The sequence below is a fragment of the Lepisma saccharinum genome, chromosome 16 (assembly GCF_977018435.1).
Source record: "Lepisma saccharinum chromosome 16, izLepSacc3.1, whole genome shotgun sequence".
Taxonomy (NCBI): Eukaryota; Metazoa; Arthropoda; class Insecta; order Zygentoma; family Lepismatidae; genus Lepisma; species Lepisma saccharinum.
This window is the reverse complement of record NC_139244.1, coordinates 15,109,709-15,253,887: the sequence shown is the minus strand read 5'-3', so window position 1 is coordinate 15,253,887 and position 144,179 is coordinate 15,109,709. Positions and strand designations below refer to the sequence as shown.

General features: G+C 36.7%; 5 protein-coding genes and 1 pseudogene across 9 annotated transcripts in view; 4 read left to right on the top strand and 2 right to left on the bottom strand.

Annotated features, from left to right (window-relative positions):
* Positions 1–111, top strand: part of LOC145999940 (uncharacterized) — a 17,169-nt gene extending 17,058 nt beyond the window's left edge. For both annotated transcript variants that reach the window (XM_083137225.1, XM_083137226.1), the window contains exon 8: positions 1–111. This exon is cut by the window's left edge and continues 789 nt beyond it. The gene's annotated coding sequence lies outside the window, so the exon portion shown is untranslated.
* Positions 112–4,875: 4,764 nt separating this feature from the next.
* On the bottom strand, positions 4,876–38,134 carry LOC145999939 (uncharacterized). The gene is made up of 7 exons (XM_083137223.1): positions 37,993–38,134; positions 32,952–33,297; positions 31,156–31,242; positions 25,835–26,032; positions 24,091–24,469; positions 10,278–10,318; positions 4,876–5,620 (listed from the first exon to the last, which is right to left on the bottom strand). The coding sequence occupies exons 1-7, from the start codon at positions 38,061–38,063 to the stop codon at positions 4,988–4,990; spliced, it is 1,755 nt and encodes a 584-aa protein (XP_082993349.1). The 5' UTR covers positions 38,064–38,134; the 3' UTR covers positions 4,876–4,987.
* Positions 38,135–38,397: 263 nt separating this feature from the next.
* LOC146000278 (xaa-Pro dipeptidase pseudogene) lies at positions 38,398–40,828 on the top strand (annotated as a pseudogene).
* Positions 40,829–65,296: 24,468 nt separating this feature from the next.
* On the top strand, positions 65,297–92,230 carry LOC145999938 (protein farnesyltransferase subunit beta-like). The gene is made up of 10 exons (XM_083137222.1): positions 65,297–65,409; positions 73,858–74,001; positions 75,878–75,990; positions 77,507–77,632; positions 82,141–82,311; positions 83,154–83,283; positions 86,587–86,719; positions 89,226–89,337; positions 90,249–90,357; positions 91,527–92,230. Exons 1-10 carry the CDS (start codon positions 65,323–65,325, stop codon positions 91,635–91,637), a joined length of 1,236 nt encoding a protein of 411 aa, XP_082993348.1. The 5' UTR covers positions 65,297–65,322; the 3' UTR covers positions 91,638–92,230.
* Positions 92,231–102,037: 9,807 nt separating this feature from the next.
* LOC146000277 (protein max-like) lies at positions 102,038–121,521 on the bottom strand. 4 transcript variants are annotated; one of them, XM_083137755.1, is made up of 5 exons: positions 121,409–121,521; positions 121,074–121,145; positions 117,016–117,135; positions 108,630–108,753; positions 102,038–104,593 (listed from the first exon to the last, which is right to left on the bottom strand). In XM_083137755.1, exons 1-5 carry the CDS (start codon positions 121,445–121,447, stop codon positions 104,412–104,414), a joined length of 537 nt encoding a protein of 178 aa, XP_082993881.1. In that variant the 5' UTR covers positions 121,448–121,521; the 3' UTR covers positions 102,038–104,411. The 4 variants fall into 4 exon arrangements, with proteins under 4 accessions (XP_082993881.1, XP_082993882.1, XP_082993883.1 ...); XM_083137756.1 differs by having other exon boundaries at positions 117,028–117,135; XM_083137757.1 differs by lacking the exon at positions 121,074–121,145.
* Positions 121,522–124,360: 2,839 nt separating this feature from the next.
* On the top strand, positions 124,361–139,799 carry Naa40 (N-alpha-acetyltransferase 40). The gene is made up of 6 exons (XM_083137221.1): positions 124,361–124,543; positions 127,230–127,328; positions 133,103–133,248; positions 135,991–136,149; positions 137,780–137,938; positions 139,289–139,799. The coding sequence occupies exons 1-6, from the start codon at positions 124,538–124,540 to the stop codon at positions 139,398–139,400; spliced, it is 681 nt and encodes a 226-aa protein (XP_082993347.1). The 5' UTR covers positions 124,361–124,537; the 3' UTR covers positions 139,401–139,799.
* Positions 139,800–144,179: the final 4,380 nt, after the last annotated feature.

Below are 144,179 nucleotides of genomic sequence, written 5' to 3'. Positions count from 1 at the left end.
CTGTGATATCAAGGATGTGACACAAGATCGTTTATCATCATTGTGTTGATTAAGGTGCTATTGCATAGAAATTACATGTAATTACAATAAACGTAACCTTATTGCCTCATAGCAATGTAGTACATACATGATTTTTATACATACCCCATCCATCCTCCTCTCTCAGTTAAGAGGTGAAGTAGGAATAAGGAAAGAAAATGAGAAATAATCTCTCACATTGAGAGACATGTTCCTCTCATGACGGAGAAATGAGAGAGAGAATTGTTTTTCTTTCTTTCTCATTCCCATCACCTGAGAAAGAGAGAAAATAGTTTTGTATACCCTTTTGTTCTCATCTCTCTCTTTCTATAAATCTTTATTTTTCTTTCTCTCTCGTAGAGAGGGAGGGAGAAATAGAGAAAGCATAAGAGGAAAAGGAAGGGTGAAAGTAGCTATTTATTTTACATTGCTCGTTATTCTTGGCTAATCGTGATGGAACTGATGAAGAGGCACTCCCACACCCATGCCAGGACTCAAATCTGAAAACCTTGGTAGCAAGATGGAAAGTCTACTACCAAGCCAGATAAACATTTTATTACATCCTTTTACAAGACCTTCCAGTTTTGCAAACCTTCGCCCACAAAGAAGACAGTTCTGTCAGAAAATAAAAAACAAATTGTTTAAGTTTACCACCTCCACTGCAGATTGAACCTAGGACCCCTTGATTACAAGGTGACAGAATTACCTACTATGACAGCACGGAGGCCCAGAAATAAAAGTGATTGCATCATGGATGTCCGGAAAGTGGGAGGCATGCCACTAGAAAAGGAATGTCAACATAAAATGATATTTGTTAAAAACACTAAAATAACAAACAAACAGCACGATGAAAAACACTTAGGACTTCTTCCGAGCTTTAGACTCCTTCACTGAGTCATCTTCAGGGCTGGTCAAGGGAAGACTGAGTGCATGCCGTTGTAGTTCTGCTGGAGTTACTTGATATGTCTGCCGGCAGATGTTGTTGCGGTCTTGCAGAGTTGGAAAGTCCTTGTATGTTTGGATTGTTGGCTAGGGGAGATGGATTTTGAAGTTTTACTGTGTTGTACCATGATGGACCACATAAATTGTTATTGAGGTTATTTGTGTCTTTGATCATGTGTACCCCTTCCTTAATATCCCGTTCTACTTTTCCTTTCGCCTGTGCAAGGAAGGAAATACAATCCTGTGGAAGTTGGTGGTTGGTTTCTATAATATGTTTGGATAAACCAGAAGAACTTTCTTTCCTGCGTATGTATCCTATGTGGTCGGCGAATCGATCTTTGATGGATCTTTTGCATTGTCCTATGTATTTTCAGTTGCATTCGCATTTGATGCTGTAGATGCCAGAGTTTGTTAATTGATCTTTGTCGTAAGTTTTGAAGCCTGCTTGGTTTTGTCCTATGGTTTTGCCAGATTTATATGCTATTTTGTACATATATATGCTATGGTACAAATGGTATCCCTAGCCTTCGTTTTCGGGAAGGTGGGTTCTGGCTTTTTTCCTTTTCTTTCACTTTTTGTAGGTTCTGGTCTATTACACTGGGACTGTAGCCATTGAGGGAGGCCTGTTGTCTTAGAATGTCCAATTCTTTTTGTAGCACTTGGTTGTTGGAACTTAAGTGCAAGGCTCTTCTGACGAAGTTCTTCCAGATGTTGTCTTTTTGGCCTGGTGGGTGGTTGGAATGTTTGTGTACGAATCGAGATACCGCCGCAGGTTTGCGGTTGTGAAACGATTGTTTTCTCTGAATATGGTGATGTCGAGGAAATTTTCTTTCTCTGTGGTAACTTGAATGGAGTCACATACCCGGTTCCAGCTGTTGACGTAATCTTCGAACTTTTCTTCATCTTGATATACACAGTGCGGCAATTTGAAATAGAGACTGGTGCTGTAAAAAATAAACAAGTCTTCATAGAAAGTTAGTTACCAGGGATCATTCAAAGTAGGACCCTCCTGCATCCACACATCGTAGCGCAATGCCTACCAGTGCATGGAATGATTGCTGAAATTCATTTTGTGTAACGCTGTTTAAAATCCATGTTGTGACCTTCTTGATTGTTGGTAACTTTTGAGTGCAGATTTTGGTTTAGGAAAAAAAAAATAATCACTTGGAGCCAGATTCAGTGAGTAGGCAGGGTGTGACAACATACAGAATCGATTTAGGGCCAGAAAGTTCTTCACAATCACAGTCTTGTGACTTGGGGCACTGTCATGAAGCAGATGCCAGCAGCCATCATCCTGATACTCGGTCCTCACACATGTTATTCCTTGTATCAAACATTTCAGTACCTCAAGATAAAATGCAGCAGTAACAGTCTGTCTCAAATTTCAGTCTTCAGTAATGATTGTCCTCACTTTCTCAACCAATTTTGGTGTTCTCACAGTCCCTGCTACACCTGGATGCTCGTGTTCAATTGACTCCCGTCCTTCACTGAAACGCCTGAGACATTCAAATACACGGGTACAGGATAAACAATTGCCCCTATAGACTTGCTACAACATGTGAAACATTTCCGCAGCAGTTTTACCCAAGAGCGCACAAAACTTGATGTTTGCTCTTTGTTCCATATTGAAATCACAACGCACTTTCACGACACGTGGCTTTGGGTACTGGTATGGAAGGGAATAAATCTTTGACATCTATGCTGCAAAGGTGAAGTTGGTTTGCATTTGGGATGCTTGCAATTTGTGTTTTGACGTCTCTGCTGTTGGCCACACAGTATTTGAAGGTGGGTTTCAATTCCTCCAGATTATTAAGTAGAGCTTTTGCATGTTTGTATCTAGGGTGGGAGTATCCTGCTATTATCGGGCATAGTGGCCATCCCTTTTTTTTTAAGCCCATATATGAAACTAAGTTTAGGTGCATTCATAATTAGTTTGTCGCCGGTTGGGAAAATTAGGGAGTTTTGTAAGTAAGATTTTGTCTCTGATGACTCTAGGGAGAGGGTTTCTTTTAACCTGCTTGTAGTTTTGTTTTGTAACAATGTTAATGATTTTTTCGGAATACGACGACGTTCATGTTACCCTTATCAGAGAGGATGCACCACAAGTTTTCTTTTTCTAACCATTTTTTGAAGTCCCTTAGTTACTGCCTAGTTTTATTGTATTTATGGTACCGAAATTTAAATTTATTGATCACATTTTGTCACTCTGAGCGAAACGCGTTTCTTTCTAAGGGGTCTTGAACCTTTTGGAGCCCAAAGTCATTTTCACAGGTAAACGCCCCTTGGTGCCAGAGACCATTTTGAGCAAAATGCAGAGTTTCAATTAAATGAGTGTAGATCGGAGGCTAATTGCCCTAGAGAGATGAATGATATACCGTTGTACACGGAATGAACCAGAGATTCAGACTATATAAAATTTATGCAAATTCGGCGTATATGTTGTGGGGGTAGGGAAGAACCCCAAAATTTTGGAAAAAATTGGGATTCCCCCCCCCCAGAAAAAAGTGCATGACAGTGTCGACATGCACATGGGAAAAAAAAAGTATATATGGACGGGGAGGTGGGAATCCCCCAAAAATCATTTTTTTTTAAAAAAATTGGGGTTTCCACACCCCACCGAAAAAAGGACATGAAAAGGTCAACATGCACATAGAAATTATCGGTGGCATGTAAGAAACAGAAATATATTTCCATCATCATCATATGACCATAGCTTCGGATTTCAGCGAAATGCAGGGTTACATTGAAAAAGCACGCCAATTATTGCAGCTACTTCCAAATTCTATTTTTAGACAATGCAGGGTAGCCAGCCACTTGTGAAACACTTGTGCTCAAGAACAAAGGCTTTTCTTCAGCGTGCCTCGAAATTCCATTCTTAGGATGCAGCTTCAACAACCCCTGTTCCCCCTTCCCCATACCTGCACGGAAAACATTCCTTTTGACCTTGGGTATGAAAAAACAAACTTCCTTCGAATGCAGTTTCCAAGGGGGAGGGAAACGCATTGCTTTAGAACAACAAAACCAGCCTTTCTTTGTCGGCAAATGAAAAAAGATGCAAAAAAGAAGTCTCCTTTTTCCTGCCATTTTCATGAAAAAAACAAACGTGCAGCAATCATTTCTGTTAAATACATGTGTTAACAACAATATGAAAAAAGAAAATCTGAATTCTAGCCAAAAATAGCGAAGTTATAACATAAAAACTATGACCTTGATAAAGCATCTCGATTGGGCACCAAAAAGTTAATGTGGCAAGCCACTTTTTCTATGGTGCAAATTGTTTCTTCGAGCCACGTATTTTGGTTGATATATTCGTAAATTTGCCACTTTTTCGAATACTTTAGTAAATTTGGGGGGATACTAATAGGTTGTTCACACACCTTTCCTAAGTGTTATTCATCGTGATGTAAGAAGTTTTCTACTGTCATATAAATTGATATCTTATACACACATGATTTCATTTGAGTAAGAAGTCTGTTAATTATTAGAAGATTATTACAGGAACACTATAATTTCAAACTGAAGGAGTGTTTTCTAAGGGCGCAACAATATTATGGGGCAAAGGATGCCTTGTTTGACCCCCACCCCCCTTCCGACATTGTTAACATATCATAGAATATGTCAAAGTGGTTTCATTAAAATCAGTTACATTAAGGAGTACTTTCAGGATGCCCTTAATGTTATTTGGAGACATACAGCAGTGGTGATGTAAACTTTGAAGAAAAATATTTATTTTCATTAAAATATTTCAGATATTCTGAAAAGGGATTCAAAATAGTTTAGTGTCAGTTTCTATTAGGTATTTGCAAAAAAAAAAAAAAGTTTATTGTTTCTTTCTAGTCACAGCAGCAACTGTGATATATATGTAAAGGAAAGGATTAATTTTTACCTACCACTGTTGTCTTGTGTTTCCATGCTGTTGACAAGATAATAAAATATGGGTTTGGTTCATATTTGTACTGTATTTTTTATTGTTCTGGTGACAACCACTATAAAAATATTATTGTCAGTACAAAGAGTCTGACTAATGTTACGTTTCACATGATGTTTTCAAGGACTGGCAATTTTCTTCATCAGATATTATTTCCTCATACCAGTCTTCAACTTTCACAATCACAGTTTCCACACTTTCCCCAGCATCAACATCTTCCATGTCATCTGAGCTTGTGAAGCTTTGAATTTCAAAATCTGTTCTTGTTCTTACTTTTACTTTCTCACTTATTACAACTGGTTGCAACTTGTTCACTATACTTGAAGTCCTTGATTCGGGAATATCTCTAACCACGTTTTCTGTTTCTAAAACACCTTCAGCTTCTTCACAAGGTTGCTGTATGGCAACCCCCTCTTTTGGGGCTTGATTTTGTCCATCTATTACATCATCTGGACCTTCTGTACCTTCAAGAGGTATTAAACTCCCATAGAAATCACAAAAATGATCCCTAGAACTGTGTTTCCGAAGATGATGAACCAGGCGAGATTTACGATCAGCTTTGTATGAGCACATGCTACACTTTAAAATATCTTTGTTCTCTGTCCTCTTAGATGCGTAACTATGAATTCTGGATATATCTACAGCTTTTGTATTTCTTAAATGGGTGCCACAGGCTTCATCATTGTACTCTGCGTTGCAGGATGTCCTTGTGGCATCATCATTTAAATTGTTCTGAAAATGTAGGAAAAAAACAATGATTTGCTATTACAGCCACAACATGAATTATGGAAATGAAATATATAAACTAATTTTAAATGCTTAGCCAGGGTGTTTACCGGTGTCGAAAACCTCGAAGTCAGGGAATTTACTGTTTCTGGAAAAGTCAACATTTTTTTAGTAGTACACTAAGAGTCGGATTTTCAACTAACAAAGGAAAAAGGACGAGCAAGAAATTTTTAATTTGTTGTGGACAAACTATACATCAGTTTGGTTATATTAAGTAATACCAGTAGTTACAGTAGAAATTGTATATTAAATACAAGAAAAGTTTATGCTTTAAACAATTTTCTTCTCAAAATCTATTAAAGAAAATGGATATTAGAATTTCCTACTTGGATGTTGCAATTTTTGGATTGTGTTTGGTAGAGTTTATGCAGATTTTATTAATTTTATTGTAATTATGTGTTATTTATACTATAACTGTTATGATTTTTTTATATAAAACAATCAATCCTGCCATTATCACATTTACATGTGAAGTGAATACTCTAACTTGGTTAAGTGGGATTCAAAATAAAGCTAAAATATGGTGACCTTACACACATACATGAATTAACCATAATAGCTTTGGTCTGGAAAAGTCCGGGAATTTTGTATTTACAAAATTGTTTAAAAAAAAAAAAAAGATCGAAGTAAAATAATTCAAATCAATCCATAATTACTAACTGAATTCCCCTGCAAAGATACAGTGCAAGGCCTTCAGACACTGCTGCAAAACAAGTAACTGGGGATGCATGCTTATGGTGAATAGAGTATCAAAATTTCAAAACAAAAATTGAGTCCATGTCAGGATAAACAGCAGTATATAAAATGGCATTTTGGTGTCAAAAAGTTGAATAAAATCCCCAACTTGATTTTACAAATATACTTCACGCACACAACAAAAATTTCCATTCTAATAACTAGGGAAAGGAACTTTAGGTAAATAAATGTTTTTTCTGCGATAAGATAGAGACCCTCATTTTTGCCAAAATTCTTATCATAGCCTTATATGTCAACACAGCAAATTTTATTTTACATAAAAACACATATTTTCCAGTTTTCCGTATGTAAATACATATTTTGCGAATTTTCATTTTAAATACATAAAATCGCTCGTTGACTTCATCTACCTCGAAATCCTCCAAGGAAAAATGTTTATTCTCCGCACCTCTTTCATATCGAGAGTGCTAGGTTTGTTTTGTCTTTGAAAACGCTCGCTGGCAGACTTCTGGCACCTCGCCTACGATCCTATCGGGAGAAAATAGCTGTAAGTAGCTGGGGCTGGCTACACGTAACGATAGCAAGGCTTTTTAATGAAGCAATGCAGCTATTGTGGCCAGAAGACATAAAATTTGACAATGTTCTTCTCTTGACAGATGCTGCAGCTTACATGCAGTGGTCTTGCCGTTACCTACCCCAAAATGGTGCACGTTACATGTGTGGCGCATGCGTTGCATAGAATATGTGAAAAGATAAGAGCTCTTTATCCCAATGTCGATAAACTGGTTTCAAATGGGAAGAAAGTTTTTATCAAGTCGCCTAGAAGAATAGACATTTTTAAACAAAAATGTCCTGAGGTTCCCCTTCCCCCTACACCTGTAGTTACGCGATGCAGATGTTATGGCCAGAACTTTGAAAAAAATTGTATCTGTTGTAAATGATCTCGACAAAGAAGAATTCTGCAAGCACTGTTGATGGAGCCCTCCTTAAAAGTCGAATTGGCATACATCTCAACAAACCTGTCCATTCTCTCTAATTCCATATGAAAGCTTGAATTGTCCGCAAACACTTTGGCAGCTTCCATTGGTGAAGTCCGTATAGTAGAAACGAAACTGAAAGAACTCACTGGATCTAAATGTCTAAATGTACAGAATTTTTGGGTAAAAACCAAGGTTTTCAAACATTGTGCCAAATTGCATGTGTTTTGGAAGGAGGTGAAGTAGAGGAAGAGGAAGCTTTGGAAAACTTCAGCGTTAGTGACATTTCGTGTTTCAAATATGCAAGAATTGTTTCTTGTGACGTGGAGCCATCTTTCTCACAATATAAGATGCTTTTTACAGATAATCGTCACAGATTTACAATGGAGAATTTGGAAAGAACTATGGTGATCCACTGCAACTCTTCCAAAAAATAGCTCGCTAAGAGGTAATCATTTAGAAACTAATTTCAGGTGTTTAAAATGCATGTTATAGTTTGTTTTTGTTACCAAATGTTTTTATTTTTGTCACATATTTTCCTGTTTTTATCACATATTTTCAACATTTATGACACATAAAAAATAAATATTTCTGAGTTTTTTAGCACATAAAGTTCCGTTCCCTACTAATAACACATGTTTGACCTTTGCATATATAAAGGGTGACCCTTTCTAAGAGACCCAAATGTCACCTTACTCCCACATAGTACACCCTGAACTGCATTGTTGCAGACTAACAAAGGCTCTGCTAGTATAATCCTGTGGGGTTTGTGTTGTGTCCCTTCATCCATTTTTATCTGTAAGGGTACAAGGGGTGACATTCTGGTAAGGCATCTAAAAAGTCAACCTCCCTTCTTCGTAATACATCCCGGTAACTGCTTCTAGCAGGCCAATGAGGCTACCTGGATAATCATCTGTGGATTTGTGTCTGTCCTTATGTATGCTGAGTGCCCCTTTACAGCCTGTTTTCAATAGGTAACAATATTTTAGTCCTCAAGAGATAGTAGTTTTGGTTCTTTTTAGTAATGAATAGAGCCCGGATTTGTAAGCGAAATGCATATTCTTTTCCAGACTTCTAATGGTAAGGAGAAAGGTTATACTTCGTATTACATACCTTGGCGAGCTATTTAACTAAGGTTGAAAGTGCTTATAAATGCTTATTTCTGCAGGAAACGGTTATGCTTGCTTATTTATTTTATGATTTTGGTTTAAAATAGCATATTTTACCCAAATCTGTCATATTTCAATCCTATTTCAATCACACAACGGCATTGGGATGACAAGATCAATGCTTCTAAATAGCTGCACGGGAGAAACGGCATCCAAGAAAAGATACAGTGCATCCAAAATCATTTTTCCAAATCACCTGATATTATAATACAGTTGAAAGCTCGAAATAATCCATTGCAACATTCGCTTTCTCTTATTGATGAAATTTCAGTAACGTTGCCTTCAGAAACTCACGGGGTTGCTAAAATTGAGTCCGACAAGCTCAGTCAGTATTACTGAAAAATCCCAGTTACAAGACACTGTGTCAAATTTATAAAAATATTTCTGGTGAAGAAACAAAACATTGAAGAGGAATTCACCGAAGAAGAACTGTGGTGTTTTTCACATGTGCCTGTGATGTCATGCTACATGGAAAGAACATTTTCACTGTACAAATCATTCTTCACTGACAGACACAGGAGCTTCACACAAGAAAATCTCAGGATGACCTTCCTTACATACTTTAACAGCTTTGAATAAGGTAAGAGATCTAATAAACAAATGCTTTTTCAGATTTTCCTGTATTCGTTTATGCTTATTTTGGTGCTTATAAATCCGGGCCCTAGTAATGAATGACTGGTTTTAAAAATTGAGTTAGAAAGTTTTTACACACCTATTTTATTTTCTTATTACGGTGCTCCTCAATTTTGTTTTAGTTAAGAGGCTTATAGGACCTCCCTGATGGTGCAGTGGTAGCATTGTAATCAAGGGTTCTCGGGTTCGATACCTGGTGGAGGCACATAGTTGTTCAGATTCCACTTTAAACTATAGGTCCGGTCCCAATTAGCCTTACTGTGCATACAATGGACTTAAAATGCCAAATCACCCAAGTTAAGGGGCTTATCATGTCAGGCAAAAATAACCTATGTGCTAAAATGCCCATAATTTAAACATCATTCATCATTCATCCTCACTTTCGTAAAAATCGAGCGAAAAATGCAGGCTCAGCCAGGCATACTGTGCCATTGCTCTACCAACTGAGCTACTGAGAAACTAGACACTGTCTGTGTCACCAGCATTTCAAAGGCAACAGATCCCGTTGCTGCTACTACCTGCTCTGCACAGGTAAAACAGCTGTAGTGAGAAATCAGAGGAAGCCACGGATGGCCCGGTAGCTCAGTTGGTAGAGAAATGAGACCCTATTTTGAGTCCTGTGCATGCCAAATTGTAAGGTAATCCTCATCTTCATGATTAGCCCAAAATTGGCAAAAAAGTGAAGTGAAATATAAATCAAGCAATCAATATGAAATGCAAGGATGTATAAATCCCAATATTTTTCAGGTTCCATGGTGTCTGACAGTAAAGTTGTGACAAAAATGTTCTTTTTTTGGGAGGGAGCGATAATGTATAAATTTCACCTCCCTTTAAAGGCCCATCATTGGGGGGTGGGGGCTGATCTCACCTTTCTATGGAAAATAGTTGTCCTACAATTTTTTTCGTACATTTAAAAAATGCACACTTGGAAAAGCCCCCATCTGTAAAGGTTACCATCCACTAAAGGTTAAACTTGTATTAACTTTGACAGAGCACCACATGTGTGATCCATTAAGCAAAGAAATTGTCAAGTCAATATACACAAATACATCTTAGTGGTGAAACAAGTTTTCGGTATAATTATGAAAAATAATTCATACTTTTATGATACTGTTAAAAAATACTTACACACTGGTATTCCTCTTCTGTTTCATTTTGTATGGTACTATCTAAAACAAAGAAAATGCCTATGACATGCACATTCGAATTACTAGAATCGACTAATCTAATATAATCAACATTAATAGTTTTTTTAAAAAAATAACCAACAAAATCATTAAAGTAAATTCACATTCACCACATTGCCAAGATTGAAATGATTGTGGATGTCTATGGAGAATGTTACATACATTTTCTTTAACATGGATCATTAGCCTGCCGTTGGTCGACATGTTAGCACTGCGCTAACATTGAAATTCATCTGCTTATATATCTATTGTAAAATACGAAAGCTCTGCCAGATGCAGTCTTTTGTTTTATTACAGTTGGGAAAATGGAATAGAGTGGAGCATTCCCTTCCGTTATTAGGAGCTGTGCAGTGATCTTGTCAGCAAATTGTCAAAATGTTAGAGTGACGCTCACATGTCGACCAACTGAGCGAGTTTTTTTATTTTTCAGCGATGCGCAAAATCGTGAAATGGGAAAAAAAGATGCAATTTTGAACATTCTGCACATAACTACACCCCCAATGATGAAATATGCATGAGTTTTATTCGCGAAGTAATGCGAAATGTGTGCTTTTCCATGAAATAACCGTGAAATATCATCAAATTAAGTAGAAAACACGCAAAAACCGGCAATCGAGGTTGTGCGCTCAAACTGTCGATTTGTAACGAAACATTTGCCTAAAGTTTCCTACCACTTGCAGTTGAAGAACGTTTTATCTTCGATCACATCAGGAAGACACTGCAAATTGGGATTTCCCATGCACATAATCTCAGTTCGAAAACTTCGCTCCCTGTCGAGCTGCATTCTACTCAACTTCCAGTTTCATTGAACTTGCTAGCTGTAGCAGCGATAAGATTAGTCTGTTCCTGCACATCAAGGGAAACAATGGTGTCATTTGTGTTCAGTCATGAATGAATTTTGTTTATCATCATGTGATTTTCAACATGTGTTTGTGTATGTGCAGTAGTGATTATTTTATTTGTTGGACAGCAAGGATATCCTTTAAATACATACAATGAATAAATCACTTTGAGATATGCAATTTAGAAATGAAGTGATTTTGTGTTGATGTTTTCTTTTTGTGTTGATGTTTTCTTTTTAGTTGGACAGCTAAGTACTTGTGTATGTGTACAGTATATAAAAATGAAGTAGTTTATCAATTTATAGCTCTTTTGTATGTTGTTTCCTCTCATAACGAAAAAGTGTGTGCCAATTTTTTTTTCCACCGCTGGTATATACCGCTGATCTAACATTTTATTTACCGCTCTCTTCACTTTTTATTTACCATAAATTTGTCTTCCTAATGATGGACAATACTCATATATTGCAATGGTTAATGGACGATAGAAACTATGAAAGTATACGGGAGGAGCAGTGTGATATTCTTGATTCAGAAGATAGTGATGTGGAGCAGCCAGGCATAAGTGATCATGACAGCAGCAGTGAAGTATCAGCCATCGAAAATGACCATCAAACTCAAGAAATTTTTGTTCATGGACCGCAGTACACTTGATGTGACGAAACAACAATGTGGTATATTCACATAATGAATAAAAAAATGACATTGAGAAGCAAAAAAGATAAACGAAATTTGAAAAAATGGAGGTGATAAAGTCATTCTAACATGTCGACCAACACTGAGTTAAAATACAAGAAATAAATATTTATACCAAAACTATGCTTGTGTAACTTCTACTTTAACAGCATGTAAAAATGTCCCAAAGAGAAATTGTACCTGGACCTATTAATTAAAAGATAACAAGAATTAGCCACTGTGCCATCAGGCATGTTCTAGGTGATTCATGCAATAGTCAAGTGTAGATATATTTAATTCCATAACTCTTTGTTAAAACACTTGTAAAAAATAAATAGAACCCCATAATGTAGATGAGATGTGCGAATTTTTGTCCTGGATAAGATGTATAGCAAGGAAGTTCTTTTGACAAATAATGTAACACCATTGGTTATGTGAAAGCTGGGGCCACATATTAGAAATAGGTTATACAGATGTGAATGCTCCTATACCCCCCGTGGAAATCATTTGTCGTCTGCTAGCGTGCTTCTTCCGCCTGTCGCTGCAGCGCTAGTATCGCCAGGAGTGTGACGTCACATGCTTTCGTCATGCCGTTACCATGACAACACACAGCATTCTCGGAACCACCGTTCCTCTGCTTTGAGTTTCCCTTTTCGTTTCGTTCAAAGAAATACGCCAATATTTTATATTTTGCACAAATAAATTCATTTTTATTAAGTAATTAGAATGTCGTGAAAAGTAATAAGAATAATATTTTGTTTTCAATGAGTTCCTAAAGTAGCTACATTTTAAGGCAAAAACAAATAGCTAAATTTCTCTGAAAAATTCTGTTCATAATGCATATCAGCTTTTCTTTTTCCGCACGAGAAACATTCTAGACGAAAAAATACTTCCACATACAGCATGGTAAGAGTTGCCAGATTTCCCTTCTTGCCACTGAACAGGTACATAAGAACCAGTTACACTAACACACAGGTAATATATTTCATACATTTAAATTCACATTACATATTACATTGAAATAATATATAATTTTTCACAGGAACAAAACAAAATTGCACAAAAGGATATTTGGCAACCCTAACCAAGAGTATGTATTTCATAGTTCTACACATTGTAGAAAAAAAACCTACAACAAACTGCACAGACTATAACTGTATGTTTGCAAAACTGTACCATAAAATAAAACATTTGAGACTCCATTGCATTACATTAGTAACAGAATGCAATTTCTGATCATACTAGTTGCAAAAAACTAGCAGAATCCATCATGAAAAATTTACAGGATTCAACAGGTGGGCTTCATGTGATGCCAGGATTTGCACAGCCCATCTTGTGTCATGTGCAAGGCAAAATAGTGAACTTCTGTTTGAACTACATTATATATAATGAATAATAATTACTATAATAGCAGAAAAGTGCATTGAATTCAGGATTCAAGAATGTGAATATTGCACCAAGTACATTATAAACAAGGTTCAAATCTCCAGCCCAATTGCTTGAATTCCATATGTTTACAAGATTTGGCCTCCATCATGGCTTCTCAAAGCCACAATGCAATAGTTTGTGATGTAGGTGAAACATGCTCATAACCTAATAGCAAATCACTGCAATTGATGAAAGCACTCGCAAATAAAACGTGGGTGAAATGAAAATTTTGTAAAGTATTAGGCAAGATAGGTTTCAATCCATTTTTTAAAAAAAATTCTAACCTCTAATTCACAGAGAACTAAGTTACGTCCCTTGCCTACTGATACCTGTAATTATATGAACATCCAACTGCACTTGCAAAAATCAATGCAGTACTTCTGGAAAAATTAAATTTTATTTGCACAAAATGAGCAAGGTCACGGCATGAGAAACTGCATTTGCCATCATACTTGGTAGCAGTTTCAGAACAGATCACATGGCCTCCCTGATGGCGCAGTGGTAGCGTCGTTGCATTGTAATCAAGGGGTCCCGAGTTCGATACCTGGTGGAGGCTCACAGTGATTTGGATCCCACTTTAAACTGTAGGTCCAGTCCCGATTAGACTAACTGTGCATAAAGTGGACTTAAAACACCAATTCAATCAATCGAAACAGATCACAGGCAAGTAATCTATAAATTCTTTATAGACTTTGACATGTGGAAAATAATTTAAGGCGAGGAAATACAATTATGCACCAATTGTGCATTTATTTCAGTATCGCCCGAATGGGCACTGCTACTAAAACAAACCCTGGGTGTATCCAAGAGTATGAATTTCTCTCCATGTTTCAAGTGCAAACATTTTGTTATGTTGATTATTAAGCTAGACACGATGTTTGAAAAATATGATGAATAATAATTTTCGGAATCCCATGTATTCCTTATGGGGAATCAACTTCAACATCAAGTTACGGCTAATCAAATGGAAGTTTCGACTTTTCCGCTGGTGAAATTCATCTTCAAACTGCCCTCTTCCCGTTGACATCTCTTTCTATTCCATCGGAAGTTTTATATTCACAAGAGAATGAATCAAATCATACTCCCATATGATCAATGCTTTTATCCTTGCCTCCTGGCAGTGTTGCCAAACCTGATGGGCATAAAAGAACTAAATTTCACCTTAAATGGAGTTAAAACTGACTCTCATGGAGCTAGATTTACGATGGCTGGATAAAGTGCCTTCTAGGGTAATGTTAGTTGTCAAAGGGGTGGGGCACTGCTATTATCGTTAACTCTAAGTTGATGACAATTTATTCTTAGTTTTCAACATCTACATCCGGTGGCATGGCCCATCTCAATCCACCAATGGTGGTATGAAATCGAAAGTAAAGAATTCCCTGACGACAATATTATGTCAATTTCATGTCTAACATTGTGCTATAAAGAAGTAACTGGGGAGATGAGAGAGAGTGGGTCACGTCACGTGCAAAATGTATAATTATGACGAAAGGTGGTATATGTGGGTCGGAACCAGAGATGGCATCATAGTGGGGTACGGGGGGTGGGCGTCCCAGTTCACAGCCGAACGAGTGCACGAAAGATTGATTGATTGATTTAGTTTATTTTACTTCACGTTTTGTGCCTCTTGGCTAATTTGTGAAGATGGGGATGAGTGATGAAATTGATGAATGGACATTCGCAAACAACCAAGCCCGAGCAGGATTCGAACCCGGGACCATTAGCATAGCAGCGCGATGTGCTAACCACTCGGCCACAGGGTCCGGCTAGTGTGCACGAAAGAGCCAGATCTGGCTCCAAGGGAGCTAAGTTGGAACACTGCCATGGATGGAAGGGCTTGGGAAGACTCCCGTGGAAATTGTATCGCATGCCCTTAATAGGAATAGAAGGACCTTTTCAAGATCATGTACCTGATATTCACACACAAATGCAAGGTTATATACATTCTGGATTGAAATATTTGCAATGAACTGATTTCATAGTTTAGCCAACCTATCAAGGAGAACATTAAAAGACCTAACACCCCTCACATATGAAGTAGATGACAGTAATAGAATAGCTGTTCGCAATCATATAGGAGTATATGGAATACAAAAATGATTATCCGGAAAACACGCAAACAGTAATTACTAAGGTTGAAGTATGCGTTAAATAGGATGTTAAAATGCACGCATACCATGATTAGCTCGGAATACAATTACAGGAACTTGGACTTATTTCTCTCATTTTAGTAGCCCACTTTCAAAACCTACATGTACACAAAATTATGGCACAAGCCTTATGTTGTACTAGTGAAAATGTATCTAATGATATGGAACTGGAGAGATTCAGGTGACTTGTGCACAAAACAGAATTCATACAGATATTTTATGTTACTCGCCTCTACAGTATATTCACAGCAAACATTATGGCATGAATTGAATTTATTTGCAAAATGAATTTTCTTACCATGGATGCTGATCACTAAGGTGTTTTCTCACGGCAGCTCCTTAAGATTCGCTTGAAATATGTTGCTGTGAAAAAAGTGCACTGGGCCTTTGGTACATACCAGTAAAGTACTATTCAAAAATTTCTCTCCCTCATGTTTCACTTAAAACAAACCACAGAAAGATGGAATTTGAATTTCCGAGAAGGAATTGTAAATATTTTCTCACAAGTTGGAATGAGGTTTTTGAAAGAAGGGAAATTTTTGAAAACTAATTTGCTGACAGACCTTCAGTAATGCAACAAAGCAAAAATAGCAATTCCTACCTAAATAATTCCAAGTTACACCCCCCGTCTGCATGTATTATTTTATATTTGATGCTGAAGGATAGAAAGAGGAAATATGCATACCTAGCTACTTTGCCATTATATTAATCATGATTCCACTCTGATTCTCAATTATCACATTCTATGCTATACAATTGGTTTGAAATGAATAACAATTTCTATTCAGTTGACCAAAAGTGCCATCACTACATCAAACTTTTAGAAATTGTGGTTATTTATGGGGTAGTTATATGAAACAAAATTCCATAATTGCGAACTGCAAATGCAGAAGAACAAAACATAAAAAGCAAAGTGCATTGCACATTTTTCTTTCCATCCTATGATCATATCAACTTAAAATCAACAAATCGCTTACATCACATTATTAACTTCATGCAGAACATATTGCAACGTGCAAGACATATCATCGTTCAAATGCCGAAACCATGAGTGTGCAAAATTTGACTATTTATTTAACCTAGTACAGTTGCTCATCAATATTTGTGATACATTTACATGGTGTAATAAACAGTCCCAATGACAACATTTAATCAAATGCAAAAGTTATTAATAATCTTGGATATTGACTAAAATGCTTTTATCTGAAAAGTAAGATTTAGCACTTTCGTGCTTTTGGCATTGGAGCGGCAATATCCATCCATAAAGAACTTATTTCTTCTGGGGGCAAAAAGAGACATGTTAATGTAACAGTTTGATTTTATTTTTAAAATAAGGGAACGCATAGCTGTTTTAATTCACACAAAACATTGCTTAACATAGCATCCTTTGTGAAAAATAGACCCTTGATATTACATTACAACTTGTAGAGATGCTTGTACTACAATTTTTGAATTTTAAAAAATTCCACTCAGTTTGAAATAATTACTGCTAATATGTCACCATTAAAGTAAATATTTGAAACAGGTTTTCAGCAATTGAAATAAGAACTAGTGACATAATTTGCATGCAAATTTTGTTATTTCACTTTGTTGCAAAAAAAAAAACAACTGCTTTTTTGACACCATCACTCAACACAATTCAGAAAACAACTTACTGTTACTAATTAGCAGTTACCTCCATAGAATAGCCCACATACTACACTGTAAAATTTATTGTTTAGTTTGGCTGACTCTTTATTAGACTGAGAATATGTCTGCCCGTCCAGACCACTACACAAGCTGGAACCTTGGTCACCCCTTCCAGGCATTCTGCCTTTCATATTAATCTGCCTCCCCTACAAAGCCAATACAAGTAATCATGAATCAACCACCACTGATCGGGTAAAAAAAAAAAAATTACAACATGAATTACAGCAGGTGATGTTCATAGAACATTGTCAATAAAAAAATTGGGTGACCATTGCTTTTACCTGTGTCATTTCATTGGTGTTTTGCATTTTTGTTAGCAACAAACATGGGTGAACGCATACCTGGCCAGCAGAAATACTCAAGTTTGTTTTCAGAAAAAATATATATATATATCTTTGTTTCTTTACAATCATGTTGCCCATGGCGGCAGAAAGAAAGTTATTCAACTAAAGACGAGAGAAGAGGTTCTCTGTCGGAAACATGCCTGTTGAATAAGCATAGGTAAAAGCACCACACAATGGATAAGTTTAATGAACTTTGCATGCTAACTTGTTTATCATGAGAGAAATCAACTTAAAAGCGACTATTTGCAACCCTTCAACTGACACTAAATGCATGTCAACAGCACCACTATGAAAGCCACATTTTTACCGAAACCCACAACAAAATTTTCAACAAGATACTAGTACTCAAATATTACTATTGAACTGAAAGCTCAAAATTTGAAATGATTATACTAAGAATTCTACATTTACTAAACATTACCTTCGTGGTTGAGTGCATCTAGTTATAAACTAATAACGATAGTAATAAGCATGCCAGGCTTGAGTCCTGACATTCAACTTTATTTACAGTGCCCTTTACACTGGGTAATAAATGTCATTTCACTGGGTCATAGATGTTATTTCACTGGGTAATAAGTACTTTTACTAGCTGATAAAAATCAGTTTACTGGTTTTTTTATGTCTCAGCTGCCTTGACTGTTTCCTTTGTACGATACTTAACTTAATTTCTCTGTTCATTTTCTTCACTCTCTTGTATATGTAAAGCTTTACAAATAAAGCAGTTAGAAAGTGTTTAATGTTATGGCAAGCATGACCACCAAGCCACGGAATTGCCACCTGGTGCAGGTCATAAAAAGCTTTGCCAACTCCAGTTTTCTTTAGCAGATTGGCCTTTGCTTCATGAGCCACTCTGATAAATTCATGAAGAGTTTTTACCACATTTAGTGATGGACATTGAAGCTTACCAGGATACTCCTTAAAATCAATGAAAATACCACTAAATAGCAATTCTTCTTTAGAGCCCTTTAGCAACTGGAGACAAGCAGTACATTTCTTTAGAAACGCTGATGATTTGCACACAAAGTATCCAGCAATATACACCACGACATTTTCTTCTAATGGACCATGGTCACAGTAAACTATGGATGGCATTTCAGAAGAAAATGACCCTGTGGCCTCAATGTCTGATAATCCCACATTACTTACTCCTGGAGCATCAGGAAAAAGTGAAGTGGCAATCTTCTGGGACTGAGTTGGACACATTGAGGCCAACAGAACATCATTTTCAGCTTCACAGTTCATTAAGTCAGAACGCCTCAACAAATTGTGTGCAACCACAGCCTGCATGGAGCTCTGGAATTGCAAACAATTAGGATTGTCATTGTTGCCACCTTTCCTTCTTATCGAACCAAAAGTGTTCTCAAGACAATCCTGGTTGAGACGCCTGGTTAACAGAAACTCTAAACCTTCATTTCTCAAATCCTCCCATACTTGAATGACCGCAGAGATTGTCAACAACCAACCTTTTTTACAAGGTGGTGCCGGCACTCGTTTCTATCCACCGGTATTGCTCCTTCCAAAACTCAACATCCCGTGACGTTGAAGGCACAGCCCTGGCCAACACCTTGTCGTGGTGAAGACCGCAACTATTCAATGAATCCCACAACTGATCCATTCTACCACAAAATTCTGCAGTGAAAGCTGCCCCTGATTGCAAGCAGCCAACAGAGTGGAAGAGGCAAATGCCTGCTGCTACAGAGTGGCTCAACACTTGGGCTGCTAATGACACCCTCATTGACCTCAACCCACTAACTTCAATATGCCGCTTTGTTAGTCTTGGGCAGGTCCTGAATTGCAGACTAGAATCCACTTCATAAAAATTACGTAGTGATCCCATGAAGCAGATTTCTCTAGCATTTCCCCAAACAGTACCTTGTAGTTTTGGAGATAGTTGCATACTGATTTTAGCAGGTGCAGAGGGTTATGGAGGGTGAAAATTTTGCGGCTGTTGTGTTCAAAGAATGGATGATCTGGGGATGCATTTAATTCTCTGAACAGCCGCTGATTGTGAACACCGTGGTCGCAAACAACAGCTACCAATGTCAATCCGGCTTCTGCTATCTTTGTACAAGCCTCTTTGAGGAGAGGCTGCAATGCAGAAGCAGGAGCACCATTAGTACTAAAGAAATAAGCAATGGGTTGCTTCCAGTTGCTACAAAGGCCCCTGACCATGAACACAAGTGCATTTGTTGCTAGCCTTGGTTCATGATCTAGCTTCAATGTCGGACCATAATCTACGTACCCTTCAATCAAATTATACTTAGCATTATACTCCACACCAGATTTAAGTGCCATTTCATCAAAAGAAAGGACACACATTTTATCTCTGGGAGATGGTTTTTTTGCCACAACACTCATAGTATTCAGGACTGTTGGACAAAATCCGGGACATTGTGTCAAACTTGAAATAGATTTAACTACGGTCCTCCTACTTGGCAAACTCAGAATGCATGACAGTGGTCTATAGGCAGCTGGACTATGTAAATAGACACTTAAAGCTAATGTTTTGTCTCTCATAGACCAACAACGACCCTTAGGGGACCGACCACTGGCAATAATTTGACCCTCTATAAACTTGTAAAGAGTCACTGATAACATGTTCCTTAGTTCTTGTAAAACACATTTTTTACTGGTAGTTTTGAAATTTGTTGGATTCATAATTCTTCTTTTAAGTTTTGACACAGCTACACGTAACTGTCTAATTTTTCGTGTCTTTGGAGTTGTCACTGAGGTTTTACAATCACCGAGATTTTCAAAGCTTAGTGTACTGAGTATTGGTTCACTATAATTATTAAAACTAGATGATGTACTGGGTGTTGGTTCACTATAATTATTAAAGCTGGTTGATGTACTGGGTGTAGTCACTGAACAGTCTCCTACAGGCACACCGGAATCTAAATCACTGGGGTTATACACTGGCAGGTTGTCAGAACATATATCACTGGGTTTAAAACGTTTCAGTGATGGTTCCGACTGAACCACCACCTCATCTAACGTGGGAACAGCAGTTCTGACAACTCTGTTCTTAAAGCTTGAAGGGAAGCACCACTCTGCGAAATGGAGAGAGCAGATGAGATAACGTTCATGCAAATATGAATAATTAGCACCTGCAGGTCTTCCCTTCTATGTGCCTCCAGCCAAATCCTGGATCTGAAATCAATAATGAAAATCTGTCTACATTTTAATCAGTTAAAAACAAATAAATATATATAATCCTACATCACTAGTGTGGTTGCAAAGAATTAAAACATTAGACTGAGTATTCTTAATGGAAAATGTTGGATAAGCCAAGAATAGCTTCACCGTCACCACATTCTATCTAGTTTTGGGTTTGTTTTACATCCACTTCATGCACAGATTAGACCTCACCCACAGTTTAAGATGGGACACAAATCACTATGTGCATGCATCCATCAGATATCGAACCCTGGACCCCTAGATTACAAGGTGGTAGAGCCACCACTAGACAATTGCAGATGCATCCTCCCTCCCTATTATTCCTTGAAAAATTTTAGTGAGTGTACAGACACACATGTGGAAGCTAATCTTCAGTTTCAAAGCCTTGCTACAGTGACAGCTTCCAGATTTTCCTTTTTTATTTTAGAACTAACCCAAATAACAACTTCATGTTAATTACTCGAAATCCATAATTAGGAATATCATCAATAAGAATTTTTTTTCAAAGATGATATAAAATATTCAATTTAACTTTATGAAAAATGTTTCCGAGAATAACAAAAATATATTTATTTTAGCTCTCACAGGTCACATGAAATAGTTTGTGGATTTGGGGGGGGGGTGGGAGGGATTTGGTTATAATATTAGGCTTGGCCAATAAATATGTTGAAAGTTACAAACCCTGTTCACATGTCCAGATGAACATCTGCCTTACATACAGTTTTATTCATAATAGTTACTCATGGACTTAGTATGCCATTCGCATGATGCAAGTAAGAATTACAGTAATTTTTAATTGCATTTTAGTTCATTAAAAGTAAATATTTATTTGTAGCCAAAAACGTAAATTAGCCTTTTTTGTCTAAATTCCCCCGGTTGTAACTTTGTTATCCATGGAGCGTCAATCTTATTATTATTATTTTTTCAGGTACCTCTCAGAGTATACACTTTACACTGTAAATATAACTTTCTTTCGGGTCTCCTACAAGAGATATTAGGGGCCCAAATTTTGAAAAAAAAATATTAAAAACTAGCATTTTCAAAGAGCTTCAACTAAAAGAGGAAACTAATCACAGAGCTCAAAAATTTCCTGCTAAAACTTTGAAGTTATATGTTTTTTTCTTTTTCTTTTTTTCAAAACAAAACTACTAAACAAAACAATTTTTTTAAAGCTTGAAATTAGAATAGGTTCCAAACCACCTTGCCTCTGCTGGAGATTGAACCTGGAACTACTTGATTACCCTAAAGCCATCGGTCAGGTCCTTTCTTACATACAAAAAACTCAAAAGAAGCACCTTTTTTGGATCCCTCATCCACACATGCCTACACTATAATTCTCTGCTACCCACTTTCAAGGTTCCTATCTACAAATTTTCCCAGTAGTTAGGTTTCATTGCATTATTAACCACAGACTTTCCTCCATCATGTTTACATGTAAGCTACAAACATCTTTCCAAGATGCCTCACATTTACGAGGATGGTCAACTGCACAACCAACATTACAATTCATCAAAAATGTGTAACAATTATTAAAAAAATGAACAGTTACCATTCACACACCCAAATAAAAAGAAGAGCCCAAGTTTGTTTTATTGCAATTTCATCATGGTACGAATGCAATTCTACTATATCACGCTTCTACGATATTTACTGTCGCTTGTCCACAGATAATATCTTGTCCATGAGAAGTGTGTAAGGTAATTTTCAAGTTGTTTTATGTTGAAAAAAAATTAGGCTAATCGGGATTGGACCTACAGTTTAAAGTGGGATCCGAAACACCATGCACAAGTTAACTTACACAATAAGAACTTGGGCCGTGTGCCGAAAAATTATAAACTTTCAGAGAATAATTTTTACATTTTTAGGCATCTTATGAGTGTACACCCTCTATTATTAATAATCCAAATTGTGCATGTTTAAATGCATGTGTTTCATTAAAACAATGGTAGGCCTAATCACAAAAGAGAAGTAAACTTACATGATTGGTGGATTCACAATTATTATTTCTTTGCGTTTTTATACAACTTATATCATATAATCTGTGACTTATATTTCACTACGCATGGTTTGCAGCGACCACGCCGTAATAATTGTAAGCATTCGGAAATATACAGAATTGTTTATGTTTAAACATACCTGGCTGGGTCTCTTGGTATTCAAACGAAACTCCAAGAGCTCGCTGCGTTCCTCCTCACACCAAACATTTCCGACTGTCGTTCTTCTCAGACATTGGAAACTGCTGAAAACACAAAAAATGGGTAGACAGACACGAATACTAAAGACCGCGTATAGCCACCACGACCTCGTACGTTAACAACAAGAGCAACAAGAGAGCACAGATTTGATAACGTAGGCAACCCGAGATTCTCACTATTCCAGATTTTCACGCAAGTTCCGAGATTCTCGCAATTCCTGGGATTCGTGTTTCGTCCGCCTGTCATGGCAGTTCTAGTGTCGCCCCAGTTACTGGAAAAGCCGCCTGCTTCCCCCTGGCTGGCGCATAGCCTGGATTATTTTTTCAGAAGGGATAAGGGGGGGGGGGGCAATCTTCAATAAAAAGAACGACTGGACAACTGTTAGGGAAATTAGTAGTGAAATAACAACTCTCAATATATCTACCATTATGCATATCAATAGGAACTATTGTATACATAAAAAGCTTCTATTTGAACCATTAATGCAACTGGATATAGGTATTTTAAATTATAATATTTGGTTCAAAATTATGTGTTTCGGCCTTCCATCACATTCATTTCCAAACTCAAATTCTAGCCTATATAAGCAGACCATCGTTCTATGTGCCAGAGATAATTTGGCAAAATTTCAGTTGCCTGGCTATGCTAATGTGTTGTCTCCATGTAAACCTACTGGTATAAATAAAGAAAATTAATTTAAAACTGCATAGTAATTATGTCCATTTCAAACAAAGAAATTTTCAGTTATATAATTGTTCCTTGACAATTTTACATTTATTATCTTTTTTTTTATGAAACAATGTTTAGAAAAATCAATATTTCTGATTGAAAAATTATTTATAGAGTATTTATAGAGTTAAATTTGGTAAGCTTCTGGATGAATACAGTATTCTGTTATATCACTAAAAAAATATTTAACGATGAAAAGGCTTGTGGTTAGTTCAGTGTTAATTTTGTTTGTTCCCGAGATTTGTATACTTGTGATGAATATGTGAATCTTGCTACTAAATGTCCTGGGCAGGTAAATTTATACACAAACATAGAACATGAAATTTTGTGAATTCGACCATTGTTGCCGATACTAAGACAATTTTGTTCAGGGAGAAGGCATCAAAACATCGAGAACTCTAGCAAAAACATTTTTGTGCAGTGAAAATGTGTAAGAACGTTGTATGGTAAAGAAAAATATGAAGACTCTTAATGTACAAGACATGAGAAATAGTGAACAAATTTCAATGATGTTACAAGTAAACTCACCTGGATTGATATGTGATGGTAAGTGGTTTCTAGTTACAGAACGAAGGATGGATTTCTTCAACATGCAGATTTCCACTTCAAGATGATCAAAATAGTTCAGTAGCTGTGTGCAGTTCTTGCACAACACGTACTCCTCCATCACTACGATTCCACTTTCTTCAACAATTTTGTTCAGTTTGTTCACCAATTTTGTTTTCGTTGCCTCTGTGAGAATGTTTAAGCCAACTACTTCCTTTTCAGCAACTTCACGATTGCAAACAAAGCAATGAAGCTTATTCTTCTTAGTTTGTGCTTCGTGTATATCTACACTACCTTCTTCAGGAGAGGATTGTTCGAAACCACCCTCAACTTGCCCCAAATCCTCTTCATCAATGGTAATCTGGAAATACACACAGATTTAAGATGACCACTCTAATGGCAAGACAAAATTCAAATATAATTCCATGATAAATTTCCCAAATTTCGAGGCCAAATATTACTACCACCTTCAAATGTTCATTAATGATTACCCTGAAAATATGCTATTGGTGGTGAAGGAACCACAATCTTTTTATGCAGCTTCAAGTTCGAAGTTGCCTCTCTCTCATTGGATGATTCCAGCCACTAACAGTAATAGTATGGCAAAATTTACCATTCAGTTTGCCCCAACAGAAGATAATCAATTATCCTTTCTACACCCCTTGGTATAAATATGGCAATTTGCACTAATCACTAAACATGCAAATTATTAAACCTTGAAAAATTTGTGGTGATGAATGATAAAAACATTTCTCCAAATATCAAAGCCTCCTGAACTTCCAAGGAATAAGACTTGAACCTCCTTTACAGTTCTCCTCTTCAAAATTGGGAGTTTTTAGCTTATTTGTTGGTGTTGTGTATTTCTGTAAACACAGTAATGTAAATGTATCCAGTAGAGTCTTAATCCAAGGCACAGAAAGAAACTTGAGTTTTATTCTGCCTGAAACAAAAGACAATTGACCATTCTCTTCAACCAGAAGACGATCGACTATTTTCTTTCACTTCAACTTATCAGGACTTTACTGTATTTGTAAGTAAAAAAAGATCACCACAATGTCTGAATTTCTTCTCCGAGCAGGGTGTCATCCTACAAAAAACACTCACAGAGCCACTTCCTTTACTTGGAATTTACTGAATCCACAACATAAGTCACATATTTTTGTAGCTTAAAAAAGTGTCATTTTGTGCAGAGCGAATATTTACATTTACTTAGGTCAGGGGTTTCCAAACTTTTTTGTTTCACGGCACCCGTAGTGTGTCAAGATTTTTCCACGGCGGCCAAGTCAGAATGTAGGCCTATCGACCACTTGCAACGCTCAATTAGTGATGTTAGATTCCTTGCTTTAAGTTGAAAAATAAACACATATTTCAAGTTCATAAACATTTTATGTGTAAAAAGTAGTAAATAAGCACATATTTGAAATAACTGACATTTCAGTTAAAATATTGGATCATTTTGTGGTGCTCCTGTAAGCCAGCCATGGCACCCCAGGGTGCCGCAGTGCACACTTTGGGAACCACTGACTTAGGTAATATATCTGAGCATGTAGCTCAGATTCCTTGAATTCCTTCAGTAATAAGCTCATAATTAACAAATCTGCAATATGCACATGCCTAAATAATTAGAGTATATTTTAAAAAGTAAAATTAATAACTCAAGACTGATTGTGAAGGGAAAAAAATAAATTAGCATATATTTTCCAAACATTTACTAAAGGCATCATACCTTTTCATTGCTCTGTTTTTTCTGTAATATTCTGGTTGATCTTGTTCTGGAATTTTGATATTCTACTTTCTCAAATGTTTTTCTTCGTACTACATGCTTCTTGCTGCTTGGTGATTGATTTTCGTCATCTGGTATCTGTTTTAAGATCTTAACATACCTCCTCCTCTTGGGAAAGCTTGGTGTATCGTTAGTTTCAACCTGCAAAAGTTACAAACAACAAAGGGTGAAAATAATGGTATCAACATTAAATTGTATAAATGATAAAAGTACTACTAAATTCATTGACCCTGTACAGTTCACACCCCACTTCAAACTGTGGCTCCAGTCCCAATTAATCTAAGGCTTCTAGACATCCCGATTTAGTCAGGCGAGTCCCTTTTTTTTTAGTCCGTGTCCAGACTTTTGTCTGACCTCATTCGGGACGTCAAAGTGTACCGATTTCTTGTCAAGCAATTTTTTCTTTAATTTTCTAGTGTTTACTCAGTCATAATAAACATACAAACGCACATTTTCCAGAAAACATTGTTGATTGCGAAAGATAAAGAAAAAGATAACATGCAAGGAATGGTTTCTTGCATGTTAGTCAGGCAGGGGGGTAGAGAGAGGTTGAGCGTATGCAGTTGTGTTCGTTGGTAGAGGTGGCCGACTGTGTGGGTAATTGTTGTCGGATGGAAAACAAGTTGAACACAACAACCAATGCCGTAAGTAAGTCCTCAAATGTGTGCTGCGTACGTGCACGCGGTCATGCATTGTGACAGGAATAGAGTAGTAAAAACGTCCCATCCCGATTTCACGTTCTGAAAATATGGTAACTATAAATTAGTCTATCTTAGCATAAGTGTATTTAAAACCAACATTTTTTTGGCAGTGATGCGATAAAATTAACTTCAAAAATGTATTGAAAAAAAAAAAAACACTAAATGAGTATATGAGAAATATGAATAAAAATTTGAAGATACCATATAATATCAAACATACAATATCGCAGTTCTTTTGAAGTATGTTCCAAAAGAGCTATCTATTTTTTAACTTTTGGGATAACAAACCTACATGCTTGATCCTGAAAGATTACAAAAGAAACAAAGTATCAACAAACTTTCCTTGAACCAATGAATAACTAAAAAAAAATACTTGTATAAATATTTAAAAAGTTGTCAACAGATGGCAGCACTTCCAACTTAAACCCCACAATTTAACATCATGAATATGGAATGTTCATTAACAACTCAGATGAATCCTAAATCTGTTGTTCAGGCAAAACATACACATCAACGTAGAAATTTTCAGCGAAAAATGCAGGCTCGACCAGGACTCAAACCCGGGTCTCTGGCATACCGTGCCATTGCTCTAACCACTGAGCTCGAGCCGGCATGGCCTGGCCTCGCCTGATATGTGCATTTTTCGCTGAAAATGTATACGTAGTACATCTCCTGTGTGTGCCTAATCTACAATAATTAACATCTCTACGCTGGGAGGAACCAGGCAATGTCGAAGTCTACTGTGTTTCAAAGGTAACAGATCCCGTTGCGGCAGCACTGGCAGAGACTATTCCACTCAGGTAAAACAGCGATAGCGAAAAATCAGGCAAGGCCAGGCCGGCTTGGTAGCTCAGTGGTTAGAGCAATGGCACAGTATGCCAGAGACCCGGGTTTGAGTCCTGGTCGAGCCTGCATTTTTTGCTGAAAATTTCTATGCAGTACATCTCCTGTGTGTGCCTAATCTACAATCACCCACATCTTGTTGAATGTATTTTTCCTATTTTGCATGGCTAATCACAATGATAAGAATCCAGGACCTTCGGCAGCAAGATTGGAAGTTGACCACTGAATGCTCTCTGGCACTCAGGTTGCACAGTTCATTGGGTATCAAGGTTTCCACAGAAAGTTGTAAGGTTTTGCTTACAATGAGCAAGTTGTTTGTCACTCTTAAAAGATCATACAAACATAACCATTCAAGTGACACATTTTATTAACCCTTTACCTGTCAATGTTCCCAATTGGGAACATCAAGTAATTTTCAATTTCAACCATACTGAAACAATTGTTTTTATAGTTTTCTTGTTTTATCTATTAATTTAGGGTGTATATTTACTATTAACAACATTTAATTAATATTTTCATTATTATCGTCTGGAAGGTATACTATGAAATGACACCAAAATTGTTAAAATTGCATTCATAATATTATATATCTTTTATTTACAGCCAAATCAATTACTTTTTCTTCTTCGTACATAATCGGGCAGAACATAATGCTAGTATTACATGAAATGCATTAGAATTGTTTTTTTATTGATTTCGATTAGTCTGGATATAAGTTTATTATCATGTTCCCAAATGGGAAGATTGGCGTTTTGCATGAACAATGGTTACAGACAACAAATAACTCGCACAAAAAACTGAAGAGAAATTTTCTTTTCTCACAGTTGTGAGGCAAGATTGTTTTGTAAATTGGTCAACGATGGAAATAAAATCATGCTTATTGTTGGCTACAAGTATATTTGAAATAATTGTTTTTACATTGTTTGTATAACAAAGATCCCGGCTTGTTTTGTGCCACGTTCTGTTAGCTGCTTCTGTTGATTCATGCCGTCTCGTTGTTATAAAATTCAGTCTTTCAACAACATTTGTACGAACAACATGTCATCGAATAGTTTCCTAACATTGGAAGCAACTTTTCAATATTTGAATGAAATCTTAGATGACAATACTGAAGACATTGGAGATGTAGTGGATATTTGTCAGTTGCCTCCAGAAGAAACTGCAGATCTTACCGATGACGAAAAAATTGATGACAACGTTTTGGAAGAAGTGGTTCCTTCAGATGTGTGTGGTGAATTGGTTGTCACAACTAACGTGGAACAATCTACTCCGGAGTCTTTTCAGCCAACCACATCAAGAAAGGCTAAAGAGGCATCAAGTAAACAGGTAGGACATCCTTCGTGGAAGACGTCTACGGTTATAGAAAACAATTCGCTCCATTGCGATGATTCATTTCAGTGCTTATCCGACAAGCACCCAGAATTACTGCCACTGGAACCTATTGAGTTGTTTCATAAAATTTTACCAGAGACATACCTCGAGCATCTATCTTCAATGACATGCCTATATGCAGCTCAAAAGCGCAAAGTTGTGTCGTTTACCAAAATGACATAGCTCAGTTCTCTGGTTTGCTTCTAATCAGCAGTTATCACAATGTTCCAAGAGAAGATATGTACTGGTCACCAGCAGATGATGTGACTGTACCAATTGTCCCAACTGTGATGCCCAGGCAGAAGTTTCGGGATATAAAGAAATATTTCCACGTTATGGACAATACTCAATTGAAACAAGGGGATAAACTTGGAAAAATTTCACCATTATATGATGAGCTAAACAACAATCTTCAGCAATATGGAATTTTCATAAACAACTCAGCATCGACGAATCAATGGTTCCCTATTATGGGCATCATTCTTTCAAGATGTTCATAAAGGGAAAAACGGTTCAAATCAATAGGTACAGTACGAGAAGGAAGGACTGGTAGATGTCTCTTGGTTCCCACAAATCAGATGAAGAAAAATAAAAGAGGAGAGTTTGACTTTCGATGTGATGGTGATATTTACATGTGTAGATGGAGTGATAATTCCGTAGTCACCTTGGCATACAACTACCACACACACTTGCCATTAGGAACTGCAAAGAGGCACTCTCGCCAATCAAAGAAGAGGATTGATGTACCTGAACCTCACTTAGTACGAAAGTACAATAAAGGAATGGGGGGCGTCAATGTTTTGAACCGTATGCTGTCCAGCTAGAGACCTCAGCTGCGAGGGAAAAAATAGTGGTGGAATTTATTTTCCAATGCTTTGAATGTGGCAGTTGTTGCAGCCTGGATTTTTCTTTTCATTTTCAAATGTGTAAACTACATATATTTAAAATTTGGTATTGCTACATTTTCAATAAAACAAATCATTTTCTCTTGAGTAAAATTGCACAATGATGTTTTCTCATTTCTATACAATTATGTTATTATATTATGTATTTGTATTAGTATTTTGTATTTAGAAGGTTGTAATGTTGTCTCATTCTCTTTAAGCTTATATGTAATATTTCTGTACATTTACTATGCTACTATATAAACGGAAAAGATGCTGGTCCAGTTGAATTATAATTAGAAAACTCTGTAATAATACTTCACATGAAACGCCAATGTTCCCAATTGGGAACACTCCAGTTTACATATAGAGAAAATAAAAAATAACAATTTTTTTTGAATAATTCTCTTTAATGTACACCAAAGAGACAAAAATTACTGAAAAACTCATTAATTTCAAATCCAAACACAATTCGGCGTGTAAAAGGTTAACACTATTATAATTGTGTTCATTTCGAGAAGATGAAATGTGACAGAATTTTTACTATAAATGTATCATTAAAAAGTAAATGGTTAATGCAACAATATTACTTTCAGAAGCTAAATAGAAAGGTCAAGTTTGCTGTATAATTTATGTTTTAAACATGTGAGAATATCTACTATAACACTAAGGATAATAAAAAGCAGCAGCCAAAACCCTGTACATCATCCCAGTGTATAATTCAAGCAAACATGGTCCCCTCTCCTAAAAAATTAGAAAAATTGCGTAAGTGGAGCAATAATTGGACCAGATTCTTTTTTTGGGGGGGGAGTACTTTTTTAGTGCACTGAATCAGTAATAAAAATAAAACAACAGCAGGTCTGTCATGCACTGCACAAAAAGGAAATTGTTCACCCACTAACAATTGAAGAGGTGCTCTCTCGAAACATAATGTTATAATAAGTAAAGTTAAAAGCACTTGACACTGGATAACGTCCAAACCAATTAACATTGCATGCTAACGTACAACCACTGTCACTAACATTCAGGCAATTAACTGCTTCCATATTTTCTAGACATTTCAACACAACAACCGTGTATCTCTCTCCGTTCCACAGCCACATATTTACAGCTCCCCCCCCCAAAAAAAGAATGAATTACATACATAGATCATTATTCTGTGTCCTGATTCCAATTTCTATAGTACAGAGTCATTTGTTCACACCCCAACTGAACTATAGACCAATTCCTAAATAAAAATTCTTGAACAAAACTCTTGAATATGATCTCTGTAAAAAGAAAAATGATTTTACTTCAATTCAAGTAAATATATTTATTGTTATTTCATTATATAATTATGCTTTTAACTTGGGCTAATCTGAACACTGGATATGAATGATCACTATAGGGTCAGATAGGGAGAGCAGACAGTGAACATACTGTGAAAACCTTATCAACTTTGCAAGGTATGATGATAATGTGTTACCTGAGGCATGCTACAATTCTTCGCTGTTGATGCAGATGATTTCCCTTTTCTTCTCTTCTTTGCCTTGGAGGTTTTTTCATCTTTATTCTGTGAAGAAACAGATATATTAATAGGATATAATAAATCTCAATGTTCTTGCACTTTCTCAATTATGTTACTAGGTTTAAATACTAGGTAATTAATTTAGAGTGTTAACCCTTAACCGTTGTCGTGAACGTTTCGGGCACTAACACAGTCGTGCGGTCCACGGGACCTCTAAGAAAAAAAAGAATATAACTATATCAGGACATATTTTAAATGATGTGAATTTAATCATGTTGTATGCTTTGTTATTACACAATTACATAGTTTTGAGAACGAAACATTCTTTTTTAACTTCTGAAAAAAAGTATTTTGTTTACATTGTGAGTTTAAGGAAAACAAATTCACTAAGCCAAAATATATCTTAACTGAGTATTTACACACAGCTGATCAACGTGAATTTAGTCCTTGGTTATTGTTTAACATTCATTCTTCAAAACCACGGCTCCCTCTATTCAGTAAATGCTTCAAATAAAAAATCTGCAATTCTCTTGTCTATTGATCGTAATAAATCATCGATGATTTTAACCCCCAAACACCCGGGACCGCAGTATATAAATAGAACACGACAGAAGCATATAATGCAAACTTTTCCTTCACGCTTTCACAGTACACTGAATTTGAGGAAGGTACTGAAAGACAAGCAGCCTCAAGGTCAAAACTAATGGCGGGGGTAACAAGCAAAAGGAACACTCCGGTCCGTGGGACGTGACAACTGTAGTTGAGGGTTAATCAAGAAAGCTGAAAAGGTACTCTTATGCATCGCAGGTATCTCGATGGCTCTACATCCACATCAATTACCAGTAGCTATCTCAGAAAGCAGTCGCAAACAAATATTACTGATCCAGTGTTGAACTGAAAGATTAATGTATACTGGGTACCTATAAGTCCAAGGCTAACATTAGGAGGAACCCATGTATACAGTTTCAGTTTTAACTCTTGGTCCTGTTTTTTTTACTACATTACAAACATCGGTAAATATTTACTATCCTTCGGACACCTCTCATTTTTTAGTTTCCTGAAGGTGTATCAACGTTGTTTTGATTAAATTAATTGCAATTTTTCACATTACCAGTAAGTCTTTCTGGTAGGCCTTTTTGCTTGCCTGAGAAGAACTAACCTAACCACACGCCAATGGTTCGTGGGGCTAGCGCCAATGGTTCGCAATTATTTCCAATTTCTAGATCCTGATACTAACACGACACCAAATTTTAACTATGTTTCCTAACCTAACAGAACTAACCTAACCACGCGCCAATGGTTCGTGGGGCTAGCGCCAATGGTTCGCAATTATTTCCAATTTCTAGATCCTGATACTAACACGACACAAAATTTTAACTATGTTTCCTAACCTAACAAAACTAACCTATCCACGCACCTATGGTTCGTAGGGCTAGCTATTCTCAGTCAGAGAATTAATTTTCAATGAACAACATCAATTTCAGCTATGAAACATTCCCACATCACACAAAACACCTTCCCGATGTTAGACAATGCTACAGGAACTTATTACGGTAAGTAGTTTCTTCTGTACAAAGAAATGTGTCCAAAGGATAGTAAACAAATACCCAATAAATTGTTACTTTTTTAACCAAAATAAACTCTGAAAACCTATAAAATAAAAATAAAAGTTTACTCCTGAATAACTATGCAAAATTTACACATTTTCCTAACAACAGCTACACAATGATTATCTCCAGTTTACTGACACACACCTTACATTGAAGTTCTTCTTCATTTCTAAATGAAAATACTACATATCTACGTGGTTTATTCTCCTGCACACTATAGCAGTGATCACTTGTACTATGGGATGACAAAGCATTTCTTCTGAACGAAGATTTTTTTACAACTTCCCGTTTCAAACGATGGTTTGAAAAATTAAATATGCTTGGCACAGCATTTCTTCTTAAGGTTGGGCGCCCACCATAAGGCCTCTCTTCAAAGTCCTGTGGTACAAAATGTTTACTGCATATGAAGCTGAACCTAGTTGGGACAAATTCCTTGCGTCTTATTGCCACCAACCAGCGCTTCAAGAGCTCTTCGTTCCTTAGCGGAAACCTGCAAGGCATCAACAAAAGTGTTGTTAATTCTCAAGTCTCTTTTTAGAAGTCTTAGTACTCTGGATATTTTAGTATGACAAGCTCTACCCCATGCTACGATACCATATTCAATATGAGGGTAAATCAGTCCATAATAGATAAACTAACTAACTAACTCTCTAGCCTTCTTAAACCCGAAGGTTCATGGCTGCAGCAACACAGGCCTTCCATCTGTCCCTATCTTGAGCAAGATCTATATACTCTTTTCCATCCCTACAGATTTCCCTTAGGTCCATCTCAACGTTGTCCCTCCATCTTAGTCTTGGCCTTCCTACAGGTCTCTCACCATCAGGTTTCCCAACAAGAATCCTGTAAACTCCTCTTTCCTCTCCCATTCGTGCCACATGGCCTGCCCACCTAAGTCTTCTTGATTTAATTATTCTAATAATATCTGGACATGAATACAAATTATGTAGTTCTAAATTATGTAACCTTCTCCACTCACCTGTCTCCTCATCCCTTTTAGGTCCAAAGATTTTCCTAAGGATCTTATTTTCAAATACTCTCAATTTATGTTCCTCTTTCAATGTAAGGGACCAAGTTTCACATCCATATAATACTACAGGCAAAATTACTGTTTTGTATATTTTAACTTTTAGTTTCTTAGATATTAAACGAGAAGACAAAAGCTTATGAAGAGAGAAGTAACATGCATTTCCTGAATTAAGCCTACTTTTTATTTCCTCTTTAATATAATTTTCATTTGTGAATATTACTCCTAAGTATTTGAATTTGGAAACTGGCTCAAACGAGTTGTTATCAATAATTAGATTTTGATTATTACCTAACACTTGGTTTCGGCCTGTAACCATATATTTAGTTTTCTCTTTGTTAACTTCCAAACCTTTTTTGTTAACTTCCAAACCTATCTCTTTAGCAGTTTTGAAAAATATTTTAACATTATTCTTAATTGTATTCACATCATCCCCAGTAAGTCTACATCATCTGCATATGCTAACAACTGAGCCACACCATTTAATTTTAGTCCTTCGTTAGTTTCTTTTATCTTCCTAACAGAAAATTCTAAGGCAAAATTAAAGAGCAATGGAGATAATGCATCTCCTTGTTTTAACACATCATGAATTGTAAATTTGTCAGACATATTAATACCCACACGAATTTTACTTTCTGTTTCACTGGTGCATATTTTTATCATACTAACAAGCTTCTTAGGTATTCCAAACTCGACTAATATATTATATAATTTATCTCTTTTGACCGAATCATATGCTTTCTTGAAATCAATGAATAGCTGATGGACATTTTGATTATATTCCCACTTTTTTTCAAGTGTCTGTCTGATGTGAAAAATTTGATCTGTAGTTGATCTGTTACGTTTAAATCCACATTGATAATCACCTATAATTTCATTAGCATATGGGGTTAGTCTTGTTAAAAGAATGTTAGATAATATTTTATATGTTGTTGAGAGTAGAGAAATTCCACGGTAATTATTGCAGTTCATTTTATCACCTTTTTTAAACACAGGAACAATTATGGATTCTTTCCACTGTTGAGGGATTTCTTCTTTATTCCATATTAAACAAATTAATTTATGAATTTGACATATTAATGAATTTCCACCATATTTAATTAACTCAGCTGGTATTAAATCAATGCCAGGTGCTTTGTTATTATTTAGCCTTTTAATAGCATATTTAACTTCAGTCAAGTTAGGTTCTGGAACTAAAGGTTCTGCTGTGTGTACTTCATTTACTTCTGATTTATCTCCTACATGGACATTTAAAAGGTCATTAAAGTAGTTCTTCCATCTATTTAGAATATCCCTTGGGTCAGCAAGAAAATCACCATCTTTATCTTTTATCAAGTTTACTTTAGGTTGCCACCCCTTTCTAAACTCATTTACACCTTTATATAAATCTCCGATATTTTTATTTTTGCTGTTTGTTTCAATTTCGTTAATTTTGCTTTTCAAGTAATCTCTTTTTTTACTTCTAAACGTGCGGTTAACTTCTCGCTTCATTCTATTATAATTGTTTAGATTTGTATCATCAGAGTTATTTAACCACCTAAGCCTAGCCTGATTTCTTATTTCTATTAAATTATGACATTCATTATCAAACCATGGCTTACTTTTTCTTGGTTTATGGTATCCTATACTTTCTTTAGCTGCTGATTCTATTGCATTACGTATGTGCTCACAATTCTTGTTTACATCTGTTTCATTTATATTTTCATCATCATTTAAATCCTGCAAAACTTCAAATCTATTTGACAGTTTAATTTGGTAATCTTTCTTAATTCTTTCATCAGTAAACTTTCCTGTATCAAATTTTAGAACTTTTAGATTTTGTTGCTTATGATTTATCACTGAGAGTCTTTCTCTTGATACTTGTTTACTATCCTTCGGACACATTTATTTATTTTTACAGAAGAAACTACTTACTGTAATAAGTTCCTGTAGCATTGTCGAACATTGGGAAGGTGTTTTGTGTGACGTGAGGATGTTTCATAGCTGAAATTCATGTTGTTCGTTGAAAATTAATTCTCCGACGGAGAATAGCCAGCCCCACGAACCATTGGCACGTGGATAGGTTAGTTCTGTTAGGTTAGGAAACATAGTTAAAATTTGGTGTCATGTTAGTATCAGGATCTAGAAATTGGAAATAATTGCGAACCATTGGCGCTAGCCCCACAAACCATTGGCATGTGGTTAGGTTAGTTCTGTTAGGTTAGGAAACATAGTCCAAATTTCATCAAAACAACGTTGATACACCTTCAGGAATGTTCAGCGAAGCAGATACGTAAGTACGAATGTCAAAAATTGACGAAACGAAAAAATTAGAGGTGTTCGAAGGATAGTAAATTTTTACCAATTGTATTATGTAAGTTGTTTCAAGAGATACAGATTTGTGGCTAGTTTATACATATAATGTCAATCTGCTCGTCACATGTTTAACCGTTGTCTATAACATGCAATAGTTTGGTAGAATATTCTGCTTCTATTTGTATGGTAAATATTCCGTATCTGTATAACAGATTTATTAAAATTTACAGGGGAAATTACTTAAAGAATGCAGTTTCTTTAGACTTGTGGAAGTTCAGGGAAGTGTTTTCTCGCATCGTTCATTGAATTTTGCCGGTAAATCATCAATTTTTCGATATAAATGTGTGACCGATGCACGAAAGCTGTTGCATCCATTCCTTCCAGCCAGATGTTGCCTGTGTGTGATGACGTAATCCTGGTCAGTTTTTCCAAACACGTGTTTTTGTAACTGAAAAAGGTACGTTTCTGCAAATGGTTCGTGGTGCTATGTATGAATGGTTCTTGGGGCTATGAGTCAATGCTTTGTGGGGCTACGTAGGTATTTTTGGGTGCAGTGGGGTGGAAACACTGCATACCGACTACCATAGTGAAACTGTGACCACCATTGAGCGTATTACCGAAGGGAAAAACAAACCAAGAAAACTTACTTCATACGTCGAAAATATAATTATTTCCGTGAAACAAGCGAAATCCCACCTTCAGCAATGTTTTTCAATGCAAAATACGTAAGTAGGGATGTGAAAAGTGACATAAATAGCGAGTTTCTGGCATTTTCTGGATACCGAAAATTTACCTCGGTTATATTTACCATTGTTTTATGATTTTTTCAAATTCTCCTAGCAGGGATTTGTAGCATGATGAAATCACAATAACACAAAGGAACTTAGGCTGTAATTACCCTCAACCTGAATATTCAGCGGTTATTCACATATCAGATAAATAGCAATGATCCTAAAATTGATCCCTGAGAGACGACGCTAACAATATTTCTCGTGTTATAGAGTTTGTCCATCAGAATTTTGTCGCTTACTCTATCAAATTATGGTACTACTTTACTATACCTGACACACCTGGGAATGATTTCTTTCGCGCTTTTTTACATTGCTAACGTACTATTCTGCATTCCGGAACACTTATTTAGGTGAAATAATGGAATTTGTAACGAAAATAATGTATATTTCTTACATTTACGAGTACCTACTGTTCTTGTTTATTTCCACACAGAACATGGCGATAGCTTAACGTTGATCGTTCGCAAGCTCCTTTACCGAAAAATACCTACTTTCGTGCCGGATTTCAAAGTATGCTCAAATAAAAAAAAAATTAGAAAATTTTAAAAAAACTAGAAATTTAAAAAAAAAACACCTCAGGAACAAACGATTGACGTTATGTTAGGTTAGGTAAGGCAAGCAGTTTAAATTTTTTTAAAAAGATTGAAAGCACTTTAGGAATTTGAAATTGACTCTTTTACTTACTTACGGGGACGAGGTATGCCTACTAGGTTAGGTTAGGCCTGTTAGGTTAGGTTCCATTAGCACTCCTTTCGTTCAATTTAGCATATACGGACAACATCGGCTTGTAGCAGCAGCAATATCGCGTATTGTGCTCTCTCGCAGAAAGCAAATGACGGCAGCAGCAATAGCGCGTCGGAAATAGATTTTCTTATAAAACCATATGGATTCGCATTAAAATGGACCAAAACTACATTCCGGAACATCAACAACACTCCAGAAAATTAATTCCGTAAGTACTTTCTCCTGTAAATTTGAAGGAATCCGTCTCAGGTATAGTAAAGTGGTACCCAAATGATTATGCCATAAAAACAGTAACCATTTTATACATTACAGAATATTTTTAAATATTTACCTATGAAAAGAGACGCCCGATCGTACTTTCTGCCTTCTTGTGCAGTTATATGCACTACAAGATGCTACCATATTGTGGTTAAAGTTTGATTTGATCACTATAACGTCAAAATGCCGTACAATATGGCGGCTCTGACAGACGGGTCTCCTTTATCGCACAACGTGAGATCAACGGCTTTACCTAATCTCTATGTACATTCAACGGCAAAAGATATAGTAGGCAAGTTGTCCACCACCATTTTCAGTCAGTCTGTTTTCCACAATGTGCTGATCATGAATTGAAGTGAAAACGTCAGTAAGCAAAGAACAACATCTGCTTTGCATAAACAGAAATTCATTCCTCAAAACAACCCAGATGTGGAATACAGAGTAATGAAAATAGTGATGGACAATTTGCCTACTATTATCTTTGCCGTTGACGTACCATGTACCTTGAGATAAACACCCATAAAGATTTTTTCTACGCAAACAATCCTGGTTATTCTTGTTATCTGTACGCCACGTCAACAAGCTGCACAAACATTTGATCGGTAACAACTTGTAGGAGTAAGCGAGCGCTTCGAATAGTTTCTGTTTGTTAATAGTTTTGGCCCAGTTAAAATGGCTTCAAAAGAAAGTTCATGTTTTTCTCGAGGGGAACATACATTCAAAGTTCCAATGGCACTGTTTGCCTTAAATCGCAGGCGTTTGTGTGAAAGATTACGAAAGAACCCAGAAGTACCGAAGAACGGAATTGTATTTCTACAGGGTGGCGAAAATGTGAGCTTGTATTGTACTGATGTGGATTATTCCATATTCCAGCAGGAACCTTTTTTCCAGTGGTGTTTTGGAGTGGAAGAACCGGGTTTTTACGGTGCTGTACAAGTATCTACAGGAAAAACGCTGTTGTTTGTTCCCTTCTTTCCAGAATCATATGCCACTTGGATGGGACGTATATATTCTTTGGACGATTTCTGCAAAAAGTATGAAGTAGACCAAGTTCAATACGTTGACAAGATTGTTGACACACTGACAGCTCTAAAACCAGATGCACTGCTTACTTTGACTGGCGTGAATACTGACAGCGGCCTAACAACACGAGAAGCAGCCTTTGATGGTATCAGCAAATTCACTGTCAACAACAAACATCTGTATCCAGAGATAGTGCAATGTCGCCTTATAAAGACTGATATGGAGCTAGAAGTGATGCGTTATGTAAATAAAATTTCCTCTGAGGCACATATTGAAGTTATGAGAAAGATTAAACCAGGTATGCACGAGTATCAATGTGAATCTCATTTCTTGCATTTTGTTTACTCTGTGGGTGGATGTCGTCATGTTGCATATACATGCATATGCGGTTCAGGTGACAATGGATCTATACTTCACTATGGTCATGCAGGAGCCCCTAATGAGAGAGAAATTCGGGATGGGGATATGTGCTTGTTTGATATGGGAGCTAAATATTGTGGTTATGCATCAGACATAACTTGCTCATATCCAGCCAATGGGAAGTTTTCTCCAGATCAACGTGTGGTCTACAATGCTGTTCTGAAAGCTAATCGCGCTGTATTGAATGCTGTCAAACCTGGAGTTTCATGGGTTGATATGCATAAGCTTGCAAACAAAACAATGCTACAAGAAATGAAAGACCATGGTATCCTTCAAGGTGAAGTGGAACAGATGATGTGGGCAAATTTGGGAGCAATATTCCAGCCTCATGGACTTGGTCATTTAATGGGTTTGGATGTTCATGATGTTGGTGGTTATCTAGAAGATTGTCCTCCCCGTCCTAAAGAGCCAGGCTTAAAATCTTTGCGCACTGCAAGAATACTTGAAAAAGGAATGGTCCTTACTATTGAGCCAGGTTGTTATTTCATTGAGCACCTATTAAAGCAGGCGGAAGCTGATCCACAACTTAATAGGTTTTTAGTGCCAGAAGCTATTACCCGTTTGCGACATTTTGGAGGTGTTCGCATTGAAGATGATATTATTGTTACTCAGAATGGGGCTGAATTGATGACCAAAGTACCACGTAGCATAGAAGAGATTGAGGCTGTAATGGAGGAAGGTAAGATGAATGTATGTGATTTTTGCCGCTGCCCGCCAACACCATATTCCAAGTAACTTGAGTATGTTCAATATTTGCCAGTATATTGGGAATTATGGGCAAATAATAGAATCACAACATATTAAACTGATAGTCGTCACAGATATGTTTATATTTTTACAAAATTATTATATTACAGTATTATAAAAAGTATTGAACCTGGAAATAACATGTGGGGATTGTTAATTTTACTTCTATCTCTAAATCAATATCATTTCAAATTGTGTGTTAATTATTTGCACTTTTCTGATGTACAATATGAATTTGAAATATCAATTATTAAAAAGCAAGTATGAAGTATGATAAAATATGTACTTGTATTTTTATCAATATACGTTATGTTTTAAGGTGTTAAGAGGGATGTGTTCTAAGGGAAAATATATTGTTCTGTTTACTTGAGATTTACAATAAATCACTTTAACCAAAAAAGCAAAATATTTCCTAAATGTGTTAATTTTTTGGCAAAAAATATGTGATTATGCAAACTATTGTGGGGCCTGTTAATTTTATGTATGATATCAAGGACATTTCAAAATTTAGTGGTAATTTTTTTCACATTTGTGTCTACCACTATGAATATGAAATACCACTTCTAAAATACAAAGTGCCAAATGTCATAAAATATGTAACTATTTTTATCAGTGATGTCACCTGTAAAGGATTAGAGGTTTAAAGATTAGATTACTTCACTTGCTTTGATCTAAAATGTAAAAGTAGATCAATAAATGGCTTTAACTGAAAACAGAAAGTAATTTGTTACCCAAATAAGTTAGTCATGTGGTGTATATAGCATGTGATCATGCAAACTATTATTGATAAAGGGGTATATTTATTATCGTGGTGCTGTTTGTTGCATACTTATGATACTTTTTGTTTTTATTTAATGTTATAATTAGGGAACGGAACTTTATGTGCTAAAAAACTCTGAAATATTTATTTTTTATGTGTCATAAATGTTGAAAATATGTGACAAAAGTAAAAAAACATTTGGTAACAAAAACAAAATATTACATGCATTTTAAACACCTGAAATCAGTTTCTAAATGCTTACCTCTCAGCGAGCTATTTTTTGGAAGAGTTGCAGTGAATCGCCATAGTTTTTTTTCCAAATTCTCCATTGTAAATCTGTGACGATTATCTCTAAAAAGCATCTTATATTGTGAGAAAGATCGCTCCATGTGACAAGAAACAATTCTTGCATATTTGAAGCACGAAATGTCACTAACGCTGAAGTTTTCCAAAACTTCCTCTTCCTCTACTTCACCTTCCAAAACACGTGCAATTTGGCACACAGTTTGAAAACCTTTTTTTCCCCAAAAATTTCTGTACATTTAGACATTAGCAGTTGTGCGTTAGATCCAGTGAGTTTTCAGTTTCGTTTCTACTATACGGACTTCACCCATGGAAGCTGCCAAAGTGTTCGAGGACGATTCAAGCTTATGTATGGAATTGGAAAGAAAGGACAGGTTTATTGAGATGTAGGCTATGCCAATTCGACTTTTAAGGAATGTATGCCAATTCGACTCTTAAGGAGGGATCCTTCAACAGTTCTTGCAGAATTTCTTTGTTGAGACCATTTACAACAGATACAAATTTTTCAAAGTTCTGGGCATAATATACAGCTGCATTCAACCAAGTGCCCCATCGCGTAACTACCAGAGGGCTGCACAACGGCCAGAATCGCTTACTAGGCCCGCCTGGTTGGTCGGGCGGGCGAGTAAAACTATATACCTGGGTTTTGACCCGTCAAGCATCGAAAGCCCACGGGTAACTGGAAGGCCTTGCAAGACGAAGCTTGCTTATCTTCAGCGAACGCTCATTCCGGTTTTGCACCGTCTCAAGATGCATGAGTCACGCAGTCACCGTTGCCAATTTTTAGATTCTAAACTGTTCTAGGAGCACTTAAAATGTTCATCACTTTTATCAATTTGAAATTGCAGACATTTATTCCTTGCTAGAAAACATTTGTATCGCTCACACCCAATGGCGGCGATTGGGTTCCAAAACTAGAGGGCCAAAGTGCAAATGTAGGGGGGGGGGGCAAGGATAATTTAATTTCCCTTGGTACATGAGGTTAGCGTGGTGCAAAAGTAGCAAAAAGTGGGGAGGGGGCAACTGCACTCTCTCGGCCCCGCCCCTAATTGCTGCCACTGCTGACACCTGTACAGGAGTACGAACCAAGTTTCGCAAAAAGTGCCATCGTAAATACTTTGGAACTTTGTGTGACTGTTGGTTGTTCTACATTATACTTTTTTGGGGGTGCTCCCCTATGGCGCAGTGGTAGTCGTCGCCTTGTAATCAAAGGGTACCAGGTTCGATACCCGGTGGAAGCACATGATGGTTCAGATCCCACTTTAAACTATAGGTCCAGTCCCAATTAGCCTTATTGTGCATAAATTGCCCAAATAAATGAATCAATCAATCAAACAGATTTTCTCTCTGGTGTAATTTTGCCAATTCAATATCCGAATTAGTTGCTCAAGATCCCCCCCCCCTGTTCTCTTGTTCTCAGAGGGCATTGATAGTAATACGATACAAAATATAATTGTTAGCTTGTATTTTCACACGGGTGCAAATAACAGGCAATGCTATTTACGCATTTCAACAAACAAACAAAGTAAAAATGAAACCGACAGAAGATTTACGATTTCAAGACCAGAAAGGTGACATAAAATGAACAAGACACACAAACCTATTTCAAGACCATTGAAACAAATTTAGAAAATATGTGGTAGTTGGTTTGACATAATAATGACACTAATTTGAGAAGTTACAAAATCTTAGGTGCAGTGGCTTAGCAACATATCGCGAGGTCCTGGGCGAGATTTTAATGCAAGGCCCCATCGTTCTTTAAGTTTGAAATATCAATGTAAATCGATACACAGTCATCAAGGAAACGTCAGCAAATTATCATATTTATATAATAGCCTACAATAATAATTAATTTCTAACGAAAATTATATTTAATAGTACCCGACAGAGAAATTTACACTTGGCAGAGCTACAGTAACACGCTGCTGGAATTTTCATTAACCAAAGTAGTAGTAATAGTACGTTTTTTAAGATGTTCTTTAGGCAGTAAGATAACTGAAATATCTTTAAGCGTGCTAAACTTTTTTTTAAAAAATCAGAAATACAAAGTAAGAATCTTGAAATATAACCTATATATTATTTAATGAGTCGTTCTTTGTTTCCTCATTTCGAAGTTTGTAGGATCTAAATGTCACAAACCATGGCTTAAGTAGAAAATATGGAAGGACGCACATAAAATGTCAGTGATAGAGCGGGGGGAAGGGAGTGCGCTAAATCACAATCCTGTCTAGGGGCCCAATGTATCTACCTACAAGCTCTTTTACACAATCGGTTTCAACATCAGCAAATCTTAAAATGATAGTCATTTGCACAATAAATGTGAAATGTTTGTGTAATCAACTGATACAGCTAATTTGACTTTTTTTTAAATTAGCAATTTTGACTTTTTTTTTAATTAGCAATTTTGACTTTGTTGCACATAAATTGTACCAGTTAACTTTGAATTTTAGGACTTAGATGATAATAATAACTGTGAATCTCATTTTGTTGTTACGTCTTAATGTTCTTGTAATATTAAATATTTGACGCAGTGGCGTAACAAAATCGTAAAGTATGCGTCCGCAAGAAATAAACTTGGGTCCCTCAAGTACAGTCAGCTTCTTCCAGGAAATTTACGTAATTACTTAGAATGGCTGGTTGTGGCTGCACTTACATTAATAACTATACAAATCGATGCTCTAACTCTGAATTTTCACATATTACAACATATCTTTCTTTGACATTTATGTATTCAAAAGAAGAAAATACAAATACTTACTTATCCCTTCCCCCAAACAGAAGGCGGTACAGGATACAGAGAACACTGGAAGTTAGTGTAGAGCTATCAAGGAGAAGAAAATTTCCTAAAGCACTTGATTTCAGATTTAAGCACATTCCTGAAACATAGAACTTGATCAGGAAATTCGGAAGATAAATCATCTTCGTGCCCGTTACAGAGGGCAATAGCTGCGTCTGAAGTTGTAGGAACGAAGGAAGAACTGCTAATATTATCCATACCTTTCTTGAGTTTAAAATACCAGAAACATTTAAATGCCCCATACTTTGCTCCGTGGCAGTTTGAGGTACTTTACCATTAACATATTAAAATCGGGTAGTCTATGCAAGGTCACGACACAGAAGAAAAATGGATAAAATTGTCCAAGCAATTTTTGCGTTGATGTTTCACATGAGAAATGAGAATTATTTTGACTTTTTCGGGGCCCCTTAGGCTTAGAGCTCCCGCCCGCCTCTGATTTGACGTATTCATTCAAATTATAACGTTAAACTAGAATATAAAGCCAGTTAAAAAGGTCTTAATTTTATTGCCCACAAAAATTAGCCTTTTCTATCTTTCTCACTTCCATTTATTACGTTTTTCGTATCAACCTCATAGGACGCGAAGCCCCTATATGCGCGAGGCCCAGGTGATCGCCCACTTCGCTCACCCTTTGCTATGCCAATGATTCTACAACCTCAAGGCACCTGCGCCTAGCAGAAATTCAAATATTTCCATGCGTAGTGAAATATAATGGCCGTTGGCAACACTGACAGTAGTGCTCGCCGTCTACCTGCAAGAACTACATCGAGTCTCACGGGTCTTCTTAAGACCCGGGTAATAGAAAAACCTGGCAGGCATCGAAGCCTGTGCAACACTGTGACGTGAAGCTCGCTTGCGCGATGTCGAACACCTGGGCTTGATGTGCGTGTTGCATATTATTGTAGGCGCGCCTCCTCGCAGACGGGTTTTCTCCGGGTCTTGTGCAGGTCTCTGGTAACTACAGGTGTAGGGGGAAGGGAAACTTCAGGACATTTTTGTTTAAAAATGTCTATTCTTCTAGGTGACTTGATAAAAACTTTCTCCCATTTGAAACCAGTTTATCATCATTGGGATAAAGAGCTCTTATGTTTTCACATATTCTATGCAACGCCTGATACACACATGTAACGTGCACCATTTTGAGGTAGATAACGGCAAGGTCTACTGCGGCTTTTTTCATGTAAGCTGCAGCATCTGTTACGAGGAGAAGAACATTGTCAAATTTTATGCCTTCCAGCCACAATAGCTGCATTGATTCGTTAAAAAGCCTTACTATTGTTACATGTGTAGCCCCAGTTAGCTCTCTACACTCTCACAGATCCAACTAGAATAACATGTAACTCCGAAAGTCTAATAAATCACGTTATCACCAATCTCCCCTCTGACACAGTACAGGCAGAAGTGATACACAACTTAATATCTGATCACACAGCACAAATTGTTGAAGTTAGTATAATCAAACCACATTACCACGCAAAAAAAAAAAAAATACCAATAGAATGCCGAAACATGGAGGAAGACAACGTAAACTATTTGCTACAGTTGTTAGGTAAAGAAAATTGGGCTCTAGTATTTCAAGAAAGTGAAACCGAAAACATATGGGAGACGTTCATGACCATACTAACTTACTTCATAAATCTTGCATGCCCCTTAAAAATAAAACAGGTTCAACCAAACAAAAAAACAAAAACTTGGGTCACAAATGAAATAATACATAAAAAGAATGACCTCAAAGATATTTATGACAAAATGCGCATAACTAAGGAAATCAAACTTTGCGAGTCATATAGAATAAAGAAAAATTAATATAAAAAAACTAATAAGATAAGAAAAATCCAAACACCTCAAAGATAATATCAGAAATAATAGTAATACATCAAAGGCAATTTGGAATATCATAAATGAGCAAAGAGGCAAAAAAAAACAATAATCGTAATGAAAATACCACATTATTTGAAAATGAAATAGAAATAACTAACCCTAAACACATTGCGGATACATTCAATAAGTATTTCTCAAACTCCTATGTAAACTGTCCCATTGACCCCAAAAGTGCCCAAACAACTAAAATTGAATCAAATACTGTACTGAACTCCATTTATTCAGATGAAATAACCTTAAATGAACTAGAAACTACGATAAAAAATTTAAATAATAAGAAATCAGCAGGTCCACATGGTTGGTCAAATCATCTAATTAAAAAATGTTCTCAATACATTACATTACCACTACAGTATGCTATAAATGCCTCCATCAATAGTGGAATTTTCCCAAAAGTACTGAAGAAAAGTATAATCAAACCAATACTCAAAAAAGGAATGGAGACAAATAAAAAACTATAGACCAATAACGATCACATCATCTTTCTCAAAACTGTTAGAGAAAATCATGTGTAATAAAATATACAAATTCTGTGCCAAATATAACATAATTAGTCCACTACAACATGGTTTCCAAAAGGGTAAATCGACAAGTACAGCTACTTCTCAATTTATTGAGATAATTATAGATGCATTAGAAGATAATGAGATACGCTGTGCTATTTTCCTGGATCTGTCCAAAGCCTTTGACTGCTTAGACCACTATGCTCAAGCAAAAAATATACAATCTTGGCATTAGAGGAAATACATACAAACTGATACAATCTTTTCTCACGGATAGACCACAGTACACCCAGATACTACATACTGAAAACTCAGTGGTTCACAAAATTATATCTGACACTGAATATGCAAAAACAGGAGTCCCTCAAGGCTCCATACTAGGCCCGCTACTGTTCATATTATATACCAACGACTTACCCGCCCCAGACAATACAAATATTTTAACATACACAGATGACACAACCATAACATGCAGTGCAAATACACAAGAACAATTAGAAAGACAAACCTACATATCAGTAAATATAATAACTCCGCACTTAAATTCATATAACTTAAATGTAAACTATCAAAAACACAATGTGTATGGCTTTCAATCCTGGAAATAAACCCAATTTTGATTATTAGGATCATAGGCGAGGTGCCAAAAGTCTGCCAGCTAACGTGTTCAAAGACAAAACAAACCTAGTACTCTCGATATGAAAGAGGTGCGGAGAATAAACATTTTTCCTTCGAGGATATCAAGGTAGCTGAAGTCAATGAGCGATTTTATGTATTTAAAATGAAAATTCGTAAAATATATATTTACATACGGGAAACTGACATATAAGGCTATGATCGGAATTTTAGCAAAACCAAGGGGGTCTATCTTATCGCAGAAAAAAACATTTATTTACCCAAAGTTCATTTCCCTAGTTACAATGTTTCAACATTATGATGCGTAGGTAAACAAACGATCACAAAGAAAAAATACATGGCATAGCCACTACTCAAATCCAAAACCCTTGGCAGCATAATGTGGAATAAATGATATCTGAAATGAAAACATTCTGAAAAACATGCATATGTTGGATTTATCTCTGTCCTTTGTTAATCTAAAAATAATGATTAATAATTACTCTTATTTACAAGGCCTGTTCCACAAGATATTACTTTACACACTTATTTGTTTTACCTGGTCAGGGCTGGACAAATAAGGGTGCCATGGCACCTGACATTTTTCACCTAATGCCTGAATTTTTCAAACTAGTTCTATTTTTTTTAAAAAAAAATTCAAGTTCACTTGTGGGAATTTCCGTTACCTTTTATTAAATAAAGAGTATGTTTTTTTTGTTTTTTTTAATGTTTGTGTTTATTGTATCATTGAATCAGAATAATAATCATGCCATTATAAATGTTTACACAGCTGCTAGCCGAATTTTGAAATTGCAGTGATATGGTAGTCAGAACTGTATATTAGAATGCATTGCATATTTATTCATGCTGTTATTAGTACATCAATGTATATAGTGTTCTGTAGGGAGCCCACTCTGGTCAAGATTTAATTAATTTTAATCCAATCTTTTATTAATTAATAAATTTCATGTTTTAAGGTTACATTTCAAAATCTGCAGCTTTATCTAAGTTGGATTCTTGGCTTTCGTACACACTTTTTGCAGGAATAATAATAAATCCTGGCAACTGAATTAGTTTTAGTTTTGTCTACCCCCAGACGGGGTGAAAATGGAAAAATTTTGCTTTTTGCATTTTTTGTGAAGATTAAGCTTGTGGAGATGTGTTATATTGAAGCAGCGGTTAATTTCATGCAGTACTGTTTATCATGTTATCAGATTATTGTTCATATTAATTACTCCCTCTGTCCCATAATTATTGTCCGGTACAGTTTTGTTTGTTGTCCCATAATAATTGTCTGATATGCAAACCGTGGCATTGGTGTATACAGAAGAAGAAAATGAAACACGGCAATGTGTCATACAACATTATTACTCAAGGATCAGTACAAATTGGTCAATCAAGTATCCAAAAGAACCTAAATAAAAAGTTATCATTTTGGCATACCGGACAATAATTATGGGACAGAGGGAGTGTACGTTTTTGCTAGGTTTGAGTTGGAATTTCAACTTTTTTTTTCTTGCTTTGCTTTGCATACGTCCACCAATGGTATTTTGTAAACAGTGCAAGTGATTGATTCATTTAGTTTATTTTATATTGCTTTTCTGCACTGATGTCTAATTGAGAAGATGAGAATGAGTGGTGATATAATAAATTGATGAAGGAACACTCACATAGAACACCCATGCCTAAGCCAAGATTCGAAACTGTGATCTCTGGCATTAACACTGTGCTAATCACTCATCCACAGAAGTCGACCAACAGTGGAAGTACTCTTGGATACAATGACTTTATTGAACCCTGACACATTCATAATTATTATTTTCATTCCTGCAAGTATGTGTGGATATATGCACATTTTCAAGTTACGTATGCATATTTCATGATATTAGATATCTTTTAGATGTTTTTTTTTATTTGGTTCAGATTGACTGATTTAATATATTTTTCTTCACTTTTCTGCCACTTTCGGTTAATTGCGAAGATGAGGATAAATGGTGAGAGATGAAAACGGATGAAAGGCAGTGACAGTGTGTTACTTTTCCAACAGTGTAAGCCTTACATCAGTGATTTTTCCAAACAACCCTAAACTCTAAATTTACCATTATACCCCTTTCCCTAAATTCGATGTTATAAGCCCTCAGATGGAAAATTTTGGATAAGCCTCTGCCTAGCATTTTGAAGCCTATTCCGTGTTGTGTTGATTTTTGGCCAGGCGTGGTCAGCCATTTATCCCCACACCTCCGACCCCTCCAGTTTTTTTCACAACACCTTCCTAAAACTTTTTTTTTTTACAAAATTCCAATTTATTCTAATTTTGGCACTAAATTTTCCCCTACACCCCTCAAACAAATGTTTAGCATGTTAATAATATTATTTCTAATAATATTACTTATCTAACAATAATTAGTATATCTAATTTTCCTGTTTCTTGCTAATTTTAAGATGTTTCATCTTTTTCACCTTTTTCTAATGCACCGTGATTCAAAAAGAATGCACGTATTACAAACCAGTATGCTGTTGAAAGTACTCATCGGATTATAGTCCAGCGGTTCTGAACGGAAAGTAACATCGTGCAGTTTTGTTCAATTGCCGCTAGATCGCGAGTGTAGCACTTGTGCTCTCACAATCCCGCTATTTCAGTTTGAATCGAAATGGTGACGCAGCAGCAAAAGGCATTCTGTGTTGTCGAGTTCGGTAAGTGTAACTCTGCGATTACAGTGCAAAGACGTTTCCGCTTTCATTACCAAGTGAATCCTCCAAGTGAGTGGAATATTTGCAGGTGGTATAGACAGTTCATAAACACTGGTTGCTATGTAAAGGAAAGAGCACTGGGAGGTCGCATGGGTCAGTAGAAAATGTCGCGAGAATCCAAGCATCTTTTCAACGTAGCCATTCCAAATCAACACGTCGTGCAAGTCAGGAGTTGCAACTGCCTCAGACAACTGTGTGGAGAGTTTTGCGGCATCGTTTGGTGATGAAGCCATACAAGTTACAGTTTTTACGGGCGCTGAAGCATGAGGACAAGGAAAAAAGAGTGGAATTTGTTGGAATGATACTGGAAGCTGTTGAAGAGGATAACAGTTTCATGGGAAGTTGTGTTTTTACTGACGAGGCTACTTTCCACCTTAGTGGTAAGGTTAATAAACAGAATGTAAGAATTTGGGGCCTACAAAATCCACATGCGTACATTGAACATGAAAGAGATTCACCAAAAATCAATGTCTTTTGTGCAATATCCTGTTCATCTGTGTACGGTCTTTACTTCTTCAATGAACAAACAGTTAATGGTGAGAACTACCTAGCTATGTTAAAAAAATGGATGTTTCCAAGGCTGCATGAAGAAGGTTTTGAGAAGATAATTTTCCAACAAGTCCTCACTGGCATCATCAAGTGTGCACTTTTCTCAAAACTCTTCCAAGACTTTGGATTGGTCGTCAGGCAGTTACCAACTTGGCACTTTTCAGCTGGCCTCCAAGGGCACAGGACTTCTCTTCCTCTGGGGTACATTAAGGAAACCGTTTATGTACCACCACTACCAAATGACCTGGACGAGCTGAAAAATCGAATCAGTGCTGCGGTTGCTTCAGTCATGAAAGACATGCTTGCCCGAGTTTGGGACATTTGATTACCACTGTGATATTGTCCGTGCCTCTGGTGGAGGACATATTGAACATCTGTAGATAAAACTTGTAGTGTTTGTTAGTCTATGTACAAAGTTTCACACATTTACTATTTACGGTTTCTAAAATATACCTCTTTAAAATACATATATTCTTTTTGAATCACCCTGTATTTCTGCTTCAGAATTTCCTGTTTCTGGAAAAAATGCTCCAGGTAACATCACTGGCTCAAATCTCCACTGCCACCCAGATTCTGCACATGCATGGTCAGCAATTTGTTAGCAAAATTCAAAAGGCTAACAAACTACGTGCTCATTCGATCCCGTCCCGCATGCAGAACTGGACAGAAGTTCCTATGTGCTGTCTGGTGATGAAGTGTTGCAATCTTAACAAATAGGATCGGATGCTCTGCATCTGATGAAAGAACAATCACAATCATATATGGATGACACAACACGAACCCCACAGAGGATTATAATGGCCATGAATAGGGACACCAGATCATCGTTAGTCTGTAAAATGCAGTCCAGGGTGTTGTCCTCTGGTGAAGGGATGTTGACGTTTGGATGTCTTTGGAAAGGGTCCGGCCTTACATCCCTTATTTAAATCAGTTTTTTACAGTTTGTTTTTTAAAGTACAGTTTATGCACAGAAAGGCTAATTGGGACTGGGCCTACAGTTTTAAGTGGGATTCGAAAAACAACTATAGGCCTCCACTGAATATTGAACACAGGACCCCTTGATTACAAGGTGATAGCACTATGCCATCAAGAAAGCCCCCAGTGTTAGATTTAACCCTCCGTTGGTATACGTGTGAGCATTGTGCTCACCCTAGGATTCAATTGTAAGTTTTTCAGGCCCAGATCATGATATCACTTTCTGGTATTGTGTAACTGTATTTTGGAATGTCTATGACCAGATGAAGTCAGTTATAGGTTGTGGCATTATGCTCTGTCGCTCTGTCTGCGCAGTCATGCCATTTTCATGGCAGTCCGTGTTTTGTGAGCATCACGCTCACATGTATGCCAACCACGTAACTACTTTTTCAAGCATATTTTATTTCTGTGTGCACTGAATTCATGTTGTATCACTGTTTACTGTTTTGATTCTTTGGTAATTATGTTATTTGACTTAAGTCGCTTATTACTGTCATTATTTGTGGCAAAAGGAACTTGAAAGTTGATTTTCGTTACGAATGAACAACGGCAGTTCCGAGCATTGCTTGCTGAACTGAGTGATGACAAAAAGAGAAGACCTGGACAGGGTGTTTGATTCTCAGGGCACAGAAAAGCAAAAATGATAGCATCATGGATTAAACTCCTTGTGAAGATGAGCCTATTTTTACGTGTTGTTCTCCCTCAATATATTTGGTGTGATGAAACTACAAAGTTGAATGTACATCTCTCTCGTCAACACATAATATATTATTGAATTTATTACTAATGTTGTGCAAATTAGTTAACATCAAAAGTAAATTCGAAATAAAATTATAAAAATTGTTGTTTTTTCAGTGATAAATTTTGTCTCATATTAGGTAATCAGTAATATTGCAATAAAAGAATATCATAGTATTATTATGTAATAAATAAGATAAATTTTAACATTAAGTGATATATGTTAGGTAATATGTATTTATAAACTATTTTTAATGTGATAAATGTAAAACAATATTCAAAAAATGCCAAAAACATGAAATTCATATGTGAGCGATGCTCTCCCGTATACCAACCGTATACCAACTCTGAAACACGAATACCAATGGAGGCTTAATGGTGTTTGTGATTTTCTTTTTTGTGTGTGTTTTCGTTATTTAAGAATGTGCATACATTAATATTATGTTTCAAGAAACTAGTGAAAATGTTTCAGGATACAATGAATTGGATGAATGCACCATTTGAGGCTAAGTCTCGCAGTTATTTGTGGTTTCTGCATCTTGAAATAAATTTGATTTCAGTAAACATTGAAATGTACCCAAAAATTGAGTTATCATAAAAGCACAATCACATATGAAAGTTTTGGGGCCTCCCCGATGGTGCAGTAGTAGCATCGTCGCCTTGTAAACTAGGAGTCTCGGGTTCGATACCTGGTGGCGGCACAAGTGGTTTCGATCCCACTTTAAACTGTAGGTCCAGTCCCAATTAGCCTTACTGTGTATAAAGTGGACTTAAAACAACAAATCACTCACTCACATATGAAAGTTATGTGCATGTCTGATGAAGGTAGGTTTTTTTTTGTTTGTTGGGTTAATATTGGTCTGTCACAAAATTAACAGATTCATTGTAGTGCATCTTTGTGTGTGTTTGAGTTTTTTGTTTTTAAGTCCACTTTATGCATAGGTTAATCAGGACTGGACCTACAGTTGAAAGTGGGATCCGATACGCCTCCACCAGGTATCCAACGTTGGACCTCTTGATTACAAGGCCATGATGTTACCACTATGCCATTGGTGAGGTCGTAAAGTATTGCAGATTGACAGGGTTTGAACTGAATCGGTAATCCTGGAAACCTCAGGAAGATCAATTTTTGAGTGAATAAAAATCAAGGAAAATCAAGTGTCAGGATTTGAGAATGAAAACAAATTCCATGTTCCTTCAACCACACACACACACACATATAGGCTATATAGCTTATTTTTATTCATTAATTTTTAAGTGTTGAATAAATCTGGTCCTCTTGAATAACACTTTGAAACTTTGTTATTAGCATGTTGCAGGGGTGGATAATATTCAAGAGGTCATGATTTTACTGACCTACTCTATGTAATCAAAAATATCTGCACACCACGAAACGTGCGGTTATCATAGAGGACAACACATGGTCAGCAATCTTAGTAGTCTGCAGACAGCATTATTGGACGGTCTGAGAAACTCGCGGACTTGCAACGTGGTCAGGTGCCACTTGTGTAAGAAGTCTGTGCACGAAATTTTCCACCCTCCTAAACATCCCTAGGTCCACTGTTTGCACTGTTACAGTGAAGTGGAAACATGAAGGGGCTTGTTGCTAAGGAACCTTTTTGAGTGCCAAAACACAAATTTTCGTTGTGCATAAATCTCCATGAAGTTTAGAATAAAATTCCTGTTATTTACTGACTTCCCCATGTATATTTTTCAATTTGCTTACCTGATATTAAAAGTGATAAATTTTAGGTTTACATATTACTTGTAGTCCAAAGTTTATAAAATTGACTAATGGTTTTAACATGGAAGTCTAGAAAATTTTCACACACATTACAATATAAAAAACTATTTCTATATGAACCCATTGTCATCCCATTACGAAATTTTGCCCACAAATAGTCAATTGACGTCTTCAAAACATATATATTTTTAAAAAATTATAAACTTCAAATAGCAGTCATGTTGCATTTCAAAGCTCATTAAAAGCAAAAAAGAATGACACCAATTTGAGCTCTCTAGGTCAAATAGTTTTTGATCTACAGCTGCTTAAAGATTTCAAAATTTCTTCAAATTGTGGGATTTTTGCTTTTTTGAAAGTCAATAACTGAAAAACTAGGAAAAAACCTGAAATTTGGCAGTAACCATCAACTTTACTGGTACTACCACTGCACCAAAAATTATTAATTTCCGAGATGTGAAGATTCAGACCGTGGTTGATTTGACATGGAGTGACCTGAAATGCAAAGCATGTGTAGTCTTTATAGTTTGTCCTTGGCTTTTTACTGAAAATTATTATTAACAAACTTTTGTTTCTCTGTAGTTTCTTTATTAGCCTTTCTAATTCCTTTGCCTTTTCCCCTTCATTCCTGTTTTTCTCCCTTTGCCTCTTGTATTTAATAGACCACTGTTCATCACAATGTTGATTATAATGAGCATGCGCTGCTTCTGTGTCATATTAAAGAAGGAATACATTGACCCCATATACATGATATTAAATAACGTTAGGAAATGTATCCCTCAGTAAAATTTGAACTATTCAGCAAATGAAGAAAGTCAACAATCAAGAAATGGTTTCGTCACTGACAAGTAAAAATGGTAAAAAAAAAATAGACCAAAAAAAATCCCCCACTGGAAAATCGTAATGGTGTAACAAAATTTTAAAAATTCATGAATTACGGTCACCCAAACAAAATATAAATTTGACTCTACTGGCCATTTTTTTTTTTAAAAAAAAAACTAACCAATTACAGTCTTAAGATGAAGAAACTGACTTGGTGATTTTAATGACCATTTTCCAGCCTTGCTGTTAATCCACCACAGAATGATCTGGAAATTTATTTGAAAAGTCTGGGCCTTTCCTAGGTATTGAGCAGTCAGGGAGGATTATGTTGAGTTTTTGATAGCTGATATCATATTTTGCCACCTTCCACACATCATTTTTTCAAAGCTGGACCAAACTTTTTTTTTCTTTAATAGCATTACTGTCATGCATATAAATCAGTTGTGTCTAACTTGTCTTTGCTGCATCCTTAATTGAAGCGGAAAGGTAACATAAAATAAAATGTTCACTCTCAAAAGGAGATCAAAATAATGTTTTGCATTGAGTCATTTGTTAGGTTTATCTGTCCATTTTTTTTCTCTGTAGCTCGTCCAGATTTCAAGAAACAAGTGAAACACTTTCCAAAATTTTGTGTTTTGTTATGGTTTTACGGTAATTAATGCAAGCAACATGTGTGCTTACACTGAACTGGAAAACACTTGAAACCCTCTTGCACCTTATTTTTAATTTCCTCCTCTTCAATATTCTTCAGTCGACATCTCTCTGCACATGCAACTGTCACACAACTCTCATTTCTGTAGCCATGATATTTTTCAGCAACTGATTAATTAACTTTTTGAGTGAAAAAAAAAATCATGGAAATTCAAGTGGTTGTTATTCCAGCATATGTACAGGAGAGAGTACAGAAATTTGACACTTTGCAGCTATAGTCTAGCAGTGTCTTTTTATACTGTGGACAGAGGAGGTTTTGAAAAGCAATAGGAATGCTGGTAAGAATTTCTATTTAATGTCTTGCTTTGTTGTGAAATTCCAAGGAATTTGCCAGGAGGAAGTCATAGTTGAAGGGGAGGCAGTTTTGAGGAGTGGTGTGTGAAGGTTGCATAACCTTCCTGCCCATATTTGCTGCCTAAAGGAGTGGTTCACAACCTTCTTTCCCAAATTTTGTTCTCAATCGACCATATAAAAATATTTTTCATAGAATATCTTTGTAAAACCGCGGTCCGGTAAATTCGGTTTTTGTAAAAGCAGATGCCCAGATCCAAAAAAATTTTCTCAAATGGCTTGCTAAGTTTTAATATACATCAATTAGTATTTAGACTGGAAATTAAATATTGACAAATAAATTATGGTATAACCATAAAGAGTAATAGTTTGAATATGTCTAGGTTTGTTAACAAATAGTCAAACTTTAAAAATAAACTTAAAAAATGCTGCCCAAACTAAAAAAAATCACGAGAACCTCTTCCCGATGCGAGCAGCTAACAGCATCAAACCTGACCTACCTAACCCAACCACATATGCATATAATTCTAATAACCTTGCACATAACAGCAGATAAAAGAGAGTTAGGCAGGTCAGGTTTGGTGCTGTTAGCATGCGTTTCCAAGTTTCTATAGCTGTTGCTAGCCGCTTGTCTCGCGAACCGGTATAATTGATGCCAAGGCCCGGTGCCGGCACGAGGCCTGGCGGTTGAAAAACATGCCTGAAGAGTTCCGGTGGTCGTGAGATTTTTGTCATTAAATTTCACTTTCATTATAACACAGGGTGACATTCAACTGTCTGTATTGATTCTTCTTTTTTTCTGACCCTATCAACTGTTAGTCGATTTTAGTCATCTTTCTGAGTTTTTTGCAAAATATATTTAGTTCACTATGCACTTATTTTTCACAAGAAAAAAAAAACATATATATATACAGAGCATTCTGTGACATTTGCTACGAGACTCGGCAGCAAGTGGGCCGGCGGTCAGTGCTAGATCATCAAACTACACTATCTTGCATATCCATAAAGAAGCCATATAGTGGGAGGAATGGGATCCGTGACATTTCCACTGGGATCCGTGACATTTCCACTACTTTTTTTAAAGATCATTTTTAAAATCTACACCATCGACAAATAAACCCTGCAATTTGCCACATTCATTTTTAGGTAAAAAATCAAGTTTCTAATTTTTGAGCCAAGCGTTGCGCAAAAAACACACCTGCGTCATGTTGTGACGTCGCCATTCAGCTTGTCCTGTCGTCTGCACTTCGCGTTGGCTGCATTTGGTGTTAGGACGTGTCTGTGTTTGCTATGAGATAATGGATTGGAAAAGATACGTAACTACTAGAACAGAAAATGGTCGTTACCACTAAGCAAGCACTAAGTCAGTGCTTTACCACAGTTTTCTCTGCTGAGTTAACATTGCAAATGAGATTTTTTATTGCCTTGTGCCGAAACAAGTTTCCATCTTGTGAGTTACAAGAGCAGAGCAGCCCGAATTTTATAGCTGGTCAGTGTTGTGGACATCACAGTGGAAATAAAGATTTCACCATTATGCACAAATACGAGTACCAGATGCTCCAATATGTAACTGAACTCAAATTCTAAAATGTATAATCACCTCTTCTGTAAAAGAAAAAGAAAGAAATGTTATAGCATACTGTTTTGTTGCGTAGCAACCAGTTGTAAGAAACAAGTGAAGGAGATAACAAGAAAGTTTGTGAGTAGTTCGGATCACTTCAAATCGAGCTTAAACTAATGTATTCATTTAGTGCAAATAACAAGTATTTCACCAGAGACGGTGTTGTGATTTTGAACTATTTACATTACTCTTATTTCATAATTTGCTTTGAAGTAGAACAGTGATGTAAGATGGTCAAGCCTCTGCAACACTAGCAAAAAAGTGGCAACCATGTGACAGGACTCTGAAGTTAAGTAGTTCTTCGGATAAATGAGGTGAAATATAATCTCAGTATGTCTGGGATTGATGCGGATTCTAACTGCATTTGATTGATATTCAAGTACTTAAGTGTGTGTAAGTTTTTGTTTTTTTTTTGTTAATGAAAAATGTCATCCAGAGATTCATCTAAATCTCGTAGCAGAAAGAAGACTGCTATGCAATACGAGGGCACATATCTAGCAAGGTTTACAAACGTTCAAGGTCAAGAAGTTAATTCTGATGATAAGACATACCAGTACTCGCAAGGTGGAATGTTGTGGTGATACGAAAGCTGACATCACATTTGTTCAGTGCTATAAATGTCTTTCATGGTTTCACTTTTCTTGTCTGAAGTTGTCAGTTCATTGGTCTATTTATTCTACTACAGTAGAGGATCACTTTTGTAAATCTTGTGAACCTAGTTATAATCCATATGAATTGTCAGCTTACAAAGAGAGTATTAGTCCTAATTTTAACGATCTGCTAGAAACAATCAAAAGCATTCAGTTCATGTAGTTAATTCTAGTAAAGAATTAAAATCTCAGCTCGAAGATTCCAACAAATAATTAAAATCTCAGCTTGAAGCTTTCAATAGAGAATTGAAATCTCAGCTTAAAGATTCCAATAAGGAATTGAAATTTCAGCTTGAAGCTTCCAATAAGGAATTAAAATCTCAGCTTGAAGCTTCCAACGAAGAGTTGAAATCCAAAATTGAAGTTTCCAATGTCGAATTACAGTCTAAAATTGAATCTATGAATTTTGATTTTAAGCAGGTTAATAACCGTATAGACATGTTGGCTTCTGATGTAGCAAAAAGAATCGAATCTTTAGCAGAAACATGTGTAAGTTCAAATGAAGAATTAAACCAGAAGTTGCAAGAAAGCATGCAAAATTATGACTGTAAAATATCACACATTCTTAGTACACAAGATCTTCATGAGAAACAAATAAATGAAATTGAAGGTTCTTTGCAAGGTGCAAAAGACGATAAAGGTAAACTCAAATGTGGATTTGATGATTGTTGTTAGCAAGTTGAAACATTCGATTCTAAGATTTCGCAGTGTTTTGAAATTGTTAATCAGTACGATGATAATTTGAAACAGCTCGCATTGCATGTTGATGTCATTGAGAATAATATGTAGAAATCAGTTAATGTAAATTATGGTGGTGCTGATTGTAATGTTACAGGTACTTCTCATAACAAATATTCTAATATGAACTCTCAAGTTCATGGTATTGATAATGTTGCAAATCGCCAATCAAGAAAGTTAAATGTAAGGCATGATTCTGGAATTGGTTCATAAGCATGATTCTGGTTTGAGTGATTCAGATGGAAGTTCTATTAACTCTACGGATACTACTAAAATAAAGACGGTTTATGTAAGAGAACCGCATCTTAAACATGTAAGTTGGAAGCAAAATCGCAAACAATCTAGTTTACATATTGCTAGAAAGATGCAAGTAAATTCTAATTGCTCTTGTATGAATAGATCTAGTTGTATTTTAAACGAACACAGAGTACAAACTAAGAAAAACATTGATGTTTCCTCGAATAACGCATTTCCTGAAACAACATCAAATATGTTACGTAGGCCAGAGGACTTCCGCAGTTATGGAGGATATTGTAATTTGAATTACACAAACTATCCTTGCACTTGGTGTTCCGGTTCTACTAATTATACTCAAATTCATCCAGACAGGTCTGATAACACAGCTTCAAGAATGAATTAATACACAGAGAGCATTTAATTCTTATAATGATAACGATGAGTCTAGAAGGAAACTGTTTAATCGTTCTTACCCTTGCACATATTTTGCTGACAATCAACAGTCACCAAACATTCATGATAGTGCATTTGTGAGTGGAATAGAAAATTGTAATGGTGCACATAATTTTCAATGTAATGTAAGACCGGACTCTCATTCTTTGCCCTTGTACATGAGGAAAGATAGACATTTGAAGTTAAATGAATTGTCTTTATTACCAAAGTTCTCAGGTAGAGTTGAAACACAATCTGCAAGATAATACTTGGAACAATTAAACTCAACGTTGGATCTGATAGGAGTGCCTACTGATAAACGACTGCAGAGCATTCAGAATTGTTTTACAAATAGAGCAGCTTATTGGTTTAGAACACACAAAAGATATTTCTTTTGTTATTCTGATTTTGAAGACAAATTTATTCAACAGTTTGCTTCGCCTGAAATGTTACAATCCCAGTTAGCTGTTTTAAGGAATCAAAAATATGACCAAAATGCACATGGAAGTTTAGAAACCTTTGCACTAAAAACACATAACTCATATTGTAATTTAGTGGACAATCCGATTGATGTAGATGTTATACAGTTGATAATGAGCCAGTTGCCGGATAACACACAATATTGCTTGTCATAGTGTTCAGACAATGGATCAGCTTACAAATATGCTTCGTAAGTTAGATGTTATTAGAACTAGTAAGAAAGGACTTATTTATTTACCTGAAGATTTAGATTGCGACAAGTCTAACAAAGGTCTTAAGAAGAGTGAACATCAAAGATTAAATGTATGACAAGTAAATATTTGACAAACAAGATGTAATAGTACTTCTTCTACTCAAACTCTGCCTTCTGATAATTTGGGTGCCTCTGTTGGAAATAGTTAAGACAATGTAAACCAATCTATGAGTTCAAGATATAATGCAAGTAATGCTACTAATTTTGGAAATTTCTGACGAAATAGAAATCAGATGTTTCCTAGGATTTTTTACAATACTGGCAGGTTTTACTCTAATAATAATAGAAATATCCTGAATGAGAATTCCAGACAGGATAATGGTCTTAATTTTAGGCAGCCTAACTACAGATTTTCTAGGAATGGTTACTTTAATAGTAACAGATCTTTGTTTCCCTCCGTTTACGAAAACTGTCCACCACAAAATCGAGATGTGCCAGTGGTGAGTGATAGAGTGAGGAATCAAACCAGCAATATGCAAAGTAATAAATATAATGACGAGTACATCTAATACTGGTGTAAGTCCTAATTTGACTCAAAATCTAACTTCTGGTGTTCAGTCTTTACGATTTAATGATTCCAGGCCACAGCAGTTCGAAAGGCAGTCGGAAGAGCCTCTTTTCCTCTGCACTACCTACAAGAGGCACAAGGAAGAGTCGATTGATTTACTTAATGTTTGTGATGATATGAAATTTTCGACTGAAAATGCATTAAGTAACTTGCAAATTAATTTTTTGTTAGAATGGTTTGAGGAAGAACATGACTGGGTTATTAACGATGAAGATATTCCTGTACCTTTAACAGAAGTTCCAATTGTACATGGAATCATATGTCAATTGCCTAACATTTGTGTAATAGATTGTGGTAGCCAAGCAAATGTTATGAATTATGAGGTTTGGTGTAAGATATCATCATGTATTGGTAATCTTACGTTGGACAAGGTGGATGACATTAGATTATCTAGATTTGCTGGAAATAAAAAGAGCAAAATTGTCGGTTGTAAGACGATAAATATTCAGATTGACAGTGAATACTTTCCAATGGAATTTTTCATTTTAAAAGAACTTAATGCAGACATCATTTTAGGTGTTCCTTTCTTACGAACAAGGAATTGTGGATTTTAGGAATCAGAATATAAGTTTAATACATCAGGAAAGCAAGTGTGTACAGCATTAAATAATAAGGATTCTAGTACGATAAGTGTGGAATCTGAGAAGCTTGTATCTGGTGTGAAGCATGATACTGACATAACGGAGAATGAATTCCAGTCATGTAGGATGTTAAAATACGTACATATGTTAGATATTGAAGCACATTATATGCCTTCTCAGAGGATATTCACGAGAAAGTATTTGCAATTGAAGATATCGGTAATTCACAGAAACGTGATTTATTTTCACTCTTATGGAATTATCACGAACAATTTTCTGACAAACTTAAGACATGCCAAGGTAGAGCCATATAAGATACAGTTAGACAGTGACGTACCTATTGCCATGGCACCTTATCCTATACCAATTTCTAGGACAAAGAATTTAGAAGAAAAACTCACCAAATGGGAAAGTTGGGGTATCATATATCAAGAATCTTCCCCATATTTAAATCCTCTACACATTGTGCCAAAACAAGGTGGTTTATGGAGACCAGTAGTGGATTTTAGAAATTTGAATAAGCATGTCATCAGTCCTCAAGTTAGAGTTGAACCAATTCATGAAATGTTACAACAATTTTTGGGATCAAAATATTTCTCCTATTGATTTATCGTGTGGCTATTTCTAGATCCCATTAACTTCAGAATCACATCTTTATACTGCTTTCTCATATCGTGGTAGACAGTATTTATTTCAATATCTTCCCTTCGGCATACGATCTGCTGTGTCCATTTTTCAAGACAGGATGAACAAAATTTTCATGAGAGAATTCAACAACTTTGTTGTTTGCTATTTAGATGATCTCTTGATCTTTAGTAAAACTTGGCAGGAGCATTTAACACACCTGGAAGCTGTTCTGCAAAAATTGAAAGATGTTAATATGTCCATCAAGTTTTCAAAGTGCAAATTTGCTTCTAAAGATATTGCTTTTCTTGGACACATTGTTTCTGGAAATGAAATTAAGGTAGATAGCAAGAATTCTGCTATAATAAATTTTCCAACACCAAATAACAAAAGGTCACTTCGAAAATTCTTGGGTTTAGTTAACTGGAGAAGAAAATTCGTGAATAAATTTGCAGAAGTTGCCCATCCACTTTATGAACTTCTAAAGTCGAATATTCTCTGGACGTAGAAGGAAGCTTTTGAAAGGTTAAGTGATTTGGTTATATCTCCAGAAGCTTTAGTACAGCCTAATTTTTCTAAACCTTTTAACATAAATGTAGATGGTTCAAAGAAAGGTATTAACTGTATTAAATTTTAGAACTTTTAGATTTTGTTGCTTATGATTTATCACTGCGAGTCTTTCTCTTAATTTAGCAATTACTAAATAATGGTCACTGGCACAGTCAGCACCTCTATGTGTACCAACGTCAATTATACTAGTATGCCTTCTCTTATCAATGAGAATATGATCTATCTGATTATGAGTTTTACCATTTTATTATTATCAATTTTTATTATTATTATTTCAACTATTCAAGTTTTATCATTCCCAAAGCTCCAGCAAAATATTCTGGCAACGCTCATGATTGGAATAATATCTAACTGAAATGTATTTCTGTTATTATTATTTACGATAAAAATAATATACTTTCTGTTTTTTGTAAGTTGAAATAAACGAAGCCAACTTCTAGGAGCTGGTCAATGGACCGGTTGGAACCCCCACCCTTCCCGACGCTCATTTGCATTGCATCACACATTTATTTTCAGCTACGCAAGAAAAAAGGAAAAAAAATGCTTGTTTATACAGTCATGCAAAAAGACACTGACATTATTCTCCAGGTAAACTTGTTGCACTGCAGTAATACCAGCACTACTAATAACAATTGAAAATTAGGAATGATTGCTACTGAGAAAAATCGGCTAGACTCCACTTTATGTCCTTATTGCCTTTTGGTGGTAACCGATGAGAGTTAACAACACTGCAGGTTCGTCTTTGTGTCCGCATTGTGAATGAGTGTGCTTTGCTCGTTTGCATTCTGCATGGTGATTGCTTTTTTGCGTTCGCAGTGCATTGTGCGTGTGTATGGTGCACGAAGAAGAACAGGTTCCAAAAACTTGTAGATAGTGTAAAATACGTTTATCCCCAGTAATAATTTAGTGCATCGTTCAAAACCGTCCTTGTAGACAGGCTAAGTACCTTTTTCTTTTTACACTTTCTGTTCACGATAGCCCCACTAACCATTCACGGGTAGCCCCACGAACCATGCATGGGTAGCCCCACTAACCATTCACGGGTAGCCCCACGAACCATGCACGGGTAGCCCCACGAACCATGCACGGGTAGCCCCACAAACCATGCATGGGTATCCCCACAAACCATTCACGTTAGCTGCAAAAACCATGCACGGGTAGCCCCATGAACCATTCACGGGGATGAGCTTAGGTTAGGCCTCTTAGGTTAGGTTCCATTAGCATTCATTTCACTCCTAAATATGTGCTTCATCATCGAAAAATATCCTCAGTACATTCAATTATGCATATCCGGACAACATCGGTTTTTATCGATTTCCTCCTCCAGGTAATTTTTCCTCGCTTTGGGATTTACGTTGTTGAATTCCTTATACATAATAAGCTTTCCAACGATATATGACACATATTCCTTAGGAAAAGGACGATAAGTTGCAAAACTTATCTCGCTACTTGCGCTCCTCTTTATCTCTGCGCCATCCAATATCAGTTGAGCAAAATATGGAGCATCAAGGGCATCCCATGCAGCAACGATAGTATTCCTCAGGTCATGAATGTTGTTGCACTGGGTTCCATTGGAGTACACTGAACGGCACAGGTTTTCCATGGGTTAATGTCGGGGAAAATCGCAGGCCACTGAAAACTCCACCAATGCCATTGGTAAATGCAAATAGATTGGCCGTTAGGAAGTTTTTGTATCCAAGCGCATTCATACAGCCTGTGGGAAAGGCGGGATTAGTTTTCTCATGATAACCAAACCCATCCCATAACATTACAGACTGTCCTCCTTGTTGTCTCTTGGAGAAGTTCTCTTCCTCTTTGCAGAGATCATGCCAATAGTCTCTCCAGCCATCGGGACCATCCAAATTGAATTTATTTTCATAACTGAAAATTACCCCATCCTCCCACGCCATGTGCATCTTGGCCCAGGACACGCGACGCCCCTTGTGTTGTGCTGTAAGTCGTGGCTGTCATTTGGCCTTGCGATATCGGAGACGATTGCTGCGTTTCACAGCCCGTGATAGCGTCCATTGATGCACATGAATATGAGGATCACGATCCAATTGAGGGATGTTTCACCAGCAGCCAGCTTCCTCAGATGTCACGTTCCTGTCGGGGCGTCAATTTCCGCGGCCTTCCCGGCACTTCCTTCATTCCATACCTGTCTCCAAATTTTAGGAAATTGTTCACCACACAGGCACTGCGACAAATTCGGCGTGCAATCTCATTCGAAGAGACTCCCTCTTTCTTATATGCCAATATCTGCCCCTTTTCACGTTCCGACAATCCTGCTCGATGGCCCATTCTGCATCTTCATCAATGCTGTCGTACTCCTCAACAGGGCATGAATATCTTGCGATCTGCACGCTAGCTGCAATAGCGCCCTCTGTAGCCACTGGCAACGACATCTAAGGGGGTAACCACACTTCGTTCCTATAATTTTGCAACGTTCTTTTGACTTCGACCTTGCCTGCTGTTACACATACACGTCTCCCTGAACAGTACCACGTTTTTCATCACATGCTTTCCTCTCTCTGTCAGTTTGCACCACTTTCGTTTCCTTCCCACGATATGTTCAAATTCGATACCGTTCTTATCATTTTGCAACGCACTTTATAATTTATGAGTACTACAAGGTTTATTTTGTGAATGTTCTGCAAACCATTTATATGTATTGCCCGCGGATTGAAATTGTCTCGAAATACACACAACCCACAACTACACCTGCCTGAAGTAAAATGTGATTGATAGGAGAGGTTACTATGGAAACGATCAACGCATGAACTTGATTGGCTAAGGGGCTCTCATGGCTACATATTAATTTTCTTTAATATTTTAAATTATTAAATTAAAATAAATTAATTACTATAAGATGGCTCCACGATATATTTCGTGTACACAAAATTAACCAATTGTTGTTTATTTACCTCTCTACTGCTCGTGCCATAAATTTGTTCGATTGTTTCGAGATTCTAGGGTCGATCGAGAACGCGAACGATATTAACCGCAGCTGCTGAAAAATATCATGGCTGCAGAAGTGAGGAATTTTGAAGACCTCAAAAAGGAACGATTCAAAGATGAAAATTTGCCGACAATCACGTCGGAAGAACAGGTAATATAATTACTAATATGTTGCAATCGAAATTTTGATTATTTTTTTTCATTGAGGTAATCCTATCATTTCGCACGAAAAAATTCCAATTCCAAAATTTGTATTACTGTCACGAAAATATCGCAAGTAATGACCGAAAAAACAAAACCTTTACTTAAACTTTTGCACTTCAACCATAGTCAGTAAGAATGCTGTCAGTGGTCGTGATTTTACTACATACTTTTTTTTTAATGCAAGAAAGCGCACGTACTCTTATCTCAAACTGACACACTGCAAGACGATTTTCTAACCATGTACATTGTAAATATATGTAACTTGAAATAGTACAGTAAAGATCAACAATGATGCGCGTTTCCAATTGTCCATCGAATGCATTCAATTTGTTGTAGAAAATGTGAGTTTCGAGAATTGAAGCAAAAGTGTCCCTCTCTAACATTATCTGTTGCAGGCGCGGCTCGTGCATTATTTACCCGGGGGTTCACTGAAGTCATGTGACATATATTCAGTTTCCGCAAAATAAACTTCCTTCGCCTAAGAAAAGGATGGGGGGCGGGCTTAAAAGATTTGTCCAGAATTTTTTTTATATGGGAGTATAAGGTTTTGTATTAGGGGTGTGCGAATAAATTTAGGGCTGAAACTACAATAAATTGTGCCTTTATGAAAAAAGTTGAGTTTTGTTGGAATGGACGTCCTCAAGTAGGGGCAAGTAATATATTTTTTCCTCAGGAGCAAAAAACACTCCTTCAGTCTGAAGTTACTGCAACGCTTTTATGATAATTACCAAAAATTACTGTGACTGAAATTAAATTATATGCGTGTAATATATAATTTTTGGTTTTGCCCCCTTTTCCCCTTCCGGACGTCCATTCCGACTAATCAGAACTGGTCCTACATTTATTAAAGGGAAATGGCAACTAATGGCATGTGCATACTAGAAAACCTGAGACCCTTTCATTGATACAAGATAGCTTTGTTCAAATTTGGGGCTGGTCGACCAGCACACGCTTTTTTTCAGTGGACAAGGAAGTTCGTTTACGTTAATTACGTGCATTTCTATCGGTCATTTCTTACCTGCGCGGACAGCAACGCCTACACTGCATCATGTGACATAACCTAGGTAAAGTCCATCCCTCGCTTCACTCGCAGCATCACTTAATACTTTCCAACAAGTATCCAAGCACTTCAAAAACTAACAAACTTGAGACGATTGACAGCGAGTCACGTCTTCGTGCCATTCTTTCTCTTTCGCGAACCCGAAGTGTTTCCACCTTTAAGGAAAAACCTCTGAATTCCTGCACGAGCTATTTTGGTAATGTATCTCCTTTATTTTAATTCATCGCATCTAATTCCAGCTTTTATTTGTTTCCACTCATCCATCTCTGCCACAATTTTGCATTTATTCCAAGAAGTTCAGTACAAAAATGATACAAAGAGAATATTGAATATGTAATGTGTGCGCTTCAAACTTGAACCGCACACAGCAACACTGGAAGGGAGGAAGCAGCGAGATCGGAGCCTTGTCCCGCGTCTTCTGCGAGAGAACGAACTGCGCATGACCATTGGGTTGAACATAGGTTCTGCAAATCTCATCTTCCATGTATTTTGTCCTATACCCTCCTCGAGCTTCTGCTCCCGCACGAAGCTTTCACAATGGCAAGAGCTGTCCTGTGGGGGTTCAACTGAGGGTCTGTATCAGGGCGGCCGAATCGCGGTTTCTTCTTCTCAGCAAAAGAGTTCGCCGTATTACGGGCACAAATACATGACTTATTGTGTAGAATTTTTAGCGAAATAATGTGAAAATGTAAAGACATTGTTTATTGTTCATTCTCGAGGTGATTATCGTATATTACTGGGGGTTCACTGATCCTGTGCGCTATAGGGCCAACTGCGCCTGATCTGTTGAAAACCATCGCATGTAAAACCATAGGCTATAAGCAGCGGCGGCGCCTGGATTGATCATCTAGGAGTGCTGAGGGGTGTGACGTTGAAAATAAAGAAAACATGAAATATGCATGCATATTTTAGTCCCCAAATCAAATATAAATCAACTTTTAGTAGGTATCTATCCTATGTTAATATGGGTAACAGTTTCATACATCGGAGACACATTTCTTCAATTTTACACAAGAAACTACTTACGGAAATGAGTTTCTCCAAGGTTTACAACCTTCGTCGATATATATTCTTCCTAAAACTTCATCGTACAATGCAGCAGAACAATAAATGATCACTTTTCATGTAATAATATTGCGCATTTTGTGAAAATCGACATCATCATGCCGTTGTTTCCAAGATGTACCTGCAGATGGCTCTAGCGTCGGAAGTCACGCGATCTCGCTAGTGGAATCAGGGTTTCTAAACGCGCAATTTTTTTCGAGAAACGCGCGGTTTTTTGTCGAGAAAGGAAAATGCTTTTTCGATGAATTTAGGGGTGAAATGGGTGCTAATGGAACCTAACAGGCCTAACCTAACCTCGTGTGAATGGTTTTTGGGGCTAACGTCAATGGTTTGTGGGGCTAATGTCAATGTTTTGTGGGGCTAACGAACAATGTTTCATCAAAATGTACAATTTACAGACGTGATCCCCGGTTTTTTTTACAACTTTCATGCACAATAGAGTTGGAAACATTGATATTCGAAAACAAAAGAAGCGTTACCATTCGCAAAGCAAGCGATATCGCACCATGACGTGCTTTCCGTAGCATTAAGGAAAATGGTTTTTAGCAGAAAAAGTGTTTGTTTTCGTGCAAAAAGCATAATGGCACCTTCCACTATGTTCCGCAATACATAATTGGTAAGTACTAACCACGAGAAACACAAAATATCCGATTTAAATGTGTTTCCGATGTATGAAACTGTTAATGTTAATATGCTAATGAAACTGAAGAATACTAGAATTACTAGCGAATACTCATGTTAAATAATTTCCCGACAACTACCTGATCATAGTGGTAACATTATAGTATAAGGGAAACGAATTTCTTCAAATTTACAGGAGAAAGTACTTATGGAAATCATTTTCTGTAGCATTGTAGAAGTTCGTGAATCTAGTTTTGATCCATTTTAATGCGAAAACATGTCCTTTTCTGCGAAAATCTCTGTCCGACACGCTGTTGGTGCTGCTGCCATTTGCTTTCTGCACGAGAGTACAATGTTCGGTACTACTTTACTATATCGGAGACACCTATCAATGATTTATTTCGCAATTTTTTACATGGTTGACGTACTATTCTGCGTTGCAGAACATTTCTTTAGGTGAAATAATGGATTTCTAACGAAAATAATGTCTATTTCTTATATACGATAGCCCCACGAACCATCACGGGGACGAGGTTTGCCTACTAGGTTAGGTTAGTCCTGTTAGGTTAGGTTCCATTAGCACTCCTTTCATTCAATTTAGCATATACGGACAACATCGGAATTACAAATTTCATGGCATCTTCCACACCCAGCAACAACTCCTGGACACGTCATGTTGTAGCAGCAGCAATAGCGCGTATTGTGCTCTCGTGCAGAAAGCAAATGGCGGCAGCAGCAATAGTGCGTCGGAAATAGATTTTCGTAGAAAACCACATGCATCGCATTAAAATGGATCAAAACTACATTCCCGAACATGAACAGCGCTACAGAAAATGATTTGCGTAAGTACTTTCTCCTGTAAATTTGAAGAAATCCATCTCCGGTATAGTAAAGTGTTACCCAATGTTCCGTGTGTTAAGATGATGTAACCCCATAGTCAGTGTTTCAGCCTCACCGTGTTTTCACTAGAACATGACGTGTCTAGTATTTTTAATATTTTTTTCAACTATGCTTGCCTAACCTAACCTTATGGAAAATGGTTTTTGGGGCTAACGCCAATGGTTTGTGTCGTATTAACATAATTTCAAATCCGAGCATGAAAGTAGATATTTTCCGGTGAACGAGGTTGCAACACTGCATAAATCGCCAAAAAAACTCGCACAACGCACCCTGAACCAGTACGCTATCGCCCACCATAATATGTTACAGAATTGAAATAACAAGTAACAGTAAGTACTCGTAAATGTAAGAAATAGACATTATCTTAGTTAGAAATGCATTATTTCACCTTAGGAAATGTTCCGCATTCCAAAGTAGTACCAACAGTGCAAAGGAAGACATACAACAACTAACACTGAGCTATTTACATTTATTGAAAAACATAAACAGACTACTTGAAAGACAAGAAGAAACAATTCTTAAGGCAAGGAGGGACAAATTCCCCTAGGTCTTTCTCGCTGGGGCAGCTGCCAATCACTGTTGCCAACTTCGCTCTTTTGGAGCCAGATCTGGCTCTTTCGTGCACTTGTTTGACTGTGAACTGTGGCACCCGCCTTCTGCCCAAGCATGATGCCACCACTGTCTTCGGCCCATAAAAACCAACCTTAACCTTTGCCATGAGTTTACATTTTGCACGTGACGTGATATTCATATATACGCTGCGTCACCCAACCACTCTTTCTTCCCCAGGTATTTTTATATAGGCATTGCGCTGTGGCTAAGGTGAAGATGACAATATTGTTATCATGGAATCCTTTGTTTTCGATTTCATGTTAACATTATTGGATTATTGAGATGGGTAATGCCGCAAAATCTAGGCGGTGAAAACTAAGAATAAATTACCATCACTTTAAAGCTAACGGTAATAGCAGCGCCCCCACCCCTCTGACACCTAAAATTACCCTAGGAGGCACTTTATGCAGCCTTCGTTAATGTTGCTCCTTGAAAGTCATCTTTAGCTCTATTAATGGTCAAATTTAAATATTTTATGCACATCAGGTTTGGCAACACTGCCAGGATGGCCATATGAGACAATGAGAGATGATTTAGGTTTATGGGACCATTATTTTATTCGTTCTCTCTGGGATATCAAACATCCAATGATGTAGAAAAGTACATGGACGGAAAGAGGACACGTTGAACTATGTCATAGTAGTAGGAATTGAAGAGTCTAAACTCCCATTTGATTAGCCGTAATTTGAAGTTGAAGTTAATTTCCCATAAGGAATACATGGGATCCTGTAAATACGTATTAATCATATTTTTCAAGTGAAGGTTGCATTGTGAATTTTTTTTTTTCAATTTAATTTTGTGTTTGCCTAACCTAACCTTCCATGAATGGTTTGTGGATCAATTTTTGCTTAAAAACCTTCTGTGAATAGTTTGTACGGCATTTTTCGGTTAATAAGTTTGGAAACACTGCATATCAGCTGACAATAGACAAAGTGAGTCAAGATTTGCCCACCATATTGTGTGTATCGAAAGCGAATTAGCAACGAACAATAAATACTTGTAATGTGAAAAATTACACTTTTTTTTTTCAGTGAAAAAAAGCATAATCCCATGTTCAAAAATGTTACACTATACATAACAGGTAAATACAAATGTAAATAATTAGGAAATAAACGAGTGAAATGTGTTTTCACTATACCATACTGTCACCTTCTTAACAACAATTTTGAAGAAATAAAGACAAGGGCCACTGATCTTTATAGACTGCTGACAGTACAGCAAAATAAATGCGGAATATATTTGAGAGTAGGATCAATGCTTGCCTGTTGTAAATAATAACATCAGTCTGACATCACGTAACATCCCTTATAGCACACCTAGTTTCAGACATATTTCATAAATATTGCAATCTTTCATTTAAGTTTCTAACATTATGGTTCCGCGTTGAGGTTACAGCAAGCACCACACAGAGTCACAATTTTGTTTCTGAAATATTACAACGTTACCCTCAATATGACGACGATGTGACATAATATGACGGTAAAAATCTGATATTCCCCAGACACCTATAACTTCTTCGTTTCGTCAATTTTTGACATTTGTACTTACCTATCTGCTTCGCAGAACATTCTTTAAGGTGTATTCACATTTTTCGTCCCGGAATGGGTGGGAAATTTAAACTAAAAAATTATTTTTCTTTGAAATTTTTGAGTCCAAATTTCCCACCGATTCCGGGCTCCGCTCCTGGGGTAATTGACCTACCGCCCCGAACCGCTAACGTGGCCCCGCCTCCACTCCGCTCCAGCTCCCCGGTTTTATCTATAGAGTCTCTGTTAAAGGCATGTTAGAAATTGGCCGGAGTCACCTGCCCCCAAATGAGCCCCAAACTTTTAAATTTGAAGAAATCCGTTACATCACCTTCCAGATGTTAGACAATGCTACAGGAATTTATTACCGTAAGTAGCTTCTTCTGTAAAAATGAAGAAATCTGTCCAGGGAATATCAGATTAGTAACAATATGACACTGAAAGAGGTAATGTTTTCGGTAGAATATAAGTTTTTCGCACCCCTCCCCCCCCCCCCCCCTGGTTGCAAGATATAAGTCAATATAAGTAGTTCTGGATAATTTGCATCTTTACCTCTTTGAAGTTAATTGTACCTAATAATTATCAAGCTCAATCTAATCCCATCACTCTACCTCACTCTTGGCATTTTTAGAAAGAAAACTTCCCACATGTAAACAAAAACAGTGCTGTTAACCCGCTGTACCCTCTCTAGAATTACATTGATTATTTGTTTAACAAAACCAGTGAAAAATATTGAAATTTCAAATCCCTGGGCATACCATGTATGAACGAACATGAAGATCCAGATCAAGCACCAACTGTTGAGCCTTGCAGAATTTCACATAACGATGGATTTAAGGCTCTAGAAACTGCAATTAAATACAGTGTTATTTCAAATGATCTTTCCGATTACAAACTTGAATAACTCACGTTTAATATCACTCAGATACATGAAAGTTGTATCAATGAAAAGGGAAACTCAAAAAGTGTTAGTGGTTAGTACAACTGTCGCATAGTTATTGATTTCGTCGCTAGGGGCGATAGAAGAGAAAATGGCTACCAACGATGGCAGGAAGGCTTTTTGTGTGCTGGATATTCACGTCTGTCAGTCTGTTATCACTGTGCAACATAATTTTAGGAGGAAGTTTGGTGACGATGCACCCAGTGGGCCCAATATCCGTAAGTGGTATTCTGACTTTAAAGCAAGGGGATGCATCTGCAATCGAAAGTCAACCGGCCATCCACCAGTAAACGAGGAAACTGTGGAGCGTGTGGGAAAGAGTTTCGTACGAAGTTCACAGAAATCCACCACTACAGTCAGCAGAGAATTAGACATCCCGCAACCAACTGTGTGGAAGATTTTACGCAAACGTTTGCGGTTCCATCCATACCATCTGCAATTGTTGCAGGCCCAGAAACTGGACGACAAAGCCAAGAGACTGTCTTTCTGCAAGGACATGCAAATCGAAATGGAAACTGATGGTTTCACGGAATCATTGGTGTTCAGTAATGAAGCCACCTTCTGTCGGGCAAAATGCACAAAAATAATGTCAGGATCTGGGGTCTGGAAAATCCTAGAGGTTATGTCTAACATGTACGAGACTCCCCCAAACTGAATGTTTTTTTGCTATCAGCCATGAAAAGGTGTATGCCCCTTTCTTTCCCAACAAGAACACAATCACGGGTATTTCGTACCTACAAATGTTATGGACATGCCTTCTTCCACAACTGGAACAGGATATCAAAGGTTTAATTTTTCAACAGTGTGGAGCACCACCCCATTTCCACTTAGATGTCAGACTTGAACTGAATAGGTGACTAACATGCTGGATGTGACTATAGTGAACGTTTGCATTGGCCTCCACGTTCCCTGACCTTAAACCCTGTGACTTTTTCCCCTGAGGTTTTGTCAAACAACAAGTGTATCGGCAACCTTTACCACCTACCATCCAGGATCTTCATGTTCGTATCACAGAGGTCATTGCATTAGTGGATCATCCAATGTTACAACGTGTATGGCAGGAATTGGACTACAGGCTCGATGTGTGTCGCATGACACAGGTAGCTCACATTGAGCACATGTGATGTGATGTTGCGAACCAAATGTAATACAAAACTTTTTGAGATTCCCTTTCCATTGATACCACTTTGATGTATCTGAGTGTTATTAAACATGAGTTATTCAAGTTTGTAATCTGAAAGATCATTTGTAATAACCCTGTATATTGAGCAACAAGAAGAATCTACTGAAATCAACATAATGATGCTGCAAAGACTTGGCAGCAAAAAACTGCAATCGTCAGGAAAGCAGACTACAATCAAAAATTTCTTTCAATCATCACAGGACTGAACTTTTGAATTACTGTATGTACGTACTGTGTTTAACTTCAGACAATTCTGTAACTGTAAGTTAATTTTTTTCTGTATTGTTGTAAAACATGTTTACTCTATTAGGTCCGTAATGTGTAAAATTATAACATTAGTTTGATGTTTAATAGGCTTTTTTCTTAATACCTCCCTATTATCCGACATTTTCGCTTATCCGACATTCTGCCGGCCCGTTTATGTCGAATAAGCGAGACTACTGTACTTTCATTTGTGGTTTTAGCATTTAGTTTTCTTACTTTTGTAGATAAAAGTTGAGGAATCTGTGGAGGAATTATTTGATCTATTTTCAAAGCGGACTGAAATAGACCCAGAAGCACCTCTGCTGTACAGGTATCGACATGCTTCGTTCTTGAAGAAAGCTTTAACACATCTATCAAGTCGATATGAGGTAATTATTTTTTATTGGATGTATTGTTTATTAATGTGCTTAGTTTTAAAAATGAAATTAATCATTTCATAGGATATCTCTGAAAATAGTGCTAAAATGTAATAAATACAGTTTACTTAGAATTTGGTAGTGATTAACGTATTCGTCTAAAACAGGGGTTCTCAACCTTTTTCAGTCCGGGACCCACCTTGAAGCATATTACACTTGATGAGGTACCCATAAGCATGGGCTCTGGCAGAATAACTTGTAGACTTGTGCCCCCACTTGGTAATGAAATATTTTTGCTAACATCAAGTACTTTAAGAAGCCTTCTTTTACTCTTGCTTAAACAAATTGCACATACTTCATTCTAGAAAAGTAAATATTTAATTTAAAAAACTAATTTACTCTAGTGTAACATCTAACTAACTACGTATGCTGAAATTGAAAACATTTTTTTTTACTCACCTAACTAATGTGACTGTTGGAGCTGCCTTTTCCGTATAACCTGGGGGTATGTTGGGTTCAATGGTGGTTGACTTGAGTCTTAAGTCTGAGTGCGCGTCAAGTCTATTTCTGTACTTGCTTTTTACTTGAATCAGAGATGAAAATCAATTTTCACACAAATAGGATGTGTAGAATGGCATGAGCAACTTTAATGCAACATCCGAAAGTTTAGGATATTCACCTCATAAAGATGTCCGACAATTTGTTAAGCGTGAATCTAAAAATTTGGTTTAAATGCCAGAATCACAGCTGATATCTAACAGTTGTTCTTTTTGTTTCTAAGATACAGTAAATAAATTTTAGACCCTGGCTTCGTGACCCAGCAAATGCCCCCCCCCCCCCCCCCCGGACCCATCGTTGAGTATAGAAAATATACTAGAAAATAATGTAACAAAGTGTTTATAAATTTAGGCATAGCCTCGGGTTAAATTAAGAAATCATCACCACCATCCTTTGCCGTTTCCTACCTCTGGCTGGGTCGGCATAGAAGTCAAGCCTCTCCATTTTTTCTGGTCTTCCACCACTCCTCTCTTTCCAGGGTGTTCCAATCTTGTCCTTTTCTAGCACTGTCCCCTATCTGCTCTTTCCACTGACATCTTGGTCTCCCCTTTGGCCTTATTCCCACTCCTTGTGCATTGTAAGCTCTTACTGCTAGTCTTTCTGCATCCATCCTATTCATATGTCCGAACCATCTCATCTGTGCCTGATCTATCCTGTCCTGAAGCTTCACCACACCCACTGTCTGTCGGATCTCCTCATTCCTTATTCTATCCCTTCTAGTCTTCCCCAATATACTCCTTAGAAATTTCATCTCCACTGCCTGCTTCTTTCTTTTGTCTCTCTCTGTCATTGTCAAAGTCTCTGCTCCGTACATAATTATTGGCACATAGTATGTGTTATATATATTATCTTATTGCATTTCATAGGTACATCCCTGTTCCATATTAATCTTCGAATGCTTTGATATAGTCCACCACCTCCTCATCTATTTTTCCACTTCTCTCAATGATGCTTCCTAGATATTTGAACGTCTCCACTACCCTCAACTCTTCAGTGTCCCATCTTTATTCTTGGTTCGTTTCTGGCTCTGTTTCTTGTTGTTATTAGCACCTCACTCTTTTCTGCACTGGATTTCATTTCTGCTCTTATGATTTCCTGATTCCAACTATCAAGCTGTCTCTGTAATTCTTCCCTGTTTCTCCAAATTACTAAGTCATCAGCGAACAACAGGGTTTCATCTCTTCCTCTCCTATCTTTTTCCCCACCTCTTTGTTAATTGCATCCATTGTAATTATGAAGAGCAGCAGGGAAAGAGCACTTCCCTGTTTTAGTCCATTACTTATACTGAACCACTCCATTAAGAAATGGTTATTTCTATATTTTTTTTCAGTGTCTAGATGCCAGTCGGCCATGGTTATGTTATTGGATTCTTCATTCCTTGGATCTCCTGGATGAAAACATACCTTCAGAAGAAGGTTCAAAAATAGCACAGTTTTTAGCAAGGTAATTAATTGCTAATTGAGTGGAACTTTCAGATTTTTCAATGCTGAACTCATAATTGGTATTCATCTTTATGATATTATTACAGACTTAATTAAATAGTGTGCGGGAAGATGTTGGCACATTTCAGTTAAGTCCTACTGTAATTCTGGTTATGAATAGTGTCATAAGTGTAACTTGGTGCCCCCCAAAATTTTAAGGTTCATGAAAATTTAAAAGTTAATGGTACTTTTGTTCATCTCATGCATCTGAGGAGCAAAGTAAAGAGTAACTAATTATCTATCAAAATAGTCCTAGATGATGGTTTTACGGGCTTGAAGACCTTTTTGATTCCCCCCCTGCCCAAAAGTTAAGCTCCAAGTTTAGTGGCGGCGATTGGGTTCCAAAATGGGGGGGGGTCAACAACATTATATTTCCCTTTGTAGATAAGGTTTAGCATAGTGCGGGGCAAAAGTGGCAAAAAGTAGGGCAACTGTCCCCCCCTGCTCCCCCTAATCCAAGTTCAATTCTGCCCTCCCCCAAAGTTAGGTCCCAAGTTATGCCTATGAATAGTGTCTGTGCATAATATTAATTCCAAAACAATGTGCACAAATTACTATTATTTCATTGTCATATTGTTAATGTCATTGCTTGAAGTACATATTTAGGGGGGCCTCCCCAATGGCATAGTGATAGCATCACCGCCTTATAATCAAGGGGTCCTGGGTTCGATACCCGGTGGAGGCACATAGTGGTTCGGATCCCACTTTAAGCTGTAGGTTCAGTCCTGATGAGCCTTACTGTGCATAAAGTGGATTTAAAACACTAGCTCAACATATTTAGGAATTTACTTTAAAAAAAATGGAGCATAGTGGTAATGTTGTAATCAAGGGGTTCCAGGGTTAATACCCAGAGGGGTACATAGCGGTTCGACTCACTTTAAACAGCATGTCCGGTCCTGATTAGCTTAAAAACTCAAACTCATAAAAATAACTTTAAAATGGAAGAATTTTGCATTAAATTACAGGCTATTTATAGAAAGTAGGGATGGACCAATGTGAGATTTTGGCCAATATTGATAAAGAGCAGGTATTCTACCAATCCAACATAAAATTCTACAGAAGAATTGAAGAACCTGATTGGTTTATTGATCTTAATAAATGTTTGTTACTAGATGCTGCATATTTAGACTTTTCTTTTAAAATAAGTAGTGCGCATATATTATATATTTATATCTATAAAAGGTATAATGAAATGGCAGAATATTGCACAAAATTATGAGACGGTTATAGATATGTCGGATCAGTACAAATTATTGGTAATTGTAATGATAAACTGATATCTGCCAATATCGATTAATCCATCCCGTCCATAATGGAAATATTGAACTAGTAAAATTATTGGCTATTTTACTTATACATCAATGTGGCTATTCCAGCTGATGCTGCTGTAATATTGATTTAATGTGTCCCATCTGTACAAATTATATTATGTTGAAATTTCTTATAGTAGTTAATGAAAACAAACCCTTGTATTCCAGATGCCAGAATCCTGATGGAGGTTATGGGGGAGGACCAGGCCAGTATTCCCACCTAGCACCTACATATGCAGCTGTAAACTCCCTATGTATCTTGGGTACGGAAGAAGCATACAATGTAATTAATAGGTGTGTTTAACGAAAAATTGATCAGCTGCATGTTGCAGTAAAATGCTTGTTCTTCAGTCGTTAATGACAGTGAGTACTGTTGGGCCCAAGTGCAATAATTACCTTTATACAGTACCATTTGGCAAAAAGTGTCAGCTTCTCCTAAAATATATATTTTGTTATTAAATGATCAGGGTGTCTACCACTCTGGAAAAGTCAAGGAATGTATTTTTTCTAGAAAAGTCATGGAAATGTCAGGGAAATTTACTGTCTGGAAAAAGTCAACATTTTTGTAGTAGTGTACTAAAAGTAGGTTTTTGAACAAAGGAAGAAAGAACAAGCAAGAAATTTAAAACTTGTTGACAAACTATACTTCAGTTTGATACATTGAGTATTACAGTGGCGTGGCGTGGCGTGGTATTTTTAAAAGTGTTACCGGTTATCAGTAGGACGTTTAGGGGAGGAGCCGTAAGACTTGGGCACCTCCCCACCTCATGCCTCCCCCCCCCCTCCCAATGTCTTCCAAGTAGTTCATATAATATTAATCTGACACGTCTGCAATTCAATACTAGATTTTGGTAATGTTATTAATCAGGAAAAAAAATGTTGACATAAGGACTGAAGTGAAATCGTAAACATTGGTTGTTGACACAATAATACGTAATTTGATACTTACAGAAACATCGAAGGCTACTTATAGAGCAGATCAATCCGACGACTCTTCTTTGAAAATAGTTATATGATGCTGTGGTCCCAGGTTCGAATCTTTGCTTGGGAATGGACGTTTGTGGTGTCTATTCATCAATTTCATCATATCATCACTCATCCCCAGCGTCGCAAATTAGCCAAAAGTGGCACAAGCGAAGCAAAATCAATCAAATCAAATCAAAAAAAGTTCTATGATGCTGTCCTAAAGTGAAGTTTTTCATTTGAATTTGAATTTTTGGGTTCATCATGGTCATGGTCCATGTTATCCACACCTGAATTCCACACTTTTTTTTCACCCGAAAATAGAGTACATGGCCAACAAAAGAGTTTCGACAACTGCGCACATCCACATAATCACGGATAGTCGTTATACCACGAAACATTGAAATGTCGGTCATATCCAGCAGACGACTTGGTTTTTAAATCGTTCAAAATAGGCTTTGGCCTCCCTTTCGCCACAATTTCGCTTTTTTCAGCAAAAGAACGAACCAAAAGATTGCTTCAAAATATCTTCTATCGCACAATTACACACACTGTTCAGATAGGATGAACCCGCCACCTCGGAACTCGGAGCAAGCTCCATTCCGCTTGTTAATTAATTGACAATGCCCGAAAACAACATAAAGATGAAAGACACCACTCACAAAATTCGCACTGCACAGTCCCTCCCGCAAACTGTTGTTTACTTTTGTAACACCTGAAGCACACTCCTTGTCCCCTCCCCTCTCAGCATCGGCGCTTCCCCAATATTTCCATCGGAACCTGCAAGAAGTCCAGTTCTACTACTGTTGCCATCTTAGATCTTTTGAAACCAGATTTGCCAAAATGGCAAAACTTTTCGTTTCAAATAAGACGTATGTAGAATAGATGCAGTCTTCATCTGTTTCCTAACTACTCCCACTCCCATGTTTCGCTAAACCCACTGAAATCTCATTTCTGACACCACTACTCTTTCGTATACTTTACGTCCCTTGCCACCTTTAAGGCTTTCGCTTTATAGGATAATCGTGACGATGAGGATGCATGGTGAATTATTGAAATAAAATTATTATTTCTTTGTGTATGTAATTATTAATTTTTATAATTATGTAAGTAAAATAATAACAAGAAACATTGAAATAACCAATTGTTGCTGAGGATTCGAACCTGCGACACCTCACACTTTAGAGCGTGCTAAGATAACAATCAGGGAAATTATGCTTGTAAGTAATGTTTTCGCCCAAAAACAGTTTTACCACCTCAAAAACATTGCTTCAATCCAAATTATCGCATTCCTGCGACAACGTATGTCAATCTCAATCGGCCCTTTCAACAATTATCACAAATTCCTGTAACCGAAATAATAATATATGTGTGAAATATAGAATTTTAGGTTGACATTTTTAGGACAGCTGACCCCTTGACCATACCCATCCCTCTCCTCTCCTCTCCTTCTCGCCCATGATGTCGAAGAAGGCCACAGAGGACTTTCGTAATCACTGATATTAAGAGTAAATACAAAATATCACTTGGTAGTTTGCTTTTCCCCCAGTGTGATTTGATTTTTTAAAATTTTGATTTGGCGATTTAAGTCCACTCATGCACAGTAATGTTAATTGGGACAGTTTAAAGTGGGATCCGAACCACTTGTGCCTCCACCGGGTATCGAACCCGGGATCCCTTGATTACAAGGCGGCGACGCTACCACTGGACACCTTCAGAGTAAGGTAGACCCGATTAAGCGACTTATCTCTTTTCTGTCAATTGAATATGGCAACACTGATCTGTATCTGGTAAGTATCACCGGCAACTGCGGCGGCTAAACGGTCATGCCAATAACCCACCTCCTCCTCCCGCTGTAACAGTCTTTGCCACGACGGAAAGTCTTCCTTGGGTGGGCTCAGGGCCCTTTCCTCATGTTGCCTGAGGAGGGTACCGGATCAGTCCTCCTCTTCCCTTTTGCCGGTGTCAGAAGAAATGTCAGTCTGCAATGTTTACTTCTCGACAATATTACCAGTTTATGTACATAATAATATTTTAAGACAGGTTCTTCAATTCTTTATATTTTGGTGTTACCTGCGGTAACAGCGGCTACATGCACTCTGGCCACGGTGGCTCAGTCGGTAACGCGTCTGACTACCATGCTAAAGGTCCCGGGTTCAATCCCCGGCCGGTTCAAATCCGGGAACTTTTCTAACGATGGAAGCGGCCCCGGCGCCCACCCAGCATCGAATAACATGGGTACCTGGGGGAAACCCTGGGGGGTAAAGGCGGTCAGGGGCGTGATGCTGATCACATCACCCCCACTCACGACCGGATCAAGAAAGTGTGGGGCGTTACCCCTATATGCCTTCATGGCGTGGTGCTAGGCACAGGGGAACACTTTTACATGCACTCTGGAGTATTACCAGTTCTTACAGCAAAATTTGAACTATTTTCATTTAGAAACCTACTACAATAGGTGGCTATGGGAATTTACCACTTTCTTGTTGCTTCTTTAGTGTCTGTTTGATAAATAGTTATTGGGAACAATACTTGTGTTATTACTCAATTGTACTATAATTATGCAGTAATTTATGATTTTTGTAAAAACTATTATTTGTTAACCATGGCAAGTATCACATAAAAAAAAACTACCCCTGATACTTGCTTCCCTCCCCATATCCAACAGTCAGTTGCCGCTCAGTTTTCCTTCTCGTTATTACCTTTACATGTGAGATAAATATGCCAGTACTTGGTTAAGTGTGATTCTAAGTGTGCATTTAGCTGAAACATAGTCACCTTCTCCCAGGGCTGTACACTAATTCCCCTAATCATTTACTCTGAAAAATGTTGGTTGTTGGTCTGGGTAAGTCAGGGAATTTTGTTTTTATGAAATTGTAGACACAGTGATGACACTGTATAATTCATAAATTTTGCATTGTTCTTTTTTACTTAACAATACTTAAGATGTGTTTTAAGTTCTGTATAAGTTTGAAGTAAAGAGAGTAGCTATTTTTACATCATTATACTGTATAACATGTACACCCAGCAGCAAAAGAAATGGTAGGCAAACTGTTCATTCTTATTTTCATTCAGTCTGTTTTTTACGATGTAATGATTCCACGTAATGATTCCACGTGGATGCAAAGCACTCGGCAACAAGGAAAAAGCTCCCGTTACCGCTGTCTGGCGAGGCGTGCGAAGAGTCTGCTGTCCAGGTAGCAACTTCTGACTGCCACTTGCTTCCGATCGTAGTAAGGGGGAAAGGGGGGGAGGAGGAAGTTAGTTTCATTTAGATCTGCTTGACGGCGACAAAAGTCCTGGCACAGTGCTGCTGCTGTCTGCATGCAGATATGAGAACTTATTTTACCAAAATAAGTTCTATTATCATATCTTCACGTACGTGTAACTATCACAAAAGTCAATAAAGGCTTTTGTGATGTTACAAAATGTCAATGAGTAGAGGAAATCAGCTTGAAATCACCTTAAAACCACATAGGATGTAACATGAAGCTTTCTTGGGATCTAAATAACAAAGAGTTATTCTCAGGATATCAGCCAGGTGATTTCCAGATAGGCTTTCGAGAGCTAACGTCACTCTCATCTTCAGAGAAAACCTTTCTTTTTATATAATTTGCCTACTGTTATCTTTGCTGTTGACTGTACGTGCTATTTTTTTAACTGAAGTAATGAGCATATGCAAATTTGTATAAATGTTTTAGATTATGTGAACTGTTGTTCAAAAAATGTCGGAAAAATTTCCCTCCAAACAATAATATAGAACATATTTAAAGTGTTTACCATTAATACCTGTGTATGTTATGCCTCTATCTAATTAAAATATTTTTTACTTTGTACAGAGAAACGCTACAAGACTTTCTGTATAGCCTGAGAACTCCAGAGGGTGCATTCCAAATGCATTTGGGTGGGGAAGTGGATGTCAGGGGAGTGTATTGTGCATTAGCAGTTGCAAGACTGACGAATGTGTATACGGATGACCTTTTTGATAAATCTGCAGAGTGGATTGTAAGGTTAGTACAATGTTAATTCTGTTGTGTGCATGAATGTTGCTTGGTTACATCACTGATACTCAATTCAATGCAAGTGGAACAAGCAAAATCATATATCCTTATAAAGGCCTTGTTAGTAAATGTCACTGCTGAAAACATTTGTGTCTTGGGGTCTTGCCGATGTCACAGTAGTAACACTGAAGCTTTGTAATTAGCAGTCCCTGGTTCAATCCTTGATGAAACCATGGTGGTTCAGATTCCACTTGAGTAACAATTAACATGTCGGAGAAAAGATAATTAATTAATATTAGTTATATAATCATTACCGCTTAATCATTTTTATATGCAGCACAGTAATACTATGACACCAGAGGCTCAGAATTCGAATCCTGGTATGGGTGTTCTTTGTGAGTGTTCATTAATTTCATATCATTGCTCATCTTCATCGTCACAATTAGCCAAAAGTTGCAGAAAAGCAAAGTAAAATAAACCAAATCAATCAGTCAATCCATAAGTTGTAAGGAAAAGTCTTGGTACTTACAAATGATATTTCGTTTTCAATATGACATTTCAATTTCTCATGCATTAGCTTTCATCAGGAACAACATTAAAATGTAGCAAAATTTTACTAGGTGTTCTGTGCAAGTGCTGCTGTCTGTATATTTACTGTGCCATGAAAAAGGTATGTGGTGATGGTTCCCTGTTTGTTTATATTTAAATGTTGGTTTGTTCTTCACTGCTTTTTTCACAACTTATTGTATTGACTGTTGCCACTAATGTGAACCTTTACAAAGAATCTTGATAGAAAATCAAGACCTGCTCACACTCATCTTCCATGCTACTTTGCATTTCTCTCCCCACAGCTGTCAGACGTATGAAGGCGGCTTCTCTGGTGTACCTGGAATGGAAGCTCATGGCGGCTATGCATTTTGCGGTATTGCAGGACTCACCTTGCTAGGAAGAGAGAATCTTTGCGACGTCAAATCACTACTTGTAAGTGTATTTCCGTATATGTCAGTGGTTCTCAGACTGTAGTACGTGTACCCCCAGGGGTACATGAATGACTTGATTCAGGTATGTGATCAGCTGGGTAGAAGAAATGTTGAGAATACCCACACAGCAACATTTTTGTTGCAGGTGTGTAGAGCAGACATCATTGTTTCAGACGTCATAGCTTTAACACCCAACAGGAAAATAAGACTGATTTTGTCACTGACGCACTTTATCTTTGTTTCATATGTTTTGATACTCTAAATCTAAATTCAACTCAAAAACCCACAAACATTTGTTAAAGTGTAAAAACGTCACTAGTATGACTGGGTATATTGTTGAAGTTTATAAACATCATGCAATAATACAGGCGATAAGAAGTAATTTTGTAACTAATTCTGTGGGCCAGCACTGCTGGTCTTACTGTACTGGAGTTCCCGCGCATCCTAAAACAAGTACTGAAATAGACTAAATTTGAAAGTTTGAAGTGCACAACCAGACATCAAGAAACTGTTGTCAGGCTATACAGGCACATCCTTCTCAATGGAAACTTGGAGGATTTACAATTAACACTCCAAAAATGTTCTTGCCAGTTTGTTTATAAACTTACTTTTGTTCTTTACTTTTTTCAATAACTCTGGAAAAATATATGAAAACTATATAAAGATTTTTTGTAAAAGTAAGAACACCCAATAAAATAATAAATGTAGGATTCTAATGTTTATTTATTTATCATCTTTCCATATACAGCTTGAATCCATTTTGCAGATACATGTCTCCAACATATCAAAAACGCCCCACCTATCAGACAGCCAAAAAAATTCCCCAAAACCCACTATTCAGAGAAAACCTATGGCTGGGTTACGTTAGATGTTTATTTACGACTAAAGATACAATGAGGAAAAAGTTTGAGAACTACTGGTATATGTTATATGTGTAAGAGTTTGTACCCAGAAACTTTGAACAAAACATATTGCACTGGTGTACGAGGGTCACTATTTATATTTTGAGCCTTGGCAACACTTAATTAAGTTAGGCACGATTTAATGTTTGCACGGAATCGTCTGGCATTATTGACCATAACGAACTTCAAATGTTTTGTCAATAGCTTCATTTGTGTTGTTTATGTTGCTTTGGAGATTGCGCGACAACAATAAAATGGAATTAACTCGTGAATATTTTCGTGCGATGATTTTTTACGATTTTCGACGTGGATTATCAAGACAAGAGTGCATCGATCAACTTACTTCCACATTTGGCGATGAAACCTCATCCTTTGCCACTGTGAAACGCTGGTATAACGAATTTAATCGTGGCCGCCATTCGCTCACCCACGAGATTCGCGAAGGTCGTCCAAAATCAGTTGTTGTTCAAGAAAACATTGATGCTGTGCAAATGATGCTGTGCAAAACCTAATACTGCAAGATCGTCATGTGACATACTGTGAGATTGAGGCAACCATAGGCATTAGTTCCACCAGCATATATAAAATATTACATGATCATTTAGCTGTGAGAAAGGTATGTTCTCGTTGGATCCCACACAATTCGACAAAAACTCAAAAAGAAGCTTGCGTCAATTGGTGCAAACAAATGCTCAATAAATACAATCGTGGTGTTTCAAAAGACATATATAAGATTGTAACAGGTGACGAATCATGGATATATGCATATGAGCCGGAACATAAACAGCAGTCAACTGTATGGGTGTTTCAAGATGAACCCAATCCAACAAAAGTTGTTTGCGCTCGAAGCACATCGAAACAAATGGTTGCCTGTTTTTTCGGGAAAACTAGTCATGTGGCAACTGTGCCTCTAGAGGAATGTAGAACGGTCAACTCTGAATGGTACACAACAATTTGTTTGCCAGAGGTCTTCGGTCAAATATGGAAAACAAACAAACGCCGTCGTATCATTCCATCAAGACGTGCCAGCTGTCACACATCTCGTCTAACAACCGACTTTATGAACAGTCAAAAAATCAAATTGATGGATGGGTCATCTGCCGTACAGTCCTGATTTGGCACCCAATGACTTCTTCTTGTTCCCGAATGTCAAGAATAAATTGCGTGGACAACGATTTTCTTCGGCGGAAGATGCCGTTGATGCGTTCAAAAAATTATGGAGGTGTCTCAAGAAGATTGTAAAAACTGCTTTGACAAATGGTTTGAACGAATGCAAAAGTGTATTGACCATAAAGGAGAATACTTCGAAAAACAATAAAGCCGTTTTCAATGCCAAATAGTGACCCTCGTACATTAACTTTCTGTCAGAAAACTTACTAAATCAGTATTGTGATTTCAAATAATATTTCTAACAAACACATTGGAAACTCGTATTTGTTAAACCTAATTTTATTGATTAATAATGTACATATCTCAAATGTTACCACAAGCATCACATGATAATCATATCTTTTTTTACCAGCTTTCATAACCGAAGAAAAGTTCGTTATGCAGTACACATTTGTATTATACTCAATATACAAGTAGGATTTTTTTTTCTTTTTTTTTTTGTAAAAATTCAGTCACTTGGTCTAAGGGTTAAATATGCTCACCTGGACTCTAAATTTGAATATACTGTACATTATTTGTAGGGCCTCCCCAAGTGCGCAGTGGTAACGTTGTCGCCTTGTAATCAAGGGGTCCTGGGTTTGATGCCCGGTGGAGGCACACAGTGGTTCGGATTCCACATTAAACTGTAGGTCCAGTCCCGATTAGCCTTACTGTGCATAAAGTGGGCTTAAAACACCAAATCAATCAATATTATTTGTAAATGCTAATTTGCTGTAACAGGTGTTTGTTTGAAGAAAAAATATCTAAAAATATACTGTACAAGTAAAAGTATCTTAAATTATTATTTGCCACACACAGGAGATGTGTTATGTAGAGATTTTAGCAAAAAATGCTGTCTGAACCAGGACTCAAACCTGGGTGTCCGGCATACCATGCCATTGCTCTATCAAGTAAGCTACCGAGGAAGCTCTGGTTTTGCTTAAGCTGTTTTACTTTTTGAAACACTGTGGACATCGACAGTGCCTAATTTATCCAAGCATATGTTTGGCACACACAAGAGATGTACTACGTAGAAATTTCTGTGAAAATATATAGAATCAACTTCGTCTTGTTTTATCAAATCACTACTCATCTTCTTAACCTAGAGAGGTAGACAAGTGGCATAAAATAAGCAAAATACATTATAAAATAAGAGAGATAAGTGTGTATAGAAATTGCTGTATTTTTTGCTTGAACCACCACATTATACTTTCATTGTGTGTTCATTTGTTTTCCTCCTGAATATTTTGCAGAGGTGGACAGTAAACCGGCAGATGCGTTACGAGGGTGGATTTCAAGGACGAACAAATAAACTTGTGGATGGATGTTATTCCTTCTGGCAAGGTGGTGCCTTCCCATTGTTGCACACGATCTTGACGCAAGAAGGTGGGCGTTCTGTGCCAAAAGCAAATTGATAAATTATCCATTATTTCTTCGCAGAGGGTTAGGTTTCAAGTCTAGTGAATGTTAAAGGCCATACTGTACTTGGCGTCATAGCTGCCAATATGTCTTACTATTAAAATTATTTAAATTTATATGATATGAAATGAGAGATTTTGAAAGCGTCATTTTCTGACCTATTAGACACCCTTGGACATGAGTGAGTACCATAAGCTGTTTAGCCTGGCTAGTTCAGTTGAATTAGTTCTCTCAATTGTCAGAAGATGGCAGTAGCATTCACCAGTAACAGCAAGTGTAACTTGCTTATGTTTTCACGTAACGAGTATTGAAATTAATAGTTACTTTTCTGTTTCAATAGTAATAAGAAAATAGGAACAATATGTTTTAATCTACATGTACATTTGTTAGAAAATGTTTTTCTTTTTTTCGAATAGAACCTCTGTATTTTCATATTTAAATAAACAAGTTTTATTGTACGAGTTCAAGTTTTTAAGTCCACTTTATGCACAGATAGGCTAATCAGGACTTAACATACAGTTTAAAGGGGGATCTGAACCACTGTGCCTCCACCTGGGACAAGATGGCAACATTATCACTATGCCATGAGGGAGGCACAAGCTTTATTGTAATTAATATTAATGTTAATTTTAGGTAGGCATCAGGAAACAAAGCCTCGGCTCCTTGCCTGGCCATGGGTGTTATTTGTGGGTATCATCACTCATCCTCATCAAAATTATCTGACAGAAAAGGAACGTAAAAATAACGGAAACAGAAAATAGCAAACAAAACAACCCACTTGTAATTTAAACATAAAACACATTCTAGAGTCATTTTCACGTTCAGAAGACACAATGGGCTCTTATGGGAAATACGAGCGCGCTGTTGCCAAATTTCTGGATTTACAAATTTAGCTTAAGTAAAATCGGTACCTGCAGTTTTGCAGGAAATTTTGTAGAGAATACGATGGTGAACACAAAAAACTGGTAACTTGCTTACATAATTTTAGATAAATTAAAAACGCAAATTTTCTGTGAAAACACAATTTTTACATTGTTTTCATTCCTAACGTTGAAACATGCCGTAAAATTGAAGCTTTCATTATGAAAAAAATTGACACTGTTTTTTAATTGTCATAGGTGACGGTGGTACTCAGAATTTATCAATACTTTAAAGCATATTTGCATTAAAAAATATTCAAATAAAGTATGTGGAGATTTTTTATATTCGTGCAGTAGAAAATGTCGTCGCTGGCCATTTTTTGTTCTGTAATTCCAAGTAAAACTTCCAGCGACAAAGTTGTGGAGAAAATAATTAAATTATTTTTTATAACCACTCAAAGGTTCCCAGAAATATTACTTCCATGCATTTGGAGTTTCTTTTTAACCCGAACCGCGCGTGAAGTAAGGAGACGTTGTCTGGCCATCTTTAGCCAACTCACCGCAGCATTCCGGCTATCACCACAAAGTTTTCCAGTTGTTATTTTATTTCCATTCAGTAAAAATATGAACTTCATGCAGTTTGTTATAATAGAATTGAAATTACTTAAATTTAATAATTGACAATTATTTCCAATGCTGCTGTTGTGAGCAACATTAGTGCTGTCGCAAATACACGTTGTTTTCGTTTACATTACTGTCGACATTAATACTGAAATGAAGATCACCTTTCAGTTTCCAACGTACACATAAATTCATAGACACCATATTAACCTTTGAAAGGCTTTCCAACACGTGACAAAATATGGGGCTTCAAGATAGAAATATGACATGCCTTGCTTGAGTCATTCGCGTCTTATCAGTTCACGTGGGCCATAACTCATTTGTTTGTTTGGGTTGCAACTTGAATCTAACCCATGTGCCAGGGTCCCCTTACTTGAGTGAGAGATCTACTTTGGTCTGTTTAGACCTTTTTCCTCTCCCGAAAAAGTGTTTTCAGTTGTGTGAGCTCTCAGTGATTTTTACTTTTTTAAGTGATTTCTGAAGTGTCATATTCGTGCATTACACTCGCGTGTGTAGTGATCGCAATGGATCATAGTAAAAAGGGTAACTGTAACGTTCACAGTATAATATTAATGTTAATAATTACATATAATTATCATTATATATACAAAATATGTAACACCTTCATTGTGAAGGAAGGTCATCATTTCCCGGCGACATGAGCTAGCGCTGTACTGGCAACACTGTGCGGTTTCTCCATAAGCGCCGTTGTCTCTTCTGAACGTGAAAACGACTCTAGGAATTATAATTTATTTATAATTAAGTACTTTATGGTAACATTAACTATATTTCAAAATGACTAGTTGGAAATTGGTGGGGAGGCCAGTAGCCGAGTTGGAAGCTCAGTGACAGAGCTTTGGCACTGAATACCAGAGACTCAATTTGATATTGATAACATAACTTTTCAATAAATGATTCCATTTACAATTATCAATAATTATAATATGTGTCGTTGAAATTTACATTTGTGTTAATTTTCTTTTCATTTACAGATATATCAGCAATGAGTATGGAGAGGTGGCTGTTCCAACAAGAAGCCCTTCAGGAATATATTTTGATTTGTTGCCAGAACGAGTATGGAGGACTCATAGATAAACCTGGAAAGTACGTAGTACACAAAGAATTTCTGTTCTCTCAGTTATAATTAGATAGCAGCACTTGCACAGAACATGTAGTAAAATTTTGCTACATTTTAATGTGCATTTATGAAGTTCCTGATGAAAGCTGATGCATGAGAAGTCGAAATGTCATATTGAAAACAAAATACTGTTTGTAAGTACTAAGACTTTTCCTTACAACTTATGGATTGACTGATTGACAAGGCTCTGGCGTCGACTCTCAGCCAGTATAATCTTGTGTGGGGCTTATGTTGTGGTCCCTATGTATTTGTCCCTTCATCCATCCTCATCTTCACAATTAGCCAAAAGGGGAAAGAAAAGTGAAGTAAAATAAACTCAATCAATCAATCAGTCTTGACCACAAGTATAATTTCTTGCCTTTTTTTGACTTCTTGTTGATTTCTTTACTTCCTTGACTGGTAGACACCCTGTTACAACAAAAATTGTGTTTACATGCTTGTAACAACTGTAAACTTCAAGAGAAATAATTCTACAACTAAAGCAATATGTACATAAAAGAAAAATTGAACATTCTAACAATTTCATTTTGTCCAGCATATTTATCATATATGTATTCCAAGTGAACTTGACTTTAAAATATACATAAGGCAACACATATGAAATAATCACAGAATTAAAATAGTTGTCATGTAATTAAAATATATTCATATTTCAACACAACACTGTTTATTGCCAGTGTAGACTCTGTGAGACACCCAGGCTTCGATAGAGTATTAGCCTATATCAGTGCATTGGCATCAGTATCGACTCCGTCATAATACAATAATATCCCTGCATTAGTAAATACCAGTTAATCTGTCACATGCCTAAATTCTGACTTTTCCTTCAAAATTCCAGTCGGAATGGTTATTGATGCTGCTGTTTGAATATTTCCAGGCAGAGGGATCTCTATCACACTTGTTACACACTGAGTGGTCTCTCAGTTGCTCAACACTTTGCAGGCGGAGGAAAGACAAACATTGTTGGTAGTGGAAAAAATGAGTTGGTAAGTATTAATCTTGTGATCTTTTTCTTTTGTTAGCTGCACAAGAATTACTTCAATTATGTTTTTTTCAGGGGCATGTGGTGAAAGAATCTGAAATGGATGAGTGTCCTCTAATCATGATTTATCCTCATTGTCATAACTAGCATAGACAGGCAGGAAAGCTATGTTAAATAAGTGAAATACACAAAATACTTTTTAAAGGCAAAAGTCTTCATTTTTGGAGACAAGAAGCAAAATACTCTTGACTCACGTGAAGATATACATTTACTGAAAAAGTAAAATCACGTTGGTTCTGGGTTGAATTCCCAACTAGGTATCCGTTGTGAGTGTTCTTTCATCAGTTTCGTTTAATCATCATTCATCTTCAGTAGTCGAGGGAGGAAAGCGAAGTTATATAAAAAGTAGGGAGTTATCTGTAATGCTTTTTAGGGAGCTTTCAGAATGAACAGACGAGCAACAAACCTACAGAAAGAACTGCACCCCTTTGTATTGAAGTGAGATGTTAAAAAAACATGTATCACTTGTTGCTTACACAGTAGCACTGATTAGGAAAGAAATGACTGAAAGTGCATTTCCAAAACAGATTTTTACTTTTCTCCTTGCAGTAATGTAAGCTATACTGCAAGCTGATATTCGACATATACTCAACAATGCTACGACATAGTTTTTTTTCTACCATCTCCTTTATTCAACAATACTGCTAGATAAAGGAATGCATTGAAATTCATTGTGTACAAGGAAATACCTTTGTCGAAATAATATAGAAAGGCATTAATAAATACAATTTCTACAGATAGTTGTAAAAACTGTTTCCTATGGTGAGTGAATTACATATCTATGGTATTTGCAAAACAATAATATGTGAAGTGTTTCCAGTGTTGGTAATTATAATGATGGGTTGAAAGTAAGTAGTGTAACCCCAATTTTATGTTTCCAGATTTTACATTTTCCCGCATTATACATTCAATCTTGATGGTCGGAACATAGTCAAATCATGTAAAATTTTCCATGATTGTATATTTTCCTGCGTTATATGTTTTTTTCAGCTTGGTCCCCTGAAAAACATAAAATCGAAATTCAACTGTACATTCTTTACAGTGCAAGTCATTAGAATGCAACTTAGTTTCGGAATACATCATTTTGGAGCATTTCTCTCTCTATTTTTTCAGGCACCACTTCACCCTGTCTACAACATCGGAGTGGAAGCCCTCATGAATGCAAAGCAGTACTTTCAGAACCTTGCTGTGCCCAATAGTGGCTCACGGTGCCATTTATCCTAGAACATGTGTTGCTATTCCATTTGTACATATTATAGATATATATGAGGATGGTGCAGAGAATAGTGCAGTATGGTTTACCAGAAGTTTTCCGTTTACAAACAGACATTGCCAGATTAATTTAAGGATCTAATAAAGCAACATAGTAATTAAGTGAATAATGAAGATTCGTGGTGTTTATGCTGTGAACATATAATAATGATGTGTCTTATCTTTTCATAATTTTTACTGTTTTCAAAACAAGAATTGCTCATAATTCAGAATCTTTATTTATTTAACAAAGGTTTCCAAATAAATTATTAGCCATTTTAAGAATGTAAGAAAAATAAATGTGGTAAAGTGACTTACCAATGTTTAAGGCCCGCTTTAGATGGAAGCATTTCCGTTAACATTTTTGCTAGCATAAATTGCTATGTAGATGCTTCCAAAAACCTCATAACAGACTATAGTACTTTAGACGGAAGCATTTCATGTAACATTTCAGTTAGCTTTTGCGTATAATATATACAGCACGAAAGGCACGTCGAGTTACACAATCTATGGTGAGTGCAACAACTAAATATTCTTCCATAACGTGTACTGTATACGTTATAAAGTATGTACAGGGTGTCCGGCTTAAAAGTATAATAAAAGAAAAAATAATAACTTGAGAAGTAATTGAGATATTTATTGGCGGTTTTCTTCTACAAGTATGTTAACTCAAAATGTTTTTTTACATACCTAATACACCTCGATATGTGCACCATTAGTGGCGCGACAGACATCTAATCTGTATTCCACTTCTCTCCAAGTGTTTTGCAGCATTGCAGGCGTAACATTAGCGATAGCTGCACGAATGCGATGGTGTAGATCTCGTAGATCACGAACTGGTGTCTGGTACACTTGATTCTTGATAAACCCCCACAGAAAAAAATCAAGTGGCGTAATGTCTGGACTTCTAGGGGGCCAAGCAATCCATGGACTACCTCTCCCAATCCAGCGATCTGGGAACTCATGATCCAAGAAATCCCTCACAATGTTCGCAAAATGGCATGGTGCGCCATCTTGTTGAAAGATCACTTCACGAGGAAGTTGTGGCACAACATACAGCTCCAACATGTCGATGTACGTTCTTGCATTAACTGTAGGCTCCGCGAAGAAGAATGGGCCTATAACCCTGTCCTTCAACAATCCACACCACACAGTCACTTTCGGAGAGTCACGTTCCCACTCCATCACTACGTGGGGGGGTTCACTTCCCCATATGCGGCAATTGTGCGTGTTTACCTTGCCGGAAGTGTGAAATGTAGCCTCGTCCGAGAAACAGATGAAATCGAGGAATGCCTCGTTTTCATCAATTTTTGCCAGAATTGTTTCCGCGAAGTTCTTCCGTCGTGGCCTGTCCTCGGGCTTGATTTTGTGACGAAGCTGCATTTTGTACGCCCGTAGGCGCAACCTTTTATGGACGACATCGTGTACTGTCGAACGAGGTAACTGTAACTGCCTACTTGCTTGTCGGATTGACTTACGAGGGCTCTGCTGGAAGGAGGCTCGGATTAATTCAACAGTAGCCTCTGGAACTGCGTGCTTGGCATGGTGGCCCGACATCGAAAGCAAACTTCCAGTTTCCCGAAGCTGCTTGTCCCACTTCTTGATTGAAATGTAACTAGGAACATCGTCGGTTGGTCGCAGTCCATATTCAAGCCGAAAACGACGTTGCACCAGTGTAACAGACTTTAATTCCGCGAGAGAAAGCACACAGAACACCTTCTGCTGTGGAGTCCACATGGCTACTGACGCGCGCGTTTACGTGAACAAAGCAGTTACGTGCAGTTACGCGCATGCGCACGCGGTACCAACTGCCACAAGCATACGTAAAAAAAACATTTTGAGTTAACATACTTGTAGAAGGAAACCGCCAATAAATATCTCAATTACGTCTCAAGTTATTAATTTTTATTTTATTATACTTTTAAGCCGGACACGCTGTATTTAAGCAGCATCATTGATTTGTACACCCAACGGCGAAAGAACAGTAGGCGAATTGTCCACCACCATTTTCATTCGGCCTGAATTACACAATGTGATGACAATGAATTGAAATAAAGACGTCAATTAGCAGAGAACAATGCCAGCTTTGAACCAACATAGTTTCATTCCTTAAAACAACACAAGATGTAGAATAAAAAAGTAACGAAAATAGCGGTGGACAAATTGCTTACCATTATCTTTGCCGGTGACTGTACCTAATACTGTTTTATAGGAAACTTGATTCCTCTCGGTTGAATAGTTGTCAGCTTTTAAAAATGTGAAGTGATACATTTTTTACATCTCATGTGGCCGCCACTACATCTGCACTCGTGACCTAGAGCTCGCTTCTGATTGGTTATGCAATGGAAATAGAATGGATCCTATCCTTGAGAAATGCCATAATTTTTTTCACTTTACACAGCACTTTGGTCATGGCATAAATGTTGAGAAAAGGAAAATGATTTAGTCTAAAACGGGCCTTAAACATGCCTCAAGTTCACAAATGTCTATTTGGTTTGGTAGATTATTTTATTGACTGGGTAGGCTGTGCAACAGGGAACGCTGGTTGAAGCATATTCTAGGTATCCGAAGACAAAAAATTGATTGTTTCAAGTAGTGCAAGACGGTACTTAAAAGTGTATTTCATAGAGTAGGCAATCACTTCCGATGTTTCCATTGACTGTTTTATGTAGGAATATGCAATCTGTCAGTTTTTAATCTTCTGGGGAGTTTTGATATTTTACATTTTGAGAAGACTGGGCTTTTGCAGTTCTTTTGTAGATTGAACTCTGACAAACAATGGCTAACAAGAAATTTAGAATGAAGTTCAGTCGATTTTCAGTTTTGGGTGAAATGAAAGGGCAGAGAGGTTGTTTATTTCAGTAACATGATGAGCACACCCAGTATAAACATGGAACCCTAGCGACTGTGAAGATATGCTCACAAAAGGAAAGTTTTCCATCAAACATAACACAGTGGTTTTGTGCAGAAACTTTGAGTATAATCATTTTCTATGAAATATTTTTGTGCTTTTCTTAAGGAGAAAGTCTTCATGGTACATTTTTTAGGGTTTATTTGAAGTTCTATAATTCACAGTACTTTGTTAAGGAATCTAAATTCTTTGCAGAAGTGCCATATCACTAAATCTTGAGGTTTTACTACATATTTTCCAATCCTTAGTGAACAAAAGATATCGCACAAGAACTGGTACTGCCTCGACAATGACATAAACTGTATTTCATGCACGTTTTATGTTTATTATGTGCTCATCATTGAAAATTTCTTACATTTCAATGAACCATTTATTCATCATACTTTGTATTTGGACACGTTCACATGTACCCTCAGGATATTCACGGGCTTTCCACTGAACTGAAAATGCCAGGGAATTTTGAAAATTTTTACTTGCCAGAATTTGGAAATGAAAATAAATTCCATTTTTTTCCTCCCCAGTGAACCAGCTTCTTAAAAAGAAGTATGTATTCTATATAAAGATGTTTTTATAGTTTATTTTTGACAATGTTAAATAAAAAAATATTTTCAATAGCAAGTGCCGTTCAACACTTAAAACTTGATTATTAATCGTCTGGAAATTTATCATAAAATTACCTGGAAAAGTCCAGGAATTTGTTATAATCACCTTATTGTGATTATTTGTGTTTTACATCAGATTTTTTGTATGAGCTCATCATCATCCTTTCACACTTCTCAAGTACTCAGCTTAAATTTTTTGTTATTTTGTTTACTCAGGTTATAGAATAGAATTTTTGTATGTTCTAGGTTGTGTCAGTTATGGTCTCTAAATATGTATGTTATGCTGGAGGTTCAAATTGAACATTCTTTGCTTTAAGGTGAAACTTCTCCATATCCTTTGCCATTCACTTAAAGCAGCTTGCTATGAAATGAGTTCAAACCTAAAATAAATTTGTATGAAAGGCATTGTGCTTGCTTGCACGGTACAGGTTTTCTGAAAAACATCATCGAAACTGCTGTTACCAGGGCTTAACGATTTTCTTTTGTAATCTTTTTGAAAGAGGGTTCATTGATAATTATTTGTTAGTAATGGAATTTATAAGCCCCACACCATGGTCGTGCAGGCTAAGGCTTTGGGCTCAGGCTACACGCTGGTTCAAATCGAATCGAAGCATAACAACTTTTCTCTTGGGATTTTGGCCAGTGTGTGGGACCTGTGGCCACCCACCATTGTGAGGATATTGATGAGCTATGAATGAGTAGCAAAATCCGGTCACTGAAACCTACAACGATGACCGAGAGTTTGTTGTGCTGACCACATGTCACCTTGTAACTGTATGGATGATCACCCATCTCTGCTGAGGCATATAGGAGCGAGGCCCTGGCCCTCAAGAACTGCTGCCCCACAGGTTATTGTTATTATTACAGAACTCGTGTAAACGTAACAAACCTGGAGAAAATAATGTTTAAAAGCAGTAAACTTAAAAATTGCATAATTCATTAAGAAAAAGTAAATGTATTACTCTGGAGTCATGGTGGTCCAGCCTGACGAATACCGAAGACCTGGAGAGGGGATTTATTCAATGTCTATGCCTAAAGTAGCTCTGAGGCCCTCCCAGCATGCAATCAGTGGGTAAAGACAACCACAGTATGGTGCTGATCAAATTGTCCCTACTTTGGCCAAGATCAAGAATGTGCAAGGTCAATGTACAAGGGGGAGCATTTGTTTTAAAAGTATGCTTTCAAATTTTGTTTAACAAAAGATTGGAATATTTATTAACCCAGCTTTTTGGTACACCCTCTATGAATAACTTTCGTAAGATGATTATTAAACTGAAGAAAGAAGAATGCTACAAGAGGGATTGGTATTAGCTTTCAAAATTACAAACAAGACAAGCAAAGATCTTCTATTTTGACAATTTGTAAAACAGAAGTAAGTATTATTCATGTTTCTATTGTTCCAAACATGTTTTGGGTTTTTGGTATCGTGTACAAGCTTTTAATGTTTGCATCACTTAATACCCCACTGAAGATATATTTAAAGATTTATGAAATCCTGTACCACCACCACCAAATCCATGACATAAAAAAGACAATTTTATACATGACAAAGGATGGGTTTTCTGTACTTTGGTAATGAAACAGTGTATTTATTGATGCAGAATGATCCTCTGGGCCATTCATACATATATAACATATTGTAAATATATATATTTTTATTTATATAAATAAATGTGCTTAAAAAGCCTTATTGATTTTGAATTTGCCAATCATGTCTGAGTTATCATTATTTAAAGAAGTTGTAAGGGAGCTTTCAGACCGATGCAACAAGGGAGTTCACACTAAAGTGACGAGCAACACAGGCACCATCAGGTTGTAAAGAACCAACTGACCAAGGCAACACAATGCACAATATTGAGAAAACAGCCCAGTCCAAGTGGTAAGTGCAGCTAGTGTCACATTAGTATGGAAGATTGCATTTATTTGTGAAGGTTGATTTCCAAGTGACACGTGCCATTTGTGTCTGAAATGATACTTGGCTGCCACCTCCCTTCTTTTACCAATTTTATGATTATTTACCCAAATTACTACCTGGCTAGAGAATTCTGGGTAACAATAGAAGTTAGACAAATATAGTAACATATTCACACTTTAATACAGTGGAACCTCAATTGTGTTTTCAGGGGACCAAAAAGAAAAACTTCAAATTCAGGAAAATGTTAAAATCTGGGATAATTTTATTCTATTTATTATTATTTATTTATTTATTTTTATTATTTATTATTATTATAATGGAAGAGCCGTTGTTGGAAAAAGGCCAGATGTTCCTTTCACAATCATGAATGGGCCTCTGGAGTGGAATAAAGTAATGCAGATGCCTTGTAATAAAAAAGGGGTCCAAGGTTTAATCCTGTGTGGAGGCAGTGTGTTTTGGATCTCATTTCAAAATGTAGGCCCAATCCCGATTTTTTTTTTTTTTATTTTTTTTTTTTTTGCTTCTGCTTCAGTTTTAGTGCCAGCGTTTTTCAACAGCTGGGCCTGAAAAAAGGTCCATTGCACCCACGGGTTGATGACTAATTTAAATAGAATTTTATATTTGACAGCCTATACATAATTGACATATTAATATTAAGGGTGCATATAAACTTTAAAGATCAGAAAAGTATTTATGAGTGAAATTTTTGGGTTCAGGATCGACTTGTAAGAAATAAATTTACTGGGCTGTGGTCTCACAAAGGTTGAGAACCACTGCACCAAGAGCCAAAATACATCACTAGTTGCTCCTTGACCAGGTTTAGCTACCATTTAACCAAATTATACACGATGTACTAGAAAGCCAGAATACAAATTATTTTACTGAACACAAAATTTATTTATTGTAGATTAGGCACACACAGAAGATGTACTATGTAGGAATTTTTAGCGAAAAATGCAGGACCAGGACTCGAACCCGGGTCTCTGGCATACCATGCCATTGCTCTAACCACTAAGCTACTGAGCCAGCCTGGTTAGAGCAATGGCACGGTATGCCAGAGACCCAGGTTCGAGTCCTGGTCAAGCCTGCATTTTTACCTAAAAATTTATACGTAGTACATCTCCTGTGTGTGCCTAATCTACTATAATTAACACCTCTATGCTGGGAGGAACCAGGGAACTGTATCTAATAAGCCTACTGAAATATGAAGACAACACTCGAAAAGAACCGCCCATTCAAAGAAGCCAGTTGTTTTTGTCTAGCTAAGAATTTCATATTGTAAATTGTGTTTTATATTTAGAAATGAGTTTTTTTTTAAAGTAGGGAGATAAACGAAAACCATGGATCAGAAAAAATACTGACAACTCCTGTATTATTTTCATTGACATTGATGTGACACACTTTTGTGAAAAAAGCCAAACCAAAAAAGCTGCTGTAAAAAATAAAATCCGGAAAAAAGCAATTTTTTCCCCGACCACTTCCAACTCTAGACAACTGTGAAAAACTTTATTAAACAAACAACAAGAGAAAGCAGATTCATGCTGACAGTCCTAAAAATCAGGCTGACTTGTGAGTTGAGAGGCACATTTATAGCATCTGTATTTCTTATTAGCTCAACAAATGTGTGTACAGTGGAACCTCAAATTTACGTTTTTCAGGGGGACCAAGCTGAAAAAATTTAAAATGCAGGAAAATGTGAAATCAAAGAAAATCATATTACATTTTTCTAAAACCGGGAACGTAAAATCGGGGTTAAGCTGTATTCAACATTCCAATTATAAAAAAAAAAAGTTTAATGTTTCAGTAATAATAAAGGTGAGCACAGCATCCTACCATGAAGGCACCCAGGTATGACTCCACACATTCTTGACCTCACCCACCCATAGTGGAATATGTGATAGATTTCAGTACAAAAACAAAGCACATTTCGGGATCAAAATATGTATATAAAATTGTATTTTGGTGTTAAAATGACGAATGTAATCCTAAATTTGATTACACTGCGACAATGAAAATTCCCGCAGAACAAAAACATGTGATTCCTATGGAGTTCAGTGGCCTGATGACGATAGTGAAAACCGTTTTTCGCTATCACCTAAACTTTTATCTGAAAACTCAATTTTATCAGCACACGACTGCATGTTATTGTTGTCGCTGCACTTATCAGCACAGCCTGTTACTAGGGCTCGACAGTGCATAGAGGAGGGGGTGGAGAGGGAAGGGATAGATAGCCACTTGGTTGAGGTATAGTAAGGTATAATGGAGTTGCAGTTATTTGCATCAGTCAGTTGCTAGTGGGATCACGCAGTGTCTGTTCCTGCAGTGTGTGTGTCATGCAAAACCCCTAACGTGAAGAATACTGTTTGCGTGTGTTTCTTGTGTTCAGCGATGGCTAGGATGTGTGTTATTTTACCAAACCTTTTCTGTTATACGTGTGGTGAGTTTAGGACGAAGTCCCAAGGACATCCCATTTCCCCGCTCGTCAAAAAGGCGTACGAGTTGTATTTTGAATCAAAGGTAGATGAGGGTTAAGTGTTGGGCACCACAGAACTGTTATTTAAGAAGCTGGTTGCATGGAACCCACCCATCTATGCCATTTGCCATACCACAGTTGTGGAGGGAACCTAGAGACCACATAACAGATTGCTACTTTTGTTTAATGAAACTAACTGGAATCTCAAGTAAATCAAAACACACAGTTTCATATCCAAATTTGGAATCTTCAGTGCGCCCAGTTCCGCATTCCGATTCTCTCCCAGTTTCAAAACCACCAACGGAATGGACACTGGAAGATGAAATAGACGAAGGTAGTGACCAACCAATAGTACACAAAGATCTTGATTACACACCATCTACATCACAGCCTCAACCACAGCTATTGTCACAGGCAGAATTTGCATGAACCCGTTGTTGACAAAGACAGTGTGCTGTTACCATCGCTCCATCTGAAATTGGGCTCCATGAAGAATTTTGTGAAAGCAATGGACAAAGATGGCAGGGTTTTAAATTTTTACTGTCCAAATTTCCTGCGATTAGTACTGCAAAAATTAAAGAAGGTATTTTCGTTGGTCCTCAGATGTGTAACTTGATGAATGACGTAACCTTTGAAGAGTTGCTGACATACTGAGAAGGCAGCTTGGCTTGCCTTCAAAGATGTATGCAACAATTTCTTGTGTAATGTCAGGTCTGACAATTACAGGGAACTGACGGAACACATGCTGGACTGTTACAAGGCTATGGGGTGCAACATGTCTTTCAAAATACATTTCCTGCATTCTCATTTGGATTTTTTCCCGCATAATCTCGGAGATGTGAGCGATTTCACCAAGATATCGCTGCCATGGAAAGACGATATAAGGGAAGATGGTCACCAAACAGTTTGGAAAATTACTGCTGGACACTCCTACAAGAAGTTTCACCATCCACCCACAAACGGAAAGTTCCCAGGACATGTTTCTAACTTATAAATACATTTCAAGCTTTTTGCAACTTTCTCATACTTTTTTTATGTTTTGTAATACAAACAATTAATTTTGTTCCATGATCTGTATTTTATCCCGCTACAGGTTCCTCCTGTACTGTAATGGAGTCGTTTCCAAGTGTCGCGAAAGTTGCTACTTTGTCTTTCATGAATTACAATATATTACTTACTATATGAAATATAGGCTAAGTGGTACAAGTGGCATATCTTTTCCAGAAAAATTGGTAGGTGATGGAACATTTCTGATTTCATTTTCATAATCAGCGTATTTGATTTAGTAAAGAACACCTTCTTTCATCTCGCGGCAAGACACAAAGTTCAAATTTGTTGCACTGTGTTATTAGCTACACTTATTACACAAAATAAACATTTCCTTTCTAATAGCACATTTTCAAGTAGTTATCAGAGTATTAAGTTTTTTCCTGTGTAACGGAGTCCATTTTTGCTTCTAAGTTATTTACAGCTGAATCAATTTTCCAACAATTGCATAACTCTCAGGGCAAATCAGATTTCAAAAAATGCTGAGTTGGTAAAAAAAAAAACACGAAATTTCATTGGAAGGCATACCTCAGACTTTTCAAAAAACATGAAAAATGAACATAATTGCACATTTTGCGTTTTCGTCAAAAACAAAGTATGCATGTCTCTAATGATCAGCCTTATAAAAAAGGAACGTTAAAAACTGTACTTACGTATGCGAGTATGTTGTTTCTACTGTAGAACGACGTTTCGGAGATTGACTATCTCCTTCTCCGAAACGTCGTTCTACAGTAGAAACAACATACTCGCATACGTAAGTACAGTTTTTAACGTTCCTTTTTATATTCTGGATTTGTGAGTAATACGCGACAAACCTACAAAATGCTATGATCAGCCTTATTGCTCTGGATACCTTTATTCCTAGGTGTCATTGATTGGATGCTGGCTGAATCCCAGAGCCACTTGGATGTAACCTGCATGGCAGGCACACACTTGACCCAATTACCCTGTGTTGAACAACAAGAAAAAATTACAACTTTCTCTTCATTGAAATATCGACTTTATTACTAAAACTAACAAACTTTTGTTCTTTTTCTTTTGACAATTTGAGATAACATCACAATGAAATATCTCACAAAGGGCAGCATGATGCTTTGTACACTGCGACTCAGTCCTTGAGCTTTCCCATGTACCCTGGCCCCACAGGATGCATACAGACAAGGAACCCCTGAGTTGAACTGGAAAGGATGGAATGGTCTGTAGTTTGGCTCTCGTATCTAAAGCATGCTTTTACCATTCCTCAAACTGCTTCACTACAAACAAAAACAGAGTTTTCTGTGCAATGCTTGGCCATATAGCAACAACATATCTTCGAAATTCTGCAATCATATAAGCCATGGAGTGTTTTCATGGAATCCCAAAGTAAAATTCACCAACAAAATACACATCTGTTGTTAAAATTGTAAATGATTTAACCAATCAATATCTAACAAAAACAAAATTTAATACATTTTGCTTGAAAAAAATGTTCACAATAAAAAACAAGGTATTAGTTGGTCAACTACAGGGTTGCAAGTCTTTGGAACCAAATTAAATTGTTTTACCAAATTAAATTGTTTTACAACGTAATTTGAAAAATTAAAAAAGACATTTCAATAACATTCAAGCTGTGTTTTGTTACTGCACATGCAGCATAAGATTCTTTGTTGCACATGAAAGGAAACTATGTGTTGTTAATGTTATGCAAGTTCTTTGAGTGAAAAAGTGCAACAATTTTTCAATTTGTTGTGTATGTAACTTATATACACATATTTCCATAGTTTCATTTCACGGACGAATACAATCATAAAGCAGTAGGTTGCAAATTGTGTATAAAAATATTGTACGAGTCAAATTGGTAGTTCTGCAAATTCCATAATGAACAGCTATCCACTATTTGTAAACATGAAATGCATACTCGACAAAGTTCCACTGTGGATAGTGGCAGATGCTAACAAAATGCGTGGATATAGTGTGCAGGTGGGATGCTTGTACCAAACAGAACCACACACCAGTCTCCTTAAGTGCAAGGAAGTTGCTCAAGCCTGCTGTATACCAACTACACGTGACAACTGCAGTACAGTTACAGTGTTGCAAATGTCAGCCTGCCCTTGCGTTGCACAGCATTCTTAGCTTTCATTCACTACCAAGTGTTTCCGAGTCTCCGTGGATACTAGTTAAAGCGATTCATGTGCTAACCACCATGGTTTGCCTATTTGTTTTAATAATGGTAACTTTAATGATTGCGTACATTCAACACTATCTGTATCAAATCCAAATTTATCCTACTACAATCCTCGCAAACCAATAATAGAACACTTCCATTTCACATAAGCATCTACGCATTCTGTTTTCAGCAAGTGAGCAGTCCGAGAGAACAACTGCCGCATGATGCACACAGTTGTCCTATCCGACTACACTCACTTCTTTCCGCAAACTCTTTTGTTTTCATGGATACACTCCGTAAACATTTCTGAATTTCAACATGAAGAGCACAGCATGAAGCTGCATTAACTCCTAAGACGTTACAGATTTGAACACAAGAATTTACTCAGGTTTCATATAAATTAATGTTTGTTATTGCAACAAATGTATTTAATTGAACAAACATCCAATCAATAACAATGCCTAAAGTACAGTATTCCTAAAAGAAAAGTACTCTTGTACATTCCTCTGATCACTGACATTTTATCCTAAAATTCATAGATCCAGAACTAGTGGAATGTTAAAAACTTTACTGAAAAATGTTCCATTGTTTTTCATCTGCAATACACTATTACTCAAAATATTTTTACCTTTAGACTTTCATGCTGTAGTTCCCACAGCAAAATAAAAACCAATTCATCAGATTTATTTGATAACAGTCCATAAAAAAATAACTTTTTAGAATATTTATTGTAAATTTTAGCAACTGTAATGTTTCCCTCCAATACCTGATTTAAAATTAAGACATAAAAGTTAACCAGGGCACAAATGCTTGCTTACTTGACTTTTGGCAGTGTTGTTCAACCAATTGTATTTTTTTCTTTTTCACAAGTAGTGTTGCAAACTTATATCTCCATAGGAGACTACGCTGTTTATTCTATACATAGCACACCACTGATGCGAAACTATCAGATATCTCTCAATCGACTACCATAAAAGCAGTGTATGGGCACATGGAAAGCGTCACAAGATGACAACATTTAGATTTCTTTAAACTTTTTCCAGCACCAAGGACTTCACACAGCTCTAGTACCACTGGCCTATCTTGGTCGCAAATGTACATTTAAATATAATCTAATCTCTCTCGCAAATTTTATTTACACACACACATACACATCCATGCGTACAATAGTGAATCACACATACATCGCAGCTCTTTACCCCGTAATCTACAACTTCACACGTCAGACTTCAGGTACTGTGGTATTAACCAAGTTTCAATACAGTCTGTAGTTGCTTGTTTCCAGCCACGTGAAGTCAACTCGCCACCTAGTTTAGGAACCTAAGATTCTCATTTTCCCTTATGATGTTCCCTGGATGTTGCAAACCCATCACTAAAATGATTCCCAAAAGAGAGTTTGGTCCAGAAAAGATGACTGACTTTGGGCACTGGCAACAAGTACCACTTTTTCACACACTTCCATTCTTTTCATCATATTCCTGTTTTTAATTTGACTCGTTTCTATCCAGGACGAACTGCAGTTTGAAGAAGAAAGAAAAAAAGGGAGGACCCTACGAACTATGACGACGATGCAGATAAATTTCACTGGACTCCGACCAGATGAGAATCAAGTGAACCCGTGAAAATAAATAGTCACTTTTGAATAACTGACTTTTACGACCCACTGATCTTCAACTTTTTGGGTCGCCTTGTTGTGGCAGCTGCTTCAGAGTCTGAAGTGTCCGTTTCAGATTCGTGTGTGTACCCGGATACGGAATCTTTAGATCCAACGAGAGAAACTTCACTAGTTTCAGCAGCAAAATTCCCTGTTGCTTTGGCTTTTTCCAGTGTGCGGACTGAAAAAAAGTGATTTACTCATTAACTCTTACTAATTCAGTGATAAAAAAAACACAAGTGACATTTTTTTTTTCAATTTTCAAACTGCAATTTCAGCACTGTGATAACACTGGACGGAGCACACTAAGCTGAACAGAACTTAAAAAATATTAAAAGAAAAGGAGGGTCACATAATGGCACTTCAGGTGACAGCTCATAGTGTACAATGACAAATGCTTGGTTGTTAAGGATTCATCACATGAAAACTAGAATGTACAGCGTGAGCACAAAAACACTCCCTGGTTTCAAGATGTCATAAAATTAATAGTTACTTGAATATTTTGATAAAATTGATATCCAAAGCTCAGTTAACTCAAAATATTTTAATATCTTTCTTTTCAGAATCGCTAGTTGTGAATTTGGTAGCTAGAGGGCAGTAACATCGAAAATGGCGTTCACTCCGCAGCAAAGAAGCTGGTGCGTGTTAGAATTTGCCAAAACAAACAGTGTTGTGAGAGTGCAGCGTGCATTAAAACGGAAGTTTAATGTTGATCCACCTACACACAAATCCATTCTGCAGTGGCATAAAACATTTGTTGAGAGAGGATGCATTTGTGATCAAAGAAAAGAACATTCTGGCTGACCGTCCATCTCTGAGGAAATTGTGGAGCGTGTGCGAGAAGCCTTTGTACGCAGTCCCAGAAAATCAACACGTCAAGCCAGCAGGCAGTTGCAGGTGCCACAAACTACCGTAAGGAAGATTTTTCGGAAGCGTTTGCGTTTTCACCCGTACCGGCTGCAATTGGTTCAAAAGTTATATCCACAAGACAAGGTAAAGCGACGTGAGTTTTGCGAGACTATCCACACTTTAATGCACTTTAATGGAGGACGATGAAACCTTTCTGACAAAGATCATTTTTAGTGATGAGGCGACCTTCCACTTGAGTGGAAAAGTGAACTGGCATAATGTTAGGATCTGGGGAAGCGAGCATCCGCATGCCACTCTTGATGTGGAACGTGACTCACCCAAGGTGAATGTTTTTTGTGCAGTGTCAGAGCGTCGAGTGTACAGTCCGTTCTTCTTTGAGGGGCCAACAATCACAGGTGAAAGCTACTTAACAATGCTACGTGACTGGTTAATTCCTCAACTTGCTGCAAAGAGAGGTGACTACATTCTACAATAAGATGGAGTGCCCCCACACTGGCATCAATCTGTACGCAGCTTACTGAATGACAACCTCGCACAGCGTTGGATAGGACGAGCTAGACCCAATGATGAAAATCTATGCAAGTGGCCCCCCCGACCACCGGACATGACAGTTTGTGACTTTTTCCTTTGGGGGTTCGTGAAGGACCAGGTCTATGTACCTCCACTACCCACAACCTTGAATCATCTTCAGGAACGCATCAGTACAGCTGTCAACTTCATCACACCGGATACGCTTGAGAAGGTGTGGTTGGAGCTGGATTATCGTCTCGATGTTTCCCGCGTAACAGGTGGCGCGCACATTGAGCATTTGTAATTGGGTCACCACGAAAACTTTATGACTGTTCACAACTACTGTGAACATTTCTGTAGAATACTACTTTTGGTATTAAAGTTATACCCTTTCAAAACCAGGGAGTGTTTTTGTGCGCACGCTGTATTGCAACCAAACAACAGTTTACACAGAAAACTATGCTAATACACAGTGTTCATAAATTATTGGCAGATTTTGTGATGCCATAATTGGAGTTGGAAATGTCCCAAAGATTGTGAATTTCATGTCGATTCACACTGTGAATGTCAATTTGGAATAGCCCTAGTACTATGCTGCCATCTTGGAGTAAAAAGCATAAATCAGTGTCGGAGAAAATGGCTTACCAACTGATCATAGTTTGTGTCCACAGACATGGCTCATGTTCACCAGGCATCATAGTGTAGGATTTCTTCCTGTGGATTTCATCAAAGACAATGTTTATGTTCCTCCACTTCCACAGGCAATGTCGGAACTGCGAAGGTGCATCTACATTGCCATTGGAAACGTCACACAAGACATGCTTGAAGGTTTGGCAAGAATGGGAGTACCACCTGGACATCTGTCGTGCCAAACATTGAATGCGCTTAAGGTCTGTGTAAAACTTTAAACATTGCTCTTTCAAATGGTGCTAATATCATGCATTTCTGTTCAATATTGGTGAAAATATAGTCTTACAAAATCAACCAATAATTTTTGAACACCCGTATAAGAAAAGCATATGGGTTTTCTTAACAAAGAACATGCACAGTTCTATATTTGCATATTGTGCATGTTACTCACTATATAATATAAGCAATAGTAAATTAGTATTTTTTGAAATTACGTACGTGAGTATGAAGATTTAAGAAAACAACGTTTCAGGGTACAACTGCCCCCTTCATCAGGTTCATATACTCTTTAGGCACTAATCATAATGCCACATCACTAAGTGTTACAACAGGATTAGGTTAAACATTTGAAACAATCCCTGACAACATTCCTGTTTAAAAACAACCAGTTAAAAATCCAGTTTTAAAAAAGTTCCCCATTTCCTAAGTGGCCTCTTAGAACCGGGGTCAAATAAAATCAATAAAACACGTTCAGTTGCACAGCCAGCACTGGTTGTTTTTAGACAGGAATGTTGTCAGGGATTGTTTCAAGTGTTTCTTAACCAATACCTTTAACCTAATGAAGGGGGCAGTTGTACCCTGAAACGTTGTTTTTTTTTTTTTAAATCTTTCAAATTTCAAAATTTTATACTAATTTAGTATTGCTTATGCACAGTTCTACAAGAAGAAGACGGTTATGATATGTGACATAACAAAATCAGTGAAGAAGTGAATCGATCACACGAACTACATTGCATCCGACAAATACCTGAAGTCACAAAAACAGCATGAGCCATGTTGTTTACTCTTACACATTATTGCTCAAATAGGAAGTTTCGCAGTGCAGAAAACTCTTCCATCTGTTTCAGAAAAGGTGTTATTACTATATTCTCGATGCCATAAAAAGTTTTCTCCCAATTACATGTCTAAGCAAAATTGTTGGTTATGTTGTTCGTGTGGCTGATTCAACTAATAAATACATCTTCCAAATTGAAATTCAGATTTGTTATGCGAAACTAGTAATTTTACAATTATCACAATTTGTGTTTTGAAAATTCTGCAGTCATAAATATATAATGTACCTGTTCCTTCTTTTTACCCTCAGGTGTCCTCTCATTGCATAGTTAAGCAAAAGATGGGCAGATCCAAATCTCTAAAGATTCAGATATCAGATCCAGGAGTTCAGATTCAAATATTAGGATTATATGCCAGATTCAAGACTGTAGACTTGGAAATTGGATCTATGATTCAATTATTATTATTTTGTTTGTTTGTTTTGTTTTAAAATTGTCAACAAATTAACAAAAAGAGTATGCCAGATGCAAAACCGCAGCTTAATCCAAGCCATTTAAGGAACATTGACAGTAATATCATTTTCACTCTTGCACTCACCATAAATCAAAATTTAGAAAAATGTAACTATTTCCTAATCTGTGTGCTGGTTGTGAATTCAACGTACATTTACTACATGATGCATCTCGCTAAATTATATTATTTTTAGCTTATTTTAGAATTCATTATTAGGATTTTGTCAATTGAAGGGCTTGGGTGTGACAATTTGGTTATTATTGAGTTACAAAGTAAAAAAGAGCCAACCTTCAATTTTCACGTGCAATTGCCATGTCATGCAATATGCATTGGATTCACAGAATGCTTCTGAAATTGGTAAACATAACATGAAAACAATTTATCAACAGTGAAGCCTTCATGACCTTCACCTTCATAAACTCAATAATGACAAAAAAATCAACGTTTTACCCCTGAGCCCTTCAAGGAAAAAAAAAAGAAAGAGTGATTGGTAAATGTTTACTGTCTCCTACTCTACATACTTTTTATTTTTATATAATGGTGGTTTTACGGAAGAGGGCAAGGCACAGAACTTGGCTCATACCCACCTACTGCAAATCTGTGAATGCAATAACTGAAACAACAAAGTGAATGCTACTTACTCTGGGCTTCAAGGAGAGCATTTTGTCTTTTAAGATCATCAATGTCCTGTTGATGCGCGGAATTTTTTCTTCTCATGAACTGTATATATTCAGCAGCTTTCTTTAGGATTTGGGCTCTGCTTGCCTGAAAGGGAAATGTTTATACTACAGACCACTACTCCTTCACATGAAAATAAAACAAAACACTGAATTTATTTGTGTTTAAGCTGCTACACAAAGAAAATGCACATTAAGCAACAAGCACACAATGTAGAAGAGTCATGTTTTCAGGAGAAAAAGTTGCACTGATATTTCTCAAACAAATTTTGAGTGCATGTGGCAACAAAGTTTAACCCTTCGCAAGTAAAGAACTGGTTGGACAATTAACCTCATAGTTGCATTTATAATAATATACATTGGCGCATCAATTTTGTTTTCCAGAGGCCCAAGGTGAAAAACCCTATAATACGGGAAAACATAAAACCTAGGATGAATTAATGAATTAAAATTGTTGGGTGCATTGGCACATTTTACACCCTTCAATGTGTTGGGGAAATATCCCCTTATCTAAAACCTAGAATCATTTTATTACATTTTCTCTATTAGGACCATGAAGATGGATGTATAATGCAAGAAAATGTAAAATCAGGGTGCAGAGCTGTAATTCCTGAGTAATCGAATGGACTAATTTCTTGGTGAATTTGCTGCCAGCTCCTTGGCCACCGAAGTTCCTCGGTTCAAATCCCGGCATGAGCATAGTGTCCTGCGTGAGTGTCCATTCATCAATTTCATTACATGGGCATTCCACAGAAAGTGGTCCTACTTCATGTGGAAGTAACAAAATGAATCAATCTTAAAATTTATTCAAAGTAATAAGGCCTAAATGTTTATGCATGTTTCACCACCAAAAACAACTGGCATCTGTAGATTATGTTCTTCATAGACAAATGAACTCCAATTTTGCTACATTTTTAAAGTGAGACACACACAACACATTTTTATTGAGGGTTTTCGTACACCCAGGGTACATCATATTTTTTTTTTTATTTGTTAGCAGACACCACTAAGTACATCATAATTACATGAAATCATTGCATTATGAATAGTTCAATCTGATTGCATGTCTAGAATCTTACATTTTGTGTGAATGTTACACACGTAAAGCTAGAATTCCCCCATACCATCACTTGTCCTCATCATTGAGATTAGTCACAAGTGGAAGAAAATTGACACTAAATAACAAAAAAATACCAAATATAACATTTGGTTTAAAAGGCTTAAATATTTTAGCAAGTTTGTTAAAATGAATGTACTGGAATAAAAACAAACAAATTTAGTTTTAAAACAAAAACCGGTACTTCAGTATTATATGGACTACCTCATCTCAGACCGTTTGTTCTAGCACCCAAAATGACATTCCACAACAGCAACTATAATTTTACGTAATTGGGTTAGATTTGCTACCAAAAGTTATTATCAACGTGTTCTTTCACTTTCCCAGAAAACAGACGGTCTGAAATGAGGTAGTCTGTATAATACTAAAGTACCCAAAAACCTATAGAGTGGCAGATCATAGATGATGTTCCAAATGAAATCTCCATTAGGAGATAAATGTTGCCATTTCAAGCAAATCCACTACTTATCATCCGCAATAATTCATTGTACCAGAAAACTTGTAAGTACGGATGCATGCTTGCTAAATGTAGATTTTTTCTTTCAAACCCCAATTACAAAATTGAATCATTCTACTTGCATTGGCTCTTCACTACTTCACATGTAATTTCTCCAAAACAACAGATGATATTTCAGTTTTCTACTTTTTTTTATATACATATGCAATTATGGCAAACTTTAAATTACAATGCAATAAAAACTACACAAATGGATTGCATTTCTATATCACCCCACCATATCAGGCAAACTATCCAAGGCACTCACTTTCAGACTCCCACACAAAGCAGTATCCCAAGCCAGAAGATTGACTGATTGATTTGCTTTATTTTACTTTGCTTTTTGTGCCACTTTTGGCTAATTTGCGAAGATGGGGATGAATAGAGGCATGCATATTTCATTTTTGACGAATACACGAAATGTGAAACAACACATTGTAATGCTAATTTTTCATGTTTCTGAAAGGTGTGAGGTGCATTTCCCTACCCTGTTTTGTCACGAAATGATGCAAAAAGAACTGCAAAATGTGAAATTGACATGAAATTTACCGTTTATATACCGACGTGGCACTTTCTGAAGTCAGAATTATCCTGAGTGTTATGCAATTCATGGAAAATTTATTAATTTTACTGCAAACATTTGAGAAGCAAAAATGGACCCCTTTATACAGGAATAAACTTAATATTCTGGTAATGATTTAATGTGCTATAAGAAGGGATATGTTTATTTTGTGTAATAGTGCAGTTTTTAAATCACATTTTGGATTATATTTACATTTTTAAAACCAAAATGTCATTTTATGTGTTGCTTTTTCACTGCTATAACAGCGAAATTTCATTTTATTTACTGCTTTTGAACTCGAAATTGACTGTTTTTGTACCGAAATTTTGCTTTTTTATTTACCAAAAATATGTGCCTCTAGGGATGAGTGATATGATGAAATTGATAAATGGACACTTACAAACATTCATGCCCAAACCGAGATTCAAACCCGGAACCCCTGGCATCGTAGCACGATGTGCTAACCACTCCACCACAAGGGCCGGCCCAAGTAAGGAGCCTACCAAAAATCTCATCCTGCAGTGCCTACACAACCATGTGCCAATGTCACAGCCACTACATTGGAAGGACGATTCATATTGTACAAGAACAAACTGAAGAACACTTTGGGAGATTCCACACAGAAGCAACACACGTCGCTTGAGGATTTGCTATTTGAATGCAGAGTTGCAAGGCCCCTCATGCTGCAACGGTACGGAATGTTTCTGTTGATTGGCTCATTCCCAAGCAGCAATGTCAGCTGTTGCTTCTGTGTGAATTCTCCCTTAAATGATGCCAAAAAAAAGTCACTAAGATCACATCTCTAACACCACCTCAACACCATTTCATCTCCTCCACATTCATACTTCTTCCAACTGGCTCCCTCAATGTGATCATCAAATCAAAGGGTATCATCCAGCAGAAACTCAACTAAACTTGGACAACGGACAAACACAACTGACCCGGAACACCACACTTCAAAAAATCCCAGACAGCAAGAAAAATTAGGACCTCCAGTACAACCATCTATCACCTGCCCAAGGAACACAAACCATTCCATGCTAAGCAGCACAATGCAGCAGGCAGTCGAACCTACCAATCACAACCCTCCAGCACCACCAGACGACGAAAATCAGGCCTCCCAGCAGGAGAAATTGGAACTACCACAATCCAAGAATAGACAAAGTAGCGACACACTACCACAGGGTGCGAAATTTCCGGTCGCCATTGGCGACCAAAAGTTTTGGGCTGGCGACTAAAATTTCATTGTTTCAAATGTGTGTCAAACACGCTTCAAGACTTCACCTCTTGAGAGAATCGGCAGAAGTTATAGAAGAAATTCTAAAACTGAGTGATATCCACACTATTAGGTTGTTAGTCAGCAAAGAACGTGCAATAAGAGCTCTCTTGCAATCATGGAAAGCTGTTGTGACCCATCTTGAACAGGTGGCCCATAGAAGAGACAATGATGGCGCTAAAGCTAAGGATTTGCTGAAAAGTTTGAAGCAATTTAAATTTGTTAAGCTTCTGTACTTCCTTTTGGATTTCTACGGGAAATTGAACCCTTTAAGCGTGGCACTACAAAATAAAAATCTTTTGATTTCATCTCTGAAAATAAAAATTGAACACTGTATTTCAGTTTTGGCTGACCTGGAATCTAATGTTGGACCAAGCGAACAAGATTTCTTGGACCATGTATCCATTTCAGGGAAGATCAGGGATGTTCAAGAGTTTCAGACTGTTAGAGGAAACTTAATTAACAATGTGAAGGTGTACATCACAGAAACATTGTCGTCTATGTCAACAGATGCGATTGCATCTCTGCATGTTTTCGACACCTTGGGTTGGCCTCCCAAAGAAAATATTCTTCAGTTTGGGATAGAAGAAATAAAGAAGCTGTACATATACTTGAACTCGAGCCTTTATAATGAGAAAATGGATGTTCTGTCAGCAGAGTGAACAGAATACAAACTTTTGTTTCCTTTGCAGCTTTGAATCAGACGCTGAAGAAGATCCACAGTGCGGAGTGTTCAGCAAGATTCCCCAATTTGCTCCAGATTTTGACATTTTGTGCTGTTCTACCAATGAGCACAGCCTCATGTGGGGGAGGTTTCAACTGTCACAACAGACTCAAGACTACTTACAGGAACTCTCTGAAGTCTGACACACTGGATGATTTGCTCAGAGTTTTCGTAAACGGACCCCCCCCCCCACTCCTCCCTGTCAGAGTTTGACCCAGCAGCTGCGATTGATAAGTGGTACTTCAGTGCAGAACGACAGCGCTACACAAACATTAATTCCTAACTTTTTAATAATTGCTCATATTTTTAATATTTATCAATATAAAATAGTGGCGACCAAAGATTTTAGTCTGGCGACTGACTTCAAACTTGAAATTTCTTGCCCTGCACTACCATCTCCGTTCCAGATGCCGTAACCTCTGTTAATGAAAGTGGTAGTCCTTCGAAATTAATTGGAAAGGCCAATTAAATATGCAACACAAAAATATGGTACATCACCCATATGATATTGAAACCAAGATTACTGCACACACCATGAAGTATTGGTATTTTTTAAAAAAAATGCTCACAGTTTTTAATTGATATGAAGTTGAAAGCACAGGCTTTCCAAACACATGGCAATGTTCTTAAAAAATCTTAGAGTGATATATATTCCTCGTAGAGAGTTAAAGTTTGCTTCTTACAGGGTGTCTACTATCTTGTGAAAACAAAATTCCCTGACTTTTCCAGACCAAGAACAAACATTTCCCAGACCAAGTCATTAGGGCAATTAATGTACATGAACATGTATGTACAGTAGAGGCGATTAGGGGAGTGGGAGGGGGGTGGTCCCCCTACTTATTGCCCCACCAGTATGGTCTCTTAATGCTATTCCTTATCTACCAAGAAAAAATTAATTGTCCTTGACCCAACCCCAAAGTTTTGGCACTCAGTCAAAATTGATATACGTAACAATATCAGAGCACTTAGATGAAAATTCACACTTAAGTCACACACAAGTTTAAAACCGTAAACTGTAGAAGATCAGATTAATCTTTTCACCACAAAGCATACTTTTATCCTCTTGTACCTGTATATTTATGGGAATTTACGACTATGCTAACAAGCTTTCATTATTACATTATGTGAATTTATTGATGGTCTCCCTTCACCCCTTATAGCCATCCGATCCAGCAACACATTATAAAATAATTGTTTTACCAATTTTTTTGAGTTATACTTGCTGCACCATATGTGAGCCTATATTTCAATGGTGATCTCATACATTTCTTCTTACACCAACATTGTAATATTTTCAGACAATCTTCACCTGAACGTCAGATAGTTTCACAAATCTAAATGCTGTTCTGGTTGCAAATCCAATGTCAACTTCTTTTGCAGAACACATACATTCTGGATCAGTTAGATTTAGTTTCAAAAGATCTTCAGAACTTACAGCTTCAAGCAGAATGGACTTCTTTATAAACCTGGACATAAGGGATTTCAGTAGCTTGAGCAAATGTTCATCAAGGAAAGGTACCATTAGTGAATCAGACTGAAACCTGACAAGAAAGGGTTCTATATCAGCTGCAAAAAAGAAGTCTGAAAGAAAGCTAGCCTGACTGGTAACAGAGGATTCCTCACTGGTGACTTAATAGTTTTAAAGCTTTTAAACCTTGGTTGTTCCGTGGTACCAGAAACTCTGTCAGCATAGGTTTTCAGAAATGGTAAAAGGTACTGTGCTTATTCCACCACACTTCTATTGTCTAATAACCGAATTGGACAAAACTTTTCATCCTGTAATTCTTGTGAAATCTGCTCTCCCGAGCTGAAACATGTTTAAATAAATTGTACACTGCTCTTAAGAATACCACTATGTTCCAACCAGAACTCTGAAAAGATGCTTTGAAAGCACCATGAACTCTGCAGCTTCCTATTTCCAACAATGTTGTACTTTCTGGCTCATTAACCCTTAGTTTGCCCCTGTTGCATATATGCAACAAAAAAAGTATGTCCCTTGTAGCTGCTGTTGCAGATATGCAACAAACAGCTTTAGATACAATTATCGAGGGTTTGCCACAGTTATATTTGTATATTGAGGTTGAAACCCTGGCAGTCCATTCGGGAGAAAAAAATCAATTAAACCAAAGTGAACATACATATTTGAACAATGCCAAAATGTGGTGCAGCTACGTACCTACAATCATAATAAGTATAGATCAAAATTGAACCATAGTTTAAAATAATTAATAATGTAATAAATTATATATACGTACAAGAGTTTGATTTTATTATCCTGAGTTAACTCAAGCTACATGAAGTTACATAAAGTTGTATATGTTTTATCAACAAAGTTTGAAAACATATAGTTTTAAAACAATTAAATGGGCTGCCTCTACCTTCTTACCCTACTCTGCTTCAACAGGTGTTTAATAACTTGATTCAGTAAAATAAGAAATATAACAATGAAAGCTAATATACTCACGCAAACAAGCTGATAATCTATAAATATATCCATAATACACAGTTTCAAAAGCCATGGGCTTGAATTTTGTCCACTTTACTCCTAAACATAGTCTTTACGGTTCTAATGTAATTGCCTAAAAATACTATATTTGTATATTATTTTTTATTACTCCTGTTAGTTTTTTCTTCCAACTTAAAAAATCTAGAAGCCTGTTACTGAAAGACTGGATTGCTGCATGACCGTCTTTACCACTGATGGAAAAATAATTTTCTGTCAAGCATGCCTGAAAGAGGTAAGTTTATCTGTTAAAATAAGAGTTGAAAATAGTCTTTCAATAGTGCAAAGAAATTGCATTAATATGGTTTTATCTTGTATGTTCTTATTCATGAATCATCATGGACATGATTTGAGCCTGCTCTGAAGCTCATGCAATGTTTATTATTCCTATGTGTCTGTTCGGAGAACAATGAAGGTTAAGCTGTGCCTGAAAAATGTCAATTTCTACTTCTTCTTCCTTTAACACTAAATATTAGGAGGCAGAATGTACCAAATTTTACCTCCACTAAAAGTCTGGTCTTTAAGAAAGAAAACAAGACTGATTTCATCTCTCTACGACAATTAGTTCTCGAGTCACGAATTTTTTGTGGGCCAGAGTATAATATCTCTTGTAGTTTACAGCTGTTCCAAGCATATAAATGCAACATTTGATTAAATGTTTCAGAACACACAGTCTCTTCATCAGACATTTATTCTTGTTTAATTAATGCTACAGCTATAACAATGGATTAAATTTTAAAAAGAGCAGTTATACAATGAATCTTGACAATAATGTTACATTGTTCAAACATAACTGTGAAATAATTTGTTTATTATTATACAATGTAAGCAATATGTACATACAAGAAAAACAGGTCAGAGTTTGTAGAAACTGAGTCAGAGGAGAAATGGGCAAGTAACCCCCACCCTGACACCATGTCCGGCACTCCATCCCCTTACTGTTTCTGGTACCCTTGACCCTCTGTAACCCATGGAGAAAATTAAATATTTTGCAGTTTATGAAGATTTTGTTGCTTATGAACGTTTTCAGTTGATTTTTGCTTGCGGAAATGTGTTCTTGTGAAGTAAAGTAAGTCTGTTACCTTAGCGTGTTACTTTACCGTGTAGCAGAATAGCCTGAAGGCTTCGCGCAAATGAATATACCACCCAAAACGACTTTCCACAACAGCAGCTATAATTTTAGGTAGTTAGGTTAGGAATGGTAGGTTTGGTACTGATAGCTATTTAGACGTATCTCATGCTATTTTAGCGTGCATACAAACAGTTTTACTAACAAAAAGTGGCGAAACTACTCTGAAATTGCAGGTTTAAACTTAGGTGGGCCATACTTTGGGATCAAATATCTCTGTTCTTCGTGCTTTCCTAACGCAGGAACCAATTTTATATTGCATAAAACATTGAAATCTGTCGATAAAAAAAAAATTCGACATAATTCTCAAGGGGGGCAGTGGGTCAATAGCCCCCGGTATTCCCCACAGATAACAAAATGATACTTAGTGTAGCTTTTCCTCTGAATTATGTATTTTAAGCATTAAAATTAGTATTTACAATAAGAATGGCCAGTATATTGACCACCTCCACGTGTTATCTCTTAAAAACTTTATAATGTAGAAAATCAGGTGTGAATGTCTCTTATAGTTATTTTATAAAGATCAAAGTTTGGGATGCACACCTGAGGCCTTACCTTCTCTCCTTGTAGGGCCGGAACTGAATCTCTAAGGCTGCTAAAGCTGTCCTTTATGTGATCTCGTCGCTTTCTCTCCAAAGCATTATGGTGGGCTCGCTTCTCAGCCTACATGAAAAGTATACAAGTAAAACATGTCATTCCGCTAAGAACTTAATAAACCTGTTTAAGCTACAAGAAAAAAAAACAATTCAAAAACAATACACGCTGTGAATAAAATAACACAGTGGAACTGCGATTTTACATTCAATCTTGATGGTTCCAACAGAGTAACATATCAACAAAATTTTCCCTAACTATACATTTTCCTGCATTTTAGGGTTTTTTTTCAGCTTGGTCCCCTGCAAAACGTAAAATAGAGGTTCCACTGTATTTAAAACCGAAATCAGGTGTAGAACTAGGTGGTAGGTAGGAAACAAATCGATAACTCATCAGATGTATTCTTATGTTTGAAAATTGTTTTATTAACATCAAAAAAAATGAGTTACTGTGAAAAATTTAATGTAACTTCTACCTATTTTCAGAAATTTCTGTTGCTTTCATTTACGTCACACTGAATCAATTGAAGAAAATATATGTATACTTTTATACTGGGCATGTATAAACATTTTAAACAGTAATGATCCAACGTGAATATCATGTCTGTAATAATTGCTATTAAAAGAATAAACATAAATAACTGTCTGTTACAAAAAAGGATTTTTTGACCAATGTCATTTTCCCAAAGAGCCAAGAATTAATAAGAACAAAATTATTACTATATCTCCTAATAAAACATCGCCGTCAAGCAAGAAAATTATACATATATATTTTTTGAAACCCATTGAAAGAATTAACTTAGCAAAGTTTGTATTCTCTAGCATATTAAGGACTGGACAAACAGTTTTAGGTAGGATTGGATTTATATGATAATGAGAAAAACATATAAAGCCTGTAACGACATGCTAATGCCCTGTTAGGAAGTTAAACCTAGAACCTTCAAATTATCAAACAAAAATGAATCAATGACCTAAGCAAACAAATTGACAAGAAAAATCTAACCAAAAAACTTGGCACAGTGGAAACCACAATATGCATGAACTTCATTTCAAACACTACACACACAAAAAAGCATCACATATCAACCATCTGTATCAAAACACTAGATATCTGTGAGTAATGAAAATATAATAAACAAAAATATTATTAATTTCAATGCTGGTTGGCATTTAAAAAATTGTTACAAGTTGACCTAATTTGCACAATCAATATGTAAAACTTTTTTGTGTGTGCATACAATAAGATAAGAAATTAGAATAAAACATATTAATCTGTTAACAATAAACATTTTTCTCCCACACTGTCACAAATTTCAAGTTACAATAACATATGCAAATATGTACCATGTGCATACAGAAAAGAATGATAGGAATGGTTTGAAATTGGTGGGAAAAACAAAAAAGAAATTAAAAATATTAATTCTTATTCCAATCTTCACCTTAACATAAATACTGCGAAAAAGAATCAAACAATGCACACAACAATAATATTAAGAGGCAAGTTTCTGGAAAATCTACAAATATAAAATACATTCTGGCATGTAAAAAGCACTTTAAATATAGTACATAAAGTTCATATAATATGGTTTACAGTCCCTGCAGTATTAAAAATTATATGTCATTATGCCAATTATTATAACACTAATAACAACTTCATCTCGGGACAACGTCATTTTTTACATTCGTACTTACCTATTGTGCATTGCGAAACATTCTTTATGGTGTGATTTTGCTTTTCTCACGGAAATAATGTCAATAACAGTAATTATTGCTTGTCCTTTTTTTGCTTCCGTAACACACAATATGGCGGGCACAGCTTCAGTAGCATCTTAGATCAGTAGGCATACAGTGATTCCAACCTTCTTAACCGAAAAATGCCCCACACACCATTGATGCATAGCACCACAAACCATTAACGGTAAGGTTAGGCAAACAGTTAAAATTTGGGGTCGTAGTAACATCAGGAATGTATATTTAGTTTTTTCATCTTCTTGCAAAACAACGGCATGGTTGGAAACACTGACAGGAGGTTACGTCATCAAACATGCGCAACATTCGGTTCACGTAGAGGAAGCAAAGAACAGCAACGGCAATTGTGTGTCGGAGAGATATTTTTCATGAAAAACACATGAATTCCCGGTCAAACAGAATCAACGATGAAAGAAAATACCTCCAAGAATTTTCAAAATGCTAGAGAAACTCATTTCAGTAAATACTTTCTTCTGTAAAAATGAAGAAATCTGTTGTCCCGAGATGATATTGTTACCATTTATATTAAGCTAATACATGACGCAGTATTTAGTAACACTGGTTACACTAAACAGTAAGGAGAACAAGGTGGTGATAGGTCCTGAAGAAAAATTCCAGGTGACAGTTCCGTATAGTGGAGACGGATTTCTTACTTTTTACAGAAGAAAGTACTTACGGAAATAATTTTCTGTAGTGTTGTTGAGGTTTGGGAATGTAGTTTTTATCCTTTTCAACGCAAAGTCATGTTTTCTTCTGAGAAAATATCTCTCCGACACGGAATTGCAGTTGCTGCCATTTGCTTTCTGCACGTGAACACGATGTTCCGTGTATTAGATGACATAACCCCCCATAACGGTTGCAAACCATGCCGTGTTTTCGCAAGATGATGACATGTCTAGGATGCGTCGTGAAGTTTTTTAACTGTTTGCCTAACCTAACCTTACCGGAAATGGTTTGTAGGGTTAACACCAATAGTTTGTGGGCTAACGAGGTATTAGCATAATTTCCAATCCAGCCACGAAATTAGGTATTTTTCAGTGAATAAAACACTGCCACATTGCGCAATGAACCAGTACGCTTTCGCCATATTGCATGTTAGAGAACAGAGAAAAAGGAAGAACAGTAAGTACTCGTAAATGTAAGAAATAGTCATTATTTCCGTTAGAAATTCATTATTACACCTAAAGAAATGTTCCGCAATGCAGAATTGTACGTTAGCAATGTAAAAAAATTCGAAACAAATGATTTCTAGGTGTCTCCACTATACAGAACTAGTACTGATTTTCCAAAATTTTAATCACTTTGTATGTAGTGCATATCTGCATTCAATAAATTATGCAATGCTACACTTTACAATTATAGGGTTTAGTTAATTAACTAATCATACAATCATGTTAGTCACAGCCCTCAAAAGTAATTATACCCCATGCTTTTCCTAGGTTTAAAAGTTACAAACACAATTCTACATACTAACCTTACATACCATGGATCCTTATAGTTTCTCCAAGACAGTTACTATTCTCTGGCAAATAATTATTGGGTAGCAACAAAACTGGCATTTGTGTGCTAACTGCGGCTGTTACATTTAAAAATTACATAACAGTACTAAAATATGCAACAAAAAAATAGATCGTAAAAAAAGTAAATAGCCACAAAAAAAATATATTACATCTTATTATATGGTAAACGCAATTTGCTTTTTCTTTTCATGCAGTATTCGTTTCTGACAAGAGGCTTTTGTTCAAGGTTATGGATGTACGGCAAACACTTTCGCTGACCTACTAATATGACCTTGTCATAAAATTCTATCTGCACACAAACAAAAACATTGCGCTGCATCAATTACGAAATAATTAAGGTTAAGTTTTTGGAATACGACAGATATTTCTGCGAGAAAAACTGCTGGTTGATATATTTATAGGTATAAATGTTGGTAGAAAAAAAAACTAATTTTCAGCTGACAAAAATTTGAAATATAATATGCGTATCAATATTTATTCCAATACCTGGAGACAAAGCAGACCAATATCACACAAACGGGCTATTAAATAGCATTCCGATTACAATCTTATCAGATGTCAACAGTCACGTCAAGATGATTGCACAATTAATTCGCCCTAACCAAACACGAAAACCTAATTATTAATTTGAAATTCGCCATTGCTATGTAAATACATACTACTATGTTCAACTGTATGTAAATATTTGACGAGCTTTGTTCAAGGAGAGAAAAACAAAACTTTTTATTCCGTTTCTCACCTGTGTCATATATTCGCTTCCCGCTTGACGCAGCTGGGGACCCGTTGAATCCGAATCCGCGCCGTCATCCTCCTAGCAAGCAAATGTACAATAAAATAAAAAGCAAATTGTAATAGTTAAGTCGCAAACGTCGAATTAAGTTCTATTTGTTTACGATTTTCGTTAAAAACAGATCGCGCAACAGTAGAGAACTCCATATCTGATCTCAAAATGGCTGTTTACCTACGAACGAACTTTTTATTATGAAAATAAACTACACTACAGTGAATAATCTTCTACATAAAATATACTATAAGTACGCTAAAAGTCAAAATTATAATTTATAAATTCCTTACATCGCTCTCGATGTCGATATCCCTCTCGTCGTCGCTCATTTTCCAGACACTCTAATCAGGCCATTTTCTAGTTGCAAAACAGGAAAAATGGCGACTCCTCCACCTCCAACTACTCGTTGAGGCACAGATGATGAGCATGACACACAGCATGATCAAGCGCATAACGCCACGCGACAAGTACACGTGGTTGATATCGAACGATTACATGTGTGTTTCTTCTTATTTCCCAAAACAATTCTCCTTAGGTGCGTGTGTACTTCTTATTTTTTTTAAAAATACAAGGTTTTTTTTGGGTAGTTGCGTTGCCAAGTTGGGACACAGGGGGATCTGGCCCCCAGAAAATGGGTTCGAAAATTTAACGTCAGCTGGCCGTGATTTCACACATGTAATTTCATTTCAGTAAGAGGGGCCCGTTCCGAAAGTCGTACGAGTTTAACGCGTTAAACGAGTTATGGTAACTGGCTGTCATATAAGTGCTTCCGTGCGTTTCGTGAAGTTCATTATGGTGTCCCAAAAGTCGCATTCCGTGCAAGAACGAGATTCACCAAACGCACGGGCCAGAAGGCTGGTTAGTTCAGTGAGAATCGTCAGCTAGTTCGAGACAACTCGCGTGCTTGATGGATTCAAACTGCTCTAGTTCGGAAAATGTATTATAATTTTAACAGAGAGCAATATGAAGCAACATGCACAAGATGAGTATGCCTTAACTGTTCTTAGAATGTGACTAAAATGAGTAACAGTGTCCACAGTAAAGTTTATTTTTGCCATAAGGACATTTCTTCCGCTGGACGCCATGAAGAAACTTTCTCTCTAAACGAAACCCTGCGCCTGCGCTTTCGCCTAGTGTCCCATAAGTCTGTAAACTAACTGGTTTCACCAGATTCACGAGCCCAGTTATTTTCGTTGAATGCCTTCGTTTCGTTAAGACTTTCGGAACGCACCCTTATGTTGTGTGATTTATTATAAACAGGTTGATAATTACAAGTAAAACTGGTTGAGGACAGGGTCTTTGCAGGAAGGACGCAAAAACTTCACATTGTGAAAGTGTTTTTGAAAGGGGGTCAAATGAAATAAAAAAAAAAACAAATCGACTATGACATTTAATTAAGTAGAAAATAAAAATTATACTAATAAGTAATAAAACAGCTCAACTTTTTTGTAATATTGACTTTGATTTAGTTTATTTTACTTCGCGTTTTGTGCCTCTTGGCTAATTTGCGAAGATGGGGATGAGTGATGTAATGATGAAATTGATGAATGGACATTCACAAACAACCAAGCCCGACCGGGATTCGAACCCGGGACCCTTGGCGTCGCAGCGCGATGTTTGTAATATTGACATTTAACCAGTTAGTAAAGGAATTAGTTTGTTGTGGTAGAATGCATATGTGATGGATTGTGCCGTTACAAATATATGAAAGTAACAAATTAATCTATTTATGTATATTTAATAATATTTTGTAATTTACGCGAATTTACTTTTACGTTCCTTTGTCTGAAGCGTAGGGACGCAAATAGATCACAGGATTACAAACTTGGTTTTAGCTTTCATCTCAAAACGAAAAAATTGGCTTGGTTTTGCAATAAAATCTAAATCTTCCGAAAAAAACATTTAAAAGTTATTGATTTTATTGTTAATTGATTTTGTTTATTTTGCCTCGCTTTTCTGCCACTTTTGGCTAATGGACATTTCCATTTTGACATGAAAAACGTTTTAAATCCATTCATTTTACAGATAATGACACAAACATGAGATGTGTAAAATATCTCGGCGATATTTGTTTCGGTTCTCGAGAAACACGCCTTCAAACACCGCTGTACGTCATGGATTTGAAAACGTCTTCTCCACAGACAGGAGGTCCTCTGACGTCATCACTTAGAAATGCCTGCAGGCGGGGCTTCTGCTCGTCCCGTCAACTTAGCATGAGCCGCAGAAGCGACAGAAAATTCACTTGCTACTGTGTAAAACAAGTATCTTACAATTTCCAGTGCAAAAAATCTGTGCTCCATTTCTTCGAGATGAATTATGCCCTAGCAGTATAGTAGTATTTACTATAATTCAGCCACTCGGTAGAGGGTTTTCCCATTAGGGTGACAAAGCAAACCTTGTAACAGTCAATGGCTGAACACGTGAACAGCTTTGCTCATTACGAATACATAGGTTAGTTCTGACTGGCAAGAACTTAATATTATAGGAATGCCTTTTTGGAATTACAGTTATTTTCGTCATAATATTTTCTTCACAAATTTTAAGATAATTCTTTTAGAACACACTGGTTTACACGCCAATTTCTGCAATATAAGAGGTGATACGGTATAAAAAGGTACGGTGAGTTTTTCAATTTCCTGCAGTAAATGACAGTTTTCTTCAGTTAATATATATATATATTGCAAATTTTTGTATTTAGCCTACTTTTACGTCGCTTTTCAGTTCACTTTATTTAACCGCAACGATGAGAACGCATGGTTAATTTATTATAATTTATTTATTAATTATCATCTCTAACATCACATTTCTTCCCACACACACACTACCACCAACTGCACAATCTAAGTATCACCCAACCTGCCATGATAAAAGACGAACTTTTTCTTCTGTCCCATCTCATTTCGAAAACATTCACTTGTCCCATCTCCTTGATGATATCATGTTGATATGATGAAATTTATGAATGAACACTCACAAACAGCCATGCCCAGGCAGGGAAGCCGGGACCCCTGGCGTCGTAGCATTTGAAAGTTAGACATTTTATACATACGGACATGGGTCAACGATAATATTTAATTATTATTATTAATTTTAATAATAATTCTTTAGGTGAAGAAAAAAATGGGCGAAATAGGGAAATTTTACCCCTTGCATAGGGAAATTGTGCTTACAGATTGTGGCAACAATGGGTGGTTGGTTTGTTTTGATGGAGTTACTCGTGTAAGTCGGGTTGGTAACTTTGTATTTTAAAGATTGCTTCCAAAACAAGCTCAAGGACTTGAAATTTGGTTATGTTTCTGTGATGATTTAAAATAAGTTGTAGGTTGTATTATTTGGGAATTTGTAATTCAGTTGATTTTATTTGTTTGCATCGAATTGAACGGAAAACAGAAGACACAAAGGAAATTGCTGGGGAAAAAATGGGGGTATGTATGTATAATTGTAATGTTCCTCCTTACTTCTGGGTTAGAGTAACTTTTCCCGCTAAAATTTGAACTTGATGTTAACTATTATATATTTTGACATTTAAGTACCGAAAGTACCCATATTTTGACATTTAAGTACCGAAAACACCCCACTGCGAATGCTGAAATATTTCTAATTGTCTCTGCGGAGAGAATTACCAGATTTGATTTGATGTAGAGTCGAAGTCGTTTACAGTACAAGGTTAGAATGTAAACAGTTTTTGATAAATTGCCATGCCATGCCAGCTTTTAAACTAATGACTGATAGTTGTGGGAAATACAAAATGCATGTGTAGCAATAAAAAATAAGGGTAACAGTTTCATGCATCGGAGACACATTTCTTCAATTTTACACAAGAAACTACTTACGGAAATGAGTCTCTCCAAGGTTTACAACCTTCGTCGATATATATTCTTCCTAAAACTTCATCGCACAATGCAGCAGAACAATAAATAATCACTTTTCATGTAATAATATTGCGCATTTTGTGAAAATCGACATCATCATGCCGTTGTTTCCAAGATGTACCTGCAGATGGCTCTAGCGTCGGAAGTCACGCGGTCTCGCTAGTGGAATCAGGGTTTCCAAATGCGCGATTAATTTCGAGAAACGCGCGTTTTTTTCTTCTTCGAGAAACGCGCGTTTTTTTCTTCTTCGAGAAACGCGCGGTTTTTTGTCGAGAAAGGAAAATGGTTTTTCGATGAATTTAGGGGTGAAATGGGTGCTAATGGAACCTAACCTAACAGTCCTAACCTAACCTCGTGTGAATGGTTCGTGGGGCTACCCGTGGATGGTTTTTGGGGCTAACGTCAATGGTTTGTGGGGCTACCCGTGGATGGTTTTTGGGGCTAATGTCAATGATTTGTGGGGCTACCCGTGGATGGTTTTTGGGGCTAACGTCAATGGTTTGTGGGGCTATCCGATTTAAATGTGTCTCCGATGTATGAAACTGTTAATGAAAGGATAATTTTAAAAATAATAATAATAATTCGTGGAACATAGGAATTTTCATGCACAATAGAGTTGGAAACACTGATATTCGAAAACAAAAGAAGCGTCATTATTCGCAAAGCAAGCGATATCGCCGTGAGGTGCTTTCCGTAGCATTCAGGAAAATGGCTTATTTTAGCAGAAAATGTGTTTGTTTTCGTGCAAAAAGCATAATGGCACCTTCGACTATGTTCCGCAATATATAATTGGTAAGTACTAACCACGAGAAACACAAAATATCCGATTTAAATGTGTCTCCGACCTATGAAACTGTTAATAAAATAAGTGCTACTAAGATAATAACGTCAAAATGTGAGAGGATTTTCGTTACAAAACATATTTGTGTGACTGCCAGAAAAAGACTATTTCTGCACAAGGGTGTTGTCACAAACTAGGATCCTTGACTTCATAAAGTGCTAAGATGTCATGGTTCTTGGTTTCATAATCTCATTGAAACAAAACATTCTTGAAGGTAATTATACACTCACCGACATCCCTCTAGCAAAAGAAGCACAACACCGAGATCTAGGTGTTCTCATAGATTCTAAACTCACTTTGGTACTTGTTTACTATCCTTCGGACACATTTATTTATTTTTACAGAAGAAACTACTTACCGTAATAAGTTCCTGTAGCATTTTCAAACATCGGGAAGGTGTTTTGTGTGATGTGGGAATGTTTCATAGCTGAAATTGATGTTGTTCATTGAAAATCAATTCTCCAAAGGAGAATAGCTAGCCCCACGAACCATTGGCACGTGGATAGCTTAGTTCTGTTAGGTTAGGAAACATAGTTAAAATTTGGTGTCGTGTTAGTATCTAGAAATTGGAAATAATTGCGAACCATTGGCATGTGGTTAGGTTAGTTCATCTCAGGCAAGCGAAAAGGCCTATCAGAAAGACTTACTGGTAATGTAAAAAATTGCAAGTAATTTCATCAAAACAACGTTGATACACCTTCAGGAATGTTCCGCGAAGCAGATACGTAAGTACAAATGTCAAAAATTGACGAAACGAAAAAATTAGAGGTGTCCGAAGGATAGTAAATTTTTACCGTTTGCTACTTTTGCCCATACAAATTATTGAATTTTAAATCAAGAGAAATCCTGTGTTTACATTTCCTTTCATATGAGCTTCACATCATCAGTACATATATTTTATTTCCTTTATTTTCCTATCTTTAGAACCTAACAATCATCATTAGATGATTACGAGAGTAATGCACTTTCGCCAAAAGTGTTTCTGATATCTACAAAATCCTTATGCAAATTATTCTATAAATTATTTATGTAGAGTGATTTAAATCAATCCACTCTGTTACTAACCATTATGAATGAATAGATGGTAAGGCAGGGTTTTGTCAGAACAGGTTAAGACATGCAACTATTCCAGTAGTTGACTCCTTGCTTGATCTGAATGGTTCAAAGTTCAGTGAAGTTCCAAATTAACATCCTTAGCGGGACCAACAAAATTTGTTACGGTTAGGAAAACTTAAGATCAGATATCTGACTCCTCCACTCTACCCCTTTAATTTTCCATGCTGAGTATTATATCCCAGATGAGGCAGTATTCAATGTATTCTTGACTATTCACAAAATGTTGGCTGAAGTGACATGAACAACTACAAAGACTTCTTATGTCTTTATTTTTTCCTTCAGCGAAAAACAACAAAGGGCAAAGAAAAGCGACTTCAGAGAAAAGAAGAGAAGGCACGCCTCGCTGCTTCCCAGGCCGTGGTTGATAAAGCTAACCAGCAGGTAATATTAGGACTTACCTGATGAGGCATTATTTTTGTGGTATTTTTCATTGCATATAATACATTTGTGTTATTTCACAACTTACTATGGGTAGTTCCACAGTAAATCGCAAACTGCCCAGCACCACCTACTCCAATGTTGACCAAATTTGCAGCATTTGTTCCTTCATATTCCCTGCACTTTCATATTTTTTTTAAAACTCATTTCCGAATTACACCTTTTTGACAAATTTCAGTCTTTTTGAAAATAATGTACTTGTTTAATCGCTTAATCTAAATTAATGTTTCTTGATGTCCATATATCAATTAGAAACAGGGAAATCAATGAAACATGTAACAGTTGGGCGGAAATGTTCGTAGGCTGACTCATAGATGGCATTACTAGAATTAAATCCATGTGATTTTTACTTAGTACTAACCTTCAAAAGATACGTGTATAAATTTCACAGCTGCCGGATAATTAGTTCGTGAGATATAGCATTGTGAGTGAAGCAGCTTTTGTTATTGTGAAAAAATGGATAAAAAAAGAATTTCGTGTGTTAATAAAGCATTGCTTTTTGGCGAAAAAAAATACTGTTGAAGCCAAGGCTTGGCTTGATAAACATTATTCGGACTCTGCACCAGGAAAATCAACCGTTGAGAAGTGGTTTGCTAAATTTAAACGAGGCGAAATGAGCATCGAAGACGATGCACGCAGTGGACGCCCCAAAGAGGCTGTTACCGACGAAAATTATCAGAAAAGTCCACAAAATAATTTTAAATGATCGTAAAGTGAAGTTGATCGAGATAGCTGAGATTATTACATAGCGTTCTTGGAGCGTTTAAAGGATGAAATCACGAAAAAATGGCCCCATTTGAAGAAGAAAAAAGTGCTGTTTCATCAAGACAATGCACCGTGTCACAAATCAATGAAAACGATGGCAAAATTATATGAATTAGACTACGAATTGCTTCCCCATCCACCATATTCTCCAGATCTGGCCCCCAGTGACTTTTTCCTGTTTGCAGACCTTAAAAGAATGCTCGCTGGAAAGACATTTAGCACTGATGAAGAGGTAATCGCCGAAACTGAGGCCTATTTTGAGGCTAAAGAGAAATCGTACTATAAAAATGGCATCGAAAAATTGTATGACCGCTATAATTGTTGTATCGCCCTCAAAGGCAACTATATTGAATAATAAAATCGAATTTTGTCAAAAGAATATTTTTTACTATGTTAGCCTACGAACTTTTCAGCCCAACTGTTAATGTAAGCCATTTTCAAAAATAAAACAAATGAGATTTTCAAAATGTAACTCGTAAATGCTTCTTTTTTTTCCTGGAAAAAGAAATGGCTCACGGGGATCTGTTTCAACAAATGCTGCAAATTTGGTGAGAAGTGGAGGGGATGGTGGCAATGTTGCCAATTTTCCTGGTGATTTGATGGGCATCAGAGTTGGCACCATGATCAGAAACTATGGGTGTTGTGCTTATAAGGGAGCTTTCACACTGGAGTGACAAGTGACATAAGCAAGACAAAACATTCACAGTGCATTGGCGAACAACAGACCGAAGCAACATGTTGTATGGTATTAAGAAAATGGCCCAGTCCGAGCAACACGTGCAATTTATTACTGAAGGTTTGGTTTCAAGTGACATGTGTCGCACCTCACTCCGGTCTGAAAGCTCCATAAGAGTTGCAATATGTATTTAGTTGAAAAACACCAAACTTGAAGATTTCAGAAATTGGGTGGAGGAACGAATGTATCTTGTGACAAAATATGCAACATCTCGTTAACTATGTGGAATATTGTGATGATTTAGATATTGTTGGAGAGGAGGACAGTCCTAACAGAAAATAACTGTGTTACCATCTTACCTGTTCAGAAAGTAGAACAATCTTTAAAGAAAGTAATACGTTGTGATGAAAAAAAGCACTCCACTTCGTGTAATTGTTTGATAGGGAATCCCAGGTTTTACTACAATGAAAATTGTTTCACAGCATAATACATGTTCAACATTTATATGATGTAACAGACTCCACGCTACCCTGAAGACGGAGGCAGATTCAGCCTCCGAAACGTAGGTAAATCTCTTTTAAAATATAACAGTGGTTAAAAGTCTAAAAGCTAGAATGAATAAATCACCACTGATTAGCTACAAAGAAGAATGTTCAACATAATATTAAAAAATCAGGAAGGTAATATTGTTCATAATAAAAATATCACAGGTTTCAGTATTCAATGTATGAACCATTGTTTCCACTGGCACACAGTTATGTTTTTGAAAAATGGCTCTAAAACATTCAAAGATTACCACTAAAATGAGTGCATATAATATTGTTAGAAATGTTTAATTCGTGGGAGAAGAATTACTATGTTGTTTCTCCACTTGTAGCTCACAGAAATTGTACTAAGACCAGAGTTTTTGTCCAGAATCCATATGAGTCAGTCCATACCGAATGGTCCAGCAGTGGTTACTTGACCATTTTTAATTTCATATTTTTGTTGTTCTAGCCCCTATGCAAGGGTTGTTCAAAGCAGGCATTATTTTTCTAAAACTTTGTTTAAAAATGGTGGCCATTTTTTGTTTCATGACTTCAGACATTTTGCAGACAGTTGCAATAATTATGATAACTCAGCTAAGAAAAATGATAGAAACCTTTGGTAAAAGACATTGTTTTTAGTACACATCAAGCTTTATTTTATGTCCTGTACTTTTTTTAACAATCTCAAATGCAAATGACTGAAATTTAAGGCAAAAACTGATATTCAGAAGATTCAAAGTTAGGATTTTCTTTAGTAAGGAAGTAATGTCACATCAGAGCTATAATTGTTTTTAGAGGAAACATATGCATCCAGAGTTTTGGTAGAAAATATTTCAGCTCTGCTACTGGTTTCCTCTTTTAGTTATAGCTCTTTGAAAATGTTAGCTTTCATTTATATAGGGAACGGAACTTTATGTGCTAAAAAACTCAGAAATATTTATTTTTTATGTGTCATAAATGTTGAAAATATGTGATAAAAACAGGAAAATATGTGACAAAAATAAAAACATTTGGTAACAAAAACAAACTATAACATGCATTTTAAACACCTGAAATTAGTTTCTAAATGATTACCTCTTAGCGAGCTATTTTTTTGGAAGAGTTGCAGTGGATCCCCATAGTTTTTTCCAAATTCTCCGTTGTAAATCTGTGACGATTATCTCTAAAAAGCATCTTATATTGTGAGAAAGATCGCTCCGCGTCACAAGAAACAGTTCTTGCATATTTGAAGCACGAAATGTCACTAACGCTGAAGTTTTCCAAAGCTTCCTCTTCCTCTACTTCACTTTCCAAAACACGTGCAATTTGGCACAAAGTTTGAAAACCTTGGTTTTTCCCAAAAAATTCTGTACAAGTTAGGTGGACATATGATCTCAACCAAGTGTTCACGGACGATTCAAGCTTTCATATGGAATTAGAAGGAATGGACAGGTTTGTTGAGATGTATGCCAATTCGACTTTTAAGGAGGGCTCCATCAACAGTTCTTGCAGAATTCTTCTTTGTCGAGATCATTTACAACAGATACAATTTTTTCAAAGTTCTGGGCATAACATCTGCATCCAACCAAGTGCCCCATTGCGTAACTAGTGTTGCCCACGAGACGAGACTTTGGCCTGTCTCGTCTCGTGGAGCCTCGTGGAAATGCTGTCTCGTCTCGAAAATATTCGTTTGTCTTATGACACATAGTCAATCTCGTCTCGTCTCGAATTTTTAAAAGCCTGTCCCGTCTCGTCCCGTGGACAACACTATGCGTAACTACAGGTGTAGGGGGAAGGGGAACCTCAGGACATTTTTGTTTAAAAATGTCTATTCTTCTAGGCGACTTGATCTAACTTTCTTCCCATTTGAAACCAGTTTATCGACATTGTGATAAAGAGCACTTATCTTTTCACATATTCTATGCAACGCATGAGCCACACATTTAACGTGCACCATTTTGGAGTAGCTAACGGCAAGGCCTACTGCATGTAAGCTGCAGCATCTGTCAAGAGAAGAACATTGTCAAATTTTATGCCTTCCGGCCACAATAGCTGCATTGCTTCATTAAAAAGCCTTGCTATCGTTACGTGTAGCCAGCCCCAGCTACTTACAGCTATTTTCTCCCAATAGGATCGTACGCGAGGTGCCAGAAGTCTGCCAGCGAGGTTGTTCAAAGACAAAACAAACCTAGCACTCTCGATATGAAAGAGGTGCGGAGAATAAACATTTTTCCTTCGAGGATTTCGAGGTAGATGAAGTCAATGAGCGATTTTATGTATTTAAAATGAAAATTCGCAAAATATGTATTTACATACGGAAAACTGGAAAATATGTGTTTTTATGTAAAATAAAATTTGCTGTGTTGACATATAAGGCTATGATCAGAATTTTGGCAAAAATGAGGGTCTCTATCTTATCGCAGAAAAAACATTTATTTACCTAAAGTTCCTTTCCCTATATATATATATATATATATATAAAATTTGAGCCCCTATATTTCTGGTGGGTGACAGAAATTTAATATTTACAGCACAAAGAGTACTCTATGAGCAATACATGTAAAAAAAAAGAAATCAAGATTGATATTCCATGGATAATGGAGAATTTGTCCAAAAAGGTCAATTTATGTTATTGGCTACAAATAAATATTTGCTTTTAATTAACATTTTTCAAAAATATATATCTGTGTGCTAGTGGAAACAATGGTTCATACATTGAATACTAAAACCTGTGATATTTTTATTATGAATAATATTGCCTTTCTGATTTTTTAATATTATGTTGAACATGTATTGATTATGCTGTGTAACAATTTTCATTGTGGTAAAATATTGGACTCCCTATCAAACAATTACCCGAAGTGAGTGTTTTTCATCACAGCATATTACTTACTTCAAAGATTTTTCTACTTTCTGAACAGGTAAGAATGGTAACACAGTTATTTTCTGTTAGGACTGTCCTCCTCTCCAACAATCCCTAAATCATCACAATATTCCACATAGTTTCCGAGATGTGACATATTTTGTGTCATGTGATGCATTCGTTCGTCCACCCAATTTCTGAAAATCTTCAAATTTTCAACATATTTGTTGGACAAGTCTAATGTTACATAGTTGTCAGTAAAAGAAATTAGAATCAAATCCATGACTATGAAGCAACTTTTTGTCTATCAATTGATTTCACGTGGAATGACCCATTAGTATTACCGATAGCATTAGTAGTATTACATAATACATTGCAGTTTTTATCACTGTAAAACCACCATAAATCAAATTAAATTACCTGTGATATTCATTTGGGTTACATCTAACCTTATTTGTTGTTGTATCTCTTAAGGTGAATGTATAACTCTTTGTCCTCCATATATTAAGGAAAAAAGTGCAACTTGTCTAATATATTGCATGCTGACATAATAGAAATGCACGAGGATGGTCAAAATATGAAATGTAAAGCAAGACAATATTTTTTTTAAAAAAAAGGAGGGAAAGTAAACAATTCCTAACTGACATAAGAACTAAAACAGAAAGAAAGAAATCATTTGGAACTGCTTTTAAAAAATTTTTTTGATTGTTAGCTAAAGAAAGGTTGTTTTGTTAGAGAGATCCTAATAGGGGATGTACTTACTCTTCCATGACTAAATATATAATTGTCTGCATGGTAAAGGTATGTGCGTAAAGATAAGCGGGGTGTTACAATGCAATGAGTCGCCGTCTGCAGTTAGCTGCTAAAAGTAAACATTTTTCAGTGTGGTACTTTTTCTTTTTTGCAGGAGAATCCATTACTCCCCTTTCCTGCTTTCTGTAAATATGAAAAAAATGACCTCAATCTTGTTCTGGAATGTAAGAAAGTTACTAGCTTGGATGAGGAAACAATCGACTGGCTCTTTGGACTGGAGAAAGCAAATATGGAGAGTCTGTAAGTTAATAATTTATGTTCTGTTGTTTAATTTTGTGTGTATTTCAATTGTGTTTGGTGTAAGGTACATTACTCAACATCAATGTAGGAATTCATCAGAGCCTGGAGCTGAAGGATGCAAGCATTCAGAAGTAATGGCAACCCTTTGTGACAAAGTAAAATGTGGCGGAGTGGTTATCACAGCTTCCTTTGATGCTGGAGGTCCTAGGTTCAAATTCCAACCTGGGCATGGTCGTTCTTTGTGAGTGTCCCTTCATTAATTTCATCACTCATCCTTGTCATGATTAGCCAAAAGTGGTGCTAAATAACAAAAATAAATCGAGTCAAACCAAAGTGGCACGATAAACAGCAGATGTTGCTTGTTGCTTGCATGTTCCTTGGTATGGGCTGCTTTTTTCAATAACATGCATCATGTTGCAATGGTTGGTTGCACATGTGCAGTGTATCCTTTTTATAGACTAGATGGGCCCATGTTGGCAAGCAGTGACTGCGTGGATTCTTCTCTGTAGAACTGCAACTTTTATTAATACAAATCCCATTGAATTTATACATACTTATAAATTCCCTGAGGCAAGTTTTTCACAACTTTGCTTTTTATGTTTATCAAGGAAGAAGAAGAAAGCTGCATGGAAAATAAAAGAGAATTCTCTCAATCTGTTTACTTTGTTAGCAGTAGCGGCTCATGCTACTTATTGTTAGGAGGGCTGCATTCATAAAAAATGGTATAAAAAAAACTTAACTATTTGAAAATGAACTCCATGCGGCTGTCTTTCATTGAATTATTCATTTTTACGATTTTTTCCATTTACGATTTACCATTCAGAAAACCAGATAATATAACTTACTGCCAGAAAACAAATAACTCTTTGAATCGATTCAAAAACTTAAACTATCACGCACTTACTGACAAGAGAAATGGACGTGTTACATGGCTAGCCACTGTTTCTCTTGGTAATCACATGTTTATGCAGGGTGTCCGCCATCATAGGGTGAGAGCTTTTGATTTCTACCACTTGGCAGTGCCACCATACATTGGCTGCGTTGAATGCAGTTCGCTTTTTAGCATTGAAAAGGGCCTAGCAGGGAGGGAAATGGAAGCAGTGCTTACGTTAGAGTTAACATGGAGATATACTGGCAGTCCCCGAGGGGGAAGCAGCTTCATATACCAGTTTGCCTCTCGTCGCGCGCCAAGTGAATTTGAAATCTCCACAAAGCGCAACGGGAAGCAGTAAGATAGCGGAAGTATAAATATTTAGTTTTTGCACTAATGGCAACAAAATGGACTGCAGCCCCCTTCATCGACCACCACTGTTTGTTAGTGTACTTTGTAGAACAATCTACCTGACAGATGCAAGTTTATTGCAAGAAGTTGATTAGGTAAATTTGAGTTTGAAATTCTTCAACAGTTGACATTTTTTGTAGATTAGTATCTTCCATAACATTTGTGACTTGGGTTTGTAGGGGTGTTTGAAGTCTGAGTATGTCAATAGCAAACTTAAACTCCACACCTTAAATTGAATGTTTTAAGTTGTATGTATACCATTTAATTGAATTGAATTAGAATTTCTGGATACATTGGAATCACAGACCCGTTATATTGTTAATATATTTGTGTGTGTCTGTGGTGAGAGGCGGTAATACGTAATATTGAAATAGGGAAAACGTTTGTTTGCACCCTTGAATTTTTTGAAAGTTTGCCTTGAAAACCGGTAATTATATTTGAATTTTATAATTGCGGAATGTAAGAATTTCCGTGGAAAACGTGAGTACCTGAATTATCTATTACCGTGTCTCATTCCCATAGTATGAATTGAATTTTATCATGGTCCTAGAGTGGCCACTCTGAGTGACAGCCTGCAGTTTCCACTGTTCAACGGACATCACTGTGTGCCATTTTGCCACATTCCATGTACATCTTTACTCTGTTGAATAAAAATCTGTTTAAAATCGGTTTTGCAATGTGAATTGACAGTGATAATGTATTTTAAAAACAGATGCAAAGAGTTTCAAAGCAAGACCAATATTGTAGTTGGAGGGCTACCCAATACTAAGAAAAAGTTATTTCGCAAAATTGATAAGAGCAGTTTTTTGACAAATTGAAAAAATCTGAAAATTAAGTATTGGGTTTAACACCTTTCTGCCTGCACCATACTAAAATTTCATCATGATTGGACAACCCATGTTTTATTTATAGAATTTCAAAGAGAGAGATTATTTGCAAAATGAAAAAAATGGCACTTTTTGTTCTCACGACAATAAAAAAATAGAAAGCATACTCTAAAGCAAATTTGGTTAGAATTGAATAAGCAAAATTTTTATGTATGTCTACTGGTTAATTTTTAATTGGAGTCCAAACTTGAGTATCTATAATTTTTAATCTGACTGTAATAATTTTTTTAATGCTTATGGAAATATTGATTTTTTGTAAACACATGTAAATGTACAGATTCCTCTGCAAGTTCGTGTTTAATGTGCCCCAAAAAAAATCAAATGTCATTTCATATTTTATTGTAGGTCACAAAAGTTCCATTTTTTCTACATAAAATCATAAATTTATGTATGAAAGTTACCAAAAAAGAATTTTTTTTCACTACTGTAAAGTTAGTATGTGTTCAGTTTTTAAAAGAATTCTGCAGGTTCAAGTCGTGGCAAGTGGCATAGAAACAATGTAAAATAAGAAAAATACAAATCCAGATTTGGTGATTGAGGTGACAAATTTTTATGTTTATTATTATTATCAAGGTATGAGTCTTGTGAATGGGGCTGGAGTGATAAAAACAAGAGAGAAGAAATGACTGAAGATGCTGCTTGGTACTTGATTGCCCGCACAACAGAAGGGAAGCCTGTTGCATTCTCACACTTTCGATTTGATTTGGATTTTGGCGAGGAAGTTCTCTATTGGTAAGCATTCACATGGTAGTGTAAGGTAACCAGATTTTTAAAAGAAAATCTGACATTTTGCAGTTCCCACTGACAGGGGTGCCCATCCCCCTCAAGGCTTATGATGCACTCCTCCCCCAAAAGGTAGAAATTTACCCCACCCTCCATGTTGAATTATTCACTCAAATTATTTTTGTCTGACAAAATTTGCGGAACAATATATTAATAATAACCTGTGGCTCTACAGCTCTGGAAGGGCCTTGGCCTGTCTCCCGACTGCCAGTCTCCCTCCCACAATCCTACCTAGAGGTGTGGAGATCTTCAACCAGTAATGGGGTGACGTGAGGTCAGCACGTTGAACCCTCAGCCGTTATGGAATATGTCAGACACAGGGTTACACTACTCACTCTTAGCTCCCCAATTGCCTCACGATGGTGGGTTGCAACCGGTCCTATACACAGATGATTCAGAGAAGAAATGATTGCCTCGGAAACGCCAGACAGGCCATTCTAGTTACCTACATCAATTTACCAGAATTATGTTTATAATTTCCCATATTAAGGAAATACATGGTAATGTAATCACAAAATTCGGTTTTTCACATAATACTTGTGTGAAATAAATGGAAAATTTGAATTTTGTATGGTTTCCAGGATTAGTAGACTCCACATAAGTGTTGCATGGCATTTTTGCAGACCATTTGAAAGACTAAAATGCTAGAAAAAGTATCGGCCAATATCGATAGATAGGTATTGGTTCATCCCTAGTTATTTCTAGTATTATTATTAGGGATCGGAAGTTGATTAAAAATCATATTTTTTTCTGAACCTTGAAAACAATACTAAACCTGATATCAGTCAGTTTCCCTGCAGTTTGAACCAGAAAACCTAGTTTTTATTTTTCATTTTCCTGTCTTTTTGGATTTTTGGTCATTTTTCAGTATTTTTTGTCACTTTTGTTACATTTTTCTTAATATTTTAGGTTTATTTTTCTCCTTCCCTGTTGCTTTGTGAATTTTAAATGCATTTGCTAGCATAACTTCACATATTTAAATTTCATGAGATGGTCCTTCTAACAAGTTCAGTTCGCCATTAATCTAAAATACAGTCAAAGTAAAGGCACAATATTATTTTTAACTGAAATGTTTGGCAGTGGATTAAGTAATGAATTTTGGTAAATTTGTTTTTCCTCCAGAAATCCTAAAGAAAAACCTTGTAGTGTATTTTATGTAACCTTGGAGTAAAAACAAGCAAAACTACATTATCACTTAATTGCATTATTCCTTTGCTTCAGTATTTTAAACCACCGAACAACAGGTTTTATCAAATTTTTCAACTAGTCTCCTGAAATTCATGGGAAAGAAATCAAGCTTTCATTATCAGACCAATTTTTTTTTTTAGATCAACTTCCAAGCCTAATTATTAGTAATTCTTTTTTTTTTTTTTTTTTCCAGTTTTTAGTGCCTATATTTTCAAATTTTATTGTGGCCTTTCTTTGTAGAAATGTAGGCTTTCGTGTCAATCAGGATTTTTTTTATTCCAAACAAAAGTAAGTCGGAAATATATTAAGAGTTATATGCTTAGATTTTGCATTAGTTGCTATGGTAACAATCCTGTAATAGATTGCTAAATACTTGTGCTTTCCTTGACAGCTACGAAATCCAGTTGGAATCTGAGGTAAGGAGGAAAGGGTTGGGGAAGTTTCTGCTACAAGTCCTGGAGCTGATGGCATTCACCAGTCAAATGAACAAAGTCATCCTCACAGTCCTCAAGCACAACCCTGAAGCACGGGCCTTTTTCAAGTCAATGAAGTAAGTGCTTTCACTTGTTCCGTATTCTTAAATCTTTAGAAGAACATTTTTGCTAGACTTTCATGAGCATAGACATATCAGGGATCCCACTGACTTTGAAGTTCTGGAAAACCTGGAAGAGTCAGGAAAATATTCATAGGCAAAGTCAGAATTTTTGTAAAAAGAACAGAAAACGTGGTAGAGTCAGAGAAATTGAAAGTTTTTGTGCTTTCCAAGATTAGGAACTGAAATAACCTTTCACGTTTTCCTCCAGGAAGCTTTTTCATTGTAGATATGCTGTGTATTGTTTTGTATACTTTTGTTCTTCTTAATATATTTTCAAAACTGTTGAAATAACTTCATTTGTTTGGTTAGCGTACAGAGTGGAGGATGAGTATCCACATACATTCAGCTAGATATATAAACATAAAATAAATATATATCAACAAATTTAGTAAATGAACAAATTCTAGGGTGGCTACTCAGCGGGAATTCCTTGATTTCCAGGAATTATATGTGAATTATTTGTTCCTGGAGTTCTGTTTCTTTTTCTCCGTAGACGTGAAAATTGAAACTTTTTAATCTAAATCACATTGACTTTATACATATTTATAAATGCTCTGAGGCAATTTTTTCACAGTTTAGTTTTTATTTTTATGGAGGAAGGAAAATAACTCAGAATTCTTTCAATTATTTTAATTGATTAGTGTCCTTTGAAGAACGACCTATCTGACAGACAAAAGTTATCTTGAAGTTGATTAGGTAAATTTGAGTTTGAAATTCTTATACAACTAACAATTTTTCGTAGATTTGTATATCCTGTGACTTGTGTTTGTAGATATATTTCGAGTCTGAGTACGTGAAATGACACCTTAAATGAAATGTTTTAAATGTATATACCATTTAGATTAATTACATTAGGATTTTTGGATACATTGGAATCACAGACCCTTTACATTGTTATCTGTGTATGTATGTGGGTGATGAAAGGGTCCTAGAGTGGCCACCCTGAAATTCGAAAAATGTTAATTAGCTGAAATAGCTAATACAAATTGGTATACAGAACATTTACTAGCTTGTTTAAGAAGTATTGGTGAACAGTTTGTTCCTTTGGCTCAATCAGGATTTAAACCATAGACCTTGACATCGACAGTAAGGATGCACAGATGCATGGAAATAGTGATGAAGCCAGGGCTTGGCTTTGTAACTCAGTTGGTAGAATACTGGCATAGAATGCCAAGATCCCAAGTTCGATCTATGGTTGTGCCCGAGTTATTGATAGCTTTGAGTGAGAAGTTTCGTATACTTCACTGCTTTGATTACTCTAGCAAATGTGATTTTGGTTTCAGAGGCAACATTGTATATTTCCAGGTATGATATTGACGAAACTTCACCCGAAGATACACTGCTTGAAGAATTCCATTACGAGATATTGAGTAAACCAAATAGGAAAAAGCTAATGGCTACAAACAATTCTACATAATTTATAAAGGATGACACTGAATGGTTTGGAAGTGTCTGTGTATATATGTGGTCCTCATTTATCCATATATTTCCTGCAGTCCAGTCCACAGAGGGATGCAGGGTTCAAGAAGTACAAATTTTATTAATATTTTGTGAAGGCTGCATTTGAAAAAGAAACATTAGTTTTAGAATGACTTTTATGTTCCTGACAAATGAGTATTATTAATGTTGTGAGAACGTCTGCATGCGATACAGATTGTTCAGTTGCAAGCTGTTTACTTTAACCATTCCTTGTAATGTATGAATCCCATAAGTATGGACCTTTTTGTTTTGTGTACTGAACAAATGTGTCCATTTTTCACCATCCAAATGATTTTTTTTTTAATAAATAAAACTGACACAATGAATGATGTACTTACCTGTTGTATAGCTTTATTCTGTATTTCCATAATCTCTGGAGTGACAGTGATACCAGAATTTCTGGTATAATATTGGAATACTATTATGTCGAAATTAGGCTAGAGCAATGTGTTGTTGTTGAGGTTAGCATGCAAGACACTTCAAGGCCAGTAAGCAGCATATCAGGGGTGAGATAATAGAATCAGGGTGTCTGGAAACCTTGAAAATCCTGGAAAAGTTAGGTGTATATTTACTTTTTTCTGGAAAAATCAAGGTTTTTGTTGTAAATGAACTCTCATAGTACAGACTGCTTAAAAGTCACTAGCAACAATGAATAAATTGTCTACAGCAGGTGTGTTACTTATCCAATAAGGAACATCTGAAAAGAGTGGCATTCCTTGCATCTGGAGTCTCAAGTTCATGTCCGTGTATAACACAGGAATAGAATGAGGAAAAGTGCCAGAAGGACAGATAAACAAAAATATGAGAGATAGAAAACAGTAAACATTTACCACAAATGAAAAATTGTTCCTATATTTTGCAGTCTGCCCGCATGATCATGGTGTAGAAACACAGTTTATTATAGATTGTGTCGATACATCACAGTGTAGCACAAAAGAAGAGACATAACGGGCGTTGACGTGAGGGTGCTTTTGCCAGTGTTTCCTGCATGTTGAGTAAAGTTCAGGTCAGAAAAGGGAGTGTGGCATTTATTGAGTGGCTAGGTTGAGTCCAGGGGGTATATTGGCATGCATGCCTGTTTCCCATTCTCTGCAGAAAGAGGTCATTCTCTGCAGAAAGAGGTGTGTGCATGGGGGTAATAGGTGGATAATGGCCACATGGAAACAGTTGAAAGCGTCTGAGTTTTGGGTTGAGGAACGGTGGTTGTTGATTCTGGGGTTCAAGGGAGTAGAGATTTCTCAAAGGTAGAAATTACTAGAGATTTGGCAGATGAGGGTGTATATAAGGTCGGAGGAGTGGCATGTGCCCTTTGGGTGAACTCACCATCCTTGTTAGGGATCTGAGGGGTGGGAAAGGATGAATATGGTGCACCTGAGTTTGTTGCACCTGTGGGGTTTGGAGGGGGATAGTTTATATCTGACCAAGATGTTCTTGAGGTTTGGGGGGGGGGGGGGGGGGCAAGGAAGACTAACTACCCTCAGTTAGTCCCGAAAGATATCCCTGGTGTTGCCACAATATAAGCAATGATATTAAAGGGTACTTTTCACTGTGAAGGGTATGTTTAGGAACAATTTTTCATTTGTGGTAAGTTCACTGCTACCTCACATATTTTTGTCTCTCTCCAGTCACGGACACTTGTGGGTTGTAACAACTCCATATACTTTCAATAAAATTGCTACAACCCAGAAGTGTCCGTGACTGTACATCTAAAACTGTCTACAATAAGTGCTAACTGACCTCCATACCTAGACTTATCACTTGATAGGATTACTATGTTGATTTGGATTACTTCGAAATTTTTCTTCAGTTCCAAATAGTTTGTTATATGAATAAAAAGTAAAATGGCCAATGAGAAATTTTCTACAAATATAGAAGTTATGTTTTAAATTTGTTGTAGACAAACTATGCTTTAGTTTCATTTACTGAGTATTGCTGATAAAGTAGAAATTTTATATTAAATTCTAGCAAAATGGGTGAAGTGAGCACTCAAGCCTGTTTATGTAGGATTGCAAGTGTGTGTTGAGTATCATGACTTCTTGCACACATGTTGAAGTATGCATCTTAATGACTTTGTGTGGAGAATCTGGAAAAGTCCAGGAATTTCTTGTGTACGAAATTGTAGACACTCAGCGTGCATCAAGAGGTAAACCAGTATTATGGGGTATGGCACTCCTTTTCATAGAACCACCACCTGCTTCTTCAGCCCTAAGTATGATGTGTCACTATACTATTACTCGTGAATCAAATGATAGGTTTCCCACTGCATGAATAGCAGTTTAGATCAAATTTTAAACTGTCGGTCCAGTCCCATTTAGCCTGTGTGTGCATAAAGTGGACTTAAAAAACAACAGCTCCACTCAACCTACTGCACGAACATAAGGAAGCCTCATTCACTCCTTCCTTTCTGCCCCTCTTACAATGCTACAGTACTTCTTCACTCTGCAATTCACATGTGCATACAAAGCACTTTCACAAGTACAGCAGGTCAATCAGGCTAACTCAATCTGATTGCAACAGACCTTTGAGAGCCATGGCTTGGGAAGGGACTTTTCATTTAGTCACAGATGCCTATTTTTGGCAAAAAGAATCTTTGCAACTTAATCAGGCATGGAGGTATTGATTCATCGTAATTGGCAATATTTATATGGTCATAAAATAACTAAACTGTGCATAATTTTTAAGTCTGGCACATTCTAATGCACAGCCAATGTCAAAGATAATAGTAAGCAAATTGTTCATTGCTATTTTCATGCTGTGTTTTAAAACATCGAATACTCTTTATGTGAAGCATATGTTTTCTTCTGCTTATTGATGTTTTTATTTGAATTAATGGCCATCACACTGTGGAAAACACAAAAATTATGGGTAATTCACCTATTATTTCTTTTGTCTTTGGGTGTACAGTCCATGGCAAATTTAAAACAAATTATCCAACTCTGTTTATTCTGTTTTCTGCAAGGTGGGGCTCAAGAATTGAAGCAAAAGGAATGAATAAGCCGAGAATAACCTCTGCTCCAGTACAATAAAAATAATGGACGATTTGCCTACTATATTTGCAGGTGATTTTACATAACTTGTAACTTTCTTTTTAATGTTGATTATTACTTCAGTAAATATTTCATACTGCTTCAGATAGTACTAAAGTAATGTTTCTACTAAATCATGTTATTTCGATTTTCATTCTTTTGGGGGAAGAGTTTCCAGTACCTGTCAAGAACCATTTGCTATGGTGATGTAAATATAAGGTTAGTCTCGACTGCTACTGAAAAGTACTGCTATATATTCCATACAAGATTGAATTGTTGCACTCTATGGGGTGTAAAGATTAATCCTTTCTGCAGACACCCAAATATGAGCCTCACTTCCATGTAGTATACCCTGGACTGAATTTTGCAGACTAATGAGGCTAGGGCCTCCATTATTGCACAACACTATACCCACTTTGCATTCTGAAGTCACCACAGAATGGTTTCATTGTTAAGCTAAATGCGTAAGTTGTTAGGTTTAATTCTCTTTGCATAAATCATACATTTGTAAATCTAACAGACCTAACCTAGCAACATAGGCATTCTGAATTTGAAGTCAGCACGAAAGATTGTTATCACGAGCGAGATCCAATGAGGCTATGGCATCTGGACTTCCAGCCAGTACTATCCTTTGCGAGACTGTGTTGCTATTGGCCCTTCATCTTTCACCATTCATCCTCATCTTCGCAATTAGCCAAAACTAATCTAACATCTTCAGGGTAGATGTCAAGATGAGTGACGTTAGCTCTCGAAAGCTTTGAATCCTTTCTACAACTCTCCTGGTCAATGGCCAGAGAATATTCATCAGGTTTTTTCTTTTCTTTCCACAAGGTAATTTGCATTAGCATATATATACACTGCCCTCCAGAAATTAAGCAACAAGAAAATGTGAGGTAAAAGAGAAAACAGTTGGAAAAAAGAGAAGAAGAGTGGTGGGCACGCTGAAAGAAAGCAACAAATGCGTTAGGGATCATATCCCTTATTAGTGTCAGACAACGGTCACTTTCGTTACAAATAAAATATGTACACCCTCCGGCCTTGTGTTGCATTCTATTGGATGATCACCATTTGTTGCTTAATTTATGGAGAGCAGTGTATATATTTTTTAACATGCAAACTAAGTCCTTAGATGTAGATTATGCCAGCCTCCGTGAAGGAGTGGTCAGAGGCATGTGCTATAAAACCAGATCTCCCAGGTTCAAACCACAAGTCAGACATGCATGTATGTATGTAAGTTATGTATGTACGTGGGTGCAGAGAGCGTTAGAGAGAACAGTGACGAGGAAAGCAGCAGAAAGATTCCTGTTAAGTAAGCAAAAGTTCAACTTATATTTGAACCCTGTTAATTCTTCACCCTTGTTTATTGTTCAAGATAGGGAGAGGGAAGAACACTTCACTTTTTCTACCAGTTTGCAGTTTGTGTTGTCATACATTTGCCAGCCTACAGATTGAACTTTGCAAGTGAAATACACAATTTACCAGAAGACAATTCAACACTTACCATGGTAGTTGTTTTGGTGACAGTGCTCTTATAAATTTCAGACACTGCCAGAAGTTCTTAAGACCTTACTTGAAGCAAGCATACTTCCAAGAATGGTCTCAGTTCAGTCTTGAAGCCTCTGATTGGAAGCACATTTCAAATTACACTTTGAGTGGAGCACCAAATACGATCATTAAATAAAACTAACAAC

Excerpts from the sequence above, each read along its gene's own strand:
- LOC145999939 (XM_083137223.1), bottom strand. The coding sequence starts at position 38,063 with ATGGTAGCATCTTGTAGTGCATATAACTGCACAAGAAGGCAGAAAGTA. Across the intron at positions 31,243-32,951 it reads AAGAAGAACTTCAATGTAAG|AATAAAGATGAAAAAACCTC; the intron begins GTGTGTGTCAGT and ends GTTTCTTCACAG. Across the intron at positions 26,033-31,155 it reads AGAATTGTAGCATGCCTCAG|GTTGAAACTAACGATACACC; the intron begins GTAACACATTAT and ends TAACTTTTGCAG.
- LOC146000277 (XM_083137755.1), bottom strand. The coding sequence starts at position 121,447 with ATGAGCGACGACGAGAGGGATATCGACATCGAGAGCGAT. Across the intron at positions 117,136-121,073 it reads GAAGCGAATATATGACACAG|GCTGAGAAGCGAGCCCACCA; the intron begins GTGAGAAACGGA and ends CTTTTCATGTAG. Across the intron at positions 108,754-117,015 it reads GAGAGAAGGTAAGGCCTCAG|GCAAGCAGAGCCCAAATCCT; the intron begins GTGTGCATCCCA and ends TTTCCCTTTCAG.
- Naa40 (XM_083137221.1), top strand. Across the intron at positions 136,150-137,779 it reads GGCGAGGAAGTTCTCTATTG|CTACGAAATCCAGTTGGAAT; the intron begins GTAAGCATTCAC and ends TTTCCTTGACAG. Across the intron at positions 137,939-139,288 it reads GCCTTTTTCAAGTCAATGAA|GTATGATATTGACGAAACTT; the intron begins GTAAGTGCTTTC and ends GTATATTTCCAG.
- LOC145999938 (XM_083137222.1), top strand. The coding sequence starts at position 65,323 with ATGGCTGCAGAAGTGAGGAATTTTGAAGACCTCAAAAAGGAACGATTC. Across the intron at positions 74,002-75,877 it reads ATCTATCAAGTCGATATGAG|TGTCTAGATGCCAGTCGGCC; the intron begins GTAATTATTTTT and ends ATTTTTTTTCAG. Across the intron at positions 86,720-89,225 it reads CACGATCTTGACGCAAGAAG|ATATATCAGCAATGAGTATG; the intron begins GTGGGCGTTCTG and ends TTTCATTTACAG.